Source organism: Drosophila hydei, unplaced genomic scaffold, assembly GCF_003285905.1.
Source record: "Drosophila hydei strain 15085-1641.00,03,60 unplaced genomic scaffold, DhydRS2 tig00000358-arrow-arrow-pilon, whole genome shotgun sequence".
Taxonomy (NCBI): domain Eukaryota; kingdom Metazoa; phylum Arthropoda; class Insecta; order Diptera; family Drosophilidae; genus Drosophila; species Drosophila hydei.
In genome coordinates, this window is record NW_022045716.1 from 487295 (window position 1) to 609190 (window position 121896).

The 121896-nt window shown below is 43.6% G+C and overlaps 7 protein-coding genes across 11 annotated transcripts; 2 read left to right on the forward strand and 5 right to left on the reverse strand.

Annotated features, from left to right (window-relative positions):
- The first annotated feature begins 25243 nt into the window (after positions 1-25243).
- Positions 25244-44045, forward strand: LOC111605253 (la-related protein Larp4B). The gene is made up of 13 exons (XM_030224106.1): positions 25244-25371; positions 25517-26212; positions 26297-26495; positions 30172-30251; positions 30519-30986; positions 31263-31519; positions 32593-33124; positions 35590-35714; positions 35814-35888; positions 37884-38068; positions 40690-40781; positions 42823-43015; positions 43078-44045. Exons 1-13 carry the CDS (start codon positions 25246-25248, stop codon positions 43812-43814), a joined length of 3765 nt encoding a protein of 1254 aa, XP_030079966.1. The 5' UTR covers positions 25244-25245; the 3' UTR covers positions 43815-44045.
- A 7213-nt stretch (positions 44046-51258) lies between these two features.
- On the reverse strand, positions 51259-53415 carry LOC111605271 (protein bfr2). Its single transcript, XM_030224107.1, has 3 exons — positions 53191-53415; positions 52578-53037; positions 51259-52054 (listed from the first exon to the last, which is right to left on the reverse strand). Exons 1-3 carry the CDS (start codon positions 53413-53415, stop codon positions 51471-51473), a joined length of 1269 nt encoding a protein of 422 aa, XP_030079967.1. The 3' UTR covers positions 51259-51470.
- A 6118-nt stretch (positions 53416-59533) lies between these two features.
- LOC111605431 (V-type proton ATPase subunit d 1) lies at positions 59534-61827 on the reverse strand. Its single transcript, XM_023323944.2, has 3 exons — positions 61399-61827; positions 60095-60603; positions 59534-60031 (listed from the first exon to the last, which is right to left on the reverse strand). Exons 1-3 carry the CDS (start codon positions 61523-61525, stop codon positions 59615-59617), a joined length of 1053 nt encoding a protein of 350 aa, XP_023179712.1. The 5' UTR covers positions 61526-61827; the 3' UTR covers positions 59534-59614.
- Positions 61828-62530: 703 nt separating this feature from the next.
- On the reverse strand, positions 62531-63570 carry LOC111605282 (peptide transporter family 1-like). The gene is made up of 2 exons (XM_023323730.2): positions 63339-63570; positions 62531-63261 (listed from the first exon to the last, which is right to left on the reverse strand). The coding sequence occupies exon 2, from the start codon at positions 63182-63184 to the stop codon at positions 62531-62533; it is 654 nt and encodes a 217-aa protein (XP_023179498.1). The 5' UTR covers positions 63185-63261; positions 63339-63570.
- Positions 63571-64151: 581 nt separating this feature from the next.
- LOC111605383 (peptide transporter family 1-like) lies at positions 64152-72302 on the reverse strand. Of its 2 annotated transcripts, XM_030224109.1 has the most exons (6): positions 72148-72302; positions 71800-71860; positions 66820-67031; positions 66682-66760; positions 65518-66521; positions 64153-65354 (listed from the first exon to the last, which is right to left on the reverse strand). In XM_030224109.1, the coding sequence occupies exons 2-6, from the start codon at positions 71816-71818 to the stop codon at positions 64368-64370; spliced, it is 2301 nt and encodes a 766-aa protein (XP_030079969.1). In that variant the 5' UTR covers positions 71819-71860; positions 72148-72302; the 3' UTR covers positions 64153-64367. The 2 variants fall into 2 exon arrangements, with proteins under 2 accessions (XP_023179644.2, XP_030079969.1); XM_023323876.2 differs by lacking the exons at positions 71800-71860; positions 72148-72302 and adding an exon at positions 67102-67192 and having other exon boundaries at positions 64152-65354.
- A 2376-nt stretch (positions 72303-74678) lies between these two features.
- On the forward strand, positions 74679-82357 carry LOC111605364 (peptide transporter family 1). 3 transcript variants are annotated; one of them, XM_023323847.2, is made up of 6 exons: positions 74679-74784; positions 74853-74983; positions 79841-79919; positions 79998-80226; positions 80301-81636; positions 81829-82357. In XM_023323847.2, the coding sequence occupies exons 1-6, from the start codon at positions 74688-74690 to the stop codon at positions 82270-82272; spliced, it is 2316 nt and encodes a 771-aa protein (XP_023179615.2). In that variant the 5' UTR covers positions 74679-74687; the 3' UTR covers positions 82273-82357. The 3 variants fall into 3 exon arrangements, with proteins under 3 accessions (XP_023179615.2, XP_023179623.2, XP_023179631.2); XM_023323855.2 differs by lacking the exons at positions 74679-74784; positions 74853-74983 and adding an exon at positions 75595-75991; XM_023323863.2 differs by lacking the exons at positions 74679-74784; positions 74853-74983 and adding an exon at positions 75999-76074.
- An 8783-nt stretch (positions 82358-91140) lies between these two features.
- Positions 91141-120149, reverse strand: LOC111605348. 2 transcript variants are annotated; one of them, XM_023323835.2, is made up of 5 exons: positions 119466-120149; positions 111536-111628; positions 97531-97824; positions 96246-96374; positions 91141-96155 (listed from the first exon to the last, which is right to left on the reverse strand). In XM_023323835.2, exons 1-5 carry the CDS (start codon positions 119652-119654, stop codon positions 91737-91739), a joined length of 5124 nt encoding a protein of 1707 aa, XP_023179603.2. In that variant the 5' UTR covers positions 119655-120149; the 3' UTR covers positions 91141-91736. The 2 variants fall into 2 exon arrangements, with proteins under 2 accessions (XP_023179603.2, XP_023179595.2); XM_023323827.2 differs by lacking the exons at positions 111536-111628; positions 119466-120149 and adding exons at positions 97967-98435; positions 105142-105217.
- Positions 120150-121896: the final 1747 nt, after the last annotated feature.

Below are 121896 nucleotides of genomic sequence, written 5' to 3' on the forward strand. Positions count from 1 at the left end.
GCCTTTCCCGATAAGCAATAAGAAATATATAACACCGATACGAGGGTAGTTTGAATAATTTGGTAACTAAAAGTATATATGACTGAGGTCTGAGTCGTGCATAGTCCTTACGCTCCAATGTATAGGGTATTTAAGTTGTCATTCACTTGACTTGGCATGTTCCAATACGCGCACAATCCCAAATATTGGTAAGTGCTTACAACTGTAAACACAGCCCCAACAACAATTGCCAAACCGAACAACTGTTTCCGCCTGAAGATAAGAATAATTGTGGACAAACCCAGATAGGGGTCGAGATAGATAAATGCGGGTAAGCAGCAGTTGGATACGAGTAGCTAGAATCTCTGGTCAGTGCAGCTAAGGGGCATATATATATATATATATATATATATATCAAGCCTTAATATACCTTGTCTCATATCGCACAGAAATAGCGGAGTGCAGAGCTGTGGTTCAAGTGGCTCGGATTTGTTTCTCTCTTGGTTCAGGGCAGCTGCCAGTCGCTGCGCCCCACCAGAGCAAGTTCATTTGCGTTTTGCTTTGACATCTCAAGTGCCGGGCAAGTCCTTTGGGCTCTTCTGACCTTTGAACAGGACTCGAGCCAATTATACAAATAATATTCGCATTCAATGTATTAATAAAATTAAATCGAATGTTGATGTCTCTTCAATTCTTGAATTTGCAGTAGTAACGATGTTCGATTAGTTCATCCATTTGAGTTGATTGATCGAATTGCCCAGACGTATTAAATTGAACTAGCTTCCCCCTTTGTGAGATGTGAACTAGGCGATGAAATTACAGTAAATTAAAGTAGTTCATCAAACTGAACTATTTTGTTGAAATTAACTGGAGTTTTTGTTAGCGAAAGTGAACTAGTTCATCAAATTGAAGCATTCCTTTGAACGAGCTTATCAAAGTGAACTAGACTAGCTACTCATCAAACTGAACTAGCTCATCAAATTGCAGTTGTTCATTAAATTGAAGTAGTTTATCAAAGTGAATTCGCTTAGCAAAATAAACTAGTTTATTGAAGTGAACTAGTTCTTCAAATTGAAGTATTCCAATAAAATTGAATGAGCTTATCAAAGTGATTAGTCTAATTCGTACTTGCTATTCATTGAAGTGAACTAGTGCATTAAATTGTAGTAGCTTATCAAACTGAAGGATTTTATCAAATGGAACGAGTTCATAACACGCCCACGCGCAAGGCCTGAAGAGCGCTTGCTTCAGTTTGATTTCAAAAATGCTAATCCCCATAACGAACTCTCGATACCAACTGGAATATTACAAAAACGCTTCAATGAAGCGAAACAAAAAACAAAATAGGTGCAAATGCAATTAAAGCTGCCTAATCCCCGAGTAAGTGTTTCTGCAGAGTAAAACAAAACAAGAGAAAGCCCAGTCGATGTGTTGTGTGAAGCGTTTTTATTGAGCTGCAGAGTGCTTTACGTGTGCGAGTCGCTGCATAATGAAGGGCATTAGAATAAAGCTATACATACACACTATACAGGTAGAGTCGAGGGCAGCGGGGCTGGTATATAGGTATATAGGTATATAGGTATACAGGAGGCATTTAGCTGGAGCTGGAACTGCCTTTTTCTCTCAGCTCATTCAATGGATATGCATTTGTTTGCATCAATTTCAATTTCAATTTCTCCATTTCACAACTTGTCAATTTTTCAATTATCACTTTCATTATTCATCATCTACAGCAACTTCTTCTTCTTCTTCTTCTTCTAATTCGATTTTTGTTGTTGTTTGTTTTGATTTGTTTGTCGGACGCTTGTTGATTTTTCATTATTGCAAAGTACTTTAGCACATTATTCTCTGCCTCACCCACGCTCCCTCTCTCTGTCTCTCTCTGTCTGACTCTCTCATCTCACTCTCTCACATATATATGTGTCTAAGTTGTAGTTGTTGCCGTTGTTATTTTTAAGCTTATATATTCTACTTGTTGCTTTCATTGTTTGTTTGCTGTTTTCTTTTTGGCCAAGAGGCATTGAAACGTAAGTTCTTTTTGGCCCACTCGCTCAACAATAATCGACATCTGGTTCATCGTCTTGCAGTGCAAAGCGAGCTTCAAGCAAGACTCACCTTCATAGAGTGCAATATCTTATATATACTAATATCTATAAGACCTTTGTCTTCCTATATCTTCTACAACATTTTTAGGTGCATAAGAGTGGGTTGCCCACAGCTCTTGCACCTCAAAGATTTTGCACAGTTCAACAAAATGGTCCAAAATAGACTTATAAATTATACTAACTGGCCCCATTGGTCAAAATTGTGTCAACTAAAGAGAAAAACAACATTTCGCGCTGCAAAGGCGCTGATGAACTCTACAACAGATAAATATCCAAATTTTCTTGTCAAGTCCCTAAACCAGTTGAGAGCGTGAGCGAGTGTTGGGCAGTCAGCTACAACCTACTTATTTAAAGGTTCATTTTTGGTTTCCTTTGATAATTTTGAACAATTATTATATTATAACCTATTTATGTGTATATGAAAAATCTGTTTATAAATTATATTTAAGTTTATGTATATCTTGAGTCTAGAAATGACCATTTTACAATTAATTTCTAAACCAATTCACAGAAAAACTTGAAAGCTGAAAACGAACTTCGATTGGTTTCAAATGTTCTTTATTTTCGATCAAAATTCAACACACACAAATTTAGCTACACTTAAGATTAAATAGTAGAAAATGCCTGACTAAGAGATACCCTGAACCGATCTAGACACATTTCTGAATAAGTTCCCTCAATGACTAAGGCCTAGGGACAATGAATTTAGTGATTCAATCAATGATTCAACTAAACACTCAACATTTGAGTAGGTGTTAATGAAGCAGAGAAAGGTGCTCTAGTGGGGAGTGCCTGACTAAGAGATGAAATACTCCTATTCACGATTCGTAATTAGATTTCTGTCAAATTTGCGGAATCAGCTTTAGTAAATGCGAGCCGAAAAACACTTCCTCTGCTGTCCGATTAGATAACGAAATTCTCGTGACTAAACTTAATCGAAACTATGCGATAATAATACTGATATATTATGAATATATATATATAAATATTAGTATTAATCGATAATATGCTTGAAGCTAAAAAAGGCCAGCCTAGTGCAATGCGATTTCCTCTCACTTTTTTTGCATTTTTTTTGCTCAGCTCCATTAATCAAGCCCAACAAATCCCATGCGTGTGTGTGTGTGTGTGTGTGTGTGTGTGTGTGTGTGTGTGTGTGTGTGTGTGTGTGTGTGTGTGTGTGTGTGTGTGTGTGTGTGTGTGTGTGTGTGTGTGTTTGTGTGTGTATGTGTGTGTGCGGCTCGTCAGCATACGAAATGAGGTTAAGGATGCTGGCACAGCGTGCCACGATGCCGAACAAACAGCATAACGGAGGCATGCCACATGCTGCATGCAAATCAGCAGCCTCGATGCACGTAATCGATAAGCACTTAATATCGAAATCGACAGTCGAATCGATATTAATCAGGGCCAAATTAAATGAGCATAATTCATTGTGTCTGCGCTCATTCTCAAGGCGTATTGGTTGGCGTTTCGTGATCGATAACTATCGAAATCAATCAGAGTTCTGCAAAATGTATGGAAATCTATTTCGATCGAGCCTAGCTTGCTTTGTTCGATAATTATCGTTCGATAGCAAAAGCTTCGATTGACTCTGACTGATGATAAGCTAAAAAATCTTTTCTTACTAAAAGTTCTTTTGGCATATATTGCCACGAAGCTCAGCAACTTAGCTACGCATGCAACTTCTATAAATTTGATTGACTTTGATTGACGTAATTTGAATTCCTATCTTTCATTGCTAAAGTTTTGTTGAAATAGCTTTAAAAACTTTTGATGTGCTTCGCTTATCGCAACTGCCGAACGGGGTATACCCGACGGCCTTGTGCTCAGCTTGATTGACTTCGATTGAGCTTGATTGACCTTCTATCTTCTAGAAACTTCAATGGCGATGCGTAAGCTATAAGCTTAAGGGGAAAAGTAAAGAGGCTTAACCCAAGCATATGCCTTATTTGATTTATGGTTGACTTTCAATATGATTGACTTGCCAAATGTATGTAAATTTTATGCTTGCTGATACTGTGTGAGACTGAAATGTATGTGTTTGTGTGTGTGTGTGTGTGTGTGTGTGTGTTTACAGGGTATTTCCGGTTTTAACACTTGGCTCAGCTCGCGACTGTTATTGTTTTGTTTCTGAGCAGAGCTAAGAGTGTGTGGCCTGTGCCTGCCTTGTTTGCATGGGGCACACACATACACACACACACACACGTAGTTGGTGTCTGCTTTGTGCGTAAGAGTTCAGCGCAGGCAGAGTTTGGTGATAGAACGAGAAGTAAGAGGAAAGAAGAGCGAGTGAGAGAGAAAGGTCACATTTGATATGCTAATGCGTTTAAAAACCATTCAAATCGCACATATATATTTTTATATATTTATACATTTTGCGTATATTTCATTCCATCTTTCCAACTGTCAAACAAGAAGCAGAAAAACTCACCAAAAATTTTGTATGTATAAATATTTTTGACTGCGACTGTGCGTGAACTTGTTTCAAAGCACAGCAGGAGGCAGGAGCCAAAGCCGAGGAGCAAAACATATGTATGTGAAAAAATAGCATAAAGTAAAACAGAAATCGTTTGCCAAACAAACTGCTGGAAACTGCGCTCGCTACCTGAAAAACAGCCGTCTTGGCCATTGCCGTCGCCTTCGCTTTTGCCGTCGCCGTCGCCGTCGCCTTGGTCTTCGCCTCTGTCTTTTGGCATATCGTTTTGAGATGGGTAAAGAAATGTGAAATAAGATAAATGAGCCAATTTGACTTTATTATATATATACATACACACATGTGTGTTATTCCATATATGCATATCTGCAGAGATGTTGTTTTGCGCCCAGAAGTAGGCAACGCTTTTTGATACTCGCTGAAGAACTGTGTTTCGTGCGTTGTGTGTCTGGCTGTCTGCGTGTCTATCTTTTAGTCCGTCTCTTCTTCACTTTGTTGCTGCCTCGACTCGTCTACTCTTTTATCAGTGCGTACATCTGTTTCTGCTTTCACTTGTTCGTCTCCTCTTGAATCCCTCTCGCCTTCGACTCGTCTGTGCTGATGGCAGTCTATCATATAGGCATTGAGTTTAAGGTATCTGCGAGCCGGGCACACCCCGACTTGAGCACTCTTAGACTTGGTCTTAGCACTGTCAGGGTTGTCAACTTCATTTGTTTTTGTGTCTTGTCTAGTGTTGTCATCATCAACTAGGTCCATTTCCGACAACTTAAAGCAAATGTTTGTTGATTTTCTACAACTGTCTGGCAGCAGTCCTTCTACCTCGCTCCACTCCTTGCCACTGAGTGTGTGTGTGTGTGTGCGTGTGTGTTTGTGTGTGTGTTTGTGTGTGTGTTTGTGTGTGTGTTTGTGTGTGTGTGTGTTTATATGTTGCCTATTGTCTTGCTTGTCTCAGCGGCGCGTTCATGTGTGCCCTAGTGTGAATGCCATTAAATGTGCCAGTGGTTATGCCTGTGTGTGCGCGTGTGACTCTCACTGAGTGTGTGATGAGCACGCTTGCAGGCAGTCGGTTGAATATGGGTTTGAGTGTGGCTAAGAGTTACCCGCAAAAAAAACTCGAATACGAAAAGCCATTAAGGCAAAGTCAACGCACTGCCCGTAGTCAGAAGCATATCCGTGGCAGGAGCTGTAGTCACAGTCGCAGTTGCTGTTTGGTCTTAGCCGTGGTCAGATCCATAGCTATAGTCGCAGTCGTAGTCAGGGTCGCTGCTGCATTCAGAGTCATATTCGTAGTCAGGGCCGTAGTGGCAGCCAGATCCGTCGCCGTAGTCCCAGCCGCAGTCGTAGTCAGAAGCCTTAGTCAGGCTCGCAACTGCAGTCGGAGTCATAGCTGTAGTCACAGCCATTGTCGTAGTCGTAGTTGTAGTCAGATCCGTAACTGAAGCCGTAGTCAGAGTCGCTGCTGCATTCAGAGTCATAGCCATTCGTACCGTAGTCACAGCCGCAGTCGTTGTCAGAAGCCGTCGGGTTCACAACTGCAGTCGGAGTTATAGCCGTAGTCGTAGTCGTAGTTGTAGTCAGATCCGTAGTCATAGTCAGATCTGTAGCCGTAGTCATATCCGTAGTAAGTTATAGCCGTAGTCGCAGTCATATTCGTAGCCGTAGTCATAGTCAGATACATAGTCGTAGTCAGGTTCGCAACTGCAGTCTGAGTCATAGCCGTATTCACAGCCGTAGTTGTAGTCGTAGTCATTGTCGTAGTCAGATTCGTAGCTTAAGTCACAGTCGTAGTCACAGCCCTATTCGTAGTCAGATCAGAAGCTGTTGCCATAGTCACCATCGTAATCCTAGTCGTAGCCTTATTATGTTGACTTACTCAACTAGTGCAGTGAATAGTTCAGTCGTTCATAAAACGTTTTCTATGCCCAAGCATTCAATGGATTACAAATGATTTATGTTATTTCACAGTACTTGGACGATACGTTCTCTTGAGTTGCTTAGCAATACATAAGCTGTTCAGTTCCGGCTGGTTGCATTGTTCGTAAATCGCAAATCAACATTTGCGTTTATTCATTGAATCGAACTAGAACTGGGCCGCTACCGTTGGCCAAGTGCGTTTAGGGCTAAAGATAACAGCTTAAATGTAATTGGCTAACAGGGCGTTTAATTGAATTGGAGACTTGGCACCGCTCACGCGTGGAATATGCTAAATTGGGAGTGAGCTCAAATCCTTCGTAGGCCACGCCATTGTTCATCAAATTTAATTACAACAATCAAGTTCAATCAATCAATAGCTGGCAAATATTAAGCCTTATCACACAATATATCACAACATCCGACCGCATTTCCTGCCCCGCGCTCGTTATCGTGGCTGTCAGTTGTTATACCCTATACCTCTATTGTATTGCGCTCACACAGCGGGAATGCCACTTGTCGTGCCTGCTTATGTAACGGAACAGAAGCTGCGCTAATAAGTGACATCGATAAAAATCTATCTTAGGCCTCTTCGAAGTTTTCTGCTTGATATTAGCAGCTGCTTTCTTCCGCATAACTCGATAACTTTTAGAGTCAGAGACTTGATATTTGGCGTGTGTCCTACGTTTAGTATATAGAACCGATAGATGTCTTATTTTTTGAGGTTGGCTTCCATCACGACCAGTTTTTTTGTCAGTAGGCAAGTCTTAAATCAGATACGCCTGACCTTGGCGTTGAGCTTCGTTGGGGCTGTCTGTTGGTTGGGCTTATAGGCATAGGGTGCTTGCTAGTCGAGCAATCGGACTGTCGCTCTCACTTTGGACTTAATCAACGGCATCGCCTCGCACTCGCAGTGCAGCTAATCAGTATTCCTTGGCTCACCCGTTCACTTGTTTATTCCTGCTCATTTTGCATTCACTAAACGTTGATGGATAATATCTGGCTAGCCTCGAATTGTGTATGGGCTTATGGTCAAAACTAATTATGAGGGAGGCGTCGCGAAGGGGGCGAGCCGTGGGGTGTGCCAAGCACTCTGCTTTGCTGGATATCTTATCAGCAGGCAGGCAGCTGGCTAAGCGAGTCAATGAAAGTAAAAAAAGGAAGGCAATCGGGCTTCTAGTTAATAGTCTTGTTGTAGTTGTTGTTGTTGCAATTTTTGTTATTATTTTCTATTGTTGCTGGCGCATTTGTTGAGCAAACAGCGCACAGCGCACAGCGCATCGCCACGTTCAAAGGACAAAAGGCAACGCCAACATTAGCAATCGCAACAGCAGCAGCAGCCGTTCAGGCGAAGCGAATATGAATGCTCTATATATAGATATAAACCTCTATATCAATATGAATATGGGTGCGTGTGCGTGTGTGTGTGGGTGTGGGTGTGGGTGTGGGTGAGGGTGTGGGTTTCATATGAAAATATTCTGCTTTGAAAAGTGAAGAATAGAGAAGGGAAGAGAAAGGCGCATAGAAGAGAAGAAAAGAGAGGTGTCAAAATAGAAAGCAAAGATAACAGATAAAAAGAAGAGGAGGGAAGAGAAGAGGGGAGACAAGAGAGCAGAGAAGAGAAGTGAAGAAGAGAGAGGAAATAGACGAGGGCAGACAAGAGAGGGGCGCAGAGTAGTGAAGAGAGAAGATAAGAGCTAAAGGCAGAGAAGAAGAAGTGAACAGAAGAAGAGCGATGTGAGATAAGATAGAAAATGGATAGAAGACAGAGATAAGATAGAAGAAGAAAAAGGCAGAGAAAAGAAGAGGCGGCGCAGAGGAAACGGAAAAGAAGCGAGAAGGGCAGATGAAAAGAAAGAGAATTATGAAATACAAGATAGCAAAGAAAATAGATAGAAGTCAGTGAAGAGGCCAGATAAGAAGAAGAGAAGAGAAGAAATGAATACATGGAAATGAAAGAGACTCGAAAGAGAACAGAGCAAATTCATAACTGAATATTACTAATACGCCCCATTGGTCGACTCAGATATTCTCAGGTCCATTGCGACCCCGCAGCCCACTTAGGTTTGGAAACGGTTTAAGTAGGACTTTGGCATATATGGCTACTATGAACTGATATCCAATCAAGCTTATCCCCTTTTACTTTTCAGTGGAAATCCAATTATGCCGTGCAGACGAGCCAAATGCAGGCGAAACGTTTGTAATTCGCATTCTGTTAATCAGAAGTAATTCCAAATTGTCAACGAAGTGTCAATTGAGAATATAAATTGCGTGTTGGCCATTAACTATTAGCCATAATTATATGTAAATTTCCGTTTGGTTACAGCCACTGATTTGATTCATGTCGAGGCTATTGCAGGCACTGCAAGGGAGCATATAGGCAAAAGTATCTATACTATATATATGCGATTATAGTTATATGGCCGTTTCTTGGCCCACTAGAAATGCCATAAATTCACGCAAAAGTAAGGAATGATTTTTCCACTCGTTTCCACAGAACGTGACGCTCTTCTCACAGTGTATGATTTGAACTTAAATCTGGCCATTTTGCGAGAATTTTGCTGAAATTAGTTTTCAGCATGTGCGTATGATGATGTTTGAATCAACTCGATATTAAAAAGTTCGGAGTGCGCTCGCTCCTTTTACAATTAAACAAAAATTGTTTTCAACTTGTTTGTTGTGTTTCTCTTAACTCGCCCGTACTACTAATTAAAGCGAAAAGTTGTGTTAGTTCTGCGTGGGTCACGAAACAACAAAAAATTAAAACATTTTTGCTTTTACCTAAGCTTGCAGCCAACTTTTCATATATTTCACTAATTGCTACCACTCGCCATTTTTCGCAGTGCATTTTCAAACTAACTGGAAAGCTTTACGCAGCTGCAGGCATCCCAGCTTCATATTTGGCGCAATGTATCCGATTAGCGAAAATAAACATACTTCAGTAACTTGTTGGCGCTTAGCAACGAGCAAAACATTTCTGGCTGGATTTCCGGCACTTTCTCTTCCTCTTTCGCCTTTTGCTCAAGACTAAGGCAACTGCTGCCTGTTGATCAAGCAACAGTTGGAAACTTTTGCTGCATTTGCTCTATTATCGAACAGTCTTTGACTAAGAGAGCTATACGCTCCATCGATAGCCATCGGTCCAAATATTAGTAGTCAATCCAAAAAGGTCATGTTTCCGATCGATTACTATCGATTGCATTTATTATATTGGCAAAAAAACAGTAATCGATGATACGCGGCTCATCGATGCTTATCGACATTTCACAGCAAATTGTAGTAATCAGTAGCTATCGATATTAATTATTATATATGCGAACAAAGCCCATGGTCGATACTTTATTGTCAATCGATATTTATCGATATAATAGACCAAATTATAGCTAACAATAACAAATGTGATGTTACCCACAATTAATCGATGAACATATTTGCTGAATAGATATATACTACTGTAAAATACACAAAATCGATTATCGATAGTTATCGATATGTATTTAATATAGCATTTCAAGCATTGAAAATCAGTAATCGATAGCAGTAGTCTGCGGGACCAAGCTTGCTATCGATGTACAAAGCGATAATTAAGCAGAAATTGTTTTTACAGGGTATCAAACCAAAGGAACAACTACACATAGCGCGCAGCTCGTTAAGTGTACGAGCTAAAGAGCGACCACATTTTGTTGATATGCTTAAATATACATGAGAATTTCTTTATGTGCGCGTGTGTGTGTGTTTCTGTGTGTTTGGGTGTGTGCATAAATTAGGCACATGTTGCGCGTCGCTTGAAATGAAAAACTTGTCTTTTGGCTTCATTCACCCACAATTTTTGTTGCTTAACACCAACTGCAACACTTATACAGTTTAAGCGAGAGCAGAGAGAGAGAGCGAGAGAGTGACAGACTGACGACAAATATCGATTAAATATACTTAGACGCGTTGTTCCGTAATTAAATGATAAAAATGTCGCACGCACAAAGTGCCAAGCATTTCCTCTGTCCACCCTCCACCCGCGCCTCCCTCCCTTCAGAGTTACCTAAAAATCAATACTAAAAGCAGCTATCAAAAAGAAGTAGCCGACGTGGAGAGTGGACGTTCGAATTATGATTTACAACAAGCACATTAAATCGTGCCCTTGACTGAGCCGTAGCTAAGTCTATTTGCTACTTTATTCACAAATTTGCATCCGAAAAAACGAACAGACAAATATATGCCTAGGCAGTCGGCGACCTGAACAAGAATATATATATTTTATCGAAAAGTAAGACACTTTCAAGAATTTATGTATTTCGAATTGCGACTCTTAAGCTTTAATATTGTCGAAATGATTTTTGTCGGATAAATAGAGGGATGAATAGCAGGGCGGAGAGACGGAAGGGTGGGTGGACGGACATTACACAAAGTTAATACATTATTTTCACATCGTGAACGACCACAAATATTCATGGCTTTTTGGTAATTTGAATTCAATCCTTTGAAAAAATATTACGATTTGTCGCTGATAATTAATTGTGGCGCAGAAACTTTGTGTGTGCATTTTTATGGAATCCGTGTGGGCATCTACAATCCGATATAGTTGTCCGTCAACTCAAATTATTTGCTGCATTTTGTTAATGAAGTTGGAGCAGGAAAATAAAAACAATTCACAAAAAGCGAAACAAAAATAATTGATGCTGTGAATATTGTTATTGAATAATCAAAGTTATATCAAGGACTAATTAGCACGCACGCATGGCGCGTATACTCTGTAAACAGCTCCGGTGTAAGGGGTCAACGGGACTGACCGAGAAATAGGACTCGAAATGGAAGTATATTTCCTATGGCTCGACTAAATGATCTATAGCTTTAGCATAGTGGGAGTAGAAGTAGAAGTGGAAGTGGAAGTGCCTCTCTATGTGATTCTCAACTAATTTATTTTAACTATCTAAGCGCTCTTCTCTGCTACTCTCAGCCGTAGTCCTCTGGCTGTGTACATACAAGTCAATTGGAATTGAGTTAATGACTTTAAATGTATTGCCAAAGCATTTGCTAGCTGTGCCAGACGCGACTGACTAATATAAATGCATGCTATGTATGTATCTCAGTGCAGCGTCCGCTTTCGCTGCTTTAATGAGCGGCAATAATCGCCCACAACTCTGTATTATAATACCTGATTCACAGATTTTGATCATGTTCAAAGCCAGGGGGAAGGGCAGGGAAAGGCATAACGCGTGGCGTAGGCGTGGGCGTGGGTGTGGTGTGCGTGAATGGGTGAGGGTAGAGGGCGGAGTCTTCTCTGATATTCGACTCCTGTTCCGGCTGCTGGTTCATAATTTTGAGTCGATGCTGCAAATGATGTCAAAGCGTTTCAATCTGACAGACAACGCACCCCGGCTCTGTCACTGAGGGCTTAAATATATAGAGAACAGTGGTTGAAGTTCATAAATATTTGAATGAAATATGCTTAACTTTTGCCGGAAATGAAACTGAGCTTGTGCGATTTTCGATTTATTGCGAGCGAAGTTTTTCAATAGACTAGTGAAATCCGAATGGGAAGAAGAGTTTCATGAATTGCCAAAAGCCAGCAGAAGAATATTGGCCAACAAGTTAGTCGAAGGGAGAGGTAATCATTATGACAATTGTCATTTAGCAGTCAATCGAAACATTTAAGTATTTAAGTCGGGATGCGTCAATCAGTCAATCATATGTCTATATATCATAGAGAGAGCTATATTTATAGCTTTTAAAGCTCTCAGTCGCTTCAATTGACGTTATTCGAGACACAGCTCGCTTCACTGTGTGAACGCATTCCACATATTTTTTGATGCTGATTGATGATGATTATTTTTCAAACTCAGTGTTGTTGACAACGTCAGCAGCAACAATGACGACAACATCAAAATCTGTCATAGAAATGTTTAAAAGTGAGAAATCGCTTTAAACATTTCAATGTAATATAATAAAATGCTCTGCTTTGGATTTGTGTCTCGATGAAATTCCTTGGCAAGTTCTCACTACGGTCAGCCGTGGCGGCTAAGTCGGCAGCTATGCGAGTCTGTCAATCAGTGCGTCAGCCAGCTGGCCACTTAATTCGACAGTAAATCAGTTCGTCAGAGGCGAAGTAGTCAGCACAATTGTCATCCTTCATTCGCCAGTGCTCAGTTTGTCAATTAGCTAGTCATAATTTAAGCAATCAATCAGTCAGTCAGTCAGCCAGTCAGTCAACAGTTGAGTCATAGGTCGCTCAATCAAACAGACGTCAGCCAATGAGTTAGTCAATCGTTCAATCAGTAAGTCAGCAATCAACCACTCACTCAGGTGGTTGGGGATTCAGTTCGTCAATCAGACGTAAGTCTATCAGTCAGTCAATCAGTTAATCAAACAGACAGTCAAGCAGTCATTCAATCAGTCAATTAATCATTAAGACGTTAGTCTATCAGTCAATCAATTAGTCAATCAATCAATCAGTCAATCAGTCAGTGAATCAGTCAATCAATCAGTCAGACGTTAGTCTATCAGTCAATCAGTCAGTCAATCAATCAGTCAGTGAATCAGTCAATCAATCAGTCAGACGTTAGTCTATCAGTCAATCGGTCAGTCACTCAGTCAGTTAGTCACTCAGTCAGACAATCAATCAGTCAGTCAATTAATCAGTCAGTCACTCAGTCAGTCAATCAGTCAGTCACTCAGTCAGTCACTCAGTCAGTCTATCAGTCAGTCAATCAGTCAGTCGTCAGCGAATCAGTCAGTCAATCATATTTCAACTAATTAGAATGCGTATCAGTCAGATAATCATTCGGAAGTTAGTCAAAGAGTCAGTTTGGCCAGTCAGTCGTCAGTTAATCAACTAGTCAGTCCGTCAATCACTCAGGCAGTAAATCAGTGAATCACAAATGACTGCATCCCGTTTGGCACCTGGCAGCTGCTATTGCTTTTCGTATTGTCCAAATTGTGACTGCTTTACGCAAGGCAAATTTTGCCGTTTTTAATGTGGTTGGCTCGTAGCTGTGGTTGGCTGCTCTACTCTAGCTGGTTATTGAAATGCCTTTTGAGCTTGCTTAGAAATTATGCGACTACAAAAGACAATTTGTCCTAGCCAGCTGGCAACGGATGAAAAGCAAGAAAATTCATGGGAAATTCAAGATAAATCGAGGCAAATATGAAGCTAGCCAAGTGTCGCTGGCTTTTCTCTGCTTGCCTCAACAGTTTATTATATTTAAATGTTTTAACTATAATGAAAGCAAATAACAATGAAAAATTCAAGTATTTCTGCATTGCCGTGTCGAGCCAAGCTCCGGGTCAGATGCCTGCTGCGTTAGCAACTTTTTCCTGTTTCCCCCGGCTCTGGGACGTCCGAGCGCGCTGCAGCCGTCGCTGCGGTGGGATTTAATAAAGCACATTCTTTCCCTCTCTTTTGGGAAAAATAAAGAGAACTTTTCATTATGAGCAATGCCACGCTATAGACATAGGTAGACAGACTTATTATGTCCTGTTCATCACATTTCTATAAAGCGCCTGTTCAGCCATAGAGCTTTTTAAATGCAGCAAAGTTGGCTATTAGGAAATTCCATTTTCAATTATTTGTTTTCCAAATTGAACTTCAAAAGAAATTTTTGATGCTAAATCATGAAGTGAGACCGGGTTATATTAGGTTTCCTTTCTGCTGAACTGACAGTTTAGCTAGAGTTCTGTGCTCATTGTCAAACTAGTTCATGTAGTGTGAATGAAGCAAGCATATTGATTGAGTCTGTTTGCCTGAATGCAAGGAATTCAATAGGAGCTCTACGATACGCCCACTTGCTGCCCTTTGCAAATTGAAAGAAATTTACATTAGATTCTGCTGTTTAAGAGCTGCAAATTGCCAAATGTCTAACTGCTGAGCTCTGCTACATATCTTGGTTGAATGCATTTGCAAAAGAGTTGAGATCTGGCTTAAATATCTTCAAGAAATTTATGTTGGCCAGACAATTGAGCGATTGAGCTCCAACCAAGATGCAGTGGAAAGTTTCTTGTCTTGTTTCATTGTTAGATCAAATTATCTCTGCATGAGCAAGATTGGGATTCCTTTTAATACTTGTTGTTGTCTGTCCTTCCATCGTCAGTCCGACCTTCCTTCTGGCAGTCCTTCCATCAGACCTTACAAACTATTTGTTCCTACAGACTACACCAGACTTCCTCTTGATTATACTTGCTTTCCTTTAGTCTGAGTTTGGGACTCCAATTGGACTCTGTTTTCCTGAAATTTGTAGTTAAGTAAACCACATGCGTTTTACATAATTTACGTTTCAATTGATTGAGCAGATTTGTTTACGCTCAGATCACTATTTATACCACCTGAGGTACGCAGATGCCAATTGTCTCCAGGTTTAAATTGCAATTTTCGCCCAAAAATTAATTCAGTCAATGCCATACATTTAGTTTGCTTCAATGGTCGAAGTTCTATTTAGAAATGCTACAGGTATTCAATTACCTGCGCCAATTAGGCTCACCAGAGTAACTAAATGTATGCCAGCACCGTGCACAATGAGCAATGGGCAATGCGCATTGCTTCTGACGTATCGAATAACAACATCCTAATTACCGAATTGGCCTCCGTTTAAAATTTCATATTACGTCGTACTGCAATGAGCAGTTCGCTGTCCTGTTGCGGTTTTTAATTGAAATGTTCATTGAAAGCAACAAGTTCTGGCCACCTAATTAGCCAGCATGAAAACATTTGTTGTGTTTCAGTCAACGTTGATTATGTGCCAGCTGCTGATTAATATTGACAGCAAATAACTGCGGCTAACACAAGCATCCGACTCATTCATGGGCAGGCGGCTCAGGCAGAGGCAGAGGCAGAGGCACAGGCAGCGGCGCAGGCAAAGGCAAAGGCCAAGGCAAAGGCAGAGGCAATTTTCTATTAATCAACAAGTTTCCTTTTGACATAGTGAAATGATTCGACTTAAATTGAGGTGATTTCCCTTCAGTATGGCTTTTCTTTCACCTGGCATTCTGCAGCGATTTTCCTTATGTTTTTCTAGTCACAATTGCGCTGTGCATAGGTTTTCCCAGCAGTTTTCCATTTATCAGGAAACTATTAATCGCAATCGAATAATCCTGATGTATGTTAACTATCTCAGCAAGATTTTCCAATCCTATATTTCCAGTTGATTTTCCCTAAGTTTTGAAGTTTTTTCAAACAATTTTCCCATAAGGCTCTAAGTCGCTCAGAATTTTCTAGCAATTTTCCGTGAATCTGGCAGTCTTCTTTCTGCTTTCAAGTTTAAAAAAATGTTCGGAAATTTTCCATGAATCGCAAAGCTGTTTCGCCACATTCCGGTTTTCCAGAGGATCTTTTCTCAAGTCAGTTTCTTTGTTTTTGAATTAAGAATCTTTAGCAATTTTTCTCAGGAACTTTGCCTCAGTTTTTCTAAACAGAGTTGAATGGCTTTCCTTGATCAGGAAGTTCATATATTTATATAAAAATATATGCATTAAGTATACAAATATATATATTGATAGATACAATACAAATAAGTGATTCACTGTGCGTCAAGTCACGGAGTTAAGAAGGCGTTGAAGGTGTAATCAAAAATTCATGGCATAGAGAGAGGGAGGGCTGGATAGGCAACGACTTGAGTGCCAATAACTGATTCATTATGCTGATTGATTGATTGATTGATGGCCTTTAACGTGTTTATTACTAGAATGTGGAATGCATAAAATTCATAGCATACTTCTTGGCGTGGAATCTGAGCGACGCTGGCAACTGCTTAACGAGATGCGAAGCGAAAGTGGCGAATGCTAATGGGCTAAGGCACACAATCAACAAGGCGACCAAATTCGAATGTTAAGCAAAAAGTCTAGACCAAAGTAGAAGACGATGAAGCAAAACTGGTTCAATGGCATTTGCCGAGCTAAATAGCCGTCGCTAGATGAAGATGGTCAGAGTGAGAAAGTTAAGCGAAAGTGTCTAATGCTGATTTCCGTCGCTGTTTCCGTTTCCGTTTCCGTTTCCTATTTCCTATTTCCATTTCCGTTTGACTGAGTGTCTAACAAGCGGCGATTGAACTGCTCGACAAACTTTCGCCACATCTGCCAAATGGTGCGACGTTGGACAATTGTCAAGCCAAATTCAAGGGAAGCCTTTTATAATATAGGCTGAGGGCTGGGTGGAAGCCACCTAGCTACGCCACACGCTTCCTCACTTCCCTCTGACCACAACGGACACGTGTGTCTGAGTCCCTTTTGCTCCAATTACAAGTGAGCTTCACAACGGGTTGCTTGATTGGTCTCCAGCTGAATATTGTTTGTTCTTGTCATCGTTGTTGTTGCTATTATACATATCAATTAATATCGCCCATGGGCGTTAATTAGCGGCAGCTTAATTGTAAACGAAGTAGCACTAGCAACACTGACACTGGCAACGGAGTCAACACAGGCAACAGGCACAAAGGAGACAACCACGTAGGCAGTCGCAGCGTGTCCACATTTCTCGGTTTCTCTGTGCTCATCAGACTTCAATGCATATCAGATTGCCAACAATTGGCCAAAACTATTTGCTTGGCCAGTTGGCAGACACAGTGAGCAGGAGTGTGAGGGTGACAGAAAAAGGGAGAGAGAGAGATAGCATCGCAGCCTCAACCTTGTAGTCACAGCTAGCAGCAGTAGCTGCTATGAGCGAGTGACTTCAGTTTGCTTGCACTTCGAGTCCTTTACAGCTTCGACAAGATTTTCACTCTTTAATTTTCATTTTTGCGGAATTTTCTAGAGTTTTTCCTTAAGCTTTGTCATCGAATTTGAAATTTTCTTCAATTGTATAATTTTTTCAACCACATTTTAAATTTTATTGAATTTTTCAAACTGTTTCTTCAGCTGTAAATTTCCTAGAAATTTTCCTGAAATATTTATAAATAAAATTGTATTTTTCCGAGGTTTTCTTGTATTTTTTAAACATTTGTCTTCACTTAGGAATATTGCAGCAATTTTCCAAGGTTTTTCGCAATAAGGTATTAATTTTGAAGTTGTTAGAGTTCTTTTTCAAGTTTTATTTTCAGGAACATCACAGTTAATTAGTGGGAAAAATGCATGCATAGACCTAGGCGTAGGCGTAGGCGTAGGCGTGGACACAGGCACAGGCACAGGTATTACATTGCACTGTCCATCAGTCAATTTCGAATTTGATGGCTAATGGAAAAAATGAAGTTGAGGTTGTTCGGTCATTCATTGTTCGTGTTTGAATCAATGAAACTGATTGGGTTAATGCGAAAAGTGCCAGGCCTCAGCTCAAGCAGTCAATCACAGCTGGGCACAGCCCCAATGCAGCTCGAGTTGCAGCTGTTCACCGTCAGCTACCGAATGGTTCAAGTGGATTATCCGATTCCCTTTGCTCGGTGGCTGCTGCTGCTGCTGCTGCTGCTGAGCCTACTCTTATTTATACGGGTGTTGTTATTCTATTGAGCTCTTTTTTGCCATGCATTCATTCATTTGGACTTTATCTGTGCCATTACAACGCCTTAACAGCTAAATCAACATACCGCAAGTGGCCATTGGTCGTGTGTCCAAGTAACTGAGCCTCAGCTCTCACATTGCTATTGTCAACAAGCAACGAGTGCTCCATGTAAAAAACAAACAAACAAAAGACTTTCACACAGAGAGATGGAGATGGAGAAGGAGATGGAGCAGGAGGAGGCAGAGTGCCTAGGCGTTGATAAATACAGGCTCGCTAGGCACCTAAATGAATTCATACAACGGCGCCGTAACTGTGAAAGTCTATTCCCTGCACTCGTTATGCTCTAGACTAATGGACCGATTGATTGATTGATTACTGTTTCTATAGTGATATAACAACTGGAATGCTTATCTTGTAAGCATCAAGCTTTGTGTGCGAAGCAGTTAGTATTGATTGATTGACTGATCGCTTTGCTATAAGTGTTAGTGTTGGGTTGATTGATTGATTGACTAGATGAAGAATATGTTAATAGAGTTAAGAGACTGATCTATGCATCTAAATAATCTCATCTAAAATTGTTAGGCGATTATCTGATTGACTGATATATGTGAAACTTTACTTGCTCTACTGACGTACTGATTGATGATGATTTATGATTGACGGACTTGATTGACTGATTAAAAACAATTTGCCAACTCATTGCTGGACAATGCTGGACCATTTATCTTACTGATTGAAGCACTTGTTCACTTGCTTGACAAGCTGATTGACTGATTGACTATGCCTGCTTGCTTTTTTATACTCTCCTTCCTCTTTCAATATCGAGCATATGTTTACAAGTAGTTCATACAAAACGTTGACGCGTGTAAGAAGCTTTTCATCAGGCAATCGCTCTGTCTCTCTCTTTATGTCTCCCTCTTTCTCCCTCTTTCTGTGTGTGTGTGTCTAGGGCCATACCTCTTGTCGCTTGCCGTTCGCTAGCTGTGACGAGTTTTGCCTTTGGGTTATTGCTTTATTCGCCTGGTCATTTATTCATTCATTTGGTTTGGTCATTCAGTGGCTTGCTGCGCTTTCCCTTTCCCTCCCTATCACTTTCTCTCCTCTCTCTCTCTCTCTCTCTCTTTCTCGGCCCGTCCGCTTGTCCTGTGTGTGCAAATCCAATTTCATATGTCTTTTTAGCAGCTCTTTTCATTGTTGTTGCCTGCTGCCTGCTGCGTGCTGACTGTTGCCCATCGCAACGTTCGTGGCTCGTAACTAGTTGGATTTTTGGTTTGAGTTTCATTTCCAGCTCCAGCTCCTTCTCTCTCTGGTATGATTGGTGGGTTTGAGCTCTATGGCCTATGCAAACAATTGAGGCCAAATGATATTTCGAAATGCCAATGCTTATGGCTCGGCAAACAAAGACAAAAGTAAAAGTAGAAAAAACAACTTCATCTATTTATAAAGCATCGTATGGCTGAGATTACGAATCGTACTGGAATTTTATGGCCATTTTGCACAAGTTTTGCTTTAATCAAATATTTTTCTTTAGTTTTGTTTTCCTTGAGGTATGCGAATTACATTGAACTACAGAAATTTTCCAGAAATTAAATCGCTTTTCCAGCTTAGCGCGCCTGGAGCCACTCGATTCAAAGGCATACCTCAGTGAATCAGTCAATTAATCTCATTCATAGATAGCTGATATGAAAAATGAAGTTGCATTGTTCATCACTAAATCAATCAAGCAAGACCTATATATACATATATATCTATGTATATATACATTTTTATCAGCTGCTGGGGAAGCCGAACTCTTTGCTTTGTTGTTCGTATTTTGGGTTTTGGGTTGGCTTTGCGCTGCTTTATTTGCTTTTCATTTGACTGCATTGGTCGAAGGTTGTGCAAACAATCCAATTTCTGAATGCTCAGCAAGGCACTTCCATTGAATTCGCTTGTTTTCCTAAAGAGTCCATTCATATAAATGAAAAAGGGAAAGATCGAGGTTATTTCGTTGAAGGACCTCTTTAGTTATCTAAAAGGACACATCAACTTGACATCTCCTCGCCATTTGTCTTGTTAGACGAAGAGCTCCTTAAAATATGTGTATTTGCCTCTAACTAAATATAAAAAAGAGCGTGTTCAATCACGAGAACGAACGTGTCGTGCAAATGAACTAGTCAACTAGTTCCGCAGAAACAGTCGGCCATACAACGATCCACCTACACAGAAGGTATGAGCTAGTCAATTGAAATGAACCACCACTAAACTAGTTCCACTGAACTGGTTCAGTGAACTGTGAATGAAACAGTTTATCAAAATGTCTGTCAGACTGTTACTACTCAAACGACCCCCGTTTGCATAACGATGAACTAGTTCTATTGCACTAGTTCAGTAGAACTAGTTCAGTGAACTGTGCACCATACAGCTTATTTAAATGAACTACTGAGCTAGCTCATTTTAGATAACAAGTTCACACATTGAAATGAACCATTGAACTAGTTCAGTAGACATAAAGTTCAGTTCCATAGACCTAAGCCCATGTGGAGTTAGTCACTTAAAATGAACTACTTCTGAATCTGAACATAAAAATGTGCTTAAACGGACAGGGAGTTCGCTTGCCCCGAGCTGCTCTTCCTCTCCACTTGCTGACCGATAACTGATAGCTGCATAAACTGAAGAGTTATTTGGCTTGCCACAAATTTGAAATGAGCAACGAATTAGTGCTTTTGGCAGTGGTTTAGCTTATTGTGAGACATGTGCTTTGGCTGCTGTTCATTAGTTTCATGGTTTTATCATTCATTTGCCTTACCACATGCCACACGCCATATGAGCTACATGCCACATGTGCTACATGTGCCACAGTTGCAGAGGACCCTTCACGTTAACCTCCAGCTGCACAGCCAGCAGCAAATGTTCATCGTCTCCGTTGTCTTCTTTAGTTGCATACCCTGTGCTCGTGGCAAATGTTCTCAACTATGGGGTATATCGAGAAGTCTTCAATGTCAAATGTATAGGAATGCAATGCACTAAATTGCAGAGTATCTGTTAGTCGTGTTGGCGGCTGCTTCATCTGGGAATATTCGAGGCGCACTTGCCTGAAATGTTGCATAATTGTTTGGGCAAGTTCATAATTTAATGCGCAGGGATCACAGATAGCCATATGCATATATGTGTGTGCGTGTGGGCGAGGGAGTGGGTGTGGGTGTGTGTGTCTAGGCCACATTTGCTAGAAATGAGCTGCCTATGACAGCTACCAAGTCGAGTTTCTATCTCGTCTCATGTCATTTGTGGCTAGAGGGAGATGGCATACGCTTCTCATTATACGTTGGCTCGCTGACGCGCCACCTGCTGGTGCGGCTAATTAAAAATTAGCGATAACTGGCTAACGAATTTGCCGTTATACTATAAGGCAATTCGCTCTGCCGCCACTTGGCAACCGAAACTCAATTGAGGCCAATGCTGGAATGAAGCTGCTCGGCGCTAGCCTGGGCTCCTCTGGCTGGTTCCCAGATACTTTTTGTTTGCCATAATCAGCTGAGTGCGCTAAACGCTTAAAACACTCGGCGAAGCGTGGCCATGGATGGTCTGGGTCTCCAGCCCAGTTGGCCTGGCCTATGCTGTCTCTACTGCTACCTCTACCTCGTGCTTTTACTCGTTCTCTCTCTATCGCTCCGGTTTCCTCACTCCTGCTGCCTGCTTTCTATACCCTGAACCCAATGAAAATGGCAAATCAGGGTATGATGCTCTTGTTAAATTGTACGCAGGTAGAAGTAGGCGTGGCAGACCCCATAAACTATATTCATTCTTTGTGAGGACAACAAGCCAAGTCTATCCCTTGTCCGTCTGTCCGTATGTTTGAACGCGTCGATCTCAGTGTCTAAAGAGCTAGGTAGCTAGCAGTTCGACACGGTTCAGGGTATCTGCTAGTCGGGCATCCCGACTAGAGTTTTTTTACTTGTTTTTAATAAGCTTGACGCGAGTTGAGAGCCTGCACCGAAAGCTGAAACACCCACACTTGACATCGTTTCCTAACTGCCGAGAGCCAGCAAATGTTTCTCTCTATATGCCACACACACACACACACACACACACGCACACACACGCACACACACACACACACAACACACAGCAAACTTCCATCTCAACGCTTGTGCCTGACTAGAAGAAACCCTGATAATAACTCTAGCACACCGCAGATAGATGGAGCTGAAGCGAGGGTAGTCCAAGAAATTACAGATTGCGAAAATAAAAGTATATAGAAAGATGTATAAAGGTCTTACATGAAGATTGCAAAGTTGTCGCTATTAGCATATTCGCAAAGTTGTAGAGCCTTGGCAGTTGCAACGCAGCTAATAGAGTATACCCTTTCGCTATGGCCACTCTTCGGGGGTAGCCAAAGCTTGCGGCAACGCCTCTCAAATTGCTGCGCCGCAAACTTTGCAAATTAGCAACACGGCAAAATTAGTTTGCATTAGTTTTTACCTCTTTGAAGGCATTGAACCCATTGCAAATGGGCCATTACAGGGTATATTGATTGTGGGCAAATGCAGTTATGTGTGTGCGCATGAATGGAGGCATGAAAGTGATGACAGCGACAATGATGATGATAAAAAATTATAATTATGAAAATCGTCGTGAACGAAACAGGAATAATGTTAATGGTAATGCTAATGCTAATGCTAATGCTAATGCTAATGCTAATGCTAATGCCAACGCGCCTTCAGTCAGGTCGTCACTCTGCTTATTACTAAACTTAAATGCAGTTAGACTCGACACTTTTCCCGGTCTTATCTAGATGCTTAATAGTATAGTAATGATGATCTGTCTATAATAATTATGGACATGAATGAATTTAACAGCAGCAACAGCTTACAGGGTATCTGTTCGTTGAGCAATCGCTAGAAGCACGCCCACTGTGTTATATTAGATTGTTGTTTGTCGCTTGTTGCGATGCTTGACCTCCTGTGTAAAGTCTCATTCATTACAGCAATCGTTTTTGTTGACGGACTTGACAAACTGGCAAAAAAGACTGTAAAATCAAATACAAGGCTTTAGCAAGAAATTCAACTTGCGGCTACTGTTGTCTTTCTTTCTCTCTCCCTCTCTCACTCTCTCCCTCTCTCTCTCTCTCTGTATCTCTTTGTATGTTCGTCTCTTCGATAAAGCAACGAGTTGTCTACTCGAAAGGCCGAATGCAGCTCCTGTTCTGTTAGCTTTTGACAGCTGCCGTTTGCTCTTAGCTTTATCTGTGGCTTTTGGCCTTTGGCCATCAAATGGACTGTTAAAGGTGGCCTTCAGTCGGCGATTAAATAACATAATCTACTGCCCGCCGCTAGCTGGCATAAGAGCTTGACTGTGACAGAGACCGAACCTAAAGCTATGGCAAACAGTCTTTAAAGGGGGCACATTACTTTGGCTCTAGGCCATTTTATTTATAGCACGCATAGCGTCTGAATCCTGCAAATCTAACTGTACTCAATGCCTATATCACTGATGAATAATCTAAATCTTTCTAATTAGCTATTTGTCTGGCATGCCTCTTCAACACCTTCATCTGCAATTCAATTAGGTGCCGAAAATGAAATTGGAATTCATTAAGTGTGTACTTGTTTTTCACTCTCTCCCTCTTCCTCTCTCTCTCTCTCTCTCTCTCTCTCGCTCTGTCTGGTACATCGCATGATACTTAAGCGTGTCGGCCTCGAAAGTTGACAGACAGAATGTCTCAGAGCCAAAGTATTCAGTGCTCCGTTTTCAGTTCCGTTTAGCGACTGGGAAACAGATGCCAAAGGCCAAAAGGAAAAGGGAACGCATAGAGTGGGGCATAAGGAATAGCGAGAGATAGAGAGAGAGAGACAGAGAGAAGGGCCGAGGGCTAGCGCATAGGGATTGGATGACAGCCAAAACAACCGCAGCCAGTCCATTTGCAGTGTATAAAAGTTGAATGGGCTCTTGTGGAACGCGTTGTTGTTTCACTGCTCGCTCGTTGAACGGAGAAGTGTATATGCGTTTGAGTAGCGAGCATATCAACAGATTTAATCAAACTATGCACAAGACTGAGCATAGCCAACGCAAACGCATTGAGCGAGTATTACGCAGTCACTAGTATTCTGAACAAGCTAAGACTTAACCCTAAGCTCAATAAGTCCTCCAGCTCAGAGATAGTACTCGAATTTAGTATCAAAACAATCAGTATAATAATGAGCGAGCATTATGCAGTCGACTCTACAAAAATGCAAGTTCCTCTAGTTAGACTTAAGCTAAACTTATGCAGTTAGACGAAGGATGCTAGAGTTTCGCTTTGAATAAGGAAAGATGTCGCTTTTTGAATGTGAGCGGGTATTAAGCAGTCGTTAGCGCGCAGCTAAGTTGCTGCTGCTGGCTTGACGACCAAAAAACCGCCATTAAAATAACTTTTCAACTTTGGAGGTGAGGCTGGGCGGCTGGGCGGCTAGGCTGGGCAGCTGGCTTACTGTGCGGGTGAATGCTTTGGCCTGGCCAAGTGGCAGGCAGCAGTTTTCAGTCACAGCCAGCGGCGTGGCAACTTTTCAAATTTAGCCGCTTGGAAAAAACAAGAGGAAAAAAATCAGCATTCTCGAGCTGACGAAAAAGAAAATCTTCTCAATGGCAGCCACTGCGTATACATAATGTGCTCAACGTGCCTTTGTTCCACTTGTTGTTGTTGTCATACCCGGCACTTAGTGTCTGTAGCACACATACATACACACACATATACATTTACGTGTACAGAGTGTACATTACAAACTGTGAGCAAAGCTTAAAGCCTATCAGCTTACCAACATGAGTTGTATTGGCTTCCTGTTTGTGCGCTGCTCTAGATGTGCTGAACATGAGCCAGGTGAGCAAAGAGATGCAGGGTAACAGCCAGTTGTGTGCCCGACTCAATTGTGCTTGCCAGGTCTCTCAGTAACATATCTATATTAATGATAAGTAATGGGGAAGGGCATTTGCCAGTCGAGCATGCCCCATGTGCAGTGCTTTTCCGTTTCTTTGCTGGCGTGAAATGAAATTTGGAAGTTGTTTCGTGGACGAGTCTCAACGCTCATTGTTTCACTCATTTAGGCCATTTAACAGTTGAGCTCTAATTGTTAACACACACACACAGCCACACACACACAGACTCAGACACAGAGACACACTTGGAGCTCAACTTTAAACATTTTGCTCTTCATCTTATAACTTTTTTCTTTCACAATTTTCTTCTGTTTTTGATATTTTCTTTTAGTTTGTCTTTGCCTTTTGTTTTCATATTCCTTTTGGCTGTCGCCTGTTGTTCACTCTAATTACTTGATGTATGTTCTCTATATTGCATGTTGTTAAAACGTTAGCAAAGCGAAAAGCGCAAAGCGAGAAAAGGCAAAAAAAGAAAAAAGAAAAAATAAAGAAAAAAGAAAAAAGAATTGAAAATGGATGCGAAATTGGCGCAGGGTCAATTTCCGGCTACGTTTCCGGAGACATTCAAGAATTTCTTTGCAATGATGAACGAAGACGAGGATCACGTCGAACTGTTCGCCAATCTGCTGGAGGATAAGGTATCAAAGTCCCTCATTCTGCCACAACGGAGTCTCGCCAACATTCACATTGCATCGATCTGTGTGGCATGTGCAACATGTAGACTGTGTAGACAACGTCTGACTTAATCTCTATATTTGCTTTCTTTCTTTGCTTTTGGGCCAGGTGATACCGCGCGGCAGTCCGATGCATGTCCAGCGCCAGCGGAGCGGTGGCAGCTTACGCAACCACCGCAACCGCCAGGCTGCGCATGAATCCACCGACACTTCGACCGAGGCGAACGCTCACGGTCGTGCCCAAGTCGTACCGCCGGGCCAAGCTCAAAATCAAGCTGAGGACCAGATGCAAAATCGTTCTCGGTCCCGTTCCCAGATACGTTTCACTTGGCAGCAGCAGCACCAGCAGCAGCACCAGCATCAACATCAGCATCAGCAGTATCATCAGCTGGTCCATGGAGCAGGACGCAGTCGTAGCGGCAGCAGCGGCGATATGAGCAGGTCCATGGCTATGGACCAAGAGTTCGCCTCGACATCGGGCTATGTTTATGGCCCGCGTAGCCGCAGCCGCAGCTCACGACGCAGGAGCGTGTCGGGCATCGATGACGTTGGCGACTATGGCGGCATGCTCAGTCACTGCTCCAGCACTGGCAGCAGTGTCGAGAGTCTGCTCAACAACCAGCTGGTGACGCGCAGCCCACAGCACTCGGCGTTGAACAGCAATCTGAACAACCTTAACAGTTGCTTGCCCAGACCCAGCACGTCCAATTTGATGCCCAATGTGCAGCAGTTGCCGATGAGCGTTTCCAATATCCAGCAGCAGCACCATCAACAGCAGCACCATCACCAGCAGCAGCACCATCACCAGCAGCAGCACCTCCATCAGCAGCAGCACCACCATCAGCAGCAGCACCACCATCAGCAGCAGCATCAGCAATTGGAGCAGGAACACTTGCCGCAACAACAGCAGACACGAGACCTACAAATGGAGTTGAATCAACTGCGACTTGGACCCGATGGCGAGGACAACAGTGGAGGGCGTGCGCCCAAAAATTATGCTATGCCACGCCTCTTGCCGGACAGCCCAAGCCATCAATTGCACCAACAGCCACGGCTCTCGGTCAGACTTGAGCGAGCATTTGATTTTGGTAAGTGCGAGATGTTCCAATTGACTGCTCGAATGAGAATTGCATAGGAAGGTGATAGAGAGAAGGAGAAAAGGAGGACTGAAGACCGAAGAGGGAAAGGCACAGACTAAAAGGGGCAGAGGGAGCGAGAGATAAGGAGATGAAGCGAGAGATCAACAGTCAGGGAATATTCAATTTTGTGGCTTAGCTGCAAGCTGGTTAATTAGGGAGCCGTCGCCTTATTACAGCAGGTGATAGCTGAAAACTTTAAACGTGTGTTGTCAGCTCTTTCGTGGGCGTGTGTGGGAGAACGTTTTGACTGTGAAGTGGGCGCCGTGCAGGCACCACATTTTCTAAAGCTTGGCTGCGAAATAGCCTTGTCAGACAAAGCGCACACACACAGCGCTGGCTACAAGCCAAACACACTCACACTCACACACACACACACACACACGCACACGCACACAGACATACTCACTTAATTGACGACTGGAGAAAACAAATAACATTGTTGAGCGTCTGTTGCTTTCTGGTGGTGGCACAGGTGTGTGTCGGCTCGCCAGGTGTGTGTGTGTGTGCGTGTGTGTGAATGGATGCCACATTCATATTTCAATTAAAATTTATCAATACACACACACACCCACACACACGCCTGCGAGCACAGCTATTGATGCTGCGAGTTTTGTGGTAATTCGATGTGCTGCTTGCTTTGGCGCTCATGGCTGTGGCCCCATCAAAAAGGCATAAAGCGTATTAAGTTTTCATAAAGAGAAAAGAAGTTACCGAAAAAAGGATATATGGATAGAAATGGAAAGGGAGACAGAGAGAGAGACTGAGGGAGGGTTCGGGGCTAACATCAGCTGGGCCCACAAAGCTCAAGTTAAACATCAACTTAAAAAGTGGCAAATGAACAGCGAACCAAAAGAAAAGCTGCTAAGCGACAGCAAAGCAGCAACGACAACATATTAAAAAAAGGTTACAACAGCTCAACAAGCTCGGAGCTAAACCCACGCCGAAACGTGGAACCTTTTTATTTTGGGGCGTTTAAAGCCGGACAACAAACAACTTCCAACAAATAAGTGCTTTAGCAGAAGAGTAGAGCGTGTGCGCATACCCTGTAATCAGTATAAAGAGGGCGGGTTTGAGAGAGAAAGAGGAAGACAGAGTGCGAAGAAGGAGTAAAGAGGAGAGAGAAAGAGAGGGTGAATGGGGTGGGAATGTTTATCTGCAGCAGAACTAACTAATATCTATCGATAGTTACCGCAACTTATCGACATTTATCGATATTTTGTGCTTTTTAGACATTTATCGATTTATCGATCAACAAAAAAGTCCCCTTTTGTTACACTGCAAATTTCCTTATTCCTTTGTTCCCAGTTCAGCTCTCACAACAGCTCAATACAGCCATTTATAATAGCGATTGTTATCGATGTTGAGCAAAATCATATCGGTAGTTATCGAACTCGAAGTTAGTCTCAAATATGTAGACTCTAAAATGTATCTCTCTCTAACTGTTCCAATCAACACGTTCAGCGTGATTCATTCCAGGGTATACAGGGTATAAAAAGGTCCCTTTAAATGGGCTTCAGCTACGTGGGCGGCCGAGAGACAGACAGCTGACAGCTCGAATTTGAACATCGGTTAATCGGATCAGAAGGTAGTCGAGCAAAACAGCAATGCCCATTAAAATGGGAGGGTTTCGGCTTACGAATGAACATATTATTAAAAGGAAGTTAAGTAATTCGTTCGATAAACAGCGACACGAGTTCATTAAATTATATCGCTGTGAAATAGTGTGCGTGCCTAGGCCATGCCCTGCGCCTCTTATAGGGGCACCTCTTAAAGTCATGTTTCAACGAGCTAAGTGTTCGCCTGGTGGCTCTCTGATCAAAGCACTTTTACTTGACTTTTGGCTACGGTATTAACAAATGCGAAAGGAAAACATTAAATTTTCGGGCACCGAGAAATGAAGCTTCCTTTTGAGTTTTGGTTGAGTTTTCAATTGCTTTTGAGCAACTTTTAATTGATTAAATTGATTTGATGAATTGATTGAATTGAGCTGGCGCTACCCAACGCACACTTCTCTAATGCTTCTCTAATCAAATTAGAAACATTTTTTGAATTGATGTCAAGGGTCAGTAATTAAATTAGTATGCTTTGAGTCTTTCCTTATTTGGTTTTTCATGGAAACAAATTAGTTGAGAATTGAATGTATAAATGAAAGAAAGAATGCATAAATAAAAGACTGAATAAATGACTGAATAAAGCAATGAATGGGTGACTGAATGAACGAATCAATCATCAGTCATCTATCAATCATGAAATCCCTTAATAAGTCAAGTTTACCTACCAAGTCTTTCAGTAAGTCAATCAATCTATTGATGCCATCAATCACTCAGTCAATTTATCAATCAATCTATCAATTATGATATAAGTCAATAAATTAAGCAGTTATTCAGTCAGGTCTATCAAGCAGTCCATCAATCTATCTATTAGTCATTCTATCTATGAATCTATGAATCGCGCAGTTAAAATGAATCAATTTCTCAATCAATCAAGTATCGACTCATTATACCCTCTACTTGGCACTTAGTATACCCTGTTTTCTTATTTCATTGCCACAAACTTCTGATTGCAACATTATTTTGTCCATTTTATGACAATCAATATTAATTTGCTAAGAAACGAGAAAGGCAAGCCAAATTTACTCAAAGCTGAAATGCACAAAGCTTAAAGTTTTTACAAAGCGCTACTAATATATACCCTATATGCGTTTAACTTAACTAATATATGCACTTAGATAAACGAGGGAGGGAGATGCTGGCAATGAAGCCTTTGAAATATGCCAGCAACAAAGTTTTTGGCTGAAAACATTCTCATATTTGACTTTGGCTTTGACTTTCGCTTCGATTTAGGTAACATATTTCTGCACGTGTGTGGGTGTGTGGGTGAGTGAGCGTTTGTGTGTGTTGGGTGACATTTGAACAGACTCCGAGGCATAGCAAGAGATTAAGACCTGGGACCATAAATGCCAACGTGAATAGCAGCAGCAACAGCTGCCACAGTTGTGAGCGGCATTTTTTAGTAGTTGGTCAGTCTTAATTTATGACTGTTTCTGTGTGTGCGTGTGGCGTGTGTGTGGGTGCAACATCTACCTGAATGTGCTGCTGCGTAGCTGAAAAGAAATGTTTTTGTGAGAAACAAACAATGCAAATTCCCCAATTAGACCTGAGGCAGATTCCAGTTGTCAAGTTCCATTGAACGAACCACACAAATTGAACTGCTGAACTAGCGCAGTGAGCACTCATCGGTGCAGTTTATTAGCTACTTTTGCACGGTTCCTTTTGCTATTATTCTAGATGTGAAGTGGCTTGCAGCAATAAGTTTAATTAAACTGACTCGTGAACAGTGAACTAGTAGTAGCTTTCAAGGCTGATTTAGTACTGCAGTGAATAATCTACTTTCATTACTTGCAAACAAGTCTGTTGAGATTTGCAGTTGATATAAACGGAACTAGTTCAGCTCATGCGACAATCTCGCTCGATAGCAAGCAGAAAGTATTGCGAATCGCATATACCCCAGTTGCAAGCATGGTACAGGGTATCTGGTCTCCTTATCAACCAATGCACAAAGGACAACACGCATATTTTTGTAGTTGGATGAAATTGTCGTTGTTCATTTGGAGTTTCTGTTGCAGATGCTAGTTTCGAAGAGAGCGACGCACCCGTGCCGTCGCCGGCGCCCCAACAGCTGGCGTACAATGTGTTGAAGCCGATATTGAAGCCGCAACAGCAGCAGCTGCAGCAGCAGCAGCAACAATTGCAGCAGCAACAGCAACAGCTGCAGAACCAGCAGGAGCAGCAGAAGATGCAACACTTGCAGCAGTTGCAAAGTATGCAGCAGATGCAGCAGCAACAACTGCAGCTGCAGCAGCAGCAGCAACATCAGCTGCAAATACAATTGCACCAGCAGCAGCAACAGTTGCAGCAGCAACAACAGCAGCAACTGCAACAGCAGCAGCAGATGCAACAGCAGCAGCAACAACAACAGCAGCAGCAGCAGCAGCAGCAGCAGCAGCAACAACAGCAGCAATTGCCGCCGCTATCACAGCAGCCCAGTACATCGGCCCAGGCATATTTGCATCGGCTTCTGCCCATGCCACCAGTGACGCAGAGCAGCATCGTCTCGTATCAGCGCATACAGCAGAGTCGCAACAATGTACAACGGACAGTGAGCAACAACAACTCGGCAGTTGGCTACAGCTACAATCTGCAGCACCAGCAGCCACAACAATATGACCAGCAGCCACAGCAGCAGCAGCAACAGCAGCAGCCGCATTATGCTAACTACAGTGAACCCTACAACGTGCAGGAATTGCAGATACAATACAATTGGCAGGACGAGACTCCGTCTACATCGGCAGCAGCAACTGGAATGGCAGGGGGAACACTATATCATACCTATCAGGATTTTCTGCAGGCGGCTCCGGATCCGAGACCAGGAACGGGGCCGGTAAGCAAAAATCTATCCATACTTGCCCTCAACTCATGGGTTCATGATTCAGTCAATCAGTTCGTCCGACAGTTCTCCGGTCCGTCCGTCCGTCGTTGCATTCATCAGTTCATCACTTCTTCCATTCATCAGTCCTTCCATCCGTTAGTCCTTCCATCCGTCAGTCGGTCCGTATCTCGCCCTATCTTGTAGCCGCTGTGTAAAGTGTCTGTTCACCCTAGCTCTACATATAGAGCTGTGAATGATATGATTTCCTCCTACTCCTACTAATTGCAGCCGAGCATGAGGATGCAGAGGTCACCGATTTTGAATAGACGCCGCAGCTCCTCGATTGCGACTGGCGTGCTGCATGGCGATCATGGCTTTAGCTATGGCAACAACAACAACAACAGCGTTTTCGCCGAACAACAACAGCAGCAGCAGCCGCAGCATCAGCAGCAGCAGCAACAACAACAGCAGCAGCAGCAGGAACAGGAGCAGCAGCAAGTTGAAGAGGTGGAGGAGCTCTTAACGCTCCCCACCACTGGCAACAGGTAGGGGAAATCAGACCCGCATCCCTTTATCAACTAATCTATGGCTGCTTCAGTCGGCACGCTGCTGGTTAATTAGCTTGGCTCTGTTCCCACATCTATCTGCGGTTTCTCAAAATTGTGACAGCAGCAACAATTGCAGCCACAATTGTAGCAATTGCTTTGTCTTGGCCACAACTCACTGACAATCAAAGGCTCATGTTGTGGTTACTGAATTTGACTTTAATTAGCTGTCACCTTATTCAAATAATTGTCCGAAACTCAAATTATCGATTGAATAAACTGGTTATTCAGTGCAAGTGTTGGACAGCTTATCGATAAATTCTTACGTAATCGATAGCTTGTACCAATATAGTGATTTATGAATAAGCACTGAGAGCTAATCATTTGAAGCTTATTTTCGATTTCGATATGATAAGATATCGATATCATTTATTCTATCGATTGCTTATATCGATATACAGAATCAACGATTTTGAATGATTTCTATTCCACATCGATAATCTATATAGATAACGATTGCTTTTATCGGTGCCATCGATAAATACTTGAGTTATCGATTACAAAGACTTCACAAGCTGAAACTTACCTTCGATTTCAATGGAGTTTTTTGATACAATTAAAGCAGAGTTCACAGAGTGCAAAACTTAATAAAAGTGGTCTATCGCGGCCTCTTTAAGTTGATTTCATCCATAATTGAATTTCTCCTTCGAGCTGACCTTAAGCTGTCGCTGGCCAATGAGCAGCTTTGATAGATCTCAGCTCGTCCGCATTTTCTTCGTTACTTTCGCTGCTGCTTGAAAGCAAATGACGAAATGAGGAGAAAATTGAAAAATTGAATAAGCCTTAAGTAGTGGCTTAAGTGGGTTCGATGAGAGCCGCAACTTCGTAGTTGGCACGAAATGCGATCGCCATATTGAATCAATTTAGTGTGGCCGCCGTCGGCAGACGCTGCCAGCAAGCTAATTATCGACTGTCAATGCAATTTATTTTAAGCCATGATACAATGCACCATTGTCCAACGACGGTATGCGTCTTGGTGGGCTTTGTGTCTCTGCTTTGAAATCTGATTGCAGGGAGAGGATGACGCTGGCCAAGTCCCCGCTTGGTCGGGCCATCGAGAGTGGTGTACTGACCTTCCATCAGGCGATGACCGGTGCGGTATCGCCCCAGTACACTGGAGTAGTAACGGGAATGGGAGTTGGAGCAGGAGCTGGAGGAGGATCTGGAAGCAGTGCTCAGTTGTCAGCCAATGGGCCTGACAAGTGTCACGTCGGCTCCAGCTCAGCTTTGGCGGCCGTGGCCGAGTATGCAGCATCAACAACAACGGCAACAGCAACAACAAGTGGCCCGAGTGCCACGGACTCGAACACAGCCGGTTCCAGTGATGATATTCACTCGCCCGTCGCAAACACCAGGGCTCAGCAGCAGCAATATCAGTCAGTGAAGAACAATCAGCAGCGCGAGCGGGGCGTTGGCGAAACAGCGGCCAGCGTTGCCTACGCACAACAGCAGCTGCGTGGCAGCTCCGCTACCATAGCCGTAGCTGTACACATGACGGAGCGACAACGTCTACGCACATCCAGCATGCCGGCAGAGAGTCGCAAAGTAAGTAGAATCAGAGATAGTTGCCGTTGCCTATAAATCGCAGTCATTACAGTTAATTACATTCAATTACTTACATAATTAGTTACGTATTTCAAGCTTAATTACTTTAGCTACTCTCGCAATTACTTATGTAAATCTCTTCCATTGCACTTGCTTGACAGCCTCAGCTCCTTAACATCATCACGCCTACCTTCATAAATCTCTGAAGAGACAATGATACGATGCGAGCTTTTGCCTTTCACTAAATTACTTTCGTAATGCCTTGAATTGCTTAACATCTTCGATATATTGCTAGTAAGCTAATTCCTTAAGTGCATGATATATATAGCTGATCCGATACAGCTTTGGGCGTCTATGTCTGCCCCACTCTCTGTCTGCCTGTCTGTTCAGCTAAGCGTAGATTAGAGTATAGAAGGAGTGTCTTCAAGTAGTATAAAATAGTTAGGATATCTGCTAGTCGTTCACTCCCGACTGGAGCGCTTTTCTCACTGCTTTGTTTTCAGGACTCTCGAGATGAAGTTTGCCCTAGAGATTCGGTAACAAAACACACAAGTACTAAAGAACACGCTAGCCTATCTTGCTAATACGAAAGCACACACACACACACACACACACAGATACGCGCGCACACACAACAACCCTGTCCTTTCACATATTGCCAAAAAAAAAGAAACAGTGAAGGGAAGAAATGGGCATTACTTGAAAGCCCAGAGGCTAGCAGATTCAATCCCAGTTGTTGGGTTGCCCAAGCAGCAATCGTGGATGGCTGCACATGCACGCTGTATGCACAAAAGGAAACCCACACACCCACACACCCACACACCCACACACACCTGCACACACACACACAACTCACACCCTCTACCCGTCTAGTCCAAATGTCGCCCTTATTATGCCCACGCGGGGGCGGTTAGCGAACGGAAGTTGCAGCTGCTGCTGCTGGGGTTGCAGCGCAGCTTTGTTGCAGTAGACAAGTTTTTACCTACCTCTGCGTGTGTCTCTCTGTGTGTGGCGTATGGGCGTGGCACACGGCCACTCTTGACATTCTTTCGGCTTTATTCTGTTGCGCTGCCTGGCGACATGTTTTTGCCATCGATTCGATTTTTTGCGAAGCGATGGCCTGCAGCTGTCAGCTGCTCCCCACCCGCCCAGCAGGGCATACGTCAAGGGGGCGTGGCGCTCGTTAAACATGTTTTGACATTTGCGACCACGAAAATTTCATATGCAAACAAACTGACTCAAATGCAAGACAGTTGACGGCTGGGCTTAAGTAGAGTTTGGAGTCGGCTTTGGGGCATTGCAAGTTAAACGGGGCAACAGGACAATCAACTCATGCCAGGCCCCAACCGCCAACCGCCAACTGCCGACTGCAGCTTCTGTGTGCTCAGCTTCTGTTGCCTACTTTTAAGCGCGAGCAAGAAAACTAATTACATTAGCGCTGCAGACTAGACAACTGCAAGCCAGATGAATTCCCAAAGCGAGTTCGAGAGCAAAAGCCAGATTGTGTGTGTGTGTGTGTGTGTATGTGTGTGCGTGTGCGTGTGTGCGCGAGTGTGTGTGCACATAAAGCAAGTGGAGCAACAGGAAGGCAAAGTAGGATGTGATATGTTGCGCGTTAGTTAGTTGCCATAGTCCTAACCATAAATCCAAGTTAATGACTAGTGTACATACACACACACACACACACATACACACACATATATATATATATATATATATATAAATAGGCACACATTCTGACCATGCCAATGAAAAGGAAAAAGAGAAAAACTTTAGTTTCACTAAGAATACCCGCAAGAGACTCAGCACACACACATCCGCAAGCAGCCACCCACACACCCACACCCACACCCACACCCACACCCACACACACACACACACACAGCTTATATACATTTATATATGCTTTATGCCTGGCTGCATGCTTTACGCACTCGTCGCGTAGTCCTGAAAGTCGAGAGGCTCACCAATTGATGGTTTGCTCAGCCATGCCAAATGGTTGGCATGGCAGCTGCCCCAAAACAGTCAAGGACATAGCAGCCAGTATCCAGTCCTGGCCCCAACCCGCGCCCCTGGCCTGGGCCACAGCCAACTGACAGCAAAGAAAAACACAAATTTGAGTTCTTTATCGCATTTCCTTTTTATTGAAAACAAACAAAAAGACGAGGCTGAAGGAGCACAGCAACAGCTTTGCTATATGTTTATGCCTGTTCGCCTGCCGCGGAAGCGAGCGTATTGGCTTGCTTCGATATGGACTTAAAGCTCATTAAGTTCATATAGAAGATGCTGTGGCAGGCAGGTACTCAGGAGGGGCTATGCGAGTTGGTAGCAAGAGGCTGTCAAGTTGGTCAGCTGGAAAAGTGGCTATGGAGTAGAGTTGTCATATAGAGATAGATGTGGAGTAGTGGACTGTTTGAGCTTGCATTGAATGTGCACCTGTGGCACACCTGTTGCACCTTTTGCAGCCCCGTCTGGCGGACACGCGTCGCTCAGCGATTCATTGTGGCGCGGATGTCGAAATGGATTATTATCGTTTGCGCAGCTTCAGCATCACATCGCATGGCGTTTGCAATCTGGGCGATTCGTTACGGTAAGTGGGCGTGGCACACGCATACACACAAATACATGAACATGAACAGCTCTAACGTGTGCCGTCTTATTGCATTTCAATGTAAATTGTCTTCAACAGCAGCCGCAGGTCACGTTCCATCAATTCAGTGACATCAAATGGCACCTCGAACAGCGGCAAGGATCGACACAATAGGTAAGTGAGATACGAAAGAGAGAGGGAGAGAGAGAGAGAGAGAGAGAGAGAGGGAGAGAGAGAGAGATAAAGGTTATGCGAATCAGTCACTTATTTAGCGTTTCATGAACAATTAGTTCTATTGAACATATCAGTAGAATAAACAAGTTAAGTAAACTGAACTACTGAACTAGTTCAGTGATTTTAGATATGAACAGTTTGCAGTAAAAAGTTCAATTGAACGACTTATTTAAAATAAACTACTGAACTAGTTCTGTGATTGTAGATATGAACTAGTTTGCAGTAATAAGTTCAATTGAAATTAAAATGAACTACTAATAACATACTAATAACTACTAATAAGTTCAATTGCAAAATGAACTACTGATTCTTTGCATTAATTCTATAAACGAACTAGCTATAATATAATAAGTTGAGATTCGTTTTCCCATTCAAAATGAGCTACTGAACTGATTGTAGATATGAACTAGTTCAATGAAGGTTAAATGAACAATGTATTTTATGAACCAACTGCATTCCCTGCTCGATTAATCAATTGGAAAAAAGCAGCTCACTCGTTCCTCAGCTTTTAGTTCTATTGAGTTGAACACTTTCAACTGCGAAACATTGTCCGTCAACACAGCTGCACTCTAAGACCCGCAAATAAGCATAAGCATGTGTGCTATTGCTGTTCATGAACTGAACCAGTGTATAAGGTGAACAGTCGAACTTGTTCATGAAATTGAACTTCACCTTGTTCAGCAGACGCAATAAATTGTTCATAAGAATGTTTACAATAAAGCGGGGACAACAATGACAACGCACACACACACACACACAAGCAGGCACACTACACTCTCACACACACACACACACACACACACACCTTTACACAGACAGCAACTAATTTCATATATTTTTTCCGTACACAAAAACATTTTCCGTATAATTCCTCTTGCTCGTGCTCTTCCTTCTCTTCTGCTGCTGCTTTATTATGCGCTGGCTCGTTTGCCTTCTTATTTTTCTTCCTCTTCTTTTCTGTTGCGAGTTGTGCAAACGCATTGTCAAAGAAAATTCCTCGCTTTATTATTGTTGTTTGCTTGGCTTCGGCTACGGCCACGCGCTTTGCGCCGTGCTTGGCCCGCCGTCAACTGCGCCTCGGCCACTCCTTGAAGCTTATTATTGTTATTGCATGCAGCTAGGCGGCCTCTGCTGGCAATAAAATTGTAAAATCGTAAAATCGCAAAATCGTAAAATCAAATTCCCAAGCTTTTTTCTTAAGTACGCAAAATAGTAATAAATGCACTCAGAGAAAATAGCAAGCGACTGAATTATTTAGCTATTTGAGTCTCAGGTCTCAAGTCCATAATTGACTGTTCGCAGCGCATAAAGGTCACTCCACTCCCAAGGTAATATCCCTTTCAATCATGGCCTGGCGTAATCGTAGTCACAGCTCCTGCTTCTATCTCAATAAGCAACTTAATACTTCGAGTCGAATTTGATTAAATCTGCTGAAAGCTCTTCTAATGCGACACAGTCAATCAAATGTGATTGAGTGCAGCTTCTTACTATGCTGGCTAGACACTTGACTTTCTTAATGCTGGAGCAATCAATCATAGTCAAGCGAAGTTGATTGTAAAAGTAGATGTTGCTTATCACTCAAGATCTGGCCAGTTACAAATGGCTTCTAATGGGCACTTGATTGTATCTGCGACCATCAGTCATAGTCAATCTAGATTTGATTGAACTAGAGTAGGTTCAAGCTGAATCAAATGTGATTGAACGTAATAGAACTACTAGAATATGCTGTTAATGCTCCCTGCGCTCAGGCTCCATCAAAGTTGATTAAACGAAAGACATAATTCGCTTCCTTCTTCTTTGGTGTTGATTGATGATTGATTGATTCGCTGCGCTTGATTGATTACGGCATGTGCTGTGAAATTGTTTGCCGAATTCGCGATTGATTGATGATCTGCATTAAATTGTTTCTCCTTTTGGTCTATTTTTCATGCTTAGCAATGCATCGGGCGACATCCCAGAGGCAGATGCCCCCGCCAGCCAGCAGCACTCGCAGAGGGCCAACGGAGAGCAAATACCGGCGTACAAAATCGCCATGCTGGGCGCCGCCGGAGTGGGCAAGACCACGCTGACGTATCAGTTCACCACATCGGACTACATCTGCGCCTATGACTTGAGTCTGGGTAAGTGCGGGGCACGTGTGTGGGGCAGAATCAGTTAGACTAATGTCGGAGCTTTTGGCCGTTTGCCCATTTCAAGTTGGGTTTGAATTTTGGATTTTGGATTTTGAGTTCTGAGTTTTGAGTTCGGGTCTGTGGCTTTTAATCAAACGCATTTGCATTTTAATTATGCCACAAACTCATAAAATATGAAAAGCTTCGCTGCTAATTTCATTAACTTTGCCAACGGAGGCGACGGAGGTGACGGAGGTGACGGAGGGGGGTCGCCAGGTAAACTGCTCCTACTTAAGCCCTGGGCCTGAGCTAAATTGTGGGCCCCACAAAATTCCACCTAATTGCGTGTGCGGGCGTTGCGCCGCTTCTCGCCTGACTTGTGATCCATAATGGATGTTATTAAAAGGATTTTGTACATCTAGCAATGAATGGGCTAACAATAGCGTGCAACACATGGTGCTCTCCTGCCCGCCTGCCCTCCCGCGTGCTCCGTTACAACTCACACGGAGCTCGTTTGTGTGTGAAAGCCATCTGACAATAGTTGAGCGTACCAGAGCGGCTTATACTCAACTCGGGCGAGTGTCGCTCGCTCTTAAAGTCGTCGCGTTATGACAAGGACAAGGACAAGGCTTAGCGCATTTGATAGCTTGTGCATACCAAACGAGAGTTTGCATAACAAATTGAATGCCTTTGGCTTTGGCCAGCCTCAAGCCACCATATGGAACCGAAGTATGTTAGAGCATAGTTCTGTCTGAATACCAAATTTAAGGTCTGTAAGCCTTAAAGTTTCCGAGTCCTAATACGAAAAGTTGTCTAACACCAAATCCAGATTTAATGTCTTGTGCGCTCAGAGTTACCTGTAGATATATACAAATGTATATATCGAACCTGAAGGAAGGAAATGATGTTTATGTTGGAGATAATCCCAAAAATCGAATGCTCTTCAGCTGCATAAGTCTGTCAAATTTCTGCATGACTCCAGCTAGAAGCTAGGGTTGAATGGGGATGTTGCTTAAAATGTAGCTGGGGTTACGCACGTTGTCGGCTTAAGCATTATTGTTGGTTTCGATAGAGCTTTGTGGCCGCATTCGGCCAGTGCCTGGCTGCAATTTGTGTCCTGATTACGGGTCCTTTTACATGCAGCGAGGTAGAGGCGTGGGTTTAAAATTGGTTTTGTATTAGTGTTGGGATTTGGGGCGCTGCGTGTCCAGCTCGTGCTCCAGCGGGAATTGTATGTGGTCGGCGTGAACTAGGCAAGGGCGAGTGGGAGCGAGGGGAGGGGTAGGAACTGCCATTAGCTTAATCTTGCTAGCGGCATGATGTATGCGACTTGCGTGCAACAACAGCAGCGGCAGCAGCAGCACCAGCTGGAGGAAGCAAGAGTAACATGTGGCGGCTTAGCTAAATAAAGGAGTGAAAAGTGAATGGGAAAGCATAAATGCTGAAAGCACGAAAGCTTCAAATGCGAGTGACATAGGTAGAGTGGGGAAATGGCTGGGGCTGGTCCTGGCGGATGGCAATCCGGCCAAGGCACTGGGGCATGCAACACTCTTTTATTTTTTTGCACGTTGCAGCGCAGCGTGGCGCGTCGCATCGCAGGAAACAAAATAAAATTCCCCAACTTTTAATTAGCACTTGAGTCAAAGAGCCAGCAAAAACAACTTTATACGAGCCACACGCAACTTTTATTGTCGCCTGCGCCCCACTGGGAGGCTCGAGTGAAGGGAGCGTGAGCGTTGCCAAGGCGTGGGTAGCCGCCGGCTATTGTTAGCATATGTTAAGCGCACATCAAGCTCGCCAAGCTGCAAAACACATAACTCGTCGTAGTTACGCATACCCTCTACGTATTGCGAAGCGGGGTATGCCAATTTATAGTGTCGCTCGACGATGACTTTACGACGAAACCTTTGAGAAGTTCACGCATCTCGTGTATCGATAGATGTCGATTATTATCGATTACTTACTCAAACCCTTCATGCGGAGCTGCTCCAAGATGTTCCATTTTCTGTTGCTTCTTTGTCTCTACCTATCTCTCTCTCTCTCTCTATCTCTAGCCCACTCTTCTGACGTCAGACTTGGGCAGCGTTGATAAACGTTCCACATAATTGACTTTACTTCTGAACTGTGGAGGCGGTAGAGCAACTGCAAGAGGCCTGCGCTAGCTGCGTTTTTCAGCTGTGAATGCTTAAGTGAATAAGTGTTGTACAACTACCGTTAATCTCAGCTAATTAAAGGCAATTGCTTAAATAATAAGTAAAACTGCCTAACCTGCTCCATATGCACTAGCTCTCCCCTCCCCCTTCCTCTCCCTCTCCCACTCCCTCTACCTCTGCCAGTGTTGGATGACTAACTAATTAGCACGAATTTAAGACTTTAGCCTTGTGGCTGGCTGTGCCATTCTTCCTAAACAGTGTTGAGTAACGAACTAATTAACCTTTCTTCGTGGCGATTCCAGCTGAGCCAAAGCTGATCTGAGCTCAAACAGTAAACAGGCTTGTGCCAAGTATTTGCCCTTAACATGCTGTGCAATTTGTCTCTGCCTCAAACTCAATGTGGCAACAGCTCCAACTCTAACTCTAACTCTCTCTCTCCCTCCCTCTCTCTAACTGCCTATTGCTATCTGCTTCCAGATGATGACTATGGACAGAAAACGGTGTCCGTCTTGGTCGATAATATTGAAACGGATTTGGAAATTATTGATCATCCGGCTTGCGAGATGTCGGTAAGTACACATATGAATGCACTGGGTCAACACACGCACACAGACACACACAGACACACGCAGACACTCACTCCCTCTAGACACTCACACACACGCATACATCTGTATACATGTGTGTCTGTGGCAGCTGCTGCATTGGCCACTTATTTTCAAATGTCAAATGTCATTAACACTGTTTTCTTTTAACAGCTGCCGCTTGACAGGCCAAAGCGCATTACATTGTTGCACATGTCTTGTTACATTGACAGCTTCGGCCATGTGTGTGTGTGCGCGCATGTGGTGTGTGGCTTTGTAAAACAAAAAGTTGAGCAAAAACCGCATTGCCTACTTTTGTGCTCTGCTCGTAAAATTGAATTTGAATGTTTTTGTTGCCTACTTTTGTGCGCAGTTTAATTTTGTTTTTAGATAAAGTTGAAAAATATTGACTCTACATGCACACATATGCCCTAATTATGAATTATATATATGAATCATATATGAATTTATATTGAATTTAGATTGTCTGCCCAGACTTGCTGGGTGGGCATATCCACTGAAGCTTAAGCCTAAGCCTTTCCGGTAGCTGCTCGCTGCCCTCAACAATTTGTAGAGCTCTTCAATGGATATTGATTGATAGAGAAATCAGGAATTCAACTATTTTATCTGCCTTGAATGCTAGTCAGGCCAAACAGGGGAACCTTAAAAGTACTTCCAGCTATTGGAGGGGCAACACTTGTCTACCTCATTTACATCTTGAGCAGCTCTCATTAACACGCTTAGCTTATTGCTTGGATAACGATCTAAGGCTTATGGTATATATGTATTATAAATATGGAGACTTGACCTCCTTAATGCCAGCTTCATCCTTGATTTGTAAGCACTTCTTCAGTGATTTGCATATCTCGAACAGCTTAGTAGTTCTGCTGCCACAGAATTTCTGGTTCCTCAAAGCAAGCTTCGGCCTGGGATTGCTGCTGCTTCTTTTCTTAGGGAACAACTCGCTAGCTATCTGTCTGGCTATATCTATCTAATCTAATGAATGCAATTCAATACTGTTGCCTGCTCCGGCGCGCAGCTTAAACCTCTTCGCAGGCGCTGCCCATTGCCAATTTCGATGCAGCTCGATATTATTGCGTTTGCTATTTGCATTGCCTACTTTTGTGCGCCGTTTCGGACCAGCTTCTGAGCGCGCCAGCAGGCAATAAATCGTGAACCATGGCCGCCTAACGGTAAACATATATGTGTGTAAATATATGTGTGCACACAGAACTCCGCTCAGCGATAGATATTTGACAACTCGCCGTCGCGCAGCGCCTTTGACACGCACCGCCGCATGTTGACTTTCCCGCATTTGCCCAATATCAAAAGTTGTCCCGTTTTACAGATATTAGTTAGCCCTGCAGACTTTGGCCATGGCGGAAAATAGTTTTTTATTATTTTTGATAGCGCAAGTGCAAATATTGCATTTCGTGCGTGCCCAGGCAAGAATACCTGCACCTATACACAGGCATAGATGGAGGCATATGTGTATAGCCGTCTCTCACCTATATGCGATATAAGACAGGGTCTATTCGGCTATTCCATGGCAACATTGCTTTAAGCCCAATCTACACGGCTATGCGAGGCGATACTAGATGCAATACTCTTTCATTTGTTGCATCCGCAACGATAATTATCGATTATCTGTCGATTCATATTAATATTTATTCGATAATTCACAGAGGAATGCGTATAATGTCTACTTCTATCTATCTCGTTACCACATTATCGTTATCGTTATCGTTATCGTTATCTATATCCAATTGAGCACAAGCACTTGGCTCACACACTCCATAGCCTCTTCCGCTAGATACTAGATCAATTGTTATCGTATGCTATATTGTTATCGTTATCGTTAGGTTTGCCACAAAAAGTATCTATCAAAATCGAAATCCTTATCCTTTGCTATCGTTATTACTGATCGAGTGCATACATCGAAACAGTCCCGAGACCCTATACCATCTCGCATTTTTATTGCTATCGTATTTGTAATCGTTATCGCTATCGCTATCGCCATTTACAGACCGAGGCTTTCTGCGCCACTTACAACATTGATCTATTCGTTGTGGTCTACTCTGTGGTGGATCGTGGCACCTTCAAGGCCGCCGAAAAGGTCTTGACCTACCTGAAGGAGAACGACATGCTGCTAACACGCGGCGCCATACTCGTGGGCAACAAAACGGATCTGGAGCGACATCGCGAGGTGTCGCGTCAAGGTGAGTCCAGCAGCCTCTGATAACTCCGATATGCGTTGTTGCAAGCCTTGGTGTATTTGCAGTTGGTCGCAAGCTGGCCAAGGAGATCGCGTGCAAGTTCATCGAGACATCGTCGGGACTCGATCACAATGTGGACGAGCTGCTGGTGGGCATAGTCGCCCAGGTCAAGCTGAACCCGCAGCGCCTATCGCTGCTCAGCGAGTACGACCTGCAGCGCCTCAATTTGCAGACAACAATTCAGAAGCATCGACGCATGCACTTGACAGCCAGGCGGATGATGCGCCAAATGAGCATCTACCAACTGGAGGATGACGAGAAGGACGACGACGACCACGACGACGATAAGGAGAACGAGAGCCAGCAGAAGTCATTGGAGTCGCTGAAGCGCGCCACCAATCGACGCACTCTCAATCTCGAGTGCATACTGAAGATGGGTGAGAGCGAGCTGGAGGAGGAGGAGAGCAGCAAGCTGAGCAAGTTCGAGCAGCTGGCAGCCGGCATGCGACAGCGTCGTGCCCAGGACGGGCAACAGCTGCAGCAGTCGGACAACAACGACAGCAAGCCATCGACATCGGCGGCAGCTGCCGCAGCTGCCGCAGCTGCTGCTGCTGCCACTGCCAGTGCGGCTGCCAGGCGACAATCCAATGCCAAGGCAGAGCTCGAGGCCTCAGCTTGCAATCGCCAAGTCGTCAACAAGCTGACGGCACGCACCAAAGTCTTTCTCTCATCCGTGTTGCGCTTCAGGACGAACATGAAGCGACGCAACTCCTCCAGCTGCACCAATTTGTTCGTCATCTAAAGGGGAGCGTGTGTGGACGGGTGTGCGTGTGTGTGTCTAGCTATATTGTTGTAAGCGAGGCTATAGACTGAGACTAAGTGACTGACTGGAAGTGAGGCATGGCAACAGAAACATGCGGAATTGAAACAACGAAAAGTACAGTCAACACTTGTAAAAAAACATGTAAATGCATCTGCTGCATCTGAATATTATTCACTGAAACCGAAAGCGGAAAACGGAAAGTGGAAATTAAAACCGATAAAAATGTCAAAAAAAAAAAAAAACAAAACAAAACGATAACGGCTCGATAACATATCGATAACATATCGATGAAAACCTTGGCAAATCAATTGAATATTACTGACTGCGGTCACATTTCAACAAAGAATTTCGTTTATAGGGACAATCGATAACAATATCGATAGACTTAAGCCCTGCTCTCTTGCTCTTATACTGTCAGCGATACGTGGACAATAATTTTTGCACCAAAAAAGCAAAGGAAAGCAAACTTAGAATGCTTGAATAGAAAACTCCGATAAATACAAATTTATCGATAAGCTTATTCATCGATAGCAAAAGCCAAAGATAAGCAAATACAAAATTCTAGCAGTCTGGAAGCGACGTCCACAATTAGCCACAATTTTCAGAAATGCTAATCAATTTAGCTCTTTTTAGCCTTTTTTTTAGCTGTATTCCTGTTCTACCTGTCTTATTTTCTCGCCTTTTCCTTAACTTGACTTGCTCATGAAAATTTTAAATTTGATCAAAGGAAAATCGCTGAACTGTAAAAGGAATGATCAGTTCAGATCAATTAGAGATCTCATGGCCAGTTTTCACTTAGGATTTAGCTTGCAATGGCAAGTTTTCATACCCTGCAGCCATTGACAATGTCTAAGCAGCGTACATTGAGATTCGACATTCATTTCAACCGCCGAGTAGATGGAAAGACGGACGGAACTTCGTCTGTTCGGCTCTCCGTCTGCGTGAATGCCTATCCGTCCATCCGTTTGCCGGTTCGTCCGATCGTCCCTCGCTAACTTTGTCCGAAATCGCAATTTGAGAGTTAAACTCTTCTCATTTGGTTCACACATTTTACCCAAGCACTCGAAGCTATAAAGTAACCCACTCAATAGGATGCCACCAAAAAAACAATTTAAGTTCCTAGATTTGAAGTGTATGAATGAAAGTTTTGAGCTGGAGTGTTTGAACCAGAGGCTCGGCTCAGAATTCTGGACATTTGCAAGGTCGGGTCTATCCGACTGGAGCATCTGTAGCGGCCAGAACCTTTCCTCCTAGGGAGCTTTCACAATTTTAGCACATTTCAGACATTTCAATGAAGAACGCAGAGCTAACTCCACATCAAGCCAAGCAGGGCAAGGCAGAGCAGAGTGTGCCACTTATTTGGGACGCCAGTGTGAGGGAGCGTTTGGTATGCAGAGTGTACCCTTGGCCAGCAATCAGACTAGGCAATACCCTGTACGCAGCTCTGCTGAAGCCCGTCAGACCAACACGCTAACCGCTTGCGACGGAGTAGAGAGAAGGGATTAAGTTTATTTCGATTATTTTATGATTTTCCTTTACCTTTCGAACGAACCCACTAGCTAAACGACCCCGTCCCGAAAGTACTAAAATCAAAATCAAAAATTTGACAAAAAACAAAAACAAAACAAAACGAAAAATATGATTACAGGAATTTTCAATTATCTACGTTACAAGTTAATCCATAAATGTCTTTTCAATAATTCTCAATGTGTTGTGCTTAAAGTAAAACAACAGAAAATAACCAAACATAATCAAAAGAAAACTACCATACAAAAATACACAAATTCAAAGCAAGCTCAAACTCTGATCTAGATCCAGACAACATTGAAGAAAGTAGCACAAGCTACCGACAAATGAATAACAAAAACATATCATAAGAAACGTCGCCAAAAGGGGAAGCGCAAGCAATACCCTGGCCAATACAACAAAGCTACCCAAAAACTACCGAAACCGAAAACGAGGAAAAACGCAAGAGTTACCTCGCCAAATAGCATATAGATCGATGTGTAGAACTTAGCTTAAGTAAAACAGCAGGCGAGACGATGTCAGCAGCAGCGAGAGCGTGTGGGACGGACCACCAGTCTCACGAGTAAAGCTTAGCTAGAAGGATGTGTGAAGAACGGGAGGTAGATCGCTGAGGAGACTCGCCAGCTTTAAGAGGTTCCGACTTATATAAGCAACATCCTATATATTTAGTCGAAACTTCTCACCGAGACGACGAATGGAAGCAAACAAAACAAAAATAAACCTCAAATGACACCAAGGGAGAGAGAGAGGGCGAAGCGAGGCAAGGCCAGTTTGGAATTAGAAATAGACATTTTAGTTTTACTTTTTATTTCTTTCAATTTCATCACAAATAGATATTTTGGCTTAACTTTTTTTTCCAATTTCATCAAATATAACCAAGCTTATCCAAACTTATCCCAACCTATATTATCCTATCTAACTTATATTATCCTATTTTAACTTGCCTTATCTTATCCTATTTTTCCCCCTCATCTAATCTTCTTCGTTCACTTCGTGCTTAACCTAGCTTATCCTATCACTTCTTTATTTTATTTCTTATATTTTATATTATTTTCTTATCTTTTATATTATTTTAAATTATTCTTGCTCAACTTATCTTATCTTTTTTATATTAGTTTTTTTTTAGTTTTAGCTGCACTTCTCTTATCCAAACTTTTCCAACAGGGTAATAAAGGGTAAGCTAAGTTAAAATACAGAATTATCTTCTGTATCCTAACTTATCTTACCCTATATTATCCTGTAGGATAAGCTCGGATAAGAGAAGTGCAGCTTCAGACTTGTCATATTTTATCTAACGTTTATTATCCTAGCTTATCCTATTTTTCCCCCTCATCTAATCTTCTTCGTTCACTTCGTGCTTAACCTAGCTTATCCTATATTTCTTATCCTTTCCTATCACTTCTTTATTTTATTTCTTATATTTTATATTATTTTCTTATCTTTTATATTATTCTAAATTATTCTTGCTCGACTTATCTTATCTTATTTTATCTTAGTTTTTGTTTTTTAATTTTAGCTGCACTTCTCTTATCCAAACTTTTCCAACAGGGTAATAAAGGGTAAGCTAAGTTAAGATACAGAATTATCTTCTGTATCCTAACTTATCTTACCCTATATTATCCTGTAGGATAAGCTCAGATAAGAGAAGTGCAGCTTCAGACTTGTCATATTTTATCTAACGTTTATTATCCTAGCTTATCCTATTTTTCCCCCTCATCTAATCTTCTTCGTTCACTTCGTGCTTGACCTAGCTTATCCTATATTTCTTATCCTTTCCTATCACTTCTTTATTTTATTTCTTATATTTTATATTATTTTCTTATCTTTTATATTATTCTAAATTATTCTTGCTCGACTTATCTTATCTTATTTTATCTTAGTTTTTGTTTTTTAATTTTAGCTGCACTTCTCTTATCCAAACTTTTCCAACAGGGTAATAAAGGGTAAGCTAAGTTGAGATACAGAATTATCTTCTGTATCCTAACTTATCTTACCCTATATTATCCTGTAGGATAAGCTCGGATAAGGGAAGTGCAGCTTCAGACTTGTCATATTTTATCTAACGTTTATTATCCTAGCTTATCCACTTCTCTTTACTTAACTACCTACTCCTATTCAATTGTATCCCAGCTTATTTATCTCATCTTATAATCCAGATAAATATTATTAGTCTAGAGTTGATTAGTTAAAACTTCAATCCAAATATGTTTGTGGCCTTTGCTTCACATGCGCAGATCTCGATGAAGTTTTTGTTTTGATTGCTGTCCGCGCTACGAATTCAGGTACCACGTATATATACGCAACCATCAGAAATGGAGGACAAGAGAGATAGAGAGGAGGCGAAAGGAAGAGTAAGGGACCTACGAATTGCATACAAGCAGCCCTATCCATTCATCCTGAAACACTGATCACAGAGAGCAGACAGAAAGACGAGGATAGTGCGAGGCAAGCGGCAGAACTGGAGTATTTGAGATTCTCGGCTCCATGTAGTACTTGCTACTGCTGGGGAAACCGAGAAGGAGACAATATTAGACAGTGAATAGATGCGACACCCTGAAACATGTTGACACAGTAAGATGTGTGAGCAGATTTCAGGGGCTCGTATCTATTAGAGAAACTGAATGAGGCAACTGAAGAGCGAGAGGGAGAGAGAGCGAGAAAGGGGGAGTGGTGGAAGGCACATGAAGCATCTAATTCATACATTCATACAACAGGTATGGAGAGAGATAGAGAGATGTAGAGCGAGGGACACAAATGCGAGAATCGGGACTTGCAGCTATTCCAGACGAAACACACACAGACCAGACACAGAAACCATGAGAAGAAAAGAAGAAGAAGAGGGGGAAGCAACTCACAGAAATAGATTGAAACTAACAACAAATGAACTAGCTCAGTGAACTAGTTCGAAAGAGGCAGCAGCACAACGAAGCAAGCAAAGGGCTTGAAAGAGATTGAGAGAGGAGATAAATGACTTGAGTAGATTAATGCAGTTGCAGCACATGGCACAGCCACACATACACACACAGCCACTCACACAGACACCCATACATATCTAGTAGCATATCAAGACCCACACGCGCTTCACTTTGTACAGGGTAAGCAGAACATCTGCTGAGCATGAGGTGAACAGGTGTCTGGATCCTAGGCAGCTAAGCATACCTGCATACACCTACACACACTACACGCACACACACACTACACACACTTCACACACACACACTACACACACACACTACACGCACACACACTACACACACACACTACACGCACACAAACTACACGCACACACACACTACACACACTACACACACACACACACTACACACACACTACACACACACACACACTACACACATACACACATCTATGCACAGCCCCGCTTAACTATAAATTGTTTTTTTTTTTTTTTTTTTTTGATAAAAAGATAGAAGACAAACCCAAAAAAAGAGACTGACTACAATATACCCATTCCGACTATACAAACACCTAGAATTCCGACGTATTTTTTTCATATTTCGGCTAAGAGTTTTTCGACGAATTTTCCAAAACAATTTTCATATGCAAAAACGTAGCGCACGATAGAAAAATATATATATATACATATTTATAAAGAGCAACTAGAGAAGAAGAAATATTTATATATATATATACTTGGAGCGAAGGATCATATATATATATATATATATATATATATATATATATATATATATATAGATATATAAACATGAATTATAATATTATATATTAGCTTCACGTTCGAAAGATACAGATAACTACCTAAACTAACGAAATTAATTTCTTATTAGACTGGAGCCAATCGCAAGTTTCTAATTAGACCGCCCTGTATATATATATATATGGTAGATAAACTTTCGTATTTGAGTCGAGCAGAAAAGCGAAAAAGCTCGCAAAAGAAAGTATTGGAAGAAACTCCATGTGACAATATTGGCATCAAAAATACAAATATTTTGTTACCATTATTTATTATCTTTATGGATTTCCATATTTAGAAGAATATTTATTTATATATGTATATATATATATATATATATATATATATATATGTAAACATATATATATATATATGTATATGTATTTGTAGAGCTGTATACAAGTTATATTGATTGATGTTATGCATTGCTGAAAAGATATGAACTTTTTGAATAGATCTAACCATCTGAGCTCAAGTGGCAGCTGGAGTACGCCTCGGGTCGGCCTGAGCCGACTGCTGAATACTCGTTCCAATTACATTCCGATGTATAGTCTCTTTGCTATATCCCGATTCGTTCTGCTTGACATGGGGCTGCCCCTGATGTAAGCGAACAATATACTCACCTGGGTACTACCTGAGCGAGCTCCAGACGTATATCTTGGAGTCCTTCTACGGGCTCCATCAAAGCCAATCTCCTGGCGTTCGATCGATAAATATCGCTATGTGAGCTTTGGGCTCCACTCGTTCCAGTTACATCCCAATGTATTTGTCTGTTTGATCTGTTCCGATTCGATATGCGTTAAGTGTTATGCGACGTATATCTTGGAGTCCTTCCACGGGCTCCATCCAGGCCAGTCGCATGGTGCTCGATCGTTATATATCGCTGTAGAAGCTCGCGCCACTTGTTCGGCTGCTGTTGGATCTATCGAGAACTCGATTTTTTACGCTGTATACACTGCCGTTGTAAGCGCTGTAGACCAAGATACACTTATATACGAGGCTTTACAACAGAGACGACACTGTTTCCTCTCTATATGTCCAGGAATGGTCGACTCGGTCGTTATTTAATCAATATATACAACAGCAAAATATTAATAATCTAAACTATATGGACAGGTGCACATAGCTCCTGGCTAGCATATGAATACCAAATTATCAATACTATATATGAATACATATGAATAACCACAGATATATCGAAAGGGTAGAGCGAATGCAGATTTTTTTTAGATATTTTTGTATGGCACGAAAATTCCATTCAGAAATAATGCCCGTTGGACCATCTGCATGCGTGTGTATATAGCGCTGTCTCTTTGTAGATCTGCGTATATATATCTGCATGTATTTGGGAGCTAGTGAATTGTACGTTAGGCCATTGCAAAGGGATACAACGCAGAACCCACAGGGTCTGGGGCCATCCATATAGCTGGAAGTATAGCTCATTCAATCCAATTGAATGTCGAGTTTGCAATTTTTAACTAAATACGAATTATATAATCCATATTTTAATCCAAATTTAATCGTTCCAAAAGTTCTTAATAAATGTTAAAAAAAAAGCGAAATGCTACAAAAATCGTAATTCCCAATTGGCTTTTTATTTATGTGGGCGGAGATTGGCGGGCTTTCCAGCTATCAGCTATCAGCTATAACCAATTGCTTCTAATAGGCACTTTCCCAATTGGAACTAAGAAGCAAAAGGGAAATAAACGGAGTTCTGTGAGTGCCAGCTTAAGCGAAGAGCGTACATCATCCAATTGGAATATCTAAATGTGCCAATTGAAAATCATGGTAAAGAGGCAACTTCTATCGGAATTATTTATTCTCGTTTTAGTTTAAATAAATTAAAAATAAATATAAGTAGATAGATAGAAATGGATCTCTGGGCAGATCTGACAGATGAATCTCGTTCTTCGATTTGTGCATAAATAAAAAGACGCTTAAATAAATAAATGGGGGAATAGGCAAAGGTATTGAAGAATTCTTCTTCTTCTACTCTTCACATTCCATTCGTAAATGAAAGTCCAGATGAAGGCATAAGTAAACTCTCTCTTACAAACTAACTCCTGATACCAAATATGTGTGCATCCCTTCACTCGTCGCTCGTCACTCGTCGCTCGTCGCTGGTCACTCGTCGCTCGTCACTCCTCACTCTGCACTTTCTCGTTTCCTCTTTGAGCCCTCGATTCGTAAACGTAAATGCAACTGTTGCGGCTCTTCTGTCTTCTGCCGCGCCTTCTCCTCGCCTTCACTCCTTTCATTCTCGCCTCTATATCTCCTCCCTCCTGCCCTTCTCCTGCGCCTTCTTCGCCTCCTCCTCCATCCGTAAACAGCAGCTCAACGTCAATACAGGGTATTTACAGAGTTGCCAAGCATGTTGGCGTATTCCCGTTGGCCGCTCAGTTGAAAAAATCCAGGATGCCATTGAGTAACTCGTAGGCGAAGTCGCCTTCTCCGGCTGCTGCCGTGTTGGCTGCCTTCTTCTTCTTCTTGTTCTTTTTCGCCTTCTTCGACTTTTTGGCCTTGGTCGAGGTCGCGCTGGCCGTGGTGGCGCTGCTGTCCTCGGCAGCGGCAACAGCCGGAACTGCAGCTGCAGCTGCAGCTGCATCCTCCACGGCAGCTGCAGCTGGAGAGGCCTCTGCTGCTGGTGCTGCGGCTGCAACTGTGCCTGCTTCATCCTTGCTCTGCGCTTCCATTTCGATGTGCTCGCGCGTCGTCTGATCAGCAAGGCGCGTGGCAGGTGCCGCAGCAGCAGCAACAGCAGCGGCAGCGACGGCAGCTGGCTTTTTACTGGGCTTCTCATCCTCATCGTCGTCAAGCTCGTCGAGCAGGCCACCCAGACTGAAGCCGCCATAGTCGGCATCCTCGGGTGCTTCGGTATCGTCGTCTTCCGTATAGTCGTCGGCATCGTCGTCCTCGGCGGAGGCAGCCGTCTCGCCGTCATCGTAGTCATCGTCCTCATCCTCATCCTCATCGTCGCCAGCTGCAAAGTGATTAGGAGGGAGAAAATGAATAATTCAATTAGAATAAGATAGATACAGAGGTATTCGAATATCCAACTTGAAATGACTTTCAAGCTGATATTGGATTTCCAATTGCAGTTCTATGTGAAAGTCCAATTAGAATAAGCACGCTATGACGTGGTAAAGAATTGGAAGTTGCTTTGTTTTTCGACTGGAGCTCAAATGTAATTCGAATTCGAATTTGTATGGCCTAAGATGTTCAGCTTATTTTGATTGGAATAGGTTAAAAAAGAATTGAATTCCAAATAGATTTAGACTGGTCTGAGACAGACAACTGCCAGAGTAAGGTGAGCTGGAGTAGGAATTCAAATTAGACTGAAATACGAATTTAGGGCAAAGTTTCGAACAGCTTCGAATTGACAACAGGAAATCAAATTGGAGCTCGAAGGGAATAGTAATTCAAGTGGAATGCTATCTCTCTTTGGCAAGCCAAAGATTATTCGAATCGAAGCTCGAATCAGATTTGCGAGTGCTAATGCTCACCGCCAAAGCCAAAGATGTCGTCGTCGTCATCCTCCTCGGGCTTCTTCACCTTGGTGGGCAAAGGCTCTGCCTCGGCGACGCGCAGACCCTCGGAGCCGAACTTGAAGCAGGAGATGGGCAGCTGCGCTTCCAGCTCGTCCTCGGAGCGCAGCTCGAAGGCCAAGCACGCCTTGAAGTTCTCCTGGGCCCGCGACAGACCGTAGACCCGGCCACAGAACTTGGAGTAGCCGCCAGGCATGCCCACGCAAATGGGGCGTGCCCGCTTGCTGGAGATGCGACGGGAGGCGAGCGTGATGTCGCCGAACTTGAGGGAGACGCTCATCTCGTCGTTGCCCAGGTAGGAGATCTTGGCGCAGCCCGGTCCACTCGGCAGCAGCGGCAGGCCGAACTTGCGGCAGCAATCGCAGTGCGACTCGTTGCACTTGCAGTATCGGCTAATTGGATTCTTATCAGCGTCATCCTGTTTCGTTGGCTTCGTCGGCTTTGGCTTTGGCTTTGGCTTTGGCTTAGCAACTGCTGCTTCTGTTGCCGCGCTGGCTATCTCATTGGCCGTCTCGTCCACAGCCTCCGCAGCATCTGTAGCTTCTGCAGCTTCTGCAGCTGCCGCTGCAACTGGTTCAGCAACTGTTTCCTCCACTGCCTCGGCCACGGCATTGTCCAGCTTTTGTGGCTCGGGCGGCGCCACGTTCGGATCGATCTCCTCTGGCGGCAGATCGAGCTGCTTGAAGTTCTCGGAGATCTTGTCGGTGCGGCGATTCAGGGTCTTCGACTCCGCGGAGAGCAGCGCAGAGCCAACCAGCAGCATCAGCAGCAGGGAGCGAGCGAGAGCGTGAGCCATCTTGAGCTGCAATTGGAGTGGCAAGAAAATAGCCGAATTAGACAGGACAATAAATTCCAAGTGTATTCAAATTATAATCAAATTCCAATTCGAATTAAATTGCCAACAAATTGCGACTTTCAAGTGGAGTCGAGTTCAAAATGGAATCAAACGTGAGACGAAATACCCAGACAATCCAATTGTAATTGGTATTCTAATTGGGGTAACCTAATATAACACAAACCCTGAAATCGAATTGGATGGCCCGCTATGACTCCAATTGGGAAATCGAAGCCAATTATAGTCAGCTAAGCCGTTGAAATCTGTCTTAGGGTCATCTTAAGCGATAATTCGAATTCGGCATTCGACATGCAATTCGAAATAGAGCAAACAGAATTGTAAAATCATGTTGGAAGCGAAATCTCTCCCTGCGATTCCAGTTGGAAGCGCATTAGACTAAGCTCCGCATACATACATAGGCGTAGGCGGGTGTTTCCCCTCTTTATTTCGCACTAAATCCGAATCGAGGTTTCACCCGAAAAGTATTTCAAAGGTAAACAAAAGACCTCTTAAAACGAAAAAAAATTTGGCTTTCGATTAAATTTCACCGCTTCGTCTTCTCTCGCATTTGTTGTTTTTATTTTTCGCATGAGCTGCCGAAAGAAATGAATTTAAATAAATATTGACATAATTTCTTTCAACTTCCAATCTGTATCGCACTCTCTCGCTCTCTCTTTCGCACTCAACGCAACAATAGCAGAAAGAGGAGGAGGGGCAGCACGCAAGCAAACAAATTAACAGCGCCATCTAGTAGTCAGCAACAGCAGCATCAATCGAGACGTATAATTCGTATACAAACACAAAAGAAAAATAAAGAAAAACCAACAAAAATAGAGCCATAGACAAAAGACAAAAGCGAGAGTGAAATCTTAAGCAACCAACAACAACAGCCGCAGCAACAGCGCTGCAGCTGAGCTGACCGCGAGCTTACAGTTATTCAATTGACAATTGCTACTTAGAATGAAACCCACCCCACTTTTACCCACATAGCAGCAGCTGCTTGCAGCTCTCCCTCTCTCTCTCTCAAGCTCACTCACTCACTCGTTAAGTTTTTTGGGCGCCCATTTTGTAAGCTGGCAAAGTGAAATTTACAGCGATTGACTCATTGGAAGCTACTCGACTTTTTCAAACGGGCATCGCCGGCGGAGAATAACGGCTCAAGCTACAACTTCGAACTTGCTGTGCGAGATAGAGAGGAAGCAAACATAATATACATATTAACTGTAAAGATTCGATCTACTTCATTTAGCTATGCGCGAGAGCGAGTTGAAAATTTGTTATGCTTAGCCGAGGGAGGCCTGTAAAGTTGCCAACTCACAAGCAGGGAAGATTACATAAGTAGAAATTAATTTCTTTTAGCTCGTTAGCTATTTAATTAATTTATTTTAGCTAATTGGCTATAGTTAATTTTTCTTATATATTAAGATATTTGATTTTAATTTATGTATTTATATGATGTTAAACTGCAAACTTTCGGTACCACCCTCGCAATTATGTTCAGCTATGACCTTCCAAAGCACAACTGGAATTGCAGACAACTGTTGCTTGTAACCCAATTGTTAGTGTTGCTGTTGTTTTAACATATTAGTGGAAAGAAAGTATGTGACCAAATGCGGTTGCTGCTGCCGCACAAGTCGCAACAGCAGCAGCAGCTCGATTGGCTAGCAGTAAGAATAACAGTAAAGCTCTAAATGGTCATGGCCAATGGAATTCTAATTTGGAATTTGGGGGGAATGGGGAATTTTGTTGTATTCTAACTGGACTTTTAACTAAGTGGTCAACGACAGCAGATAGCCATGGTGCATTCGTTGCGTTTTCCAATTGGAAACGGCACAACACTGGGTTTGAGAATTGTCTAAGCGGTTTGCACTCGCTATGGACTCTAATTAGAGTCGGCTCAGCGCTTGCATTTTGAATCGTAATGGAAATTTTGCTGTATTGTAATTTGACTTTTTGCTAAGTTGGTCTACAGTTGGCCAAGTCGTATGCGCTACGAATTCCAATTGGGAACGCCTCATCACTGGACTTAGAATTTTGTAATTCAATCGGATTCTTGGATTGGATTGCAAGTCGAATTGGACTTAAAAGGAGACTCTTGTAGTCCAACTAGATTGCCAAGTGATCTACAGTCACGATTCCCCGTTGGAAGCAGCTGAACAATTACTGCTGCTGCTGGCACTTCTTCCAACTCTTCTTCTTCTGGCTCTTCCGCTTCTTCTGGACGTGTTCACATAATTTCACTGGCATTCCAATACGTAACAGCTGGAAAGGTTTCATATTTATATTCATAAACACATTCATTTCCATTTCTCTGCAAGTGTGTGTGTGTGCCGAACTGTGTGTGTGTGTGTGTGTGTGTGTGTGTCTGTGTGCCGGGTCACATATTTTCTATTGTTGTCAATAAATTATAACGGTTGTGAAATGTTATTAGCATTAATTAATTATTAAGCGCATAGAAAAATAGAAAGTGAACAACAACAAACAGTTTTTTTTTCTTTTTTTTATCAAAAATTACCTAAAGGCGCGTCGATCATCGAAATCGAAATTGAAAACTGTTAATTATGCATCAACTGATTCGAAATCAAGCATGAAATTAAGATCGAAATCGAAACCGAAAAGTTTGTTAATTATGCGCATCTTCGCATTCGAAATTATGCCGGAAATCGAGTTCGAAAATGGTTAATCAGCGGCCAAGCGAAAGTGTCGAGAAGGCCTTTTGTCTCTCTGCCAGCCATACATATGAATATCCATATTTGTACAAACTGTTATAAATTCGAAGATATGCATGCATATGTATGAATATCTCAAACTGCTATACGTTAATCTTATTTATATTCCATCTTGACATGCCAACGAATTTCTTTCCATTTTCGTTTCTAATCAGATGTCGGTGTGATTACGTCGCGAATGCTTCGATTATGCTAATAAGATTCACACACACTTTAAAATCCTGCTTATGTTTATATAACACACACACGCACAGAGAGAGACAGACATTCGCATTCGCTGAAAAATTTTGCATAATTGAATCGCTTTCTTCGAGTTCGAAAACTGGATGGAACGAGTTACCGTAATATCCTAAATAATAGCGGCAGCAGCGCGAACAGTTTGAATGGCTTTGATTTAGAAACTGATACATTTTTCTGGGCAGAGCCTAAGATTCATTAAATAGACAAAAAACAATAGAGGGCGCAGAAGGCAACTGTGATGATGCTCTGCCTGAACCTATAAAGCTAATCAATCTATGCACATGTGCATGTGTGCGTACGCGTTTGTGTGCGTGTGTCTGTGAGTGAGATAATAAGGCCATGAAGTTCTTATGATTGTAGTAAGCAATAAAAAGGCGCATTTGGTATGAAAGCTCGAAATTAGCAAGCAAATGAAGTCAGGCAGGGAGGGCACGAATAGAAGGTCGGCCGAAGATAGATACAGAGATGAAGAAGAAGCAAAAAAAGATCTATGTTTGAAAGTAAAACATGTGCCCAAGGCAAATAAAAATTTGCGAAACAATAGCCACCACAACAATAACAAGAATATCAGCAACTACAACAAATACAAATATGCCGTTAAGCAGAACACCCAAACATAAGTGAACGCAGCTGCGACGCCAACGCCGACGGCGACAGCAGCGAGAGCAGCAAACCGGTTGACACAATTTCTCGGCGACTTTTTACGTGCATTTGGACATTGCGGGCTTTTTTGTTTGCTTTTGGGTTTCCTGGCCATCATTAGCTGCTTTTGGCCAAGTTAAGAGTTCTGCTGGCCGCATTTCGCACCTCATCAGCAGAACCAGCCGCAACAACAATAGCAAGCGGTAGCGTTAGTTCAAAAACAGCAAAATATGACAAGCAAATTCGAAAGAATCGTAAATCCGAAAATCGTTAAATTTATTTACCTATTTACACTTGCGTTATCCTGGCTGGAAGCGCGTCTTTCAAGTACTTTAGCACTTTTTATGTAACAAAAACGTAAAAAAAAAAATAAAAATAGTTCACAGCAATATATAAAAAGAATTAAAAAAAAAATAGGTTTGAAATATTAATTAAGATCGGCGCGCGTTTGCAAGCTATACGGAGGAGCTTTGCTTCGGATGTAAAGTGAACTCTACGTGCGGAGACGCGAAACACAACTGCGTTGAGAAAACGGCATCAAGTCGAGTTATTGGCAATTCGGAACGATCCGAGCAGACGAACAGCGAACTTCAGCTTGAAACAAGTTTGAAAGGGTCAGCTGAGCGTGGCTTTCTTTTTGCTATCGAACACGTTACCACCTGTTCGTCTATTTGGGTGCCCGCATGCGCCCTCAACGCTAAGAAAACGACATCACGCTGGGTGTGATTGGCGACGATCAGTGAACTTCTGCGGAAGACATGTTTGACAGCCTCAGTCAAGCGCGGCTTTCTTTTTCTCTCGAACGTGCTGCCTTCATACAAGTATGAATGTGTCTGTGCAGACCTACTTCGAACTTCTGTTGAAGATAAAGTAGATAGGATCAGCTGACCACGGCTTTCTTTTGGCTGCCAAACGAGCATACAACCTGTGGACGCACATGCCTATACTCGTGCATATATGTGTATGTGCATGCCTGTGCGTATAACTTTGGCGCCCTCTAGCTAACGGCAGCAACATTGGACATGGAACATGCTCGGTCGCCTTGCATAATTAATTTCGAATCGGACTGAAGACAAACAGCTGTAATTTGTGCCAGTTGGGCCATAACTCAACTCTCTTCTTCCCACTCACTGCATCTACCACTAGACAATGCTAATGAGTTGTTGTGGGTTTTCTACTTTACTTTGATTGTCGTCAATGGATAAGGCGCTTCCATTGTTGTCTCCTTGTGTTAAGTGTATGAGTCAATCAGCCGCTCCCTGGAAACCTTGAGTCCAACTTCTACTTCCTCCACAAACAAAGCAGAAGATGTGATCAGTCATGAACGGACACGCAAGCACACAGGCATACATTGCACCGCAGACCTTGAATTTTTCAAGGGGGCTGCAGAGTGAAATTTGTACGTGTGTATGTGGAAGCTATTCTGTTACCTGGAGTTTATGAAGGAAGCTTTTTCCAAGCTTTTATTAACTGAAATGAAACGAACAACCCCAAAATACTGTTCCAACAATACAAGTAAAAGGATGTATGTATGTTTGTGTGTATACGTGCATACAAATGTCTAAAGTTTAAAGCTGGCTGAGCTTTAAGCTTTTTACTATCCTTAATAGTTAGACACATTATATGTATGTGTATGTGAGTGTGTGTATGCTAAGGCAAAATGTGCAGCTCTTGCTTACGTTTGTTTCGCATTGTTTCTAGCTCAACAAATGCTGATCTACCGACTATAATATACCCTTGAAAATAGTTACCATAATTGAATTTGCTTTCAATGTTTGCTTGCCAGCTGTACGAAGTTATTTTTGCATGCCCGACCAAGAAATACCCTGGTTGTATTTTTAAAATTGTGCTATAAGAAGTTACTATCAAATACCCTGTAGGATCGTATGATACAAAACCCTTATGTAACAAAAGTCAACATTGGAACATATATATAAAACAAAAAACCAAACTCTATATACTCTTTACTATATAAATGTATATAGAGTGTCCCACATTTTGAATAATGAACATTATGGAATTATTATTAATATAATATTTTATGAATACTAAAACAGATTTATTTTCACAATATATGATATATATATATATATATATATATATATATATGTATAATGTATGTATGTATACATATAGCAAGTCGGAATGGGAATGGGAATCGGGCCAAATGGAACTGAAGTGGCGCAGAGCTGCTTAGGAGTACATCATAACTGGGCCTGTTAACATAGGCCTATTGGAATAACACTCGAAAACGCGAATACATATAGACATATACACATGTATATAGTACACGATGGTGATATATATATATATATAGATATAATATGAACATTAACAATTGTGCAGATCGGCCTGGCATATAGCGTGTAAAATACTCGATCGCGGAATAATACTCGTAAACAAGAAGATACATATACATATACATATATAATATATATAGACATTAACAATTGGATAACAGAGAAACACAAAAAAAAAAAATGATGGAGCACAAAATATTGCATTAGGAAATTAAGATTTTTGTTTTTGTTTCACTTGTATAGATCGACTTAGAATATGGGTATATAGTTGTCGATCTTGGCGCGATGTTTCTGGGCAACGCACTCGGCGATCCAGACGATATTGCGGCACTCCTGCTCCTTGAGCTTCAGATACGCATAAAAGACACCGAAATGGAACTGTTGCAAGAATGCAAACACATTCAGCTTCACCTCGTGCTCGAAGAACTTATCCTCGAGCGTCTTGTCACCAGGATTATTGCCGGAGCCATCGAACAGAGCTGCATACTCCGCATAATACTCGGCGACAGTTTTCACCTGCTCGTAGTCGTCGGCACGAGCCAAGGCGGCGAGGCCATCGGGGTACATTTTACCACAGTTGGGATAGAGCTTGGCACGATCGTCCTTCGAGAGTTCCGTACCAAAGGAATTGATCGTAATGATAATGGCACGACGATCAGCTTCAAACTGGAAGATCATAGACAGACATATATAGAAAGAGATAGAGCGAGCGACTCCGATCAGACTTACAGCTAGGATCTCGCACATGACATCGGCTGTGGAGCCGCCCATGTTCTTGCAGAAGTTATAAAATGCCTCCAGATATGCCTTGTACAGGGTATTACGTATGATCTCAATGTTCATCTCATCCAGATCCTGTTCCGAAATGCAATCAACGAAGAACGGCGCCAATGGTGTATCAACCAGAACTGCATTGTAGAGCTCGGCGGGCGTCGAGGCAACATGAATCGCCTCCATCTGCTCGAAGCTGCCCAATGGGTGACATTTGGGTATTAGCTCCGAGATGGGACGCTGATGCAGTGTGCCCGTAATCAACAATATGATGTTGTCAATCATATAGCCATACGTGATGAAGTCCAGGAAGTTGGACAGCGGCTCCACGGCATGATTGCGCATATGCTGGAACTCAATTACCAGCTTTTCGCGCAGCTTGTCATCGATCACCGACACCGATAGCGGCGATGGCTCATTGGCCAAGAAGCTGCCATAGTCCGTGCCCTGCAGATGCAGCTTCAGATCTGCAACAAAGGAGAGGTATCCAAGACATAAGCTATGCTAGTGTACAAGGTATATGAGAGTCTGAATACTACAATTCATCTGCCTAACTATAACAGAGACCGAAAAATTTGCTATCTAAATATGGATAGAGCAAGTTTGATGCTTAAAGTTTGAATATTTCTCGAGATGTGAGGAACAAATCAATGCTCAAAATAGATTTTAAGCGATCTTAAGGAAATCGGATCTTAAGGAAAGGAGGGATTAAAATAGCTGGTAACTAGATCAACGTCTACAATTTGTCATCAAAATGTTCAAACTGTAACCAGAAAACATATATATATTTATGTATTTAAGTGATATATAAGTTGAAGAATTCAGTCAGCAACTGCGTATAAAACAGTTGCTCATAGCGACTATGCCCCACGTCTTCCTCTCTCTCTGCTCAATTAGTCAACAGGTAGGAGAAGCGCGTGACTCTCAAACTGTAAGCTAAAACGCAGCGATTGTCAAAATGTGACTAGAAAATGAAAGAAATATTATATATACATATGTTATATATGATCGATATTTCGGATTTTCGGATCGAAACATACTCACATTTCAAAATTGTGCACAAACTATTTCACATAGCTAATATGCTGCTGAGCATGATTAATATACAGGGTATTATGACAACAAATCACAAGGCAAGCTTGCACACACACACACACGAACGCACATTCATATGTATGCATGTGTGTGACTGATAGCTCGTCATGTGACTGGGGCGGGCGTATTGGAAATGGAGGCCGTTAAATGGAAGTTGCTGCACTCACCTTCCAGCGTCTCGCATTGGACCAGATTGAGATAGTCGGCCTGCTTGAGTATTCCACATTTGAAGCCGCGACAGAGGCCCTCCAGATAGCCATTGTCCACGTTGAACATGAATCCCGAGCTGTCCATACTGCACAAAAAATGGGGATGGAAGAACGAGCGAGAGCGACAGAGAGAGTGAAGATTGGAAATTCGCTGGAATACGCTAGGCTTGGCTGGATGGATGCGCTCCGTTTACTGTTAGGTTCTTTAGGGGCTGGCAAGTGTTTGTGAAAACTGTTGCAAACGCTTCTTTAAACCAACACGTAGCAGCGTACGACGAAAATTCAACCTTTATTTTTCTCTATCGATCGACAAGTCATATGATTGCAGCAGACTGTTCTTCTTCTTGTTCGTTTTTTTCATTAGACAACTGCGAAAAAGCACTAAAAATGCCATATGTCAAATGACTCGCCGGAGCTGCCAACTGTCTTGCTATAGTATGGGCAACGCTAGCAAATAGTTGGCAACGCGCAGGCGTAATCGTCAGCCCTGGTCGCAATGTCGTCTCTTTAGCCAAAATGCGTTATGCGAAGCATTGCAAGGCGGCGTTAAATTTGAGTGTTGAAAAATAATTATTTTAATTTTGTTTTATTATTTAATTTAAAAACGAAAATTGATTGTTGTGTATAAAGTATCGCTTATATATTTTTCAGGTTTTTACCATCTTATTTTATTCATTCAATTAGAAATATGTTTGCGTGTCGTTTGGTGGAATTTCAAAATCTCGCCGTACATTTAAACATTAACACTCTATGGGCACACTGAAGTGGTAGTAAATTTAATGTTTTATGTACCTTACTATTAGTTAGACAACAGTTAGAGATAAAATATAAATTGCTTATGTATATAAAAAATAGTTTGTGAATTTAAAATTTTGTATTTATAATTGTTCATTCATTTTGAAAACTAAAATTTTTTAATTGCATTCAATGTAGTTATTTGTAGACTTAGAAGTTTTGGTCACACTGAAAGTTTCTAAAGTTTGAATAAAGCGCGCGTGGATTTGCTTTTTCAAACCGCAATATTTATTCAGACAACATTTAGTAACATAATTAGTAATAGTTGATATTTATGCACAGTATTTATATTCCTTTAATGTCTCTTTTTTATAAGTTTCCTCTGGTGCATTGCGGCGACCTCGTCATAGCTTACGTAGTAGAGGGCAAACCACATGAAAATCAACATGTCGAGAAACATGAGACCAGCGAAGAGGAAGAACTCGTTGGCCTGCGAGTCAAAGAACTTGAGTTCGGCGATGATCACGACGATGACATTGCCAAAGGCGACTGTCAGGAGCCAGCAGGCTTGCAGCAGGGACTTGAGACTCGGAGGCGCCTGCGAGTAGGAGAACTCGAGACCTGTGACAGAGAACATGACCTCGCCCAAGGTCATGACCACATACTGTGGAATCAGCCAGAGCATGCTCATCGAATTGGGTTCAGTTAGCTCGAACATGCGCGAGGTATGAACCTCATTTTCGGCTGGGCCTATGACCAGGGCGTAGACACCGCCAGGTCGCAGCAGCTGCTGGTGGATCTGCTGTTGACCTATCAGCACCTGGTACTCGATGGTGTTCAGTTCGTGAAGGTCGTAGCTGCGTGCTTGCAGCTCCAGTGCCGTATTCCCGCTGCGCACCTCTTGCCAAATGATTCGCTTGCCGGCTGGCACATTGGCCAAGGTGCGGACCAGGGCTTTCGACTTGTTCGACTTCTGCAGGTCGTCCACGTACCAGAGCTTAGATACCATATGCTCGGAGCGCAGGAACAGGGTATGCGCCGTTGCCTCCAAGAGCAGCTGCGTGCCACCCTCCACATCAGGACAGCCTGCAATGCAAGGGGATTACTCCTGGAGTCCCCTCGGGGTCTCGCCTCCTACTCCCCCCCCACTCACTCGCACTCACCTTTCGTTAAGCTGTCTATGGTGTAGGAGAGCGTGAAGCTTCCGTTGCTGGTGGCCAGGCTGCCGCTCGAGTAGAAGTCGATGCCATACAGCGTTAGATTGCCCTGCTCGTCTGCCAGATTGCTACGCACCCTGTAATCGCAGCCGGGTATGCCGCTCAGAATGCGCAACTGCGTGCTGCCAGCAACTGGGAGAATCGGGTACGTGCGCTGGAATGATCGAGCTGCCTACAGTGTGGGCTACAGCAAGTCTAGAGAAGCGACTGCACAGCCAAGCCTACTCAGTCGATCTGCTTGGCCGCTAAGACTTGGCGATGCCTCGAAGTCGCTTCAACTTAGTCTCTAACCTAGTCGATTGTGACTAAGCCCTAAACTTACCTGTCGCCCGAGCCAAAGGAAACCCCGTTTATTCAGGCATCTCACTCTTACCCAGACCACCTCTTGATCTCCAAAGAAGAGTGCCTGCATGAGCTAGTCATGCCCGGAGCAACACAGAGTCAGCCTCCAATGGGAGGCTTGCCCTCTGGCAAGAGACCCAAGCTTACCTTAAGATCAAGATACTTTGGGACTTTCAATCATGTGGAGCTTAAAGGTATCTGGACACATTAAGTGGCCTTTCAGAGTGCGCAAGCTACGCCAGGCGATGGCTCGCAAGAGGGGTGCAGATAGGTAGAGGGAAGAGGCTGAGGAGATGAGTGAGGAGTGAAGGTAAACGGAATGGAGTAGAGGCAGAGGTGAAGGCTAGCAAAAGATAAGAAGCGAGACAGATCAAGCCAAAGAGACGCACAGACAGCTATGATTACATCATTTGTATTTATTTAATTAGATTAGTTTAATTTAAAACGTAGGTCTTGTCATATTCAACAAACGCTCGACGACCCCTCAACCGTCGAGCTTTACACTTACATTGTAGAAGGACACAAAGTACAAATATATATTCATATGGGAGTTATCGTAGAATGGGAATTGGGATGGGGCTGGGTTAGGGGTAGCGCTTTATATAATACACAACAAGGAAAACGTGGCGGGCTCTACTCATCAATGGTCTGGCACTTGTTGTCGATGCCCAAGTCGAGGGCTGGCACATCGTGACTCTGGCCACTGGTCAACGGCTCAGCCTCCTCGATCTTGTTGGGATCATTGGGCTTATAGTTGTAGGCCATGAACATGAAGATCAGCATGTCGACGAACATGAGACCGGCGAAGAGGAAGAACTCGCTGGCCTGCGACTCGAAGAGCGCTGCCTCCGCGATGATCACGACGATGACGTTGCCGAAGGCCACGGTCAGAAGCCAACAGGCCTGCAGCACAGACTTCATGCTGGGCGGTGCCTGGGCATAAGAGAACTCCAGCCCAGTCACAGAGAACATGACCTCGCCCAAGGTCATGACCACATATTGTGGTATCAGCCAGAGGATGTTCATGGAGTTGGGCTCCGTCACCTCGATTAGCTTGTAGCCGTAGTCGCTATTGACTTCATCGATGAGCAGCGTGTACACGCCGCCTGTGTGAATACGGAACTGGCCCACCAGCTGATTGTCAATGGAGACGGTGTAGTCGCCGGAGGCGACTCGCACCAGACTCGTCTCGTTCGCATTGTATGCGTACTGCTCCTTGCTGCTCTTCCACACGATGCGCCGCTGTTGCTGCACGTTGCCGAGCGTGCGGACCAGCGGGTAGCTGTCCGAGGGTTTGTTCACAAAGTCCTTCAGCCAGAACGAGTCGGCCCCGGGTACCGTCGCATTGCGCCTATTGAGGAAGAGCGACCAGGCTGCGTTATCCGTCAGCTCCTGCGCGCCACCCTTGTATTCGGGGCACGCGGGATCTGCTGAGCTGATTTTATATTGTAGGTTGAAGGTGCCGGGCACATAGATGTGCTTCTCCACATACATGCTGTATTTCTCCAGCTCGATTGATGGCAGTGATTCAAGGTTCGTTGAGAAAGTGTAAGCACAGTTCTCCGGATTGAAGATGCGCAGCTGCACATTCTGGCTGTAGGGTAAGTCGGGATAGGTTTTCTACACGGACAAAAACGGAACAAAATGAACGAGAGCACATACAGAGCGACAGGCAAAGAGACAGAGAGAGACAGAGAGAGAGAAAGAGAGAGAGAGAGAGTTGAGTATAGAGTGAGTAAGGTGGGTGCAACAAGGTGCTAGCCATGGTATAGCCAAAACTTACCTCTAGATTGAGCTCGACAATGCCAGAGATGATAAACGCAATGCCAGCTAGTATTCCGCCCATGGTCAGCTTCTGCAGCGGACGACGTATGCCGATCAGGCTCAAGGCCGGATAGAAGGCAACGTCGTATAGGGGTATGAAGATGAGAATGAGCAGCGGGTTAAGCACTTGCAGCTGATCCGGCTTCACATCCCAGGAGCCCATGTCGCCGTCCATGCGTGTCGCCTGGAAGGTCCAGCGCGATCCCTGCTGATCGAACAGTGCCCAGAAGACGGGCAACGGCAGATAGAGGAAGAGCACACGCATCAGCACCTTCACGTCTTCGATCATCCTGCGGTCGTACTTCTTGTCAGCATAGTCGAGCCAATGCTCGCGGGGATTCGTCTTCTTCTCCTTGCACTTCGTGGTGATCGCTGTCCAAATCGTGCTGCTCACCAAAACCACCATATTGCCAGCTGGCGGCTTAATCTTGTAGAGCGGACGACCCAGCACAAAGATTACCACCGAGATGATCATTAGGATGGCGGGCACTCCGAAGGCCAAAGGATAGCAGTTGATGTCGTCGAAGCAGTGCACGTCCTCTCGCAGTATGGGCGTCACGGTCGTCGAGATGAGCGAGCCCGCATTGATCGAGAAGTAGAAGAGCGAGAAGAACGAGGTGATCTGCTTCAGTTGCTCCGGCACCTTGAACTGATCCCCGCCGAAGGCCGAGACACACGGCTTTATGCCACCCGATCCAAGCGCTATCAGCGCTAAGCCCAATATGGTAAACGTCTCCACGGGCAGGCTCAGGGGTCCAATGGCGCCCAGAGTCAGCAGCACCGATCCACAAATGTAAACCATCGATAAGTACAAAATAGTCTTGAATTTGCCTAGCCACGAGTCCGATATGATAGCGCCGAATATGCACAGGAAGTAGACGAACATTGTGAACACGTGGAAAACCACAGTCGCCGTGTCGTCCGAGTAGCCCAGTTGTCGACTCAAATAGAGCACCAGAACAGCTGTGGATGGAGAGGATAAGAGTGAAGAAGTTTCTAATCAAGGAATCTATTATTCAGGGAGCTTAAGGGGCTCTCGGAAGACTCGGAATTGGCCGGAATTGTGCGGAAGGTGGGGAATAAAGTCAAGTCAAATTTTAGGCGGGTTTCCCTAGCTACTTACTGCGCATGCCATAATAGTTGAAGCGTTCGCAGAACTCGTTGCTGATGATGAAGAAGACGGACTTTGGATAGGGCAGTTTCTGTGAAGTGGCAAGTGGATCGCATTAGACTAGCCCTGGGGCCATTTGTGTGTGCTTACCTTTTGCTGACCCTCCGCATCGGCCACATTGCCATAGTTGCTCTGCTCTGGTTCGATGCCATTCTTCTTGGGTTCTACCGCAGCCAGGGCCCTGCCGTTGCTAGCTGGCTCTTCGCTCGGTTCAGCAGCTGGAGCTGCAGACGCGTCGACTGGAACGGCTTTCGACTCAGCTGCAGCCGATGTCTCCTCGCCTGCCTCCACGGGCTTGATATCTGCAAAGAGGATAGGAGTAAGAAATTCAGTTCAGTCAGACAGACAATTCAGAAGTCAGTAGAAAGTCACCAAGTAGCGGGACTATCTCGGGCGAGCTTGACATTGCGACTGCCAGGAACAAAGTATCTCATGAAATATAGATATCACAGGCAGAGTGTAAATTGCCAAGAATTAGCATTAACAGAAATCCATTTATGGCCAAGGGGGAATCCAAATACGTGTGACAGGCCATACAGATAATGCACTCGCTAGTCTCACCTGTCCGCTTGTCAAACATCGTAAATGGATATGTCTATGAGTGCGATTACCAAGAGTTGAATGAAACCAAATCTGAATGCTAACACGGAAAGTTGCATAGCTGTCAGCTATGTGTCAAGTGAAACGGTGACCGGGTTGGGGAAGTCGACGAGACGAATCCAAGAAGTTCATTTTCTCTCTGACAGTAGCTTGGCTAAAGTTGCATAGCCGTCAGCTGGAGCTGAAGACACGAGAGTCATAGGAGTCGCTGTCAGCTGCAAGACGTAGGTGGACAGTCAAGCAGTTGAAGTGCAATCTGACTGTGTGGAGAATAACACAAACAACTGGAGTTTCATAGCTGCTAGCCAAGGGTCATGATAAATAATGAATAAGAAGGCGACGACATCTCGTTGAGTTTCATAGCTGCCAGCTGTGCATCAAGTGGAGTGAACGGGCGACAGTAATGGCGGCGAGTCCAGGCAATGGCCATCCCAGTCAGCAAGCAGTGCAAGTGAGTTTCAGCTGGGAGTCAAACTGCTTGCTGGCCCATTCAATAAAGCAGAAGGCGATTAGTCGACCATTCACGAATCGCATGCACTCGATAAGCATTTATGTGAGATCTTTATGGTGGATATTCCGGCTATAAAATTCGCGAAATTTCAGGAATTTGCTTATGTCAGATGTACGCACGCCTTGTACGCTACGTGGCTGGCTCCTAATTTCGATTTTCGTAGGCGTCCCTCGTTTCGTATCGCTTATCAAAGTCAGGTATCGCTGGGCGGCGAGGCTATTTGAAGTTTCGATTTGATTCGAGTCGAGGCAATGTAAATTACCAAAACTAATTTACGCGAATTGTTCAATGTCGACTGGTGTTCATTCAATACCAGAACTATCGATAAGTATCGTTCGTCGACAGCTCTGATTAGATGGCCTTTTCATTGAGTCATTTATTCATTCATTAATTGAGTCATTCATTCATTACTTCGATGGAAGACATAAGGGATATAAATGCTTGATCAGTTCTGATCACTTTTGATCAGTGCCAATGAGTTGCGTCCATCTAGCCTCGCTTGCTCGTCTGTCCTTCTCTTAGCTTGCTTTGTTTGTCTATTCAACCATCTGTCTATCTGTTCCTTCCTCTCTCTCTCTCTCTCTCTCTCTTAGTCATCTTATCTATGGCTTACGTCTTCGGTTTCGACTGGCTAATGATTCTTTCATTTGTTAATTATGAGTATCTTGTAGTCGAGCATGCCCATAGTAGCACTCTCGAGATCTTCAGCTTACTTGGGTTTCCTGATTGCTGAGCGCAAGAGTTTTGGGTATACACACATACATATTTATATATGTACGTATGCCCAGTAGCGTCTCTCTCTCTGCCTCTGTATATATGTATATTTAGTTATATATATTTGGTTCTTTATCTCAAGTTGTTTTTGCTCTTAATGGCGCTCGTTCAGTTGGGACCAACTCTCGGCTGTCGCGCTCCATTTGAGTTAGACGACAAATTGTAGAGCCCATAAAACCGAAATTGGAAGCTGCTCCAGTTGCAATTTCCATTTCAGTCTATGCTAAGCGGAATACTAGAAGTCAGTTCCTAGGCCACACGTGTACTAATTGATTACGCTTAAGCCTCGCACTCAGTGGGAACAGTGGGAACAGTGGGAACAGTGGGAATGGAGGCATCAAAAAGATGCTATCAAAGTTTAGACTTATCTTATTTGATGTGCATCTGGCTTTTCGCTCATCGGAAGCCGAAGAGAAAGCTTTGGTAGACGAACAGCTGTTCGCATGACCAATTGACCAATTACAATAGCTCAATAAACGGGTATCCATCTAAAACAGAGCTACGTCTGAATGGATAATGCAGAGATAGATGCGCGTTAGCTGAGTGTGCACTGTACGCTTTAATTCATTCATTCATTCATGCAGCGAGTGCCCACTGTACTTGCTCCTTGCAATTAGGCTTAGTCATGGAGCGCTTCTTGGTATTGCGATAAGGGCAGGTGGGTGTACGTGTACGAGTACCAGGTAATACGCTTCAGATGGACAGGTGTAACAGTTCAACGCTGAGTGATTAGCACTCGATAAAGTCGCGAGTCGCGAGTTGTAAATTGAGGGAAACAGCTCCATATAGATTCGATTTGGCTTATCACCTTTACCTTTACAGCTGCCCTCGAGCTATCGGCTATCAGCTATCGAATCGTGTGTGCTTTGTGCACAGCGCCAAACTGATTTACAAGCGATTAAGCCCACCTCTCACTGATAAGCCTTTGTTCAATGTGGCCCACATTTATGGGCCCTACGACAGCCCATGGCCAGGGCGAGACTGCCAGAGACGATATCATTTCGTTCCTGTACTTTCCCACGAGTCCGACTCACATGTTGCTCTCTGCTTCTTCTTGTCCTTGTTCTCGCTGCTTTCATTTGTCGCCTCCTCTTCTATCTCTCGTTGCCTTCTCCTGTTTTTCGTCTGCTTCTTCTGTTTTGTTTCGTTTTCTCTTCTTTGTATGTCTTCTTTTCTGCTTAATCTTCTTCTATTACCTTCTTCTCTTATTCTTCTTCTTCTTCGTTAGTTATCTTCGCCTCTTCTTCTTCTATACCCTTCTACATATCTTAGTTCTCTCTTACTTGGCGTCTCTTCTTCATTTGTTTTTCCTTTCCTCTTGTTATCTTCTCTTCTCTAAACTTTGATTCTTTTTCTTTCACTCTCCCCTCTTATCCCCTCCCCATCACCCCTCACCTTGCGAGCTATTCGTATCTCATAGATATTCGGAAAACATGCCGCCCTGATTGACTTGTTACTGGGTTTCCCAAGACTTGGCTTATTAACAATGTTGGCAACATTCACTCAATTGCGTTAACCAATTGGTGCCAAAAACCGCAGTTAGCTATCGACAGGTAGTTTAAAACAATTGCCTCTGACTGCGACTCCAACAGCACCCGCTCGCCCCAGCTGCAGAGTCCGTCAACTTGGATAGCAGCCAATTAGTCATGCGGCTAATTAAATCTTGTCGAAGTCTGACTAAAGCGAGCTGCACATCTCATGCTTTATATGAAACGTTTTCTTTACATTACTCATAGTAGGAAATAGAAAAGCGCCTTAGCTGTAGCTCTAGCCTTAGCTTTGCAGTGAGCGAAATGGCATCAAATTCCGAATGCGAATGCAAGTTGAGTGCAGCTTCAATCATGCTTGATTGATTGATGTTGATACTACAAAGCATATTTAAAATATAGAACGAATGTTTGAAATTTCCAATTTAGATGAAAGCCCTTGATTGATCATGATTGAAGCTGGCAAGCTCCGACAATCATGCTTGATTCACATATTCGCAGGGCAGTTGATACAAGTCTCGTACTCATGTACACTGCGAAAAAGTAAATGAAAGCGCATCAATTATGACTGATTGACTGATTGACTGATTGACGAGGTATATATATGCCAACAAGCTTTAGTTAGTTTAGTTAAATCTAGTTTAGAGCAGCGTCAGTCTTGACTGAAGATTGAAGAAGCCGTAGCAAGTAAGTTGCAAGCATCAATCACCATTGATTGATGTATATTTATATGCATATTTACATACTCTTACAAGAGTACTGTGAAGCCGCGCTGTGACGAACGAACAATAAACAGTTTATTGGCTCGATAAGATTGGCTCAACTAGGATTTGGCACACGCGCCTTTATCAAGAATTCTTGGAAGAATTGAAGAGCCGAAGAACTAATGCATAATCGCCTATTATGGGAGATAAGCTTATCTATGTTCGTATCTGGACATGTGTAGAGATTATTTATTGAAGTAATACTTAAAGTCGTAAGTTGACAACAAATCGAATAGGAACAGAGCTCGCAGTTATATATATATAGATCGTATACAAGCCAAAAAGTTAGGCAATAAATTGTTAAATTGTAGTTTGCCCAACAAGAGTGTATATTGGCTTTGAGCAAATGCGCGTGGAGGCGTGGCCATGCCCATAAGGCATATATATTCTGAATCAGGATCAAAAGACGAGTCCATCAAACCATGGATACTGCTATAGCTTGAAAAGAAAAACTCTTCGAATTGGTGAATATCGATAAATATCGATAGATCCCAGTGTATCGACTTGTTTCTTGAAGATCTTTTAAGTCAGCGACATCGAACTGGAAGTGCTTCTGCTAGTGTGTGTTTCAGATATAATTAGCTCGGATACTATGGATACTTTCCCATAATACTACCCAATTAGTGGTGTTCTGGGCACATTGCGAGGTCGCACTTAAGCTCTGTCTGAACTTGTACCTCAAATGGTATCTCAGCTGGGTATCCTCTAGCCGCGCATGCCCGACAATAGCACCATTTGGTAACCCTTTGATAGAACACTCTTTAGATTTATGCTAGAGTCTAATTCTATATGTGATAAGCACCCAAAATCGTTTCTGGAGTGCCTAATGAATTTAGTTTTAGTCTGTAGTTAGGGAAACCCTCTAGTGATTTATAGTGGAGACGTCTTATCTGTATATATCTGTGTGTATAATAGAAAAATATAAATAAAGTACCATTTTCAATATCCGTCATCTCGCTGTAGGGTTGTTATCACTTTACATCCGTTATGCGGCACTTGAAACCAAAAAGAGAGAAGAGAAATCAGAAACGATTTCATAAAAATACAGGAAAAAAAGCGAGAACACTTAAAATCTGAAATACATAATTCCGAAACGAGCTTTCAATATTTTTTATATTTTATTATTTTAATTCACACGTTAAGTTCAGAGACACAAAAAAAGTAATAAAAATACAAAATAAAAAAAAAAAAATTTAAACAGAATTCAAAATGTAAACAAAAAGTCAATGAATTTGCTTGTGCTCCACGATTCAGAAATATATTCGCAACAGGTAAAACTCACGTCATTAACATTTAACAACAACAAAAAAAACGACAACAGTAAAAACGTAGTTAAACAGTGAGAACGCGCAGTGGAAACAAAATACGATGGAAACGCGTACATTCAATGCGCGTCTTAGTCCACCAACGGCATTCGACTGACTGACTGATGTCCGATGCGCGTAAGTCAACTAAAGAAGCCGTCGGCGTCACTGCCGGCAGCGGCAGCGGCAGCGGCATCGACATTGCCATTGGCGTTGGCGTCAGCGTCGCCAAACCAATTCGAGTTCGACTCTGACTTAGAGCAGCGACGGCGACAGCGACAGCGACTGAGACTGCAAGTACGAGTGCGACCGCGACAGCGACTGCGCCTATGTTACCGAAGATGAAGTCGAAAGCATCGGCAATTCGATTTCAACTTCGGTTGGGAGTGATGACGGCGACTTCGACCCCGACCACTTCGTCCTGCCTTGGAGCACACCAATAGTGGCGACTGCGACTGCATGCGTCGACTTTGAGTTCGATTTCGACTTCGAGTGGCGGCAAACCGACTGCGACTATTCGTTTGTCCTGCGAAGCAAAAACGAAGGCGAAGCCGAAGTAATGGGCAATCAATTGGATTTCGACGCCAACTGCGACGGCGCACTTGCCCAGGCGCAAAGCACAGGCGTCGCAGTCTTCGTCGCTGCAGTAAACCGTTAGCTAGTCGCTTATCGGCTTATCAGCTTATCGACTTATTGGCTTATCGGCGTAGGTGAAGTATTTACGAGCAGAATGAAAGCGCGCGCGCGCGTGTCCTTCGCCTAAATCTGTTACTGATTCAAGCGATCTGCATGGAGTATAGGTATTTATATATAGAGAGTGTATATAGCTGTATCTGAATGTTCGTACAGCCAGAGAGCCTTATCTGACAAACATTAATTAAGCATTTTGCTTCTTTTGTTTATTTCTGTCAATTCATTTCTTATCTGCGCGTCGTCTGGTTAGGTAACATGTCGAGAGTTTAGGCGTATCTATAAGATACTTTTCCGTTACCACCTGGCTGCATACCTGCTTTCTACCTGGCTACATATATCTGAGTAGTTTCTGTATAGTTATTGGCCTAGTCAGCGCTTTGCTATGCAAAACTCGTCCACAGACTGCAATGAAATTATATTAGCCGCTTTTCTCCAGTCATAGACCCTCCATTTGAGGCATAGAAACTAACAACTTCCACAAGTTTAGATTGAGGAACGAGAAGTTTTGGAGTTGGGCCTACAATGCCAATTTTAATTGTATGCAGCTCAATAAGAATTATCGATAAATTGAATTGTATCTTGGAGTGGGAGAGAGTATTCTGTAGGCGGCTAAGTTGCCAGTTGGCTTTCTAAAGATTTGGGGAAATATTCATATCTATTTAGTTGCGCTTTTCTTAGTCTGTTTTGTTATCGGTTTGATTAATCGCTTAACCGATTACTAAAAGCCATAATCTCATATCACGCGTAATACTCGACTCTATAAGTATAATCGTTTTTCTATATTCGTAGCTTTACGATACGCATCCAAAGCTGTTCCCAAGCAAAAGCCCTAATCTATAGATATAGCTGACTTGGCGCAATTCGGAGCCACATTGTTTTATATGCTTAATCGTTCCGCCGATAAGCGATAAGCGATAAACGATAAGCGATAGATTAGGCTTTATAGCTGATGGCTGATGTCTGATAATTGATAACTGATAAGTGATATGGGGATAACTGTGCCAGGTACATATTTACGATTAACCATATAATAAGTCATACATATACCGATATATATATGTATCGTAAACATTACTGTGTAGGACGGAATTATTGGTTGTTATTAGTTAGACGATTTATGAACTTCAGGAACACATATATCTATATATACATATGAACATATATATAGTCGCATTATGAATGGATTGAGTAACAAGTTTTTATGATGTTATAAGCAAACTTTATAGCCTCGAATACCCGATAATATATATATGCATAACAGTGCGTATAAGTAGAGGCGTTAAGCAATGTCTCGACTATAACCGAATGGAGCTTACATCATGCTCGGTCTAAATATCGATTTATATAGAAGTATCAATTTAGCAATAGCGAGTATACAAATCTTTCTTTGTTCGAAGTGGAAACAAAGCTAATCTCTGATTAGACCTATATATAAACTTATATATATAGATGATATATTATGAATAATATCCCAATTATAGTTGCTAACTTTATAGGCCCTCCACTTGAAGAGCTGCGCAGTCAGCTGACAAGCTAAACAACTTTGGCTGATTAGATCGAAAGCGAAATGTTTTTTTAGATTAGCTTAAAGGTAAACAGGTCCAAGAGCCATAAATAATACACAAATGGGAATTTCCCTAAGTTTCACTTTAACCCGATTAGGGAGTAAAGGGTAATTTCAATAGAGTTCATTTACCCGAATTAAGCGAATTTCCTCAAATTTCCCTGCCAGCACTAAGGATTTCTGAGACAGCGAGAGAGAGGATTTTGCTCTCAGGCAACTTGTACTCTCCTGCCAAGTGTTTCAAATGTATATGTAGTGTTTATGTTTTTAATGTTTCGAAAGTTGGAAGAGAATTTGAATTTTAGTTCGCCGTTGAGCGAAAGCTCTGATTTTTACAATGATTCGGATAGCGAAGTGAGTAAGTGGACTAATTTTATTTTCTCAATCTCACTCTATGTCACTCTCTTACTCGTTCGCTCTCTTTAGCTGCATTGCGAATTTACGGCGGCGTCGAGGGTATCTCCGGTATTCTCAGCGCTCGCAGTCGATACTATGAAACGGAGTTCGACACAAATGATTCGGATAACACAGAGAGTAGGAAGACGTCAGAGACAAAGGTAAGAGCTGACAAATATATATATGTATATGCTATATATTTATGATTATTAATATGCTGTGTTCATGTTCAACGTTGACATAACATACATACATACGTACATACTATGTCCATAAGAGCATCCAAAAGTCTTTGTAGCTGAGTTATTTCTTGTATCGCATTTTCGTCATTTTCTGCATACTTGCTATCTGCCCTACAGCTACGGCAGAAGTAAGGAAAAAGCACAGATTAGTACACATTTGCTTATGTAGTGTGCATTCATATTTAACAGTTATAAGCATTGAACTTGAGAGGAATAAAGAAGTCGACGCCAATGCGCTAACGGCGACTGCACTGCTTGACGGCGACGTCAAGCTGCGCCTCGCTGCACTAAGCAGCCAGCCAAACTAACCAAAGAGCGGGAGAGTGAGCGCGAACGCGAGAGTAAAGCTTGGTCTTAGTTAATTGGCGCTGCGACGTAGCTGTCGTGCCTATTACCCCCGCCCAACCGCTTTGCATGCTGTTTATTTTCAATTCTCATTTGACGCTTATTCTGGCTGTATTTTTTTCTTGTTTTTTTTTTTTTTTGGGTTACGGTGTCTACCGAATTATCGCATAAAAGCGCAGCTTACATTTGATTTGCGCTTTATTTAAGTGTATTCGCCCTCACAGTGACTTCGCCGTCTGCGTTGGTGTCTTTTTTGTGTCTCTGTCTTTCATTTAGCTTTTTCGTTTTTTATTTTGTGCGCAAACGTGACTGCGCTTCGCCCGTTGCCAGCACCTGCTAAAAAATATTGCAAGTTCGCGCGTGCGTTTTTCGGCAGTTGATTAAATTCCAAGCCGTAAATTGAACTTGAGCTGAGCCTTTTGTTCGTTTTATGTGTGTGCGTTTTATTGTGTGTACTGTTTACTGCCGCAACAACAAATAATGAAAGCGGCGGACGTTGAAGCGGCAGAGGCAGCTGCCAATGGCAAATCAAAGGAGTTGGCAATTAGTGAGAGGCAGCAAGAGGGAGAGAAAGAGCATGAGGTGAGCTTAATGTACCGTTGCGTTAAACGATTTACTGGACAATTATGGCGCTCGATTGCACAAACATACATATGTATGTATCTGTAAGTAAAAATACCTGCCTAATTGCCAAGCAGACACACATGCACACACAAACATATGAGCACATTTATGGTCAGCGAGCCCTAAACTTGAAATGAAAAGAAATCAGTCAAAGACGACAGCATCAACAGCTGCGTCGACTGCGACTGCGACATCTGCGTTTGCGTCTGCGCAGAGTTCAACTCATTGTCACTTTCAGCTGTCATTTGAGAAAGTACATACATACTCACACATACATGCAATGCAGGCACATACACGCACACACACTCAGACCTATATATGTACTTACAAATGTGAACATACACATGTTAGTTAGCAGAGATTGTGCGCAACTTTTGGCTATAGGCGTGCAGAGACACACTGACACACACATGTATGCATGTCTATATGTATGTATGTATGTATGCGCATTTAAGTTGCAGCGCAGGCAAAGTTGTCGTACAGCTATGCCCTGTTACAGTTAGTGCAGCTTAACACACATAGCTGAAGTAAGAACAGTTATCTATAAGTATTTTATATATGTATGTATGTATGAATGTGTGTATAAATAGCCAATATGATTATATTCTCTTTCCCTTTCGTTAATTGTGCAGCTATCTCTTTGATAAGACGTCGCTGATATGTACATTAAGAGCATAATCAAGAAATATATTTGTTGATAGTAACATAAAATCGTTTTGCTATATGATATTGAAACTAGTGAACCAGTTCATAAAACAGTTTAATATAACAGATGCAGTAACAGAATATGACAGAATTATGAATATAATGTAAAATAATATAACAAAGTATATAGAAGAGTTTCATATAATATTGAAATGAACAGTTAAATATATTTGATGAACATAGAACAGAACAGAAAAATATTTGAGAATAATATAACAGAAGAGTATAACAAAAGGAATATAGAAGACTTCGAAGCTATACCCAATGATACAGAAGAATTTTGCAGAATAATATAATAGTAGAATGTTATAAGCGAGTATAACAGTCGCGTATAACAACAGAATATAGAAGACGACTCTAGTGTTAGTGTTCATATAATCTGTATAATCTACGTTACGTTATTTAAGCCCAACTCTGACACGTGATCTCTGTCTCTCTCTCTTTGTTTCTCTCTTCTGTTGATGTTGGTCAAGAATATCATTTTATTAGAGGATCTCTCGCATTGACCCAATTCTCTATTAAAAACTGACCTTGGATGCTCATATATATATTCATATAGCTTATTTAGAGTGTGGCAATCATCCTTTTATTGTTCGCAAATTGATTAAATGAATCACGCGAAAGCGAAATCGAAATAGAATCAAAACAATATATATATAAATGTATGTATTTAGTTATGAACATGTGGTCCACCCGTCTTCCGATGCCGTCGACCTACTTTTTTTCCCAACTGCTGTGAACGACCCAACGAGTTGAACAACCCATTCAACTCTATAGGTATCTAAACAAACTGGATTGCTATATATATATATATATATATATATATATATATATAGCGCGAGAGGGAAAGATATATATAATTATTGATGCGCCTGGACGGGCCTGCAATTAGTTGCTTTCGATCCCACAATTAAAACCAGAAAACAGCTGGCATACATATTATAAATTGTATATTGCATTGCATTTTGCCTGGTATAATTAGCGACTAATCTGAAAAGTGCCGTGAGAATGTGACGTCACATAATCGACAATCGCACGTTTCGAACGTTTCTTATAAACGCCCCGACAGCGAGAGACTACCTTCAGCCATCCCCATAGACTGGACGATCACTGCGATAAAGACCTATGCAATGCTGGTATTGTACTGCTTGCATATCAATGATGTTCAGTCGCGCTGATTGATCGATTGATCAACATCGTCGCCTCGCCTGGCTGACTAGTCTAAGATACAATGAGATGGCTTCAATATATCAGTACCTATTGTGAACCATATGATTTATTGAATGATCGAGAGTCGTTTTGATTGCCGATTGATTGACAGACTGATGAGCGACAATAAGTATATGCACCTATAGATATTACCACGGGGTAACATTTAAACTACACAGAAGCTTTTTTATTTGTTGAAACAAATAGGTTGAAAGGAAAGGAACACTCAGTTATTGCACTTTACACTTGTTTCTTCTGGAGACAAGCAGCCAGAGGAGAGCGTTAGGAAGGGATAGAGAGAGAGGAAGGAAGAGAGAGAGAGAGAGAGAGAGAGAGAGATTGAGCAAAGGGCTGTATTATCTGTAGATCAACAGTGCGCAATAGAGCTGCGAAATTCCGAGAAGCTCTTACAACATGCTTGGCTGATATTTCGATGTTGATTCATACAAATGTATATACATATATTTACAACTGAACACTTATCTCTACACAAGTATATTTATGCATTTTCCAATGTCAATTATAGAATTCTCTATGTTTGCGTGTCTGTGAAGCAGCAATAGTGAGAACTATAGATCTATAGATCTATAGATCTATAGATACAGCAGTTGAGAGCATTACATAATCAAAACAAAATACCCTGTCAAACGGTGTCCAACCCACGCTATATACTAGTTTTATCTCTGAATACTGCGAACTCCCTGAGAATACCCTGTAAAATGCAGTCGGAACTTTGGAGCAGATCTTTCAGTAATTGACGACAAATCGATGTGGTTCACAGTAGAACCCTGTCGAACCCGTGATCTGTAGACAGCTTTATCAATGGTTCGCTGTACTTGACTTTGGCTTTAACTGTTTATTTTAATGCTTTTAGCTATTGCGAGAGCAGAATTTGAAATTCGATTCACGTTTCGTCCCACTACTCAAAGCAGGTGGCTCAAACCCGTTTGCCGGTTCACCTTGACTAATAGCAAATGCAGATAGAAACCAAAACAAAACACAAAACGAATCGAAAGCGAAATCAAATACACAAAAGTCCGAGAGGCAGCGATGGAAAGAGGTTGAGAGAGAGAGGGAGAAGAGACACATTTATATTAGCGCAATAGGTCAGTCTTACTATCATGCGAATACATAATTACCTGTTTATCTATATATGTTTACGGGAACCTATTGCTCGACTAGGCGACACCCTGTATTCTGTGCTTTGCCTTGCTTACCTCTTTCTCTTGACTCAAGCACCAACCTGCCTGGAAAGACTTATCCACTAGATTTATGTCTTAGATCCAAATCGACATTAGAATACCCTGTATTAAGTACTTTGCACAAGAATTCACAAATCGTTACTTCTTAAGGAGCTCTCTTCCGGGACAGGTCTTTCCCTCTCTATCTCCCTTCTTCACGCTCTTGAGAGCTCGACTAGGCGATACCCTCTATCTCATGGAATGAAGACAAGTCTTAGGCACCTTAACATAAAAATAAATTCCAATTACTATTCATATATATATATGGGTATATAAATATATGAACATTATCTGACGTAGCACTCATAATGAGACGAGATTACGCTTGAGTGCCCTTAAAATGACAGACTTGGCAGACGTAAACAAGGCCTATCTTTTAGCTAGATACCCACACACGCACACAGACGCACATATATATTTATATACTCATAGATATTTATATATAGACAACTATTTAGTCGGCTATCGCAATTGATGGGAATTTGGCCAGTCAGCGTTTTATGATGCAGCACTTTTCTCATTTGATTTGCCGAGTGTGGAAGATAATGAGACAGGCGATAATGATAGATCCTATAGTTTATAATACAAGTCACTGTCACTGTCTAAGGCCGCCACTTGACTACGTCGGCTAACGTCTCTTCTCATCTTCTAGACTCTGGAATACCCCAAATCGGTGGCCTTCATCATTAGCAATGAGTTCTGCGAGCGCTTCAACTATTACGGCATGCGTGGTAAGTGGAACTTCCCGATGGTTGGATGTCCTCTCTATACCTTCTCTTTCTCTCTCTCTCTCTCTCGCCCTCGCTCAGCTATACTGGTCCTATATCTAACCCATAAGCTGGACTACAACGAGGAGACGGCCACAGTGCTCTTTCACATATTCACGACGCTCGTTTACATCTTTCCGCTCATCGGAGCTCTCATTGCGGATGGCTGGCTGGGCAAGTACAAGACGATATTGTATCTATCGGTCGTTTACAGCATCGGTGCTATGACTGTCGCCTTTGGCGCAATACCTATGCCGGACATGCCGGTCAAGTGAGTATTTGCACTGTTCAGGTACTCCTGGTCGCCCGCTATCAATCAAGATATTAATGAAACGCTTTTTCCAGGATGGTCACCATTGTGGGTCTTGTGCTGATTGCTGTGGGCACTGGCGGCATCAAGCCCTGCGTCTCGGCCTTCGGCGGGGATCAGTTTCAGCTGCCAGAGCAGGCCATTGAGCTGGCCAAGTTCTTCTCGCTGTTCTACTTTGCGATCAATGCGGGCTCCATGATCTCGACGACGCTAACTCCGGTTCTGCGTGCAGATGTTCAATGTTTCGGGGACGAGGACTGCTACTCGTTGGCGTTTGGCGTGCCTGCTGTCCTGATGCTCGTTTCGATGGTTATCTTTGTGGCCGGCAGATCGCTCTACAAGGTGCAGCCGCCATCGGGCAACATGATCTTCGGCGTCTCCCAGTGCATAACGAACGCGTACAAGGGCTGGCGGCAGAACCGTAAGGAGAAGCCCATGGAACACTTTCTCGACTATGCCACGCCCGTTGTGGGGCAGCAGATGGTGTACGAGACGAAGTGCTTGGCCAAGATCTTGCTGCTCTACGTGCCCTTTCCTGTCTTCTGGGCTCTCTCAGATCAGCAGGGCTCGCGCTGGACCTTCCAGGCCACCCATATGGATGGATCGGTGCTTGGCTATCAAGTCAAGCCGGATCAAATGCAGGTGATCAATCCTCTGCTCATTCTCGCCTTCATTCCACTATTCGACTACGCCATCTACCCTTTGCTTGCACGCATCGGCATCAGGCGTCCGCTGCAGAAGCTCAGCATTGGTCTGCTGCTCGCCGCCCTCGGCTTCTATGTGTCGGCGGGCGTGGAGCTGAAACTCGAGCAACTGCAACCGGAGGCTGAGCCCTCGGCCCCCGACATGGTTCATCTGCGGCTCTACAATGGGATGCCGTGTCGCTACGATTTCATAAGTGACCACGATGCAGTTGCCGACTCCATCGATTCGCTGTCCATGTGGTCCAATTTGGAGCTCCGTGTGCCGCGGGCCAAAGAGTTCGCCTTCCAGGCCAAGTCGTCGAAAAAGCAATGTCCGACTATTGAAGGACGTCTACACCTACAGCCGGGCAAGTCCGTCAGCTATTTCCTATCCAAGGCGGGTCTCCAGGAGTTTCCCGACGGCTTGAGCACTGTGCAGCGCTTCAATCGGCCTCCTCTGCTGCGCACTTTGGTCAACACGCCTCCGGACGAGGGACCCATTCTGCTGAGAGCTCCCGTCTCGGGCAGCGGCAGCGTCCAGCTGGACATCAAGAATCTCTCAGCGCTGCATGAAGTTTCGCTCGGCTACGGAGAGCTCGACATCAATGGCAAACGAGCTGCAAGCTTCGATGCGAAGAACGGAGGACTCTACAGCCTCCTGGTTCAGGGCAATGCACGCGACGGATATGTAAGTGAACGCACGTGGAACTAGTTCATTTTCGACGGATCAGTTCAATGAGTAGTTGAGCAACTGAATCTTTTTCATTTCTAACTAAGGATCTCCGATTATCATCTACCTTCTTGCTCTCTGCTCTCTGATCTCTGATCTTTACCCTCCACTTGTAGCATGCTGTAATTGTTTCTGGTATCTCATCTGTAGGAATACAACATGTTGGAGGTGGTGCCACCGACAACGCTCTCGATACTCTGGCAGCTGCCGCAGATTGTGATTATGACAGCCGCTGAGATAATGTTCTCGGTGACGGGTCTGGAGTTCTCTTTTACCCAGGCACCGACCAGCATGAAATCGGTGCTGCAGGCCTGTTGGCTGCTCTCCGTGGCCATTGGCAACATGATCGTGGTGATCATAGCTGAGGTCAAGTTCGTTAGCACCCAATCGGCGGAGTTTGCGCTCTTCGCCAGCATCATGCTGGTCAATCTGTTGATCTTCCTCTTTCTCGCGCGCAACTACAAATACACGGATCTGGCGAGTACTGAGGCAGCGAACAAGGAATCTCAGGAAAAGCAGGGCGCAGACCCACAGACAATAAGACGAGAGGATGCTGGGCAGGGCAGCTATCGGAATTATGCGTACGATCTGTGATCGGATCGACTATGCTAGTTATATATGTGCATAGATGTCTATGTAACTATATGGCTGCGATCTATAATCTATCGAGTGTCTATATCTGTATATATGTGGATCTATATAGTTGTGTCTATATGTGCCTATGTATCTATGCATATATATATATTTATAGATATATATCTATGTGAACTACTAGCCATGATCGAGCCGTATATATAGCTCTATATTTATATTTATATATATAAATATATATATATATGTAGATCTATAAGTTCATATAGCTTTATGCATTTCTATACATACATCTATGTAGCTCTATATACATATATATCCATATATATCTGTTATCGTTGATCATCGAATAATCCTTTTAGTATTTTTTTTACAAGTTTTTTACATATTTATTTTTATGTTTTTTATTTGTTTTTGTAATTTATTTAACAAATTTTAGGTCAATTCTTTGTAATGCAAATTTTATGCTTGTTCATGAGCTGCAAGGCGTGTCTATTGGCTTCATGCGGTATCCGTCCGTCCGTCCGTTATCCGACTATCCGGCAAGACCAAACCTAGCTCTTCGGGGCGTGGCAAATCTTGCGGGTCAAGACTACACTGAGTGCTGAGGCCCGTGAACGAGTAGCAAGCAGTCGGGCATGCTCGACTGCAATGTTCTTATTTTGTTTGTTTACCTTTTATTCATATATTTTTATTGCTTATTTTTTATCAAATACATGTATAAAAATCGTTTAAATATTTGGTTTTTTTTATTATTGTTGATACAATTTATTTGAATTATGCTTTTACTTGTTTAAATTTAACTTGAATGATTATAACGTCTTTATTATATATAAATTTAAATATATATTTATATATTTAAATATATATATGTATATCTTTTTTTCCTTTTTTTTATTATTTTATTATTATTTTATTTTATTTTATTATTGCTTATATAATTTATAAACATTGTTATTTTATCATATAATTTATTCTGCTTTATTTTGCTTTTATTAATATTGCAAGTATTTTTTAAATTTGTTATTAATATTTAGTCTTTTTTATTGAGATGTTTTTTTATTTGTTTTTTAAGCAATTATTTATTATTATTTTAGGATTATATTTTCTTTTATTTTATTTTTTATTTTTTGACTTCATTTACATATTTTTTTAATTTCTTTTTCTATTCATCTTATTTTTATAATTTTTTATTTTTTACGGCTTATATTTTGTACTCTATTTCAAACATTTTGAACTTTAAACATATTTTCGCTTCAGCACAACCAGGGCTGCGCGTGAGTCGTGCTGCAACGTTGCCACCTGGTTGCAATTGGCAGCTGCGCGTGCTGTGTTTAGTGTGCAATGCGCGTTCGATCATTGGCCTCGGCGAAAATCAAAATTGAGACTAAAAGCGATGCAAATTGAAATGGAAATTGAAATTATATGAGGAATATGAACTTTTAGCAAGAAGCTATTAGCAAATTGAACTGGTCTTGACAGCTCGCGGCGTTGCCCAACTTCGCGTGCTGTCTTGAGTGTGTGCCACAGCAAGTGGCATCTCCATTGCGGACCAAAGCGCAGCAATTGCTTTTCGCACTCGCAGACGACGTCAAAGCAGCAACGCAACTGGATTCAATCAAATTTATTGAGTGAAATTGAAATTTGCATAGAGAAAAGTGCCTGGGTCAAGGATTTCTGCAGGACGGGAATGGGCGAAGGCATTGCCATCCGCAAAGCCAGCGAAAAGGCATTGCCAGCAGCAAGGCCGAGTAGTTGCAGTGAGACGAACGAGCATTGATTGAACAGTCGAACAGTTGAACAGTTGAACAGTTTGTGTCTCTACCTGAGTGAAAATAGTTGAAGGAAGTTTGAAGCGGACTAAAACTGTAAATATTCTGGGAAAAAAATAATAAGAAATCAGGAAGTGCAGCTGCAGCCAAGGACAAAAGGAAAGCAAAGACAGGACTCTGACAAAAGACAGACAATCAAGACAAGGCAAGGCAAGGCAGGCAGCTAGACGGACGGACAGACAGACAGCCAAATAGCCAGGCAGCTGCATTAGAAAAAAGAAACCCTCATTAGGACTGGGACTGACACTAACGGAACTTGACTACCTGAACTGGACCTGGACTACCTGAACTCGACTACATAGACTAGCTGGCGAGCTTGCCTCGTCGCTCGAGCAGCAGCAATGAGCACAGTCGAGCGCGAGCTCTAGAACCAGCGACACGGTCAGGCGAAGCTGCAAAGATTCCTTTAGTTTTTTTTTCATTTTTTTTCAAGTGCTAATATTTTCGAGTGCCAACTGTACCAAGTGCCAAATTGCAATATTGATATATGATAAGCGAGAGAGACAGAGCCAGCCATAACTCAGACACGAATCGCGCATCAACTCGATAAAGGAGCGAAGCAGCTTAAGTTCAATACGAAAGCGCAGGTCATGTGCGAGCGGGTGAGTGAGCGTGTATCTATACAGCTTTGTGGCGCCACGGCAGGGGGCAGCTACTCCTAGGAGACGAGCTCCCCGAAGCCAGGAAGCAGGTGAGCTGAGCTGAGGTGTGTAGCAACTGCTGCTGCTGCTGCTGCTGTTGCTGCTGTTGCCGAGGCGTGGAGATGGCGGCGGGTTAGCAATGTAATTTCTACTTGGATCAATCAAGCTTTGCCCTGCGCTTGCGGCCGGCTGAAGGGAGAAAGAGAACTTAACGAGAGGGGGAGAGAGCGTGAGCTTTGCAGAGCGAGCTGAGCATATGGAACAGAACAAGACAGTGACACACGAACGGCATCCGTTTGATGCCGCACACACGAGATACGAGACGAAGCGTAACCACATACTTCTATCGCGAGTGTGCGCGGCATCACATGGATGCGAGCGAAACGACATGTCGTGCGAACCTACCCTATTGCATGCGAGCGAACAGCTCGGCAGGAGAGGCGCTCTCTCTCTCTCTCACATCACAGCACACACACGCACACAGAGTACACGTATGTTTATCTCGCTCGGCAAATGGTTGACGGCGCCTTCCTCTCGGCCGCGCACTGCCAAGGCAAAGCACACCGATTAGAGCGCATAAACCAGATGGCGACAGAAGCCACATCAACTACGAGAATTGCATGTGTATAACAGTTATCACTAATGGGTCAAGTAGCCCCTGTCCGCCAGCCCACCCTTCGTACGCCCACACACACGCACATGCAAGCGCAGGCGCACACACACCAACGCCTCGCCCACAACAGACTCGATAGATGCCGCTCGCCGCCTCGAGCTCATGGCAGGCGCTTGCCTAAAGCCTGAAGCACTCGAATAAGTGTTATACGCCAATATAACAGTCTAACTGTGAAATCTATCAATCCCAGGGCAGCCACTTGCCACTAACCGAGCTATTCGATCACATCACAAATCGTTATAAAACTAGAAATGTCATCGTATTCACCCATTCCAATCGTTCATCAAACCCTCATTCTGTTGGCATTCATATATATATCTGTATATTGTGTGGCAAGATGTTCTACATATCTGCCTAGTCGAAGACTGGTCCGTTTGTGTCTGACTTTTAACTTTTCAGCTCAGGCCGTGTCGCTGGGTCTGACTGTCACGAGGCAGAGCGGCAGAAGCTGGAGATAGAGGGAGAAAGGCAGAGACACATAGGGTAGCAGCAAGTTCTTTCAATCAGTGTAGTGAGTGGAAGTAGTTCAGACGCTAGCTCCACTATCCGTTAGACAGAGCAGGAGGAAGGGCATATGCATATGTAGAGAGAATCAGAGAAGAGGGCGACGACTCCAACAGTAGGTAAAGTAGGGCGAGAGTCTAGCTTCAATCATGATGTATCAACGACGGGAACTAGTTCCGTTGCATAGTTCACCAGGGCAACAGTCACAGGGAGGCCCAAAACAAGAAGCCAACTTCAATGATGATGTATAACCGAAGAGAAATAACCCATCAATCAATCAGGTACAGAATATAACAGTTCAATGTGATATACATATTACCAAACTGGATATATCTTCCCACAGGCCGTGTCGTTCGGCAGGCAGAGAGCCAAAAACCGGAAAGCAAAGTGCAAGAGGACGAGAAATACAGTACAGACTCAATCTGTTTCAATCATGATGTAACCGCAAAAGTAGCAATGAACCAGGCGACTCAACGAGCCCAAAGATAGACCTCCGGGCAGTCACTGGAATGGCTCAAGTCGCAGCTTTAATCATGACTCTGTCACTGCTTTAGGCACAAGGCGCAGTCAATCGACAATCGGCAATGAGCAATCGATAGTTAATTGGAAAACAATTTGAGTTCGCTTTGAGATACGCAACATTCGTCCTTCTGTTCTGTTTTCCTTAACTCTTCCGCTCGCATTGTACATAGACCCATTCCCTCTGTATATACAAGCCCCACTCTATATGCCAGATCTAATTTAAATATTGCTTGCAGCAGTGTCTCTGACTGATCATATAGACTATATATAATTATATAAAATGCTCTTTAAACCACTGCCTTCAGGTGAGTTCGCTACGTTCGTTCGCCAAGCGTTGCGCTGATCTCTTGGGGATTTGAGCCACTGCCTCTGCCTCAGCATGGGCCATAAACAAAAGAAACTCCATAAAACAATAATATATGCAAATGATAAACGTTATACGAGTGACGTGTGCCGCAATTAGTGCAATAGAAAGATTTAGACAAAAAAAAAAAGAAAAATAAAAATAAAAAAAAAAATTATAAAAGTGCAAATTATGAAAAAAAAAAAAATATAAAAAAAAATAAAAAAAAATATATATATATATATATATATATATATATATATATATATATATAAAAAGCACTCAAAAGAAAAAATATATAAAAAAAAATAAATAAAAAAGAATAGGGAAATAGAAAGTTTTTAAAGTTTACGCAGGTGTTTTCGAATGCCGCGCAAACGAAAATTGAATTAAATGAGCCAAAGTCAAGCGTAAGCTGAGTAGGAAAATGAAAAGACGGCAAGCCAATTGCTCGTGACACGCCTGTCGCGAGCGATTGGCTTGCCCAACTGAACGACAACCAAACAACTAACTGAACTAAAGAACGCCTGATTGTGGCTCACATCACAAAGGAGACGAAAGTCTCGCAAGGTCCGCAGGCGGAAGGCGCGCTCAAATCTCTCGCAGTGGATCAGCGAAGCGTCTTACCCAGCCCAAACCTAGGGCGAAAGAGAGCTTTACTAATCTATTTCTATGCTGATATTCTTTCAGATGAGTCGAAACGAAGCTTGGAGCCAAGCCAAGGCAGCCAAAGTTTTTGTTTTCTATTCCCTTCCTCCTCCTTTTTTTAGTTCAGTTCATAACTTTCCATGTTCGTCTCCTCTGATTCTAGTTGCGATCTCAAAGCCTCTTTCTGAGCCGAACTGTTGGATGCTGTGATCCTTCAGTGCTTTGCTTCAGTGCCAAGTGTCATGTGCTGTGCGTCAAGCTGTTTCTGCGTCTGTGATCTCGGGGTCTTCTGTCAGGCGTTGCCAGATCAATTCAAGAGTCAAAAAGAAGTTAGAAACTGCTCTCATCTCAACTCCACGCCAAGAGGCGTTGTCATGTCGTTGATGTTTTGAAACCAAGAAGTGATGGAGCTATAAGCTATACAAAGTGGCGTTGCCAGATCAATGCGATTCGCAAGCCATTCAATGCCAAGAGGCGTTGCCACACCAATCCAGTACACGAGAGCAAAAAGCAAAGGAATTGCTAAGCTAATCCCATCAATATCAAGTCAAGCCAAGAAGCGTTGTCAGATCGCTGACAATTTCAAGTGGCGTTGCCACCTGTATGAAAATGGCAATATGCAATAAGGAAAAGAGATTTCAATTGAATTTATTTCCGTTGCCAGATCTAATGCTGATTTGAGAGCTAAGAAGCATTGCCATATCCAAGTGAAGATTTTAATTGTCTTAACAATTTATTTTTGAGTACTTTTTCAATTTTTCGATTTCGAATTTTAAGTTTTAAAATCAAAGTTTTTTATATTGTTTTTTGTAATTGATATTTTACTATCCATGCTCCTCTATCGTTTCGTACGTTCCCATTCGCCACTATTCCGCTTCAATATGAACACACAAACATCATCTTCTGCCTTTTCCTCTTCCTCTTCACTTCTCACACTCACAAATCGTTCGGTCGGTAATTAGAAAAAAAAAGAAGATATTGAGCGAACCGTGTCTTAAATATAAAAAAAAATTAAAAAAATATTGAATTGCGTAAAATATTTAAGAACTGTTTGCGAAGCATTAAAAAAAAAAAAAAAAAAGAAAAAAGAAAAAAAGTAAAGCTTGGCGCTCAGTTCGAAAAAGAGAGAATAAAAAAAATAAAGAAAAACGAAAAAAAGAAAAAAAAGAAACAAAGAAAAAAAGAAATTTCGGCTAAATGTTTTACGCAGTTCGAAAAAATAAATCGATAATGAAAAAAGCAACACAAAAAAAAAAAAAAAACCGGGAAAAAAAGCATTTGTGTGGAAGCGTTATACGCGCCTTCACCATGGCGCTAAAAAAAAAAATCGTATAAAAAAGGAAATGTTATACGTCTGAGCCGATTCTCGCGAAAAACTCTGAATTTGTTTCAAACTATTTGAGGATCGACTCAGAATACATATTTCCTACTAAACATTTTTTCTTTTTTTTTTATTTATTTTTTTTTTAATTAAAAATTAAAAGTTTCAGTTTAAACCAAATTTATTGCTGTTTGATTGGTGGTTGGGGGAAACCAAATATAAAACTTTCTTTCAGCAGATTTCAATACAGCTACTGCTGGAATCAGCAGGGACTAAATTTCAGAGGTAAGTCGAAATCTGGCAACTGCTTTACGTCGAAAGTTCAGTTATGGCATTAGATGTGCATAAACTGGCTGAGTCCGAAGTCAAGAGGATTTTGGTCACTTTTGCTTAAACAACTTTATATTCAGATACTAATAAATATGATTATTATATATCGATAGTTGCGGTGCAGGAGTTCGAACTTTCGTTAATCGTGCCAAACTCAAGCAGACTTCGCCTGTCGTTCGAGCACTAAAGTATTTTTTTTTTTATTATATTTATAAAAGTGTAGAACCTGTACAATCAAATGTAGTACCTTAACAACACATGTATATATATGGAATTAGAGCCAAACCAGTCACAATATGAGGAATTAAAAGGAGACAGTTTACACCATTCATCCCATCGTTCTGGCAAAGTCTTGCCGTTTAAGTCGTCTTAGGGGTCTGGCAGGGATTAGACCTCTTGCAAGTAGGCTTCGGTGTCGTTGCAGTCTGTCCGTGTATCTGCTTGTGTGTCTTCCAATCTGCTCTTCGACAGTAAAGAGCTTGAGGTCTCTGTGGAGTATTGAGCCGCGTATATACCATGGAGAGTTAGTTATCTGTCGCTGTACTCGGTTCTGCAAAACCTGAACCCGCTTGTAATTGGATTTGGCAGCAACTCCCCAGATTTGTACTCCATAGAGCCATATCGGTAGGATACACTGGGCGTAGACAGCTCTTTTGCATCTCAGCGGCAAGGTGCTCTTTTTATTGTTGAGCCATCGCAGTTGTTGCTGTCTGTGACGACATTTTTTCACCGCAGCTTTGAGGTGCGGCCCAAAGGTGAGACGCCTGTCCAGTGTGATTCCAAGATTCGGTTGATGTAGTGTTATTCCCACCAGCTGGATTGGGGGAGTATGCATTTGCAGCCTTTTTAAGGTGAAGCAAGGGTTTAATGTTTTTAGCGGGTTGACTTTTAGATTCCAGTATCAAGATACCTCTGTAGTCCATAACTTGCCTCAATAGGACTTTTAGAGTTATAGATGATTGCAACATCATCAGCATAAGTTGCAATGAGGGCTTTCGAGGGAGCATTCATATGTTGAAAAGACTGGCTCTGGAATACGTAAAAGAGATAACACAACGAGCCACCTACTGGAACGAGTGTAAACTAGCTTATAAAATTCTAAAAATGAGCACTTGCCTATCTATCAAGCTGTGTGGGGCTTACTTCAATAGCTGCTACTATTCTATTGGCTCAATTGTCGTGATTCCTAATGGAGAAACTGCAGCCTCTGTGTTGCCGGTGAGCCCATCTTCAGCTCTTCTCAGCTACGAATAGGCAACACGCGAGGGCTGCATAGACTGCAGAAGAGAAAACAAAATATTAAAGGCAAATCATAGTTGCAGAGGCTGGCTCAACATAGGTCCACTAACTAGTTAAGGGTAATCGAGAGAGAGAGAGAGACTATAGAGTCGTACGAGCCATTATGTTATTCTGAAACTGTGCTACAAAACAATGTCTCTGCATTTCAGAGTCAGCCTGAAAGTATGCGAAGTTTTAGCAAAATGCGCTCAGCTTGAAAGTATGCTATAAACGATTGCTTTTTCTCAGCCCGAAAGTATGCCACACTCTTTTTATTATTTGCTTTTTCCTGCTCCGCCAGAGTTTTGATTTTTGTTCTTTTTCTTTCAATGCCCCAGATAAACAGACAAAAGATTTATTTTTTATTTTATTTTTATTAAAATATTTTTTACCATTTAATTGCTCTTTTCTCGCATCATTTGTGCATTTCTGTGTTTTCTGTAAAGAAAAATCTTAAGAAATCGTTATAATAAATGTATATATGTACGTATAAACAGTTTAAGTACTATAAAATGCATTTCACAAAAAAAAATATATAAAAAAAATATATATGTAGCATAAAGAATATGTGCTTAAGCTAGTCGATAAACGATATTAGATACAAATATTAAAACTCTGCCGAGCAGTCGTTCGACAACTGCGCGGCTCTGGAAGCTCAGCGGCTGAGTTTCTCACAAAAAAAAGAAGTATAAAAAACTCTTAAAACTTAAACAAATTTAAAGATGATGAAAAAAAAATATTCAATTACAATTACAATTACAAATATTAATTAAGCAAAAAAAAATCAAGAGATTTGCGGAAGCCAGGCTGGATGGAGTTAGTTGAATGTTGCTGATGTTCGTTGTGAGCGACGCGTGTTAGATATATGGGCAAGTGGTCATATATGTGTGTGTGCTGGGGGAACATGTGTAGGCGTGGCTGGCAAACAGTTGCGACATCTTATGCGACGGCATAAAAGGGACTGTTGCTGCTGCTGTTGATGTTGCTATTGCCACACTCCACGCGGCAGCCAACCTGACTAAAGTCAGCTGTAGCAGCAGCAGCAGTAGCCATGAATGCAAATGCAACAGTTGCTGCTATTGCTGCTGCTGCTGCTGCTTGCTTCGATCTGCTGTTGCAACTGCTTACGAGCTACGATTGGCTATAAGCTTTATATATAACATATATATTTGTATACGATGTGTACGACTCAAACCTTAACAGTAACAGCCTATTAGGGCGCTATTTGGAGGGGCGTGGCAGCAATGCTTGAGATAACGTGTTTCCACTTACAGCTAAGATTCGAAATCAGATTCGAATCAAATTTCAATCATTTGATTGCAGTTGCAGTTGCATTCGCATTCGCATTCGCATTCGATTTCGATGCAGTTTGGCATCATCTGCGCTGGTTGAGCATCTGCAAGTAGTACTCGCAGTTGGTGCAGTAGACCGAGGGCGCGATCACGTGTCGCTTGCGGCACAGATTGCACTCGACCGCCTTGGCAGAGGCCTTGACGATGGCATTGTTGTAGACGCGGGTGGGTATGGCCGTGATGCCATTGAGATTCGTGCCGTTCGTGAGTGGCTCGGGCAGTCCGTTCTGCAGCGACGACGCAGTCGTCGGCGGCGGCGGCGGTGGCGGCTGCGGCGCACAGGGCAAGCAATCCAAATCACCTTTGGTGCCTGGCTCAAAGCTTACCTTTTTCTTACCATTCAGCAACTGTTGCTGCTGCTGCTGCTGCTGCTGCTGCTGCTGTTGTTGCTGCTGCTGTTGTGCTGCATAGTAGTTGGCCTGTTGATAGGCATGTGGGTGTGGCACGCGCTGATAGGGCGAGGGCAGCGATTGCTCAGCAGCGACATTGCCATTGCTGAAGTAGGCAATGTTCAGCTGCTGCTGCTGCTGTTGCTGCTGCTGCTGCTGCTGCTGCTGTTGTAGCTGTTGCTTCTGCATTTGTATCGAGTAGCTCTGTGCATGCAAAGGTCGCGGCATGCTGCTGTATTGTATATCCAGTTGTTGCTGCTGCTGTTGCTGATTGGATAAGCCGCTCATGCTGGTGCGTGGCAGCAATTGCTGCTGCTGCTGCTGCTGCTGTTGTTGCTGCAGACGATACAGCTCCTGTTGTTGTTGCTGTTGCTGCTGCAGCAGCTGCTGTTGACGCTGCACATAGCGCTGCATATCTGGTCTGCCCAGCATGGGCGACGCTTGCAGCTGTTGTTGCTGCTGTTGCTGCTGCTGCTGCTGCAACTGTTGTTGCTGCTGCTGCAATCGTGGCTGTGCCTCCGTCTGCAAACGCAGCATGTTCTGCTGTTGCTGTTGAATGAGCTGCGCGCTCACCTTCTCATTGGGATGCTGAGCCGTGCGCAGGACTCGCTCCAGAATGGGGTTCGGTATGAAGTCGTCGTCCTCCTCATTGCCAGCTGTTGCTACGAGTATGACCTGGTCACAAAACGAGACGCTCTTCTTCTTCACGCGCTTCGGCGTCGCCAGGTTGCTCTGGTTGAGCGTCTGCTGCACCATCGAATTGAGCAGTTCCACTTCGCGTATTTCCTCGGCAATTTGTGACTGCGACATCTCGTACTTGGGCTTAGCCAGCAGCAACTGTTGCTGCTGCTGCTGCTGCTGCTGTTGCTGCTGCTGGGCTTGCTGGCGTGGCATGGGTGCGCAGTCAACTTCATCTGTCTCTGGCTTGCCATTGGGCAGCCCATTCATCTGCGTGCGCACAGAGCTAAGCAGCTCCTGCGAGGCGTACGAGCGCATGTTGCTGCTAGCTGTTGCTGCTGTTGCTCCCGCTCCTCCAATGCTGGTCTGTTCGAAGCGGTGCGCCAGATCGCGCACGCTGCTGGGAGAGGCTCCGGCTCCGGCTGCGGCTGCTGCGACTGCTGCTGCTGCTGCTGCTGTTGGCTCTGGCTTTCTGCTACGCAAATCGGGCAACGGCGTCGCCTGCTCCTTGCGCAGCTTCAGCAAGTGTTGCCGCTGCTGCAGCTGGGCCAGAATGCTGGTGGTGCCCTCCATGGAGTCCAGTTGCTGTCGCTGCTGTTTGCTGGCTGCCTCCAGGGCGTGCAGATGGTTCAGCTGCTGGTTGAGCGGCTCCAAGTCGATCTCAGGTGGCGGCGGTGGCGGAAAGTCTTCGCTCGCCTGTCTCGAATGGCAAACGGACTGCGGCGGACTGGGATACGGCGGCAGCTCCAGCAGGGGCAGCGGCAAGGCCAGGCCCATGTCTGTGGAGCACGGCAGCTGCAGATCCTTCAGCGGACTCTGCTCGGAGTGCACCTGCGCACAGGTCGTTATGATTGTCTGACACGAGTCCTCGCTTATCGAGGCATTCGAGCTCATCGCTGAGATATTCGATAAGTTTGCCTCGTGATGAAAATGTTGCTGCTGCTGTTGCTGCTGCTGCTGTTGCTGTTGCTGCTGTGTTAGTGCTGAGCTGGTGCGCATGGGCGGCGGCGGCGCTACCTTGGGCACCATGGTCAGCTGCCTGCCGCTGCCATGGAAGCTCTTGCGCATCAGCTTGCTGCGCTCCAGGTTCGGATTAGCGCAGGAGCCAGAGGCAGCAGCAGCAGCGGAAGATGCAGCAATGTTGCTGCTGTTGCTGTTGCTGTTGCTGTTGCTGTTGCTGGGGTAGTCAAAGTGTCCCTCGGAGATGTAGCCACTCATGCCCATGTAGGCGTGGCCATGCAGATGCAGGCCAACGGCGCTGTCGTCCACCGAGCTGAGGGGCGTGGCATGCGCACTGACTGCGGCCGCAGCGGCAGCAGCTGCTGCCGCAGCAGAGGAGCTGGGATCGTCGACAGCTTCCGTTAGGTCTGGCATGGAGCGATTCTTGCGTCGTATGAGCCCGCCCATGAGGAGTTTGCGCCGTATCTTGTGCTGCTTCTTGCCACTCTTGTCCTTCTCCTTCTTCTCGTCCTTGTCCTCCTTGTGCTTCTTCAGCGTATCCTTGGCATTCACCAGCAGCGTTTCGGTCAGCGAGAATTCGCGCGTCAACTTGTTGCGGTCCTCGCTGCGACTGCGCTTCTCCTTTTCCTTCTCCTTCTCCTTCTCCTTGTCCTTGTCGCGTCGTCCGAACAGCGAGCGACTCTCACGCTCTGGTTTAGCCTGGCTAACTGGCTGCTCGTACTCGATGGCATTGTCATCGCCGCCGGCATTGACGAGCGCCTTAAGCGGACTTTTGCGCTTCGGCAGCGTCGCATAGATCTCGATGCTCTTCGCTGCCGAGGCGCTTGGCGGCATTTGCTCGAGCTTCTCCAGCTTCTCTAGCTTCTCGAGCGTGCGATCTTTGCTGCCCTGTCGCATGTGCTTGACGCTGCTGTTGCTGCCCTCGCGCATGTGCTTCAGCTCGGGCATGGCCTCGCTCTCGGCGCCCTTCTCGATGAGTATGCGCCGATGCAGACTTCTGGCTCGCATCACACACGTGTTGTGCTTCATCCGCGCGAACGTCATCGTGTGCGGATTGCTGTACGGCGCGTCCATGGCAGCTCTTGCCCGGCCCGCCGCAGCATTGCAGAGAACCAGGGCTGTTTCTAGATCGTGCGACTCCTCGACCAGACGTGACTTCTCCAGCAGCTGGTCCGCTTCGTGGCAGAGCTTCTCGCAGTCGCCCGACAGAGCTAGGCCCGGTCCGTGCGGCCCGTGTGGCCCGTGCGGCACATGTGGCACGTGCGCAGCTGCATTCGGTGCGTTCGTCTCTGGTATCTTGGCCAGCTGCGGGTTGAGCACATGCTTGGGCGGATACGAGTCCGTGGAGCTCAGCGAGAACGAATCGTAGCCCGCATCGTAGGGCAGCCCATGCACATGGCCATGTCGCGTTGGACTCTGAGGCACAGCAGCGACGCCTCGCTTCGCAACCATGTAGAGATATGGATTATCGAGAGTTGTGGAGCTGGCTGAGCTGGCGCTGTTTCGATCTCCCGACCAATTGCCCGAATCGCGACGCCTTGGCTGATTCAGATGCTCAGGGATGGTGAGGCCATCGCTGGGCGGGGAGCTGCCATTGGAGGCATGGCCGGAGCTGGACTCCGCGCTGTGGCTGCGCTGCAGCTGCAAGTGCTGGCGTCGGGCCAGCTGAGCGCTGAGCATCGCCTCGATGGGTTTCCGATTGAGGAAGCCGCCCTCCTTATCGGCGGCGATCTTGTCCTGGATGACGCTTAGGTTCTGATATTGAGCGCTCAAGACGTGCTCCACAGTCTTGCGACTGATGTAGGCGTCCGTCTCGTCGCTGCCCGCTGGCAGCGCTGGCAGTGCGGGCGCAGCGGCCAGGGGCACGGGAAAGATGTTCTTCTGTATGACGCTTAGGTTCTGATAGTCGTTGAGCGGCGTGGGCGTTATGGCACGCCTTGTGCTGCCCAGGCTAGGCTTCTCCGGGCTGGGCGTGACAGCGCGTCGTTCCATGCCGCAGTTGTTGGCAGCTGTCGAGCTGGGTGGCTGCGGCACAGCGTAGAGCAGCAGCAGGGGCTGATAGCGGCCGCGGCTGCACTTGTCCACGACACCCTCCCAGCTGGGCCCCACCTCCTTGACGTTGGCATCGTCGAAGTAGACCCACACCTTGAGCTTCGTGTGGAAGAAGAAGGTGGTGTAATGCTTGCCGTAGTAGGAGACAATGCCAACGAGCTCGTGCTGCGACTGCTGGGCCCAGCGCTGTTCGCTGACCTGATGGAAGACATCGGCGAGGCGCAGGCTAGTGCCCACGGCCTTTAAGACAGCGTGCACCTGATCGGCAGCCGGTCGCTCCGAGTCCCAAACAATGCCAATCGAAACGACGTCCGGCCGATTGAGCAGAGCACGGCAAATGCCAATCTTGGCTCCGCACGAGTTCTAAGAGTGAGAGAGAGAGAAAGAGAGAGAGAGACGAGAGGAGAGTCCAATTAGCCACGGTTTCTGTTGAATACGGCTTGTGACACTTACCGGACAATCGCGTATGTCGCCCATGTTGCCAGCTGCGCGCAGCAGCTGGCCAAAGCTCAGCTGCTGATGGTTCTGCATGGCGAGGCTCTTCTGTGAGGTCAGCGCCGAGGCGGAGACATAGTGCACCATCTGCAAAGAGTAGCAGGTGAGAATACAATACAATCAATGACAATGACAGACAGGGAGGGGCACAGTACTCCTACTCCAGGTGTGGATCTATGATAGAAAGAGCGGGAGCTAAGCTGCCTATGATTGAAAGCGGGTAGAGGCGGGAGAGGCATTGAGGAAGTCAGCTTAAATGGCATTCTGTGATCCATGAGGCAGAGTGGATTACACTTGAAATACGTATGATCTTGGGAGTATTAGAAGGGGCTAAGGGGTCGGAGAAGGCGCTTGTCAATGGCAAGCAAATGTGATCTATGGTAAGCAGGGTTCGGGGTAGAAGAGTTAACTACATTTGCAATCTATGATCTGTGTGCGTTGCCTCTCCTAGTGGGTGTTCCACAAACTGGTCGAGCGAGTGGCTCACGTTCAGGTTCATGTTTTGCCGCATAACCCGTTTGGCCATTTAACCAACTAACTGTTCCCCCCAGTCTGTTCTGGCTCCCCTCTCTCGCTGCCCGCTCTGTTCACAATTTACATAGCAGCAATTGCAGGTGTTCCGTAGCCCACGCCAATTGCACAAAAGAACTCGCGTACAATTAAGTCAGACTTTATTGAATTCTTTAAGCTATTTTCTGCACCCAGACTGAGCCACGTTCTGTGGGCTTTCAGTATGAGTTTCTTAGTTCGAAATGATTCCTGGGTGACACGTGGTAGCAACTAATGGGGCTCCAGGAGATGCTACTTGTCCACTCTAAAAGGAGACATGGTTAGGGCAGCGGCGTTTCCCCCAGAAGAAAGGGAGCAAGTATAGGCTAGATATGATATATGTTTTGAGATGAGTTAAAACTCATTGGAAAACCTAACTTCCTTTTGTTTTTTACTACATTTGATCGTGATATCAGCTTGAATCGATCTACTGCTCAGGCTGCTTTCATAGAGATACCCAGTTCCCTCCTCTCCTGGAAGTCCCTTCGTCCAATGGGTCTAGCTACTTGAAGTTCTGCTAGTCTATGGAGTTTAGAGAGCTTCTAATTCTTCTCTTCCCGTACGCCAAGTGGAAGTATTCTCAGCTCAAACTGATTCTGAGCAGCTGACCCGTCTATGAAGTCTCTAGTGTGACTTGCCCTTGGCATTTTAGCCATGTTTTCCGAGCACATCTTCAAGTAATCGATCGACTCACCTGCGTGAAGGGCAGCTGCTCGGAGTTGGCGCCGCATTTGCAAACGCTTTGCTCGATGACGCGCATGGCGAAGCGTCGATGGGCAATGCAGGCCGCTGACTCGCACGCGTCGCCATCGTCGGGCGAGATGTGCGAGTGGACGCGATGCAGCAAGAGCTCAAAGCACTCGGCAGCATCGCCCAGGCAGCCCAGCGGAAATCTGCGACCAGCCAGTGGGCCGCTGGCCAAGGCGCGACGCAACGGTTCCGGACACAGAGCGGGCTCTGAGCTCGTTTGCAGTTGCTGAAAGAGTTCCTAAAGAGTAAAGAGAGAAACAGAGAGAGAGAGAGAGAGAGAGAGTTAGGTAATATACTCTACATATATTTATGAGATAGATCTAAAAACTCTAGCTGGGCATTGCAAATGGCTGATGGCAAATGGGGTATACACGACTTACAATAACTGCATTAATGCAGCGATCTCTTTCGATGCTGTTGTTGTTGTTGTTGTTGTAGCCATGAAATGCTAACTCAATGCTGCTGGAGACCTTAGCCAAGGCGCTTAGACTCTGCTGTTGCTGCTGCTGCTGTTGCTGTTGCTGTTGCTGCTGCTGCTGCTGCTGTTTGCTTTGGCGCGTCAGCGTCGCTGAGCCAGAGTCGAGCAGCAGCTTGCGTGGACTGCTCCTGGGCAAGGTGCCATTGTTGCTAATCAGCTGCAGCTGCACAACTGCGGGAGCAACTGCTGCTGCCGTCGGAGATGTTGCTGCTGTTGTAGATGTTGCTGCTGCTGCAGATGTTGCTATTGCTGTTGCTGCTGCTGCTGCTGCCGTGGGGCTGCAGACAACCACATTGCTGGGCTCCTTGCGCTTGTAGCGAAACTTAATCATGCTGATTGTATTCGATTCGATTCGCACTCAATTAATCGATCTGCTTGAAGGAAATAGAGTTTTGAGTATACAATTTGCTGCAAGTAGACTAATTGCTGTTGCTTCTCAGTTTGCCAACAGTGACAATGCTCATGATCACGATAATGATGACGTCCATAACAATGCGCTGACTGCACGAAACCGAGGGGCCGAGCTGGGGAGTGGCCAGAGGGGAGGAGACAGACAGAGGCGGGTGTAAAAGTGGTTGACGTAGTCAAACGGAAGTGCATGTAAATGCGAACAGAAAAAAGCAAAGAACAAGTGCAAAAAATACACGAATCGGAAGAGTGACTGCAAGCTCGACTGTAGGATACCCTGTTTCATAGAGTCGGAGGGGAGTGAAGCTGGTCAAATGGTCCGTTGTTGAGGCAATGCAATGTGACTAAGCGATAACTAATCAAGCGATAAATATCGATGTTTAGTTGACTAGCTTCAGTTATGGGAATACAAGACAATTTATAGTGCTGAAACTGCATGAACCTTTGCATAAGCTAACTGCAAAAGTGACGCTAGCAAATCGATAATTATCGATTGGGGCTTTAAAATAAACAGACAGACGCATGCACATACAGTTAGACAGTTTTAGCTGGCAACTCTTCGTTGCAGTAAGTCTGTCACATCTAGTCCATCATGCCCTACTCGGACATAAGAAGCGAGCAAAAAAAAGTGAAGCGTCAGCCCACAAAAATGAAAAGCAAAAGCAATTTGGCTCGTGAAAGGAAGTTGCATACGAACGCAAAGCCAAGGCATATGGAGAACCGCAAAACTCAACTCGAGAATTGAGACCAATTTGAACTTGGACTTCACTCGGTCACGCGAACAAGAGGCCAAGCGGAGGGGCTCAACAAGAGACAAAGGAAGAGCTACAGGCACCAACGAGAAAGAGTCTAGGTTGAACTATAGCTTAGCCAGGGAAGAGTTACGAGTATGTGAGGCAAGCAAGAGCCAAGGAAGAACTAAGGTGAAGTTAAGATAGAGTTAGAGCAGAGCTGAAGGTAAGCTAGAGAACAGACAAGCCAGGGACAGGCCTTAGCGCATGCTAAGGACGAGCAAGGAAAGACAGAGACAAATGTAAGCTTAAAGGAAGAGTCACAGCTAAGACAGAGCCAAGTGAGGTCCAAGGCACATCCAGAGCACCAGGCAGAGCCAAGGCACAGCCAGAGTAAAGCTAAAGTTAAGACGAAGCTGTTGACGCTATCTCCTCGCTGCTGGCTAATGAGCGATAACAGCTGCACAGGCTGAGCAGCACGCGGCTCGTTTTGGAATACCCTAAACAACAACCAATACAGACGACAGGTGAGAGGTGCTCAACAAGAGAGCAGCGCAGCGAAGGAAGATGGGATAAGGAGAAAAGGGGCCGCCAAAAAACCAGAACCAACTCGGGTTGAACTTTCGCTTTTGCTTTTGCTTTTGACAACGACCTCATTTTGTTTTTTGCCGAAAGTTTTGCCCCAACTACAACAAACATAAACCGGTCCAGTTCAGCTAAATATATATATGCATATCGTTGCCCAAGTACCCTAAAAGGCAACTAAACTTTTATCTAAAAGTGTCCACAAAGCGTTTAACAGTCAGCGAATGACCGTGTGTGTGTGTCAAATCAAATTTCAATTGTTGACAACTGCAAATTGCAAATGAATCAGAGGGCGAGACGAGTCCCACCGACTGCCCAATACTTTGGCACAGCTGCTAAGACTTTTGAAGCTCGCAAACTGGGTTTGTCCATAGAGAAAGCCAGAGAAGATGAGAGAAAGAGCGAGAGGTACTTCTTCTGTCAGTTGACAAGGAAAGACAAGTGAGACACAACACGATTCAATGACTGCCAAACTGTTCATCATCATCGTCTCAGCTTTAGTTGTAGACTCTTCGAGTTCATTTGGGCTAATAACAGATGGCACCTAGTTAGGGCCGTTTATATATAGATATATATACACTGTTTCTTCAGTGCCTATAAAACCAATTGCTTTGAGCCGCAACTCTACTCAGCTGCAAGTTAAAGTCAAGTCGAATCTATCGATTGATGAGCTTCTTTGCCAGGTGAGACACACGTTAATCATTACCCCTGCTCACTGACAGCTAATGGCTCTCAAACTGTAGTGCAAGCTATCAAAACTGTAGCCAAACTGTGTTTTCTCTTGCAAAGTCTTCGCAGCAAGCTGATATGCTCGCTTCAGTCTCAACACAGCGCTGTGATCATGCCAAAAACTGCAAGCGCAGCAGACCTCAGGCTGTACACAATATGATCTATATATATATATAAATGTGTATATACATATATATGTGGGACAGTCAGTTCTAATATCACATATAAAGCCTGCCTTTTTCGATCTCTCTTGGCTGGCTGATGGGCAACTGTCATTTGCTGACAACGCCTCGAAAGTTGAGGCGCACTTTACAAAGAGCAAGAGGGGAGGGGCAGAGGGGTAGAGGGGGCAAGCCAGAGCGTTTAGGTAGCCAAGTGTATGACACATGCGGCATATGGCTTTTAAAATTCAAAAACGTTTTTGCTTCACTTTTGCTTTTAGCACTGCCAATTACAACAAATGTTTCTGCTGTTGTTCTGCGTCTGCTTCTTCTTCTTCAATTTAAATATCATCATCATATAATTTGCTTTGTTATTGTACAGGCTGTCAGTCAACACGCAGCCAACAGGCAAGAGCCAACAAAAGCCAATGAAATGGCCCAAAATATAGCCAAGTCTGGAGTCGCTCTATAATAACATGGCTATGCCACGCCTTGCCTTGCCCTGCCCTGCCCTGGCTCACAGTCGTCGTTGTTCTCATGCTAGCAGATAGCAACGTTGGCAATTGTCAACTGTCGCCAACTGTATCAACTGAAGTCAGTTTTATCAAGACAGCGACTTCAATCGCAGCTGTAGCCACTCGTTTGGCCAGCACTGTTCAGCTACCTTTTTGTATGCAGTTGCCAAGGGGCTGATCGTGTGTTTGGCATAACTCAAATATGACTATAGCTGTACTTTATATATATATATATATATATATATATATATATATATATATATATATATATATATATATATATATATATGTGTGTGTGTGTGTTCCCTTCCAGCTAATTGTTAAGTACCTCTGTTTACAATCAGCAACTCATTGTCAACAGAGTGGGCAAGCAAGGGGTATATTGGCTGCAGAGCAAGTGCCTGGCAGGCGTGGTCGTAGCTGCAACTGATAAATATATGTACTCTAATATGAACATGACTCACTTTCGATCGAAGCCCCCTCGAATATTGGCTTAGACTTGCTACTAGAGCAAAGACATATGCGACTTTCGCTAGCTCTGCCCTATTTGAGGTGCAGAATGTGGCATTTTCTAGGCTAGTTGGCTGAACGCGCATTTACGGGGTAACTACTAGTCGCTCACTTGACCACTTAGTGCACTCTTAATTGTTTTTTCTGTTGAAAAAACTGTTTAATTGACGGAAAAGCCCTTTGTTAGGCGGAAGTGTGCATTAAAACAAACATTTGTCGTCGTTGCTGTTGTTGTTGTTGTTGTTGTTGTTGCAGTTCATTTTGGGCTGCTTATCAAGTGAGCCAAGTGTATGTGTGTGTGTGTGTTGTTCTACGTCTTCTTCTTCTGTAGCACACACTTAACAGTTGTCAACTGCTGCCAACTGTATCCACTTCAAAGGCGCTGCACTGGGCAGCCATGCTCACTTGTTTGGCCAGCACTGTAGAGCTCATTGCGTATGCAGTTGCACAAGAGACTTGCGCTACGCATGCGCCAGCCACTGTTAAGCATACATAAACAAGGGAATATCACAAATGACATCTATAGCTATATAGCTGAAGTTCATATATATGTATATATCGCATATTTATCTTCTATATATATCTGACAACTTTGCGTTCAGCTCAGCTATGCTTTTTTTTGCATGTTAATTAGCTACATCTGCGTCTCTCGCTCTCGCCCCTTTTTCAATCTTTACGCTTTTGTAGTTTTCATTCAGTATTTGCATAGAGTCAAACTTGATGCAGCCACGCCCTCTTAACGCCCATTCCAACATGAGCTGCAGCAAAGCGCAAAGCCCAAAGCCCAAAGCCCAAAGCTCAAAATATTTGCAAATCTTTTTACCTATTTTTCTCTATTCGTAATTAGTTTAGACAATTTTGTTGGTCATGGCTAAGAGAAGGAATCGTTAACTGATTATTGTTAGTGTTGTTGGTGTTGTTGTTGTTGTAATTATTGCAGCAAACACTTGAAACAATTCTGCCAAATTGGCCAACAAAAAAGTTGAAATGAATTGAGTTTGGAGCAACAACAGCAGCAGCAGCAGCAGCAACTGGTAGTCCTTGAAGTTAAGTTAGACAAAGAGAGAGAGAGAGAGAGAGAGAGAGAGAGAGGGGGGGAGGGAGAGAAGGGAGACAGACAGCTCACACACATACATATGTCTACAGTAAATCCCATGCAAAGGAAAAAACAAGTCTCTCAGACAATTTTGCCATTTATTATTAATAATAATATTGGTTACTGTTGTTGTTGCTGTTGTTGTTGTTGTTGTTGCTGCTGCTGATTTATGGCATTTTGGCGTGGGCTTTTTATGCAGGCATCAGCGCTGAGCATTTGTTTAAACTGTTTCTAATGCCAATTGCTGCTGTTGGCCGTTTTGCTTCCGCAATTACAAAAGCAACAACAAGTCGAGCTGAACGACTAGCAGATACCCCGCAATCATGTTAGACATGCGACACTTCAACTCAAGCATAAGCACGCGCGCCATCCAATCTGCAACTGCAGAGCTTCTTCTGCCCCAAAGTTCCCATTGACTCCGCCTCTCATTAGCTATGGAATAACTTGTCTAGTGGATGTAAGATCTTCATGAGCACTTCAGAGCGCAATTAGAGCAACCTAATGGGCATATATTATAAGACGCAGGTCTGCATAGTAATAGTTCTTCAGATGGAAGGCGAAGAGAGCGAAGGACGGCGGGATGGAGGGATGAACATGGGCAGATCGCTTCAGCGTGACTTCCGTTGGTGCTGCTGCAGCCACGCCTACTACTGCAGGAGGATATACAAAGCCAATATGCCCCTTTCAATGAAGCTTGCTGCGCATATCAGTTGGCAGGTAGAAACACATTCAACAAGCAGCCCAAGATTTCTGCTACTTTCGGTTCTTCTGCTTCTACTTTTACTACTTCTTCTTCTTCTTGTAGTTCACTGCTAGCAGCTATCGGCAGTCAGAGAGCGCGATAACTCGAGCTAATCATTTCTGCCCAAAAAGCAATTGCAGCTGCAGCTGCCGCCCAGCTGCCGCCCAGCTGCCGCCCACCTGCTTGGGCTCTATCAAGCTGGGCGCTCAACGCTCTCTGCGCTCCCTTTGTATAAACAGCTCAGCTTAGCTGGGAGTTCGTCAGTTTAACCTGGGTTGACGAAGAAGGCAAAGCGAAGTAGAAGAAGAAGAAAAGAACTTGTTGGCGGCACGTGAGGCAAATGCCAAGTGTGCGGCGACTGCGGCTGTGGCAAGTGGCCACAAGTGCTGCCCAGCTACAACAACAAGCAACATTTACATATGCCAAACATGCGTCAAGAACTTCATTTCGAGAGAAGAAATTGAACATAAATTCTTCAATTTCTTGACATTTGCTGCTTACGCATGCGTGGGAGGTAGGCGCAGGCGAGGGCACGGGGCGTGGCAGGCATTAATATGCAACTGCAGGCGCTTAACAACAGCAGCAACAGCTATTCATAATATTAACACTGAGCAACAAAAGTTGTTTAGCAAGAAACGAACTCAACTTTAGCGCAAGGTTTTATGCAAAAGAAACTTGAATCGGAACTGGAACTGAAAGACAGCACTATATAGTAAGTAGTACTTGCTAAAGGAAACAGGCTATTACCCGAAAGTACTAAGCCAAGTGCTTATCAACGAGCAAGAGAGAGGGAGAGACAGAGTGGGGAAGAGGGCTAGAGGCAGGCCTAGCTAGCAGCTGGCGTAGGGATTAGATGATAAAGAGACGACGAGACAAGTTCCAGAAGTGCCCCAAAATCAAGTCAAAGTGCATTTGTAGTTATCCTCAGTTTCGTATAGCTCTTAAAGCAGATGTCATAGACCTATTCCAGTTACATATCCGCAAATGCTATGATAAACTAAAGTCTGGTGCGTTCGCTGCTGCAGTCTTTTGTTTCTGCCTTTGCAGAACGAACTAGTGACCAGCTGGCCACGCCCTGCACGCCCACCACGACTCAAACGCCTGCCCACGTTGTTGCTGGGGTTTTGCAATGCAAATTTGCTGCTGAGACTTTGCGTGCTAACTGCCTGACTGAGTTTTCCCTAGGGAAAGGCATCGAAGCCCAGCCATGAGAAGCGCAGAGAAGACTGGTTCAACACGAAGCAGCAGCAACAGCAGCAGAAGCAGGTGAAGAAGAAGACGAAACGTCCAATCGAAGGCTATCCACTAAATAGATAGATTCATTTACATATCACATCAATAGGCCAAGCCAACGACGACAACCAGCATTCAAATCTCGCCTAGCGGAACTTTGGGCCAAACTATTGATTGTATCTAAGACAAAAGGCAAAGCTGCCCAGGCCTTACCCCCACCCCAAGATTACTTTGCTGCTTGACAAAGTAAAAACCAAAACTCAACTGGAATTTCAAGTGAAGAAGCGTCTAGCTGAGCTCTGATCTCAGCTCTTTTTTGGCAAACCTTTTGAAGCGCAGCGCACAAAAAAATCTTAGCTTGACTTACGCTGACATTTTCGAACTTCTGCGTATTCCAATATTTTATGTATACATATACATATGTATATGTATATGTATATGTATTTATGTATGTATGTGTGTATTCCAAGTGCTAACAACTTCTATTGTTGTTTTTTCAACTTTTTTTTCTTGTTCACTCTAAAAAATACGAAAAAATCAAGCAATTTTTGATTTACGCGCGCGCGCTTTATTGCTTTTATTTGTGTTTTTGCTTTTTTCAGTTAAATTTCCCGTTTCGATGTTCGATCGATGATTTTCGAGTTTCGAACTGCGCGCTGCGTGCGTCCGCGCTCAACGAAAATTGGCCAGCAACTGAAACTAGTTTCGTTTCCAAGCCAGTCAAAGTGCGCGCGCTCGCTCACTAGTTCGAAAGAGAGAGAGAGAGCGAGGGGGTGAGCGCGTTGACTGGAAACCGGTTTATGCGCTGCAGACAAGAACTTCTGTTATATCAACAGGCAGCAGCGTCAACTTCTCCTCTCTCATACTCGCAGTCACAGTCGAACCCGAAGTTCAGTTCGAATTCGGGGGAGTTTTGCTTGTTGCGTTTGCACTAGGCCAGGCCAGACAGGCAAACAGGTAAACGTGCTCGCGCAGGTAAACAAGTTGCGCATGCGCTCTCCCTCTCTTTGTCGTTCGCTCACTTGTTCTCTTCCACTTAACTTGAGGCACCCTGTACATGCACAGATTTGCCTTTGACAAATGACAAATGGAAATGGCGCAAAACGTTGCTGCCGCTGCCGTTGCTGCTGGCTCTCTCAAACCACACTCTAAAAAGGGCCACAACCAGTTTGCCAGTGGGCGTGGCAGCCGCCTTAGCGAAAAAATCTCACCTTAATTGGCATTAGAGCAACGATTTCAGCGCGTTCGATCTCAACTCTCTTGGCCATGGTCAAAATGTAAAGAAACTGAATCAGCCGCGTTCGAACATAGAAAACGGAAATGCCGCCAACGTCGTCTGCACGGTCCAGTGGCTTAAGGCACACAGCCAACATGCGGCTCAGGCTCCAATCCTGCTTTCAAACTGAAAATAATCTACATTTTGATATGTGCAATAAAGCAAGAGCCAAACAGACCAAGCAACTGTGGCGCGAAGTGGCTCTGGCCTGTGGCTCTGTTGTGTGCAGCAAGAAGGGCTGCTGCAGCATCCAAAAACTCTGTGCGACCCAGAAAATACAACAGCAAATGAAAAGATAACTTGACTAAAGTTGTTGTTGTTGTTGCTGTTGTAGGTGAAAAGTAAGCCACAGCACGTTCATGTTGCACGTTTTTGTTTGCCCTCTGCCTCGGCCTCTCTGGTCGCTGTCTCTCTCCCCATCTCTTCCCCTGTTTCCCACTCTGTCTCTGAACATTTACATTATTTAAAAAGCATCTTCGTTTTCTTCGCTTTTTGTTGGCGGTTTTTATTTTGTTTTTATCTTGGCTCGGCTCGGTTTGGCCCATGACTCAAAGCCCACAGACACAGAAACATAAATCGAATGCATTGTTGTTGCCTGTTGGTTGTTGGTTGTTGGTTGTTGGTTGTTGCTGCAGCATCTCTTAGCACATTTCCCCAACCACACTGCACAGCTGCAGCAAACGGTAACCGAGTCGATGACTCACACTTTGGCCCCACAGCTTGATTGATCGACCAAAATGGACCAAAGCTATCGAAAGAGACTTCGCAGTGGAGCAGCCGAAGCTCAGACAGTTCTTAGCTGAGAGCGAAGGCAGCAGAAGGCAGAAGGCAGAAGGTGGGCCACATTAGGCCAGGCATCAACTACTGCAACTAATGAGTAGCTAGAAATCAACTCTGTGATTGATGAGCCAGCTCAAGCTGAGGTGCGCAAGCTACTTATGTAACATAGGTAGGCTGAGCACACATTAGATCGAATCACAACAATTGCGTAAGAATCGATCATGCTAACGACAATGATCAGAGTGACTATCATGATAATGACTAATGAACAATGAATAAACTAATGACGCTGATCTCAATAATCAAGATGATCAACAATACTAAAAGTACTCAAAATTATAAGCAATAATGAGCATTGGATAATGATAATGGATAAGATATGGATAATGATGGGAGTGATCATGAAATCAATGAATGATGAATGATGAATTATGAATTAAAAATAATGAATAATACTAAATAAATGCTATGAATACTGATGATGATGATGATGATGATAATGAAAAATGATATGGCTATGATAAGGCTAATAGTAATTGCAATGGTAATAATAATGACAATAAAATAATAGCTATAAATGTAACGAATAATAATCAATAATTAATAATGAAAACTCAAATATAACCAATACATTATGAATAATGACAGCGACAGCAATGAGAATATTGTTGCCATGCAGAAAGTCAAAGACTTACAAAAGTAGCAAAAGCGATCGAATTTTTATTGCTCATAGCTAAGCTGCTGATGATCATAAATGAAATGCTAATGATAATCATGACAGCAATAAAAGAGAGGACAATGACAATGCTAATTAAGCATCATCACAATTTCGCACAGCGAAGTAAACAAAAGCAAAAAACGTTAAGCAAAAACCCAGCACAAGTTCATATTGCAGCGTAGAGCGTGGGCGTATATAGATCATATTTATGGAGATATTTGCAAGCGTGTATATATGTGCATGTAGATGATCAATCGCAAAAGCTGCAACGGCTTCAAGCCGAAAAAATGTTGAAAATTTCACGAACAGCGCGCGATAAGCCAAGCTCTTAGCCAACTCTTTGGCGGCGAACAACCTTCGTTTAACACGTCGTAAAATTAGTTCAACTCAAAGCGAGCAGTAAATGATATGAAATGTACATTTATTTATAGGTACGTCTAGAGACGATATATGTCCGATGTGCAAACACATGATTGCGAACTAGATGAATCACAGCACCCGAAAGCGCACGAGGTTGAAAGTTGCTCCTGAACAAACTTTAACGATCGACAATTAATAACGATCATAGCGAGCATGCTGCTCATGCTGCTCATGCTGATCATGATGCCCGTCTATGAATCACAGGCTTCCAGCAGGATGATCATTCGCATTTCATGATCATTAAAGCGTCACTGAATCACACTGTGAATCCTGCACCAGCCTGACGAACATGCGCTCTACACTGATCATAATGATCATTCCGATCGCCTCTGATCGTGACTTTTATGCTTGTGTATGAATCAGAGGATGCTAAACCAAACCTGCTCAGCTAGCAAGCGATCAGCTGCTCTGCGATCAGCTTAACGATCAAGCTGAACTCAATGATCCTAGGATTCGTTAGTACAGATTCATGAATATGTGTGTCTGTGTGATCATAATTATCACTGAGTTCGTCTAATCATGAGCCAAGTTGCAGAGCATCGCTTCTGGGAGCAGCCTAATGATCATAGTGCACTCAGTAATAAGGGTACGTCTGTCTGTCTGCCAGTGTATGAAAGTACATCATAATGATCATCGTATTGGTCTGATCATGAGTGCTGTGTGTCCATGAATCACAGAATGCCTCAGACAGAGCTAACTTCGTAGTTGCTAAGCGATGCTCTGGGATCAGCTTAATGATTAAGGTGAGCTCAACAACGCATCAAGGATCATTCATCATTATGAAGATGTCTCCCTGTCTGTCTGAGTTAAGAAGTCTACCAAAGCACGAGGCTGCTGAACTAGCTTTATGATCATGCTGATCACTTGATAATTATGTCTATCTGTCTGTCTGGTATCTTTCTCTCTCTGCCTGTATCTCTTTGTGTGCCGCCTCGTGAATTGTTCATGTTAATTTGGGTTTTATGATTCAGCTGAGTGTAAACGAAACGAATCACAGAGACCCAAATCGCATTTGGAGTCGCTTGATTCGAGTGCTGTTTGCACTCGGATTTGATATGCAGTCGAGATTAGATGTTTAGCAGGCAAACAGAGCAGCCTTATCAAATGGGCACAGCCACAGCTGAGAAGTCATTGACTCTATTCTCCGTTTGTTTAAAGCCCATTTCGTGTCGCGCCTTTGTAATGACTTCGTCCTTCGAAAGACGGCGCGACTGCAGCTCCGATTTGTGCGAATTGCGCATTGAAGCGTTGAAAATTTCATTTGTAGACGTGACAAGTGAGAGAGACAGTGAGAGGGAGGGAGAGAGGGAGGAAGCGAGTGACCAACTGGCCATGACGTTGGAAAGTGCTCGACTAGCAGCTACCCTAAACTAGCTCTAGAAATGGAACCTAAGGAAGACGTTGCTATAAGCAGACAGAGATCTACGTTAGAAATTAGAAATTATGTAGCTCTAGCTGGGATCTACTTTAGGATGTTCAAGTCAGGCAAACACTTGACATAAGAACCCATAGACCCCTTTTGCAAGCACTTTTAATGGGTAGACGCTGGCTAGAACCAAGCACACATGCTATAAATAGAGCCATATATATATATATAGGTAAATATATAGAGCTATAGATCGAGATCTGCAGAGTGAATTGTTTTGGGGTTAGTCGTGGGAGTTTCTCACCGGGTTAATGTCTTCTAGACATTGTCTAGGCTCAGAACTTGCAGTGCGCTGAGTCAACGTTTTTCATAATTAAAACTGGGAACTGGGAAACTCGAATGGAAATGCAAATGGAAACAGAGCGGGCGAGGGAGAGCAGCGAGTGGGAGGGCAAATTAATTTAGCAGCGACAAGTGGAAAAGCCAGGAGAACACAAGAAAAAACATAATTAATGCAGAAGCAGAAGAAGAATTAAAAGAAGAAGAAGGAAAAAGGGGTTTGTCGCCTAAGCAAAAGCGAGTAGCGACGACGCTCTATGACAGCCGGCGAGCGGGGCTTAAAATGGTTAAAAGGCAGTCAAAACAAACAGCCAAACAAACAGAGAGCAGAAAAGGGGGCAGAGGGAGAGAGAGAGGGAGAGAGAGGCAGTGATAGGTGAGTTCAGCTAAGGCATGGAACACTTTCCACTTCAGTCAAAGCAAACACAGCGACGTCATCAACTAGCAGTGAGAGAGAGAACAGGAATTGTTGAACACGAAACACCCTGTGCGCGCACACAACAACAACAACACAAGCAGCAGCAGCAGCAGCATAACAAGTGAGGTACAGTCGCGTCTTCAAAAAAAGGCGCTGAGTTTTCCGCAGTGAGACGAGGCGAGCGAGCTGCCTGCTGCCCGCGGGCCAAATACGAACAAGTTGAAGAGGAAGAACAAGAGGCAGAAGCAGCAGATGAAGAGAAGCTGAGAAGAAGCTGCGACTGTTGGCCATAACGAAGGCAGGCCGTCAGAGCAACAGGCTGGGGCCATTGTTAGGCGCTTTTCCAGACCTTTCTGAAAACTTCTTCTTCTTGCGCTTGTGCTTGTTCTTTTTCTGCCTCGACTTGATTTCATTCTGATGAAAGTGTGTAGTAGGAGCTGGCGCAGGCGAAGGAGCCCACAGTTTATTGACTTCTGCGCTTTGCATGCCGTGCTGCAACGAAAGACTGAAGCAACGAACTGGCCGCGTGGGCGTCAGCATTTGCATAATTGAGTGGGAAACTGAACAGCGACTAAATGCAGAAAAGTTCTTCTCTTTTCGTATGAGCTGCACGCAAGGATAACACACGCAGCCGCTGCGCTGTCAGCGAGGCTGTTGCAAGGGGCGTGGCACGGACAGGATCTGTGAGACAGCGATTGAGGGGGAGAGAGATGGAAGCAGATGCAGAAGTAACAGCTAGGGGAGAAGGAGGCAGCGGCAGGTAGCCAGAGAGATCTATTTTTTGGTCAGAGTTCAAAAGGTGGCAGATCTTTGATTTGCCACACAACAACGGGAAAAACTTGAAAACTAACAAAAGGAATAGCATCGGCAGATGCTGCGGGATTCTCCAATAACTAACTGACAATATTTTTGTGGGAATTTCTGTGCAATGAAAGTGGGAAAAACGCACTTGAAAAGATGCTGACAAAGAGACAGTCGCACTCTCAATCTGTGAGAAAATGATTTGGCAACTGTAGCGGACAGGCGGCAGGGCAATTAAAAGGTGCAGGAAATACCAGGCGGTAGACCCAGACGACTGACCTGGCTGACCCCAGGCAGCATAAATCGCTTCAACACATTTTCAGCAACGCGCACAGAAGCAGGCAACAAAAATGTAGCAAAAGGAAATTTCGGCAACGGCTAAAAGTAGGCAACAAAAAAGTTACAACTCAAATCGAATGCAGCCAACAAGCTGAAAAGTAAATTATGAACAAATATAAAATAACGAAAATATGATAAAATTAATAAGATGATTGGTATACAATATTATATATTTTCAAATTGATGTTAGTAAAATAGGGAAAACCATTTGCAACGCCATTGAAATAAGTAAAAATTAAGTCTTGGCCCGTTTGTGTCCGGACTAAATCGAAAAATAAAAGCCTTGCTTAGCCGTGACACTTACCTTCAAGGCACAGAATATGCAATCCTGACCGCCGCAAACGTGTTGATTGAGACTGCGAAAAGAGCGTCGGAACGCATCCAGATGCCACAAGACCTGCAATTAGAAGAAGACAATGTATTAGACCTAATCAAATTATAAATAGTATCTCTAAAATACTTTGCTTGAAGGCCTCTTCGGCGTGTGCTTGGTTGTGTGTCCACACTAAGCACATGTTCGAAAAAATACTAATTCGAAGTCATGGAGTGGAGCGTGCAGCGGGGAGCGAGTGGTACTGAGTGAAGTAAATCTCTACATGAAAATCTTTCGAGTGTGTATAACAAGAAGCGATGTCTTATAAACCGGTTACCCCGACGCCATCTTGACAAAGGTAGAAGTGTGCGTGTGTATCAGTGTGTGTATGTGCTGGACTCAAGAGAAGCAAAGTGGCCAAGAGCCAAGAGCCAAGAGTCTGGTGGCCAAAAGCGCGCAAAACCAGTTTTGTCGCCAGCCACAACGCCACAAAGCCACAAATTTAACGAATTGTGCTGCCCAGCTTAGCCTTGTCTCCAGACATTTCGCTGTAGTTCGCGAGCAGATCAAAAGCGAAGCAGTAAAACGTAAAGCAGCAAACTCGAATGGCGACTCTTGATCTTTTTTAGCTTCTTTTTCGTTTCGTTTTGGTTGTTGTGGTTGTTGCTGTTGCTGTTGGTTCAGAGTTCAAACTGACTTCATGACTCACGAGCAGACAGAAGGAGATCTCCTGCTGCTGCTGCTGGCCCAGCTAATTACGAGCTCTGCAATTGCAGTTGGAGTGAAAGCTGTCAGCGCGTCCCTTCACCAGCTACCGTTCAGCCCGCAATGCCACATGCCACGCGCCTCTAACGCAGCCTCAGCTTACATCAAATTGGAGCAGTTGCTAAAGATAATCGCCAAACCCGTTTACAAACCAAAAACAAAAGCCACCAAATCCGTTTTGGGCGCCTGAAAAGTGCGATTGAGCTGCAGCTGCAGCTGCCTCTTGGACTCCTTTGAGCTGAACTCTGAGTTGGCACGAGCCAGTTCTCGAGTTAAGCTTAAGGACAGGACAGAAGACAGAAGCTGGAGAGAGAATCGTGTGAACTGACTTTTAAGACAGAATAGGAATACGGAAAAGAAAAAGGGAATTGATAGAAAAGGGAGTAGGAATGGGAGACACAGAGACAGGGAGTGAGAAAGAAGAATGGAAATAGTAGAAGCAATTAAGATGGTAGTAGAAATAGAAATAGTAGTAGAAAGTAAAATAGTACTAGCAAATAATTAAGTAGTAGAAATGAAAGCAGCAGCAATGCTAAATAGAGTTAAGACTGTAGTAAAAGTAGCATAGAGAAGTACATAAAAATGTAGTGGTAGAAGGAAAGTAGTGATCGACATCAAATTAGTACTCGAATTGCAAAGAAACTTAGAAATAGTAGTAGAAAAGTCAAAAGTAATAGTAGAAATATATGCAGTAGACATTGAAATAGTAGGAATTGAAGAATTAAGTAGATAGACAAAAGGGAGTAGGAGAAGACTAGAGAGATTCGCATAGCTAGAAAATATGGAAAGGAAAGGTAGCAGATCAGTAGAAAAGTAGTAGATCAAAATAATGGAGAGTGTGAAGTGTGAGCAGGGATTCATCCCACATATACTTTGAGCCACAAGTCAGGCAGTCAGTAGTCAGTTAGCTAGAGAGTTAGAAGTAGCAGTAGAAGTCGGAAGCAGAAAAGGTAGTAGAAATATAGATAGAGAGTAGCAGCAACGAGTGGATCGCTTCACTTGAATTAAAAATTATATATTTGGACTTGTAGTGGGAGCAACAAACAGAAACAAGCAGAAACACGAGCAGTAGAAATGGCACCAGCAGCTCGTTGATAGGGCTGACCACGCAGTCTGCGCTGCTGTCCAGCTTTCGCTTGTGCTTGAGTTACAATTGCCTAATGTCTGCTTAGTTGCGCACTCTCAAGCTGGCCCTCTCCATCTCCATCTCCATCTATCTTACCCTCTTCCTCCCCTTCTATCTTCATCTCTCTTCTCCCCCTCGCTCCTCTGTCGCAGCTTTTCTGCCTTTCAGTTGAACTCTTTGCAATTGCTCTGGTCATTGTTTTTGGCTATCTCAGGCACACACACACACTCATACACACGCACTCATATTGCGTATGTTGTGTGGGCATTTGTCATGCTTCGACTTGCACTTCCGCTGGCTTCGACTTCAGCTCGACTTCCACTTGGGGCGTGGGCTTCGAGCGGCCGCCCACGCGTCACTTGGAGACAATTTTGGACTTTGACTCTGGCTGAACTGAATTAAATGATGCCCATTATCTAGCTCATGCCATTAATTGCCTCTGTTACAGGTCCGGCTAAGTGTGGGCGTGGCAGAGTCGTGCAGTAGCCTCAGCGTATTTCGCTTCTATTTTAGCTGTTTAGCACGTGTTAATGAATTCCGTTTGAGTGGGCTCATTGAGGGCTTACCTCGCTTTTGGTCATTGGCAGCCCAAAACGTTTACGCATTATTTTCTCACACACACACACACACGCACACACACTCACTCACGCACACTCATTCAATTGAGTTAATGACTTCCTTTTGCTGGCTTCGTCGCTTCGTTCGCGCACATGTCAATTTGACATCGATGTGGATTAATTATCTTGTAAATAGCCAAACAGGAAGTTTGTCTCCCCTGCTTCTTCTCTCCCCTCTCTCTCCCTCCTTCTCTGCCTCTCTCTTTGGTTTGCTGTTGTGCAGCGAGCTTCCTTTCCATCTGAATGGTTAATTAAATACAGTTAGCGAGTGCCATCTGCCACGCCTACTCTAGCTATGTTCCTCTGTCTCTGTCTCTTTCTGTCTTACACTGTATATATAAATATAGATACAGCTAGAGACTCTCGCTATCTGCTCCGTCTCTTGGCTGTTTTCCCCTATCTCTCTATAATTCTCAACATTTCTCTATGAGAAACTTTATCTCTCTCTCTTTGTCTCTCCCTTTCTCTCTTTTTTTGTCTTTCTTTCTCTTTATATACCTATATCTATACTTATCATTTATTTATATTTCGTTATTTCTCGCTCTCTTTCTCTTTTTTCAACTATTAATCTCGTCGTTTCTCGCTCTCTTTCTTTGTCTCTCACTTTCCACACATATCATTCTCTCTCTTCCTACCCCTCTCTCTCTTTCTACATCCGTCTTTTGCTCTTGCATAATTAGCCACGCGGCTAAAAACAAATGACTTAGGCAACAAACTTGATTTGAGAACTAGAAAACAAATCAAAGAAAAAACCAAAAGTCAATTCAATCAATTGTTGTCGTTGTTGTTGTTGGAAAGCCCAAGTCTTTTGTGTGAAAGCTGCGCACAACACAATTTCCCTAACAACAACATTAACAGTCGAACACTGCCCCAAAAAAGTTGGCCACGCGGGGAAGAAGCGCAGCAACAGAGAAGAGACTCGACAAATATGAAGAATGAAGAAGAAGCAGCAGCAGAAGTCGAATACTTTTGGTCATAATTTATGCTCAACCTGTTGCCGCACTTGTTGCTGCTGCCGCTGCTGCTGCTGCTATTGATAGCTGCTCGTGCATGAATTTGATTGGAATTTGAAAATTTGTAATCGCATCGCAGCTGCGCATATTTATAGTTGTTATTAGAGATCGACAAGCTCAGCGCTGTCTGCATCAGCTCTAAGCACTGCACATCCTCCCCTTCCCCAGCGCCCGCCACTCCCTCGCCCCTTCCCCCTTTGCCCTGCTCGCTTCACTTAGCATAAAATCGTTTCAAAATCTGATTGAAACTTTTTTCTTTTTTGCTTTACATAAATGCAAATGCATTTGGCTTATATTTAATTTCTTTGACTTTGTTTGCTCCGCTTCCGCGCATTCAAATGCTGTGCGTGTGTATGTGTGTGTTGTGTGTGCTGTAATCGTTGAGCGCGTTAATTAAGTTAAAAAGCGCAAAGCGCGGAAAATTCAATTAAATGTTAAACGCAGCTCGCGACAGAAAAGAAATTACCTAAAATTGGCAGTAACAGTAAGAGAGGGACAGAAAGAGATGCGGAGAGGGAGGGACAGAGAGAGAGAGGGAGGGAGTTGCGGTTGCATAAGCAGTCTTTGGGCTCATTTTGAAGCCGCGACTCAAGTGCAGCCAAAGTGGAATTCAGCTTTGCAGGACAACAGAGCAAAGCAACGACAGACGAAGTTGAGGTATACGCGACTGCACAGATACCCTGTTAAGCATCACTAAGTCTGGTACTAAGCAGCTCCGTCAGCTCTTGGGTTGTCCCTTAAGGGAGAGATTCTCAATAAGTCTCCACTCGATTCAATCTTTATTTTCTGATACCCTAAAGATAGCAGCAGCCTTAATTTGCTATGCCCAGCTCTTATAGTTCTCGAGTCAATCAAATTTGCTTTGCCCATATGAGCCGAGTTCTCGAGTTATGAGAGCAAAACCCAAGTTTCAAAAGAGAGTGTGAGCCACATGAAGACAGTTTTGGATGGCACATTGTGAAACATATGTTGCCTGCTCCCATCTATATATATACCAATTCATTGTGTAGACGGAGGGATATGTATCTATAAATGTTAGCTCAGTAGGTTAACTGCGGCAGTTGGCCAGTTGAGAGTGACGATCCCATATACAGGTGCTTGAGGCTGCCTTGACTGATCTCCTGTACCTGTTACATGAATTTCTGAATAATCAATTTACCCTTTTCCTCAGCCATTGCAATTGGTTCTGAGCATTAAGCCCGAGCTGCATGAGCTAAGCAAGCAGCTAACCAGCTACCTGCTATTGTTGTTGATCTTCTTCTTTTGCTTTGGCTCAACTCACTTCAGTTCCCAGGATTCGGCTCTCTGCCTGCCTGCAGGCTCAAGGCTCAAGTGCACCTTTGAAAGATTTCGGTTTGTGTCGCTGCCTGTTGCTTGCGCTGAGTCGATCTAACAGCTCTACGGCAAACGCACACAGAGAGTGTGAGTGTGTGTGTGTGTAACTAGACACAATGGTAACGAGTTGCAGTGATGCATAGTTTATGGTCGCAAAACACTTTCATTATGTAAGACACCCCACAACCATAATGTGGGCAAAAACCTCATAAAGACCGAAAGACACAGAAAGAGAAGGAGAGACAGAGAAAGAAAGGGTCAAAGGTGGAGGTGGAGACTGAGACTCTGTCTGTGCAGAAGGCAGACTTAGAGCTGGATGCAGGGAAACAGATGGTGAGGAAGGAGCAGATTGAAGCTGATTGAGGAGGCAAAGAACGAGGCAGAGGCTGAGGCAGAAGCAGCAACTGATGCAGAGAGTGGATACAGAGTGGATGGCAGCAGCAGAGGCGAGGCAACGTGCAGAGTGAGGGCAGAAGAAGGACCTGGGCCATTTGCCTAAGGAAAAGGTAGAGGCAGAGGCTGATACAGAAGAGACCGAGTGACCGCCTTGTCATGGGCAGTGGAGGGGATACACAGTGGGTGGCAGCAACGAGCGCCGAAAAAGGCAGAGAAAAGATAGCGAGAGCAACGGAAGCAAGGGCAGGTACAGGCCAAAGTGAGCTGTCGAGGCAGAGGTTTTGGCCAAAAGAGGGGCAGAAGGGGGCGTAAAGGGCCAAAGGAGCACCTCAAAGAGCAGAGCCAGAGATGCAACTCACAGTTAGCAGCGCGACAAGCCCAACTCGAGCTATGCTTCAATGCGAATGCGAATCTGAGAGCTGCAACGAGCCGACGCTCACGCAGCGTGCAGGGTACAACGAGTGACAATGTTGAATGTTTCCTTGTTGTTTGTTTTCAGTTCACAGTTACATTTCCGGCGCGAAGTGAAGAGGGTATAAGACAGCAAGAAAACCCAGACTCAAGTGCCCAAGCAAAGAAAATGCTTCTTGAACATGGAATGCCCTAAGCCAGCTTGACAGATATCATATATATATATATATATGTATATATATATATCAGCTGAGTGCATGTAGGGTAGCTGCTAGTCGAGCATGCTTGACTAGATCTTCTCTACACAGGCTCACTCTAGTTCAATTTGATCATTGATCATGAAGTCCTACAGGGTATGTTTTAGTTGCGCATACCCCACAGCTCCAGTTGACTTCCTATTTCACTTAGCTCTTTCGATTCATTAATTAAGCTGATTAAGCACATGTCAGAGCTACACCTGTTCCGTCGCCTGCTACCTAGGGCCTACCCCACTCCTCCCTCTTCTAAGCTGCCCACCCCTCTCCGCTCCCGCTGCATGACACTGCACTTTGAGCTGCTTAGCTAAGCATGGCAAAAGAGAGTCCTAAAGTTGAATCTATTCTCGGCCTCGTTCACGAAGTGCGAAGCGGGTATATTGGCTGCCTCTTGCAGCAGTCTGCAGATCCGCCTTCTGGGGACATGGCTGAGCGGGCTCTTGGACTCAACAGCCTCAGGCATGAGTGCTGCCTGCTGCCTACAGCCTGGATGGGAGGCGGGGCACGTCCGATTTGCTATCAAATTCGAGCGGCTAGCGGGTATTATGCCGTCGTTGAGGCTCGCCTTTAATGCTTCTTCTTCTGTTTCTATATCAAATATTCCATTTCTGTTGACCTCAGCTTTGTGTGTGTTTTTCTGTTGTCAACTAACACGGGGAGTTTTCTATTTTCATTTTTCATTTTCAGAAAGAAAATTCATTCAGTTGCAGTTGTTGTTGTTGTTGTTGCTGTTGAGCATAAAAAGAGGTGTAAGTAAAGCGCGTAATTGTGACAATTCATTTGTGAAATGCTTGCGACATGACCAAACATATTTCGAGGGGGACAAGAGAGACACAGGCAACCAGTACAACAAAGAGACGGCGAGGGGGAGGGGGGAGGCAGAAGCAGAGCGTGAGGGAGACTGCGGACCGGGCGCAGAGGGAGTACAGTCGAACGCGTAACGTAGCAGCTCGGCAAGCACTGGTTGACTCGGCCTGAGGCCAGGTAGGAGAGAGGACCAAAGTAACAGTGTGGCAGTCAGGCTGTGCTCGACTAATAGATACCCTACCAAGTATCTGTGGAGAAGACAGTCTAGCTATAGCCAAATATCACATATCAATCTATATAGAGCAAACTGTTGAGCTCAGATCTTAGATCAAGTTTCAGAGCACTGAGAGCTGCAACAGAATCCTCGTATAGCAGCGACGTCAAGCCACTTGAGTCTCCTGCTCTACGGCCAGATACACTGGACTTTTCATCCAGTGCACGCACTCCACCAATATACCCCATTTAGACGGCGCTTAAAGAACTCTGTCTGCTGCCTCCCTTTGGTGCGCTTTTTCGAGCTTCAAAAAGTTGTCAAAGCAAAAGTCGAAACAAAAAACGGTTCAAACGGTTTTTATGGGTGTCTGAAACCGTTAAGAAGTTATATAACATTATGTTTTTGGAGTTGGAATTGAAATAAAATATTTTAAAATTATTTTTCTCTCTTTTGAGTCGTGGTAAAAAAGTCGTTTTACCACTTTTTTTCAATAGAAAAAAAGTAAAAAAAAAAATATATTAAAAAGTTAAGTAAAGTTAGTTAAAGTACAAAAGATTAGTAACAATATCAATTTTTTTCGTTTAGCTCAAAACTTGTTTTGAAAACATTTTTTACGATCAAAAAAATGATTAGTTAAATAAATAATTTAACTTTCTTAGTTGATATAAATTTTTTTTCTAATTTAAATGCAAAAAATGTTTTAAATTTTTCTTTTGCATTTTCATGAATTTTGTTGCTTAATTAAAATTAAAAAAATATTTATTTTTTCATTTGCTTAAAAATTAATTTTTAAAAATTTTGTTTAGTTGCAGCAAAGATGAAAAATTGGATTGAAATGAATTTTGTTGTGTTTTTAGTTGAGAATTTGTTTTTGCTTTTGCGTTTGCTCGAAGCGAAGCTAGGCTAGGTCTTTGATGCATTCGTTCGGTCTGCTGCAGCTTTTACTGTGCTGCGCTGCTTCTTCTGCTGCTTCTTTCGCTTACCTTGCAGGTCTGAAAGAAGGCGCCAATGCTGCTGCTGTTGCCGTTGCCGCTGTTGTTGTTGTTGTTGTAGACATTGTCGCCAATGGTTGCGGGCGAGTTCGATGTTTGTCTTTGTAATTGTTGTTGTTGCGCTGTTGTTGTTGCCAGCGGCGCATGCGGCGGCGCCGTCTTAATGGCAACTGTATCCATTTGCTTCAAATTTACTTCTGCCTCAGCTGTTGTTGTTGTTGTTGTCAAGCTATCGCTGCTGCTGCTTCTTCAACTTCTACTTCTGCCCCTCAGCTGCTTCGTCTTCAAGTTTTTTTTAGCACATGTCGCTTTTGTTTTTTGGCTACTTCCGCAAGGGAACAACCCTTTAGCTGCTGCTGCAGCTGCTTCTTCTTTAGCTTCAGCTTTGGCTAAACTGTTTTGTTGTTGTTGTTGTTGTGTACGAAGTGTTGCACCTGTTTGTCTTGCACAGTTCTTCTTCGTGTTGTTGTTGCACTATTCTGCTTAGTTCGCACTTTTGCTTAGATATAGACAGAGACAGAGACACCAAGACACACTCACACGCACACACACATACAGAGCGCGCTCAATAGTTGTTTTTTCTCTATGCTGTACACTCAAATGTTGTTTTGAATCAATAAAAAAATTCACAGTTTTTGTTTTATTTTCAGTTGCAGCAATTTCATTTCATTGGATTTTCTTCACTTGAACAAATAAACAAAACGAAGCAAAATCGAAAAGAAAAATAAAAAAAACAAAAGCGTTCGGCGTCAGCGACACTGCGTCCGTTGATCTTGAGAGCGTGCGCAATACTGCGGCTTGAAAATTTCCCAACTTGCGGTGAACAAACAAATTGCCCCTGACGAGCGCTTGCCGTGCAACAGACAGAGAGTGAGAGAGAGAGAGCGTGAGCGAAAAATACCAAAATGGACTACCTAAGGGGAAATTTCCATGCTTGGTTGTTGTACATACTAACAAGTGAAAAAAGTATTGTCTGCTCTTAAGCGCACGACATAATCATGATCATTTTATTAGTTGAACTATTTTATATAAGATATCAACTTAATATTCTCCACACATACAGCATACATAATATGAGACGCTTAGCAGAGAAACAAGACTGCAGTTAATGCCCCAGAAGTTTGAGTACTTATGCGAATACAAACCTATGTAATGTGTACAAATAAGTTATCATTAAATGAATTTTACTTCGAATGAAAGGGCGAAAAATAAGTGCGGACACAAATCAAGTATATATATACTTGACTGGAGTTTTCGAATGGGCAATTTTCTGAGATGTACTTCGAATTAGAGAGACATTGCTGAAATATGTCTCAAAGGAGAGAGCGACAATTAAGTGCAGACCCAAACCTATTCGATGTGAGCACTGAAGTTTTCGAAAAGGCATTTAGAGAGAGAGCACTAGGGAAATTTGCTCCTAAGCTCGAATTGCCTTCTTCCCCACACAGAGCAAATGAACTTTACAGAGCACAGGGGGCTAGCGTCGCGTTGCCAACTGGCTTCTTAGTTCGAAAAACCAGAAATGTCGCAGCAGCGAGCCGCCAGCCGAGTGGCCAAACAAAATGGTGGCCATTGAGCGCCGCTGTTAAGATCAAAAAGCAATAAGAAGAGAAAAGGTTGAAAACACGTTTGCGCTCTTAACGAGTTTCGTTGTTAGCTGTTGTTGTTGATGTTGTTGTTGTTGTTGTTACTTTTATAGTTGTCTGGCTTTCAAAATCAACGTGCAACGCGCGAAAAAATACGAAGCGAAACGAAACAAAATATTGTTATTGAGGCTGCAGCAAGAGGACAGACAACAAACAGAGGCACCGAGACAGAAAGACAGAGAGATAGCTGCTAAGCTATCTTATGTCTTACGTCTTATGTCTTTTGTCAAACCCGGCGCCCATTGCAATAGAAGGAATCATAAGTCTCTTCGACTACATCAATAAATAGACGAACTATTGGTCGTACAGACTAGTTGAACTACATATATGTGTATAATTGATACAGTTCTTCGACCAGCTCATACACCTACATCCATTCGTTGTATTTAGTTGAAAAATCTCCTTTGGATCCTCTCGATTTTGGGCACAACTCGAAAACTTTAAGAGCTATCTGCATTCGGCTTACTCTGTGGCTGCTCTTGAGTTATATCTATATATAGATAGAATTTTTCCTTTCTGGCCCAACTATTCAGCGCTTCTCAAAGACTCTATGAGTTAAGATCTTTAAATGTACTATAAAGCTACGTCTGCAGTTGTAGTATTTTTCACTCTTTCCTTAGCTTAGCTTAGCGCATGCTAATAGAGTACGTGGAAGTAAAATATATTTCGTTTTTCCCTCAAAGCGCCTCTTTCATAGAGAAAAACCTGAATAGCTCACATGCTTTATAGACTGCCAGTCTAGAGGTTCGACAGATATTGCTTTGAACTGACAGCTT

What these genes read in the sequence shown, in the direction of transcription:
- LOC111605348 (XM_023323827.2), bottom strand. Translation starts at nt 98,395, where the DNA reads ATGATTAAGTTTCGCTACAAGCGCAAGGAGCCCAGCAATGTGGTTGTC. An exon ending in AGCAGCTGCCCTTCACGCAG is followed by an intron (nt 96,375 to 97,530) that starts GTGAGTCGATCG and finishes TACTCTTTGCAG; the next exon opens with ATGGTGCACTATGTCTCCGC. An exon ending in GCGACATACGCGATTGTCCG is followed by an intron (nt 96,156 to 96,245) that starts GTAAGTGTCACA and finishes TCTCACTCTTAG; the next exon opens with AACTCGTGCGGAGCCAAGAT.
- LOC111605431 (XM_023323944.2), bottom strand. Translation starts at nt 61,525, where the DNA reads ATGGACAGCTCGGGATTCATGTTCAACGTGGACAATGGCTATCTGGAG. An exon ending in CCAATGCGAGACGCTGGAAG is followed by an intron (nt 60,604 to 61,398) that starts GTGAGTGCAGCA and finishes CCTTTGTTGCAG; the next exon opens with ATCTGAAGCTGCATCTGCAG. An exon ending in TCATGTGCGAGATCCTAGCT is followed by an intron (nt 60,032 to 60,094) that starts GTAAGTCTGATC and finishes ATGATCTTCCAG; the next exon opens with TTTGAAGCTGATCGTCGTGC.
- LOC111605383 (XM_023323876.2), bottom strand. Translation starts at nt 67,135, where the DNA reads ATGTCAAGCTCGCCCGAGATAGTCCCGCTACTTG. An exon ending in ATGCGGAGGGTCAGCAAAAG is followed by an intron (nt 66,761 to 66,819) that starts GTAAGCACACAC and finishes GCCACTTCACAG; the next exon opens with AAACTGCCCTATCCAAAGTC. An exon ending in TTGTCGAGCTCAATCTAGAG is followed by an intron (nt 65,355 to 65,517) that starts GTAAGTTTTGGC and finishes TTGTCCGTGTAG; the next exon opens with AAAACCTATCCCGACTTACC.
- LOC111605253 (XM_030224106.1), top strand. Translation starts at nt 25,246, where the DNA reads ATGGATGCGAAATTGGCGCAGGGTCAATTTCCGGCTACGTTTCCGGAG. An exon ending in TGCCGGCAGAGAGTCGCAAA is followed by an intron (nt 33,125 to 35,589) that starts GTAAGTAGAATC and finishes CACCTTTTGCAG; the next exon opens with CCCCGTCTGGCGGACACGCG. An exon ending in TCGCGAGGTGTCGCGTCAAG is followed by an intron (nt 43,016 to 43,077) that starts GTGAGTCCAGCA and finishes GTGTATTTGCAG; the next exon opens with TTGGTCGCAAGCTGGCCAAG.
- LOC111605364 (XM_023323847.2), top strand. Translation starts at nt 74,688, where the DNA reads ATGTTTTTAATGTTTCGAAAGTTGGAAGAGAATTTGAATTTTAGTTCG. An exon ending in TGATTCGGATAGCGAAGTGA is followed by an intron (nt 74,785 to 74,852) that starts GTAAGTGGACTA and finishes CGCTCTCTTTAG; the next exon opens with CTGCATTGCGAATTTACGGC. An exon ending in CAACTATTACGGCATGCGTG is followed by an intron (nt 79,920 to 79,997) that starts GTAAGTGGAACT and finishes GCCCTCGCTCAG; the next exon opens with CTATACTGGTCCTATATCTA.
- LOC111605271 (XM_030224107.1), bottom strand. Translation starts at nt 53,415, where the DNA reads ATGGCTCACGCTCTCGCTCGCTCCCTGCTGCTGATGCTGCTGGTTGGC. An exon ending in AGGAAACAGTTGCTGAACCA is followed by an intron (nt 53,038 to 53,190) that starts GTTGCAGCGGCA and finishes CCAACGAAACAG; the next exon opens with GATGACGCTGATAAGAATCC. An exon ending in CGACATCTTTGGCTTTGGCG is followed by an intron (nt 52,055 to 52,577) that starts GTGAGCATTAGC and finishes ATCACTTTGCAG; the next exon opens with CTGGCGACGATGAGGATGAG.
- LOC111605282 (XM_023323730.2), bottom strand. Translation starts at nt 63,184, where the DNA reads ATGGTATCTAAGCTCTGGTACGTGGACGACCTGCAGAAGTCGAACAAG.